Source organism: Macrosteles quadrilineatus, unplaced genomic scaffold (assembly GCF_028750875.1).
Source record: "Macrosteles quadrilineatus isolate MER2022 unplaced genomic scaffold, UCM_ALF_1.0 Scaffold_3__2_contigs__length_128488019, whole genome shotgun sequence".
Classification (NCBI taxonomy): Eukaryota; Metazoa; Arthropoda; class Insecta; order Hemiptera; family Cicadellidae; genus Macrosteles; species Macrosteles quadrilineatus.
In genome coordinates this window covers 38,482,103-38,626,281 of record NW_026542596.1, presented here as the reverse complement: position 1 = coordinate 38,626,281, position 144,179 = coordinate 38,482,103, and the positions used below count along the sequence as shown (strand labels likewise).

The window sequence follows — 144,179 nt, the reverse complement described above, 5'->3', positions numbered from 1 at the left end:
CACTGGGGCGGAGCCGATTGGACGGATCACGAGATTGATGGTGTATAAACCTATTCCATGAAATTCTACACGTATGTACCAAGTTTTGTGGCAATCGGTTCAGCGGTGTCTGAATTTATCACTGCCAAACAAATATATATATACAAACATCCTCTTTTATACTTATAGATAAGACAACCTGTATTTTTTTAAATGTATATTTACTTAGCCAATGCAATAATGTAAATCTGGCCAAATAAATGACTTATGACTTAAGTTATGTGACATATTTTGTATCAAACTAGGCAACTGATAACTAGTTGTCAGGTAATGATAAACTAACACATGCTCCGTCAGTTTTATCAAACAGGACAATGGAGGAATAGTTTATTATATTGTACAGTAGTGAATCATAATGAATGTAGCTGTTATGTGACATATGTTGTGTCAAACTAGGCAACTGATAACTAGTTGTCCTTGTCAGGAAATGATAAACTAGCATATGCTCCGGTCAGTTTTATCAAACAGGACAATGGAGGAATAGTTTATTATATTGTACAGTAGTGAATCATAATGAATGTAGCTGTTTATGTGACATATGTTGTGTCAAACTAGGCAACTGATAACTAGTTGTCAGGTAATGATAAACTAGCATATGCTCCGGTCAGTTTTTATCAAACAGGACAATGGAGGAATAGTTTATTATATTGTACAGTAGTGAATCATAATGAATGTAGCTGTTATGTGACATGTGTTGTGTCAAACTAGGCAACTGATAACTAGTTGTCAGGTAATGATAAACTAGCACATGCTCCGTCAGTTTTATCAAACAGGACAATGGAGGAATAGTTTATTATATTGTACAGTAGTGAATCATAATGAATGTAGCTGTTCTTGAACTTTATATAAAAACTAAGGATCTTACCTCAACACATTATATGAGACGATACTACTTTCACATGAAACAAAAATATAGATGCCAAATTAGACAGATAAAATCAGCCCAGATACTAAAAGAAATCAACGGCTCCGACAACAAACCTAAAGCAATATGGCAAACAATAAAGAAAAATAAAAAATGTAAGGACAATGAAATTAAACCGATTAAGATTATCAATGACATTGGTCAAGTGGTAAGCGGTCCCACCGCTGTCGCTGAGATGTTTAATACATTTTTCTTGAACGTTAGAAACAAGTCCAAAGGAGTCCACAGCTCAAACACTATAAGCTCAGTAAGAGACTCGTTTTTTCTCTACAAAACAGATGAAATTGAGATCTTAAGAATAATTCATGAGATGAAAAATAAGAAGTCTTCCGGAGCGGACGAAATTTCTCCCAATATAATTAAAGAAATTGGACATATAATAGCAAAACCCCTAGCCAACGTGGTCAACAGTTCTTTTGAAGCAGGGACCTTCCCAGACCTATTAAAGACCTCCGTTGTTAAACCACTGTATAAAAAAGGCATACCAACCACTTGCGATAACTACAGACCTATCACTCTAGTTTCAACCATTTCAAAATTATTTGAAAAAGTAGTAATAACAAGATTAATACAATTTTTAGAAAGAAATAATATTATGTTTAAGAATCAATTTGGATTCGTAAAAGGGAAATCAACCACCAATGCAATGTTTACACTTATAACAAAAGTAGTACAGGCTCTTGACTCAGGAGAAAATGCTTTAGGGTTTTTCTTTGACTTTGACCTGTGCAAGGCATTTGATACTGTAAATCATGATATGCTCATCAATAAACTAGAATCTATTGGTGTTAGGGGGCTGGCATAGGAGTGGTTCTCCTCATACCTTAGAAAGAGGGAGCAATTCGTTGAGGTCAGAGGTGTTGACAGTTCTGGGTGTGCTCGACCCTTTGTCTCCTCTTCAAGTGTTGAGGCTGGAGAGATCTGTCTTTTTGCGGATATGTCTTTAGCTCTGTCTGGCTCAACTTCCGAGGAATTAGAATTAAAATCTTTTATTGAAGCAAATAACGTAAAGCAGTGGTTTGACTCCAATTTATTAAATCTAAACCCCGACAAAACTGAATTGCTCCGTTTTTCAATCCAAGGCAATCAACACACAACTATCCTTTTAGACAACGTGGAAATTGAGTCAACAGAAGGCGGAAATGATAAACTAGCATAATGCTCTGTTATATCTAACAGGACAATGGAGGAATAGTTTATTATACAGGGTGATTTGTACTCAGTGTGACAAAATTTTTTTGATGTAAGTACAAAGTAAATGAATGTGATGATGCATATCAAATGTTCCAAGTCTCAAAATTAGCGTCCCAAAAAATTATTTTATGTTTTTCAAAAATAACCATGCTTTTAAACTTAATACAGCGATTTCTCAATTACCTGTATATAGATTTGAGTAGATAATGTCATTTTCGTGTTCTACATTAAATTTTGAACAAGAATAATGGAAAATGTCGGAGGATCAGTTGTAAAAACTCCATTGTAAATAGATTCAAAGATAAAAATTTTAAAAACAATGGTTTATTGCATTTTTCACACCCTGTATACAAGAAAGTGTCGGAATATGTTAAAAACTGCGCCATTTTATAAGCTTTCCAACCATATGCTACACTATTGAGGTTTAGATATTTTTTTGTTTGTTTTAGTGGTTTGAATACCAGAAAACAGGGAACTTTTTTACTGTTTTTACTGTTCAAGCTGAATCAAAAATACAACTTTTGCTTAATACATGCCGACTTTCTATGTTTTAAATGTTAAAGACACCATGCTTTGTAGTCTTCAAACCATTAAAGCGTACATAAGCAGACAAAAACCTCAATAGTGTAGCATATTGTTGGAAAGCTTATAAAATGGCGCAGTTTTTAATATATTCCGACACTTTCTTGTATACAGGGTGTGAAAAATGCAATATACCATTGTTTTTAAAATTTTTATCTTTGAATCTATTTACAATAGAGTTTTTACAACTGATCCTCCGTCATTTTCTATTATTCTTGTTCAAAATTTAATGTAGAACACGAAAATTACATTATCTACTCAAATCCATATACAGGTAATAATTGAGAAATTGCTGTATTAAGTTTAAAAACATGGTTATTTTTGAAAAACATAAAATAATTTTTTGGGACGCTAATTTTTAGACTTGGAACATTTGATATGCATCATCACACTTCATTTACTTTGTACTTACACCAAAAAAATTTTGTCACACTGAGTACAAATCACCCTGTATTGTGCAGTAGTGAATCATAATGAATGTAGCTGTTTATGTGACATATTTTGTGTCAAACTAGGCAACTGATAACTAGTTGTCAGGTAATGATAAACTAGCATATGCTCCGGTCTGTTATATCTAACAGGACAATGAGGAATAGTTTATTACATTGTACAATAGTGAATCATAATGAATGTAGCTGTTATGTGACATATGTTGTGTCAAACTAGGCAACTGATAGCTGGTTGTCAGGTAACGATAAACTAACACATGCTCCGGTCAGTTTTATCTAACAGGACAATTAGGAGTAGTTTTATTACATTGAACAGTAGTGAATCATAATGAATGTAGCTGTTATGCTACTTCTATCTCTTCTATAGGCCTACAGTTAGATTTTATGTTGGAAAAAGTTGTATATGAGTGTTTAAGTTAAATAAACTATGTACATAAGGTAGGTGTTTAGTCGTACATCTTGTTTATATAATTTTTTAAGAGGCTACGAAAAAGCCATGTGGTGTTTTGGTTAATGAAAAAAAAGTTTATGGTAAGCATATATTTTAGTACTGAAAGTATATTATTGCATCATTACACTTTTGTAAAATGCTTTTTTAGCTACTTTTCGCTCAAGATTGGCCGGTTGTAGCTTGAGAACTCAAGGCTAAAATTACAATGCCTTACAATAATCACTTTTTGTCGATCATCACGTTTGTGACGATTTGCGCTTTACGTCTCACTTGATTTCCCACTGGACTCTTGTTTTAGCCTCACAAACATAGCCCTCTTGTATGATTAAATATTCTCTTATATTCATAACTAATTCGTCTTGAAATTAATATAGTCCGTTCATAATATTTAGGTAGTATTAGAGGAAGGTTTCCTGGTTGTAGTACAGTGCAATTAGCTTAAAAAAGAGCAAACCGGGACATCAAAAAAAAAAGTTTCAAACCAGTGCCAAATTGTTGAATACACTTCCCTCAATATGTAAAAAAAGTTACACTGATTTGAGTGTCGGGTTTGGGGGGGAGGGGGTGAAAATGGGGTGAAAATAGGACTTTTTTACTTTTTCGCAAATACCTCAAAAACGGTGCGTTTTTCATAAAATATAATGAATTACAAAAATAATCTACATTAAATTTCGAACAAAATGATACCATATAATACCTATCTACTATGAACGGTTCAGGTAATATTGAGGGGTAAATGTGATTTTTTTCTTAAAATTCTAAAAAAGTTGTTTTTTAAATGGAGGAAACCCATGGACACCCATAAAAAAAGTTTCTAATGAGTGCCAAATTGTTCAATAAACCTCCCTTAATATGTATAAAAAAGTTACAAGGATTTGAGTGTCGGATTTGGGAAGGAGGGTTAAAAGAAAAGGGGGGGATGGGACTTTTTTTGCTATTTTCCAAATATCTCGAAAACCGTGCGTTTTTTCTTAAAATATAATGAATTACAAAAATTATCTATATTAAATTTCAAACAAGATGATGCCATACAATACCTATCTACTATGAACGGTTCAGGTAATATTGAGGGGTAAATGTGATTTTTTTCTTAAAATTCTAAAAAAGTTGTTTTTTAAATGGAGGAAACCCATGGACACCCATAAAAAAAGTTTCTAATGAGTGACAATTGTTCAATAAACCTCCCTTAATATGTATAAAAAAGTTACACGGATTTGAGTGTCGGATTTGGGAAGGAGGGTTAAAAGAAAAGGGGGGGGATGGGACTTTTTTTGCTATTTTCCAAATATCTCGAAAACCGTGCGTTTTTCTTAAAATATAATGAATTACAAAAATTATCTATATTAAATTTCAAACAAGATGATGCCATACACTACCTATCTACCATGAACGTGTTAGGAGATTTTGAGGGGTAAATGTGATTTTTCTTTTTAATTCTAAAAAGTTGTTTTTTTTAAATGCAGGAAAACCATGGATACCCATAAAAAGGTTTTTGTTCTTTGCATTTTCTCTATTAACTTACTCGTTTATGAGCTACAGGATGCGGAATGTACACAACAAGCCTTTTTCCATAAGTGTAACATGCTGTAACTCCTAAACGAATAGCTTTTAAGAGAAAATGTCAAAATTAAAAATGTTTTTAAATTGGATTTATATACTAAAACAATCATAAACTACAGGGTGTTCCATAAGAAATAACAAAGTTGTCGGCCATATTGGAAAATGGTGAACATATTTTTAAAATTGGGAACCATTCCAAATCATCTAAAAAAAATAAAGGGGAGTGTACCATAAGAAGTCAACTAACTGTATAACCCATGATAAAAAAGTTAGCTATTGGTTCACTTTAGGTGAGACATCCTGTATACAGGGAGTCCTGTAAGTAAACAGCCAAACCCCAGGAAATGGTTCTATGGGTGAAAATAAAAATAAAATCAAGAGTATTTTTTTCAAAATCGCTTCGTTAACCAGATATTTGCCATTTTGTTTTTTCACAAAAACATTATTTCATCTCTGAATTTTTTAACCGATCATTAACAAACTTGGTATGTATGTTGAGATAAAATAGACCCACGTTAGAAAAAAATATCTTAATCCAATAAAAATTTTAAAATGGCGGGCATTTAATTTTTTAAAATTGAAATTGCTAGAAATGGCTAATTTTATGAAAAAATGTCTGTAACACTTTTATTTAGCTTTTAAAATAATAAAAAATAAATAAATATTACTATTTTTATTTGTAAAATGAGGCAACCCTGAATAGCGTAGCCTTAATCATAATAATTTTACAACTAAAAATCTTAGTAACTTCAGTTGTTTTTTATTCCATCTTCTTAAGAATTCAAACGGTAGAAAGTTCACCGTGTTCCCGTACCTAGGCAAGATGCATGGAGTAACTCCATGCATCTTGGTACCTAGGTAGGTTTGTCTTTTTTAGGTAGGTAAGTCATATTTATTTATATTGTAGTTATATTTGTGATAAAATGGAAAATAAAAAGTGTTACTTAACAAAATTTACACAATTACTTATGAATAAAATTCCCAATCCCGTTTTCACACCCTCCTACCCAAGACCTGCCAGTGTAACTTTTTTACACATATTAAGGGAGGGTTATTGAACAATTTGGCACTTGTTAGAAACTTTTTTTATGGGTGTCCATGGGTTTCCTCCAGATAAAAAACAACTTTTTTTTAGAATTTTAAGAAAAAAATCACATTTACCCCTCAATATTACCTGAACCGTTCATAGTAAATAGGTATTGTATGGTATCATTTTGTTTGAAATTTAATGTAGATTATATTTGTAATTTGTTATATTTTAAGAAAAACGCACCGTTTTCGAGATATTTGGAAAATAGCAAAAAAGTCCCATTCCCCCCCCCCCTTTTCTTTTAACCCTCCTTCCCAAATCCGACACTCAAATCCGTGTAACTTTTTTATACATATTAAGGGAGGTTTATTGAACAATTTGGCACTCATTAGAAACTTTTTTTATGGGTGTCCATGGGTTTCCTCCAGATAAAAAACAACTTTTTTAGAATTTTAAGAAAAAAATCACATTTACCCCTCAATATTACCTGAACCGTTCATAGTAGATATGTATTGTATGGTATCATTTTGTTCGAAATTTAATGTAGATTATTTTTGTAATTCATTATATTCTAAGAAAAACGCACCGTTTTTGAGTTATTTGCGAAAAAGTAAAAAAAGTCCTATTTTCACCCCATTTTCACCCCCTCCCCCCCAAACCCGACACTCAAATCAGTGTAACTTTTTTTTACATATTGAGGGAAGTGTACTTAACAATTTGGCACTGGTTTGAAACTTTTTTTTTGGATGTCCCGGTTTAGGTCTAATTGCACCGTACTATTGGTTCCCCACCGCTTTTTAGCACAATGAATTAATCAGCTGATCAGCTGTTGGCTATTGATTTAAAGTTAGGTTGAGGTGGAGGGGAGGGACTGCTTCCCTTAGAACAGCTTAAATTTTGTAAACGGAGTATAGTAACAACAATTATGTTCATTGTTCATTGAGAAAAGTCTAGCTTTTCAGAGTTTCGAATCTAGACCCAGCTGTTCTTGATCATTGGGCTTAAGGCTAGGGCCACACTTGGCGACTTTGTCGCGGCGACTTTTTTCACGCGACTTTGTCGCGACGACAAAGTCGCTGGGGGTGGCCACAATAGGCGACAATTTCAACCTTTCAGTTTACTTTTTTACCATACCGGTAAATAGGGTTTCAAAATGTTGTATTGTATTTTCAAAATCGTGTCATTGATTATGGAAATAAGTATTTATCTATAACAGTTTTTGATTGTTTTTGGACGATCTTATAATACATGTATGTTTTTTTTACTATAATTTGCAGTATCATACAATTCAAGCGAATTTTTTACAAATTAAATCATATAGTTACAGTTTTTTCATGCGTGCACCGGTGCCTCTTTATATTTCGTACTAGGTCACGTAATAGTTTTTAGCCATTTACCTGCAACAAAAGAAATACAATTTTTACTGAATAAAAGTGTTAAATTATGTTTCTAAAACCAATGTGGACGTTTAAATCGTCAAATCACAGTTTAATGCTTGCTGATACTATTTATTGTATATCTAAATACCCCCGCCGCAAAAAAACCTGCATGGTAAGCAAATTTACATTTGTTTTGCTAGATTTCTACTAAAATATTTACTTAAACTTGTTGGATTTATTTCCAATTTAAATAAGATGAATTTAAATTAATGCTTAGGTTTGCTGGTACAGATAAAGTAACCTGCTGAGGTGTGCTTGTAAAATTTAAATTTTAGTATAGTTTAATTTTTTTTTTTTTATTAACAATATTGACAAATTTTATTAAAATATAACCATAAACAAGCAAACTACAACAGTTTATTCTCCATAAAAACGGGCATTATAAATTTACAATTGTTAAAAATTATCTCCGTAACCGTTAGGCTTACAACAACGCTTATAAGGACAAAATTATTATTTTTTTCTAGCTAACAAAACAGTTTGGAAGGGAATTGTGAAAATTATGTTTTACGGTCAAAAATAAGAAAACTCCAATTTTATACCCCATTAAAATTTTAAACACCTATTCTCATTGATCATTCTGATTTGAGAGTTCGGTTGGATTAACGTTGGTTTCAACATTTGTACCAAATTTCATTAAAATCTCATCATGCTCAAGTTATCGCGCTAATGGGCACATAGATCTATACAGGGTGATTGATATAAGTGTGCCAGCCATTTTATTCGAAAACTATAAGAGATATCAAAAAAAGTTAAATGGTAAGTGCATTGGATTTTTTATTAAAAAAATTATAGTCGAGTCAAAAAAATTATTTTAGCCGCCATTTTTCCAATATGGCCGCCAACTTTGATTTTTCTTATGGAACACCCTGTATTTTATGATGTATTCTGGTAGAAAAAGTAATTTAAAGACGATTTTATTCCTGTGATTTTTTTCTTAAACCTAACCGTTTCAAAGATAATAATGGTTTAAGTTGTGAAATTTTGAATGGTTTTCGAGCAAAACAGCTGGCATGCTTGCTTAGGCCTTTATCGAAACTCTTTCTCATGCAGAAATTTCAAAACTTTAACCATTATTATCTTTAAAACGGTAAGGTTTATGAAAAAAATCACAAGAATAAAATCGTCTTAAAATTACTTTTTCTACCAGAATAAATCATAAAATACAGGGTGTTCGTTAAGAAAAACCCAAGTTGGCGGCCATATTGGAAAAATGGCGGCTAAAATATTTTTTTTTGTTTTTTAAATAAAAAATCCAAGGCACTTACCATTTAACTTTTTTTGATATCTCTTATAGTTTTCGAATAAAACGGCTGGCACACTTATATCAATCACCCTGTATAAACATAAAATATATATACAGCATATGTATATAGATATAAATATGTGTGTATATATATAAATAGAATTTAAACGGAGGGTGTTTTTGCAACTGGGGACCTCAAAACAAAAAATAAAGTCGGTCCCGGGTTTAGGTCCTACCATGCAACCCAAGGTAGCTTATTCCCTAATGGAAAATTTTCTAAAAGGAAGAGAACAACTGTGTGAAACTGTGAGAAACTGTGTGTGTATGGAGTGAATTCCCTGAAACAACATTGTTTATGGATGGCGTATTTTAATATTGTAACTTTTTTGTAGTATTTTTTTATGAGAAAAACTTTGATGAGCTAATGACATTGAAGACGACGCACGAAATTTTAAAAATACACGAGGATTTGGAAATCGCATACAGTATATGCTTCAGGACACATGTTAAAATTTAGATTTTTTATTTTGTCGATACAAATATTTGTATTTTAAAATCATAGTTTCCATATTTAACAATTGCCAGTCCAAAACTAAACAATTGCAAAGGGTGTATGAGCGAGCGACTTGTCGCCTAGTATGGCCGGTGCCGTTAGATAACATGGGGAGCGTATTTGTCGCCGCGACCGAAAAACGCTCCCGGTCGCGTTTATTTTTCTGTCGCCGGTGGTCGCTTGTCGCGAGTCGCTTAGTGTGGCCGCCTCCATTTAATTTAAAGCTACACACTTTCATTCATTGACGCCGCGACTTTGTCGCCGCGACAAAGTCGCCAAGTGAGGCCCTAGCCTTAAATAAGTTATCCTGACAAATAATAACACATTCATACTATTGGTAGCCATAACAAAGCTACACTAATCATCTCACTCCAGTCGTACACTTAACTTTCACTCAAACAAAAGGGGTAAAATTCAAGGGTTATAATACGCACCTAGGTGGCGTCCCCATCTCAATGATTCATGATTGATAATTTGATAACAAATAACAAATATTAGTACAATTTTGTGTTGGGCTATACAAATACTAAGATAAATTTGTTTACATTTCTACAACGCCGCTGACTCGCCTATTTTCAAAACAAAGATGAATATAATTGAGATGACAGATTTTTTTGGTATTTAATAAGATCAACTGACCCTTTATAACAGTCTAATTTTATCTAGGACAGCGGGGTCCATTTTCGAAACATCTTAAAGCTATTGAATTTTCTCAGCATCGAACCTGTAGCTTCTGTTTCCCAAGTAAGCACAGCTACTTAACAATGCAGTTATTTATATTCAACTAATAATCACACTTAAGCCTTTTTGTTTGTGACAAACACAAGTACTATTTCAACTTACTGCGGTTTTTGTGAATAATTTTTACCATCTCTCTTTGATATAAAAATATTCAACTTGAAATCTGAACAAACCACAATGAAATTACTTAGTGCTGGTTTGCTAAGCTGTTTAATATGTCAGTAACAAACAACCATCGATGTATATATCGATGGTAACAACGTAAGACTGCATCATAGAAACAAGTACAAGACAATGTTTATTTTGTCGCTACATTTGTTAGTTGCGGGGGAGAATATTGCTTAAGTATTCATTCATCAATTCGCTCCATTTGCAAATAGATTGCCATTTTGGTTTAAGGCTATATAAATGTGCGTGTACAGGATGGATTCCTTAACACAAACTATTGCATGTAATATCATTCAAGGGTGAGGCTAGGCAAGGGTCCCAATTTATAAGTAGTACAAATTTAACACTATTTACGCCACACATATAAATAACAAACAATGTAACAGGGCTAGTTTAAGTCAAAACACAGCTTTTAACAAACATGCCATTTTAACTTGACAAAGTCATTTTTCCATTTATTGAAATCCAAGTCCTACAATCCTTGTCCAACTTTATATTCCTTTTTTGGTCGCTTAAAAATTCAATTGAATACTAGTTCCATTATTTCTTCAGGAAATAGCTTCAGTTCAAGCAAAGTCTAGGGAGACTTTGAAAATACGTGGAACTTTAAGTAACTTATAAGGAAAACCCCCAAAGAAAGAAAAGAACCAGTGTAAAAAACAACAAACATTTTTTGGCAAAACTCTTTGGACTTCGAGTTACTGAGACTCCCACTCTTTTGACATTATTGCTTATATACAAAGGAGTTTCGTTATGTATTTCTAAGATAAAAATGTAATCAAGATACTGATTGTACACATTTTTATATTTTTCAGTCACAATTGTTGAAATATTTTACAAATTAACACACCTCAGAATTGAAATAAGCAACAGAAAAGGATGTAAAGCTGAACAAATAAAAATATTGTAAAACTTCCCAAAGTAAAGTTGTGAGCGATTAATATGTGACATAATTATCAATCAAGTCAATTAACAGATTAACAGTTGTAGCCAGTTTAAAATCTGATCACCAAATACCCATTAGTAAATTACAGTTACATGTTCACGTTATTATGGGCAGATTGAGCGATAAACGTTGGGCCACTATTTTGAAGTGAGATTGGTTTCCAAACAGGAACTAATTAAATTAACAACATCTATCTATCTATATCTATATATTAATAGGCAAGCATGTTTCTTTAAAACCTTTTTTCTCAGCTCGTGTGCATCGTAGGGAAAATCTACGCATACCGTTAGAAAGCTATTTTCCTGTAGGTGTGCAGAATCCCTTTATAAATTTAAATAGGCTCAAAGATAAGCGCAAAAAATGAGTTTAAAAATTTGAAAAAATTTACATGGATCTTATGCGTTGCCATGCTGGTGACGAAATAACAACGAAATATAAACAGAAAATCAAAACAAATGGAAGAAACTCCAATCACATGTTTTATTTACAGTGTGGGGTGAAACATTAACATAAGTGAGTACATTACATATTTTTGGTCGAGTTTCGACCACTGGACATTACTCGTACTTATTTAATACGCAAGCAGGATTTTTGTGACAATTACTTCTCCGAAACTACTAAACCGATTGACATGTTTTAGGTGTCATTGGAAAGAGCGTAACGTGAAGTTGTGCAGGAAACTTTCTTTTTAGGTAAATAATTAGAGATTAGAGAGTGAGGCCTTGGGGCCCTTTAAAGTTTTGTATTTCTCCATAAGATTAACATGGGAAACAAACATTGTTATGAAACTCCAGCTGTTATCAGAAATTAAAAGTGAGAAGAACATAATTATGTTAATTGTAAAATTGTGACAGAGGGGTTATGCATAAATCAGGTAGTTAATGGTTATTTGGTGCTATTAAAATAAAGACGGAAATTTGTAACCGTCCTGGCGACAATGGGTGATACCATGCAGACTACATTATCATTGACAAAGACTAACATGGACAACCTATTGCGGCTATAAGTGGGAAACATTTCTACAATACACTAAAAACCAGATCAGCTTTTTAAAAATGATAAAATATTTACAAGAAAATGTTGATTATATTGAACTGTTAAGTACATTGTGAGTATTATCATTGGTTACGTAATCTTTGAGTTGACTCATTTAAACTCATATAGGAATTTATGACTTAGGTATATTTGTTCTTAAATAAGTTATTTCTTTTTAAATAACTCCTTTACTTCTTTGCGATTGCTCGATTTCGAGCAACATGTACACTAATATTAGTAATTGGAAACAAAGTTTAATTCATCTAATAAATTGAACACTGATTTTGCTACTTTCCTTTCGAAGCAATTTCTACCAACAACATATGACAGCAACTGGATGGATAGATTTATTGTATTAATTGTACACATGAACTGGTGACATAATAGTATATTTTGTACCTAGGGCCAAAAATGAGGTTTTGCCGACTCAAGATGGTTTTTAAGTTTCAGACGAAGTCGAGAACTTAAAATGATTGAGAGCTGCAACAGCATTTCGGTCCGTGGTACGAATGCTATTTTCCACCACCCTATACCCTATTATCTCTATTCACCTTCACCACAATAATAATGCACACTAATAGTCTCAACTCAACTACAACTTTAAGGTTACCGTAGGCTATGTAAAGAAATAATTTGAGGAATCAGCAAAAATTATAAATAGTTGCTAGGCAGTGGTTACTATAAAACAATTCTATTGCAATGCTATGTGTACTGATTGTGTATTTAATATGCATTATATGTTTTAAAAAAGTAAGCGGGCAGCTGATTTTTGGCCCTAGGGATGTAAAAACCTGCTCGCTCCCCAAATGACGAGGACAGCAATACGTAGCTTTCCGCCTCCAATAAACGTTTGTAAAACGGCTAAAACAACGTAGTGTGGTGAAAAACTATTATTTAAAATCATGTGTTATATCACAGGTGAGTTTTATAGTTCATTTAAAAATATCAAATTAAATGTAAAATATTCAATGTTTGCATTTGAACTCAAAAAATGTGTACTGTTTCAGTGACATCAAAACAAATCATGCTGCATAGACATAAGTGCTAAGTGTTCTCCATGTAGGTAATCAAAAGGTTCGATCCCAGGAGGAGGTAATTTTTTATGGTGTGTCACTGATGGTTGATCTCACAGGTGATAGCAATCGTGTCACTGGCGGCAGATGTCACTAGAGTTTTGTCCTTAAAGAACTAAAATTACATTTTTGAAAGAAAAGAAAATATATTTTTATTGGTTGGAACAAGAGAAAGGCTACCGCAGCCTTTGACTATGCATTTGATAAGCAGCATAACATGAAAATATGTTAATAGGTACTGTTTAACTGTTGGTAAGTAACTGACTATGAAATATACAACAATAGAGAAGACTTGAATAGGTCACATTGTTACACGATGAATGATTTATTGTTCGGGGAGGACTTGGCAGAATGATCTATTGAGCAGATATTTAGCTGAACAAGCACAAGCTGATATGAATCAGAGAATTATAGCACTGCCTCTGATAAACCTGACAGTTCAATCTATTAAACAGCAGTTGCTAACATCTAATAGTGAAAAAAAATGTAATGGAAGCTTGACTGGTAAAGTATTACCATTGACTATATATACCTACAGGTATATATATACAGGGTGTTTTTTTTTTAAACTTGCATCTTTATTTATGTAAAAACCGCAATAGATAGAAATATGCAGTTTGCGGGAATCATCTATTGACGTAGGGGGCCCAATAGTTTTGAATTCAACGTTACATTCACATTCCCCCCCTGTCATAAACTAAATTTTTTTAAATAGCTAGGTACCCCTTTTGACATATCAAATCAAAGAGCATGAAAAAAGAAAATGTTTGATGAAAAAAAATTGAAAATCGGTTCATAAATTTGCGAGATATTCCTCCCCCCTTCCCCGGAACTTAATTTTTTTTAATAGCAAGGTACCACTAGTGACATATCAAATGAAAGAGCATGAAAAAAGAAAATTTTTGGTGAAATTTATTTTTCATTTGATATGTCACAAGGGCGGGTACCTTGCTATTAAAAAACAAGTTATGGGTAGGGGAAAGGGGGGGGGGATTATCTCACAAATGCATGAGCCGATTTAAAATTTTTTTTCACCAAAAATTTTCTTTTTTCGTGCTCTTTCATTTGATATGTCACAAGGGGTACCTTGCTTTAAAAAAAAAAATAAGTTGGGGGCAGGGGGGGGAAAGGGGGGAATGTGAATGTAACGTTGAATTCAAAACAATTGGGCCCCTTACGTCAATAGATGATTCCCGCAAACTGCATATTTCTATCTATTGCGGTTTTTATATAAATAAAGATGCAAGTTTTAAAAAAAACACCCTGTATAGTCATAAAAGGTAGGTATATATAGTCATAATAGGTATATATAGTCAATGGTATTACTATGACTTTAAGCGAATTTCCCATATAGGGAATAAGGTATTAACGTAGTACTCATGGTAAGACCTGGACCTGGGACCGATGATTTACTTTTTCGTTTTGAGGTCCCTAGAGGCCAAAAACACCATCCGACAAATTCATATAATATTATATATTTATATATAAGTTAAATATGTTTCCGTTAGCACGATAACTCGAGCAAAAATGTTCCCATTTTGATGAAATCTTTTTATAAACGTGTAAACCTACATTTATTCGAACGACTTCGTGAACCAGCATGATCGGACTATGGGAACGGGGGTTTTATGGGGTAAAAATTGGGTTTTCCCATTTTTGACCCTAAAAACACAAAATTTCACAATTTCTTTCCAAACCATTTTGTAGAGCTTAAAAACCAAATAAATTAGTATATTGAAGCATTATTGTGCGCCTAATGGTTACGGAGAAAATTCCAAAAAATTTCAAATTTAAAATTCCCATTTTATTCTTATGGAGAATAAGTCAACTGTTGTAGTTTGCTTGTTTATGAACATATTTTGATCAATTTTGGAAAATATATTTCTTACTAAACTATTAACATAAAAAAAACACTTTTTTACCTCCCTGTTGCAGCAAACTTAAGTACTCGTTAAACTAATTCTATTTAAATAGGGAATAAATGTGATATTTTTAAGGAGGCATTTTAGTGTAAATCCAACCAGGCTAATGGAAATTCACTTAGTCTGCAGGTTTGCTGCGGCGGGGGTATTTAGCTTGTTGACTGGTTAGTTTTCCTATTTAACGACTAAGGCTTGCGAGTGCTGAGTTTCATTCCTGAGCTACGTCACCCAAAGTAACAGTAGGTATTCCAAAGAGGAAATACGTACCGTTACAGTACCATGTTGAAGTTGTGGTCAGTTTTAGAATAAGAATGGTCTAGTTGGAGCCACCCAAGCAGAGTACAGGTATCAAACGGATACACAAACTTTTCAACAAAACCAAATAGAAACTTCTTATAAACTATAGAACCTATGTTACATCAACTACAACACAGCAAACTAAGGACTAATGATCTAAATGGGTCAATAAACTATTATATTTTTTCTAAGAAAGATTTGCTGCAGGGTCTATAGATGGGATGTCCACTTCAGTTCCTAAAAGCATTGACTTTGGATACAGAAGTAGACACCACATCTAATATATGGACCATCTGTCGCTAATTTTTTGTCAAAAAAGAGCCAGTCATGGAATGGGCTAGTGTCTAAAATTCTATTTTTTACCTTATTTTTGTTATATAAGACGTGACTTAAAATATGCTATAGCTTACAAAAAGCAGTCCTATCTTTACTTTGATTTAGTTTGACTTGGTTGAAAAGTCTAATATTTTACAGAAATGAATCATTTGCATCAGTGCAAATTGGTAGTCCACTTCAACTACAGCCATTTTAACAAACAATGGAGACATTGAATGCTAGTAAAATCAATAGACAAAAGTCAACAAAGAAGGTCTCTTTTTACCTCATTTCCTCTTTTCTATAATTTTCAAACACATTTTAGATGATTATATTAGATGAAGGTTTTTATAGAATTCATAATATAAATCCACAAATTATTGTTGTTTGTTTATAAATATGATGTTAATAATCTTCTAGTATGGAACGTCTTTGAAAGAACAGAGGGACTTTTTAGAATACAGACAAATCTCGTTAGTTCGAGCCTCAGTAAAACGAATTCCTCGATGAGACGAATTATTTTAAATCCCCTTGAAACTTTGAAAAAGGTCAATGTAGTTATTAGGTTCAAATACCCCATAAGATGAATTAGTTTGTGACATGGGCTAGGACTGATTATCCTCTATACAACAAATATTCTTAGCACAAAAACCTCTATAAGACGAATTTCTCATGATCTTAACCTACATAGTACATATTTTTTTACAAACAGAAGCTTGTCTCAACATGAAACCCCCACCCATCCCTCATCCTTCCTCAGTCATTGTTTGGCACGTGCCTGTGGACTGTCCAGAAACCTCTATAAGACAAATAACGCCAGTATTAAACCTTGATAAAACGAACATCTTTATTAAGAATACCTCAATAATAAAAATCTTTACCCTACTCCTTAAAATTTGTCTTATAGAGGTTCAACTGAATCATCTTTTACTTTGGACAGTTTAAGTAGACTTCTCATTGTATGGTAAAATGAAAAGTCTATTTTGATGTGTGATTTATGACAATGTAGTCTGGATGTTCATCTCTAATTTTAAGGTAACTTTACGATATGTGTTTTAATTCTTTGGTTATAAATCCTCAGGGCAATCTTAAGTTTCCACAACCCGTTCCCAAACGACCGTCCCCGTTCCTGGTCCCGACCACCTTGTCAGTGTTCTCCCACCTTGTCGACAGAGTGTTGTATTTACACAACCCATTCACTGCGTCCGATCTGAGCTCAGTGGGTTGCTTTCCTTCGTTGGAGAATGTCATTATTAGATTTTATAAAGGTGTTTTTTGGATGTTTTTTCAAGTGTTAATATAAAGCTTGAGAAGTGCCCCACAACAGTTTGTATTATTTGTACACTTCTTTCATTTCCGTCAATACATCTTTTTCTTTCTTCTTGTGGAGTAGATTCCGTACAGGAAAAAAACATAGTTCGTCCACAGCGCTAGCGTCTCTCACAGCAGAGGCCGGCAGGTGTAGCGCGCCGCCATTTTTTCATTCCCGAGAACAATCGGAGGGCGGGGACCATTGTTATTGTGATTTTACATCTAGTATTAATGATTAATTTAATTAATTAAATTAAATTAATTAAATTAATATAGTATTAATTTAAGCATCACGTGAGATGTTTCCCAACAGCTGCTGCACTCTATCGGCAAAACTGGGTACTACCAAGACCAGCCAATGCACTCTGTATTATAAGGCGAGTATAGTCGTCCATAGCGTTTTGAGCAAAGACAATTTCGGCGAGTATATTCGTCTACAGCGCGGTAAGGGTTAAAGGCAACTCCGAAACTCATATCAAGGTTGGACTGAGAGATTTGCCTGGTGGAGAGCTTCAGAATTCACATCTGATCCCAGAGACATTGCGCTATCCCCACCTTTCCTCCCTAAATCCGATAGAAATCCCTTCCAATCTCCCGGGCGATCTCCGGTCGCCAGCCAAGTCGTGACCAGGAGCACGCATTTACACAATCGGATTTCAGGGTCATGTTAACTGGCCTTTAAGTTTACAGGTATATTCAAAATCCATGTTGACTGAGATACTGAGCAATTTTAAATCATTGGACTATTTGACGGAGTTGTGTAAAACACTATTTTTATTTTACAAGAAGAATTTGTACTAGTTCAAATAAAAAAATTACTGTAAAAAACTATAGACACCATCTTCATAGTTGGGATAGAAACATACAGTACCTTCAAACTAACTATAACAGGAAATAATCCTGCAAGAGATAATAAACCAATAAGGGAATACATGTTTAATCTATGCTATTGGTTTCTATCAACTCATCCATTAGGTACACACACAGACAAGTAAGGTACAGTGGAACCATTCAATGGTACACTTAAGTGGTGTCTAGCACTGGTAGGGATATATGCCCCAATTTGCAGTTCTTTGCTTATAACTTGAAAACGGCGTGTCGTAGCTTAAATTGTTCAATGTAAAAGTTAAAGTTAATTAAATTTGCTACAACTTTGATCGTATACATTATCAGTGAAAAACGCATAGTTTCAGAGATATCCACGCTCAAAAAGATATAATGTTCGAAAACAGATTTTCACCTCACATTTTTCGTTAAAATCTTATTTTTTCCTCCTTCCTTGTTATTTTTTCAGAAATATTGGGTGATAGAAGGTTGTAGAGAATTAAATTTACTTCAATAATATGTACACATATGTAAATATATATGATGTAGGTCAAAAGTTACAGCGTTTTTAAGATTAAAGAGAAAATCCTGAAGTACACAAATAGTTGCTAAGTCTTGTTTTTTTATCAATGCACGATTTGTATGGTTTCTTCTAATTGTTTAGGCCAAACATAAGTATATTTAAGGTCTTCTTTAGTCTTCAGAGAAACGTCTTCTTTTGCAAATGCATGACCACTATTCTTCATTTAAACAATGCTAATACAGTGCTCCTTTTACATTGTCTAGATATCTTAACAATAATCGAATAATCTGTTATAAGTCAATCAGCTGTTTTAAAACATAACAGCTGATTCAATCATTTGTTTTTGTTATTTATAAGTATAACTTGTTGTTTGTTATAAGTAAAGAATCTTCCTTGTTATAAGTAAAGGAGGCCTCTTGTAGATATAGTTATTTGTGCAACTAGTGGGAAAAGTGAGCAATTGACTCACTCGAGAGAAATCCTTACTCACGAGCCGTAGGCGAGTGAGGAATGGTTTCTCGAGTGAGGCAATTGTACTTTGAACTCGAGTTGCACATTATACTTTTCCTACAGTTACCATAAAACAAATAAATTGGTGAAGAAACATAACCTATTTTTAAACAGAAGGGAAATTTTAATATAACATTCAATGTGAAGTGACAAATACAACAGTACAACAGCTCACCAGCTGATTTACAGCCAGTGCTGCCAACGTATTTCGCGCGCATACGACGTTGCCTGCATGCTACGCGCTCACTATTTCTTGCCTTCACGTTGAAAATCTGGAGTGAGACAAAGTAATTAGAGTGAGACAATGTTAACATTGTCTCACTGATGAGCGAATTGGCCAATTTGCTTTCTCAAATCAGTGAGAGAACATGATTGTTAGGTAACTGTAAGAAAAAAAAGAAGGTTTTGTCCAATTGTGTTTAATAATTACAAAAAATGTTAACATTATCAACGGTTTTTTAATTAAGTTAAAGAAAGAATAATGTTACTTATAACAAACAACACGTTAAATAGGGTACTTATAAATAACAAAAACAAATGATTGAATCAGCTGTTATGATTTAAAACACCTGATTGATGTATAACAGATTATTGTAAATATAATTAGACAATGTAAAAGGAGTACTGTATTAGCATTGTTTAAATGAAGAATAGTGGTCATGCATTTGCAAAGAAGACGTTTCTCTGTTATTATTGGTCTATACTGTACTTAACAAATAAGGTATTATTGAAAACTACATAAAAGTTACTAACTTCTTTGTCTCTTGCAATTTTTTTGTTAAGTTAACGGTTTTCATGAAATTTGGCATAAAATATTTTAAATATTCTTTATTGCTTCAGACAATACAAAGATTGCATAGCATGCGCCAATATATCTATATATATAAAATTCAATGTATGTTTGTTTGTTTGTCCTTTATGGACTCCGGAACCGCTAAACAGATTGTAATGAAACTTTCAGGCATTCTTAAGCATTATTCAAGGATGGTTTGTGTGAAGTTTGGTGCAGATCCGACAAAAGGGCTCTGCCCCAGTGGCTCTGGAATTTCCCATGTTAACCTTATAAGTACTCATATTTAAATGGAATTAAAGAATCATTAACATTAACAGCTGGTTCAACTAAACAATTTGATTCTGTGATGTTCAATAGCATTAAAAAGTTAATAGGTTTACCAACAGGGTGCAGCACCATTATTTTTTTTATTTATGACAATTGCTAATTTGCAACCAAAAGGCGAGTGAGCGTAGCGAACGAGCTCCAACCCACAGGTGAGTGAGCGTAGCGAACGAGCTCCAACCCACAGGTGAGTGAGCGTAGCGAACGAACTTCAACCAGGACGTGATTGAGCCATGCTAACGAGCTCATCTTGAAAATGAACGAGCATTTGACATAAAACTACATAGGACAGGACGACGTCTGTCGGGCCAGCTAGTACAAAATAAAAGAAAAGGGCACAATAGAACTAAATAAACCATGAAAATACAAAACAACAAAAATAAATGGCAGCCATTTTTAAACGGTTAATGATCTTTTAGTATAATTTAAAAAAAAAGATAAGTCTTAATAAGATAAACAATTTTGAAAAATCTCAACGCTGTATCTAAGGACTTATTAATTTTTTTGTACAAAACACATAAATACAGACAGACGGAAAACTAGGCACCACAGACACATATTCCTTTGGAGAAATGTGTTTGTCTTGACCTGAGCAATAACACTATATACATGTGTCCAGAGAGTAACAGAACACCCTGTAGAACTAATGTTACCTTAGCCATTGTTCTTGCCAGAACAAAGTCTAAGATAACATTAGTTCTATAATTAAATATGAATTGATTTGTAAGTTTTAATTGTTTTAACTTGGATCATCGTAATAAATACAATATAACCGTTATATTTTGTCACATTGTTATTTACATAACTATTACAAATCTTTACCTTAGAGCCTTATTATGCGCGGCCACTTGAGTCGCGTGCGACCACGACTGCCAGTCGCTTCGGGTAGCCACAGGTGTGGCTAGGGGTAGCGACAGGTGTGGCGAGGTCACGCGTCTAACCGAATTTTATACAGACTTGCATTTAGTTTCTCAGAGTGAATAAGTAAAGAAGCTGAACTATTTATTTTACTATTACTGTTTTACTTAAGCGTCGTAAACGTAGACGAAACAAAAGTATTGGGAGGCAATCAGTTACTAAAAGTAAGACCTTCAGGAGTATTTTTCAGTTTTAATATATGATGATCTCAGAGAGGATGACAAGATGTATTTTGGTTGTTTTCGGGAGACGAGACGTTCTTTTGATAACCTTTTAGGAAAAATAGAAGGCAACTTATCCGTATCGCAAAATAAAATGAATAATTTTATTTCAGCTAAGGAGTGTCTAGCACTTACCTTAAATTGAATATTATAATGGTTTTGATTTGATATAATCATAATATTAATACAATATTAGCAGCAAAACTCGGCGTTACCTGGGTTAACATAAAATTCACAATAATGGTAATAATTGAGTAGGCTAATACAGACAGTTACTTGAACTTAACTTATTCAAATGGCCAACATTCCATTGAAAGCCTTATTTGTTTTGAGGGGTAGCTTATTTTAAGACCAAGACATGTAGAATAACTTAATACAAATGGAGTTACGTATCATTGATTTCAGAAGTGTTAAAATAATAATAAATATTTTTGATTCGTGATTTAGTAGCGTGCTTCACGTACGTCCAATCATAATACAGTAATCAACAGCTCAAAATTAAAGCTGGCATTTCACTGAAGGTTCTTAGACCAAAATATATAGGATAATGTAATCAGAACTGGCGCAATACCGCTTTAATTAAATAAAAATTTGAAAAAAAAATCAGATTTATTTTTTGGGTCAAGTAATACAGTACATTCATGAATGATGATGCTTGGTGGCAAATCTGTTCGTGGAACCCTTTAATTTAAGACCAAAATTATGAAAATCGGTCAGGTAGAAGAGCCGAACCGACTCAGTAAAGAAAACCAATATTTTTTAATATAGATAACACAATTAATATAATAAAATGTTGAAACAAAAATCAGGACTGAGGCGATGGCAGAGAGTTGGGTCCGCTGCGGCCCGCGACTATGGCTGCGCGTAATAAACAGCATATGATAACATGGCCCGCTGGTGGTGCGACAGTCGCGTGGGCTTGCGACTAGCAGCGAGGGTGCGCGACTGGAGTGGCCAGTCGCGGCGACTGTCGCTTGCCCAGCCACCGCAGTCACGCCGCTTAATAAGCTCCATATGATAACATGGCCCGCTAAAAGTGGCCTTTGAGCAGTCGCAGTCGCGCGCCATACAGAAGAAACCATACAAATCGTGCAATGTTAAAGAACAAGACTTTGCAACTATGTGTAATTCAGGATTTTCTCTTTAATCTTAAAAACGCTGCAACTTTTGACCTACATCATATATATTTACATATGTGTACATATTATTGAAGAAATTGTATTCTCTACAACCTTCTTTCACCCAATATTTCTGAAAAAATAACAAGGAAGGAGGGAAAATAAGATTTTAACGAAAAATGTGAGGTGAAAATCTGTTTTTGAACATTATATCTTTTTGAGCGCGGATATCTCTGAAACTATGCGTTTTTCACTGATAATGTATATGATCAAAGTTGTAGCAAATTTAATTAGCTTTAACTTTTACACTGAACAATTTAAGCTACGGCAAGCCGTTTTCAAGTTATAAGCAAAAAACCGCAAATTGGGGCATCATTAAAAAACAAACATAAAAAAATGTGAAACACAACACACACAGACATCACTTTTAACTGGGTTCAAGAGGGCCCAAAACATATATTTTCACTTCCACCTAAAACTCAAAACTCGAAAATGTTGACAAAAACAATACTTTCTCCATGTGTAAAGGAGGAAAAAGTAAAGACTATGTAAATATAGTAAATGAGTGATTTGAGATAACGCCATTCTTTTGCCAGGTTAGCCCTAGTCTGTTTAGCCACTAGTGATTGTCATTGAGTTATGGATGGTTGACTATCAATCAATTCAGACAATCTAATACTGCTGAGCTCCAACGACTCGGGAGATTGATTGATTATATCATACAATGCCTATATTGGCTGGTCATAATCAAGAATTGGAATTCTTTTGAAATCCCTTGTGCTTGATTTCAAAAGTACCTGCAGCATTTACAATTTACTATCCTTGTGATTGTATGGATTAAAAATAATGCCAATAGTGCATAGTGATAAAATGTATGTGATAAACACATAATGTAGATCGAAGAGAAAAAACCCCTTCTACTAAAAGAAACTTTGGGGACTATACCAATTGTGATAAGCATAGAGAGATGAAAAACATAATTTTGTGTTAAAATTAATTTAAAATTTTCTTCTGACTAGTGCGCGCATTCTTCTGACTCAGATGAGGTAGCGCATCACTGATCACTGAATAATGTGTTAAAATGATTATAATGCCCAGTATGGATGTACCAAATTTTGAAGCACAGCAAACCTATAACTTGTGAAACTTATGTAGGTAGTTTAATTATAAAAAATATGCCTTTTTTAAGTACATATTTTTGTAAAAATCCAACCAGGTAAATGAAAATTTGCTCAATCCGGAGGTTTGCTGCAGCAGGGGTAGGCATATTCTATTAGTTTTATGTTTTTCATACCTTCCCTGCAGCAGCAAACCTATAACTTGTGAGACTTATGTAGTTTAAGTATAAAAAGGCCTTTTTTAAGTAAATATTTTCGTAAAAATCCGACCAGGTAAATGAAAATTTGCTCGGTCCGGAGGATTGCTGCAGCAGGGGAATTCTATTCGTTTTCTCATTATTTTTGAATAATTTGCTGCAAAATTCATCTCTCTATTTTTCATCTCTCTATACTTATCACAATTGGTATAGTCCCCAAAGTTTCTTTTAGTAGAAGGTTTTTCTTCTCTTTGATCTGCATTATGTGTTTATCACATACCTTTTATCACTATGCACTATTGGCATTATTTTTAATCCATACAATCACAAGGATAGTAAATTGTAAATGCTGCAGGTACTTTTGAAATCAAGCACAAGGGATTTCAAAAGAATTCCAATTCTTGATTTTGATTATGACCAGCCAATATAGGCATTGTATGATATAATCAATCAATCTCCCGAGTCGTTGGAGCTCAGCAGTATTAGATTGTCTGAATTGATTGATAGTCAACCATCCATAACTCAATGACAATCACTAGTGGCTAAACAGACTAGGGCTAACCTGGCAAAAGAATGGCGTTATCTCAAATCACTCATTTACTATATTTACATAGTCTTTACTTTTTCCTCCTTTACACATGGAGAAAGTATTGTTTTTGTCAACATTTTCGAGTTTGAGTTTTAGGTGGAAGCGAAAATATTAACACTTTTTGAAATATTTAACCATCCCGGGACTTTTGTTTGAATGAGTTTGAACGGAGGGTGTTTTTGGCCTCTGAAGTCCTCAAAACGAAAAAGAAATTGTTCCGGTTCTAGGTCTTAATATGAGACCTACAGTAAGAGCTTAAATTCCCTAAATGGGAAATTCGCTAAGAGAATTGGCTCAGCAGCCATCCTCCTTCAGCTGGTTATTCTTGATCTTGAAAACTGATTAAAACGTTGAAAAGTAGGCAATATCGTACATCAAGATCGTGGTTTGAGAATCTGTGTGCAGTTGCTTCTGTCAAATTTGATTTTAAAGGGATGGGTACTTGACCTTGCATATTAGTATAGAAGATTTTGGTAATTTCAATTTTAAATAATGTATAGTATTTTGTGAAGTTTAGCTGTTTCTTATTACTAATTTAGGTAGTAGGTAACAATAGACCCGACACTATTGACGTTAAAAAAATGTGAACTGTATGATGAATAAAGACTTTTTGAATCTTGATACGGGGGAATTGCTGTATACGTTCCACACACAGTTCCGTATCATATGTGAATGGGCAAAATGCAAGGTTAATAAAAGAGGTTGAAATGGCAACAAATGATAATTCAACAACTGGAGAATACATTAAATGATCGAGATTCTATGAGTAACCTTAGTAATTGGTTTGTCTTTTATAAGAAAAATCATTGACCTAGTGACAGTGAACTGCTCATTGTAAAATCTGAAACTTTTTTTATATTTCATGTTGGTAAAGTTTAGAGTGGGCTGATGAGACTATATTTCTTTCTTATTTTAGAGTACATTTTTAATTTTTTTTTTTTGTTTTAGTAGGTAATACAGTATGCCGAATACGAGGGGACAATCAATTGTTTATTAATACCTTTTATATGGTTGAAATTGTTTCAACATTAGTTAAATAAGATTATATAAATTGTTACTAAACATCTTCTATGGAACTAACCTTAACCCTTTACGACCGGAATGAATTTTTGCCGCTGTTCCTCAGAGGTCGTGCGGCCAGCTCTACTGGCTGCCGCCATTAGCGTGCGGAAGTCAGTACCCACAGTTGTCCTTTGCAATCTGGCCAACATGAAATCAAACGTATGCTGGGGTGTCCAGCAGGACTGGCCGACAACGTTTTTGTTTGTATTATTCCAAAATGACTGCTATGATGCCTGTAGAGTGCTGCAACCTAGTGAGGAATTGTTAAACTAAACGATCAGAGGGCGTGCAACATTATATCTTACAAATGTTGGTGGAAAAAACTAAAATAAACACCGGGTTTGGTGATTTTCTCGAAAGATTTGTTTTTATTTGTAATTTTAATTAAGTTTTAGTTTACATTTGAGGTGATTACAAGAACAATTGTAATTTTACGTATAGGCATACACTTTTTTCATAATTATGCCTACAATAAAACTTTTTTATGTCGTAAAAGTAATATGAATGGGGTTATGTTTGTTTTCATTCCCGTATATTACACTGAGTAATAATGGACGATCCTTTAAGATCAGACGAATAATTGAGAGACTTATTATTTGCTGATGAAGAAGATGTTGACAATTCTCATATTTACTATGGATCAGACCACGAAAGCGATGTTAAGTGTTTTTGTAAAACTTGTTTAAACAATCCAGGACTTCATATGGGCGAATGTTTAAATAAGACCACTAAGAGAAAAAAATAAAAGATTAAAAGAGAGCTTTCAAGTTGTTGTTTGTATGAGTGACAAATATACGTACATTTTACACGTTTATTAAATACGTAGATAATATTACTTTTCATTTTCAAACAAATTTATGTTTATATACAATATCTTATTTGTTTTTAAAATTAAATAAAATGAAACTTTTGTCAGTATAAAATTACAATTATTTTATTATAACTTAAATCCCCTGTGCTAACATTACAGCCTATAAGTGAAAACAATTCCGAGCTGCCGGGAACGAGCCGCCATGATAAATGGTGAGGGAGGAAGGCCTTGGACTTGGCCAGTACAACTGGCCATCCGACTGTCGGAACCGAGTTAGTACGGATAGAATTACGACTTGCTGCCGACTGTGTTGAGGTCACTCCTGCTGGCCTTCCGATTTAAAAACTGTCTTCAGTTGATCTAAAGAGATTTATTATGGAAAAACTGAACTGGAAATGGTATTTTGCTATTTAATGGAGGGCCATACAGTAATTATAGTTTGACATTGATTAGAAATCACCTCACTGCAATTATTTTACACAAATGGCTTAGTTAAGATTTTTATAAATCCACCATATGCACACAAAAAAGTAAGATTAACATCACAAGTTGTAATTTAAACTATTACTAGCTAGGGTAAAGATTGAAAACCGAGATTTTAGAAAAAAATTTATTAGATCCAAGTGAAAATATCATTGTGTACTTTTAGGTTAACTAATTTATTTACACATAACAACTCAAATAAAAAAGGAAATAACGTAATTTTTAAATATAACATGGATCTAATTAATACCTTAGTAAAATATGGATAGTAAAATTTACAAGAAAATATATTATGCCCAGTTTCAAACAACATTCAAAGGCAGAACGACTGCCAACAAAACATATCTTTAAACAAAATAAAATGTGAAATAAAAGTCAAAAGGGTTGATACAAAAAAAATGTTGTATTAACCCTGTATCAAATAATTTCAAATACCTGGATTTTCATATGAAAATCTTGGACTTAAAAGATTTTCTTTATAAGAGATTGGCAAAAAGTTTATTGTGAGGAAAATTTAGTGTACCTTAGCTTATTATGTCTTTATAAATATATATAACAAATATTAATTATCACAGGTTTAACTGGACTAATTATTTAGTAGCTTCCTCTCATCTTCCAATGCATCTCTTCCAGTTAACAGCATCGGTAGATTAGGCAGCATTCACATCATGAAACATTCCTGAAAAATGTAAATCAATTAAATAAAATTTTGAACATTTTATTGGGATTTTTTATTGGTAATACTGCTTCACTTGTATTGAATGGCAATAAATTAAGTGATTTCATGCTTAGGGACATTGCCATACCAACAATCTTCAAATAGCCTTACTTGATATTGATACCGTATTGTAACTGCAGTAGCCTATCAAGACCACTGGAATATATCACAACAAAATTATCAATACCATGTCAAAAGTACAATATTTAATCATTTTTTTTTTAGTTCTAAGCCAAAAATAACTACATTTTATAAAATACAAATATTACGCATTCAATAACATTTCATGACTTGGATTGTTTATAAACTTGAATTTTACTTTACCTGATGGTTTTCTTTTTCTAAAATTGTCATCAACATATAGCTTTCAATAACTTTTATGAGGTAATGATTTTGTTTAACCCTACGAGTGGCGAATCAACAAAACATGTCGGATTTCAAATCGTGTTGCTGAAGTGGCAACCGACAAATTTTGTCGATTAAGGTAACATTTTATCCCGTTGCATTTTTAGTCAATTTTACTTGAGGATATTGTGACGAAACGCATACTGTATATATATTATGTAAAAAAGTCCTAAAACGTTGTTTTATATATACCCTTATTGTGGAAGAAACTTAAAATTCAATGTTGACACGTTGGTCACACAAATAAAAGCTTTGGATTTTTCAAAGCTGAAATAAAAACACTTCATCGTCTAACCTCCAATGGCGGTGTTGTCATGAAATTTAGTCTGATAACAAAACTGTGTGAGTTTTATTGGTAATTTTACAGTTTAATGTGTGTTTAGTGTCGTGTTGTGTATTAGGTGTAATATTTGTACATTATTTTGCATAAATATTTATACACATGTGATCCAAAGATCAAGACTAGAATTTTATTGATATAAAGTCAGAGGAGTTTTGTGTTACAGTACCCCCCCCCCCTCCCACCAACCAACCAACTATGTTGACTACACTACTATGTTGCTACATTGTGTTGTGCTACATGTTGACTGATGTTGACTACTATGTGTCCTACTATGTAGGGACTGGGGAGCGAGCTGGCGTAGTGGTTAGAGCGCGGGACTTCAGTCCCTGAGGTCCCGGGTTCGATCCCCGCCAAGTCACCAATGGATTTATCTAAGTGATAATGCCGCAACCCCTAGGTCTAGCCTGAAGTAATGTGAAAATAATCCCAGGCTCGTGCCTAGCGTCCTAGGACAAAAAAAAAAAAAAACTATGTAGGGACTATGTTGAGGTATCCCTCTTATCCGGTACATTTTAACCGGACATCGGTTTAACCGGACTACACTCGGGGGGAATGACATCTCTTTAACCGGACAATTTTTATCAGCACATTGGTTTAACCGGACTAGATAGGCAGGATGTGGGCAGTACTGAAACGACTGTTCTCGTGGGAAAGATTTGAGACCAGTGATCACGTGTCTAAATACAATGCTCTCCTAAATTTAAGTCGAATATCACAGTAAACAGTCCGTTTTAACGAGTTTTTGGGGACGTTGGTTTAACCGGAAAATCCGTCATCCGGACTGGCCTAGGTCCTGAGGAGTCCGGATAAAAGGGAGTCTACTGTGTTTATTTTGTGGCCTATAACAGCTGATCAGTTATTTTGTTTACACTTTTGTTCATGTGTAAACAAACTATTCTAGTACTTATCTTATATTTTAAGAAACTTTTGAAAAACTTATGACAACTAGCCTGACCATACTACTGGACCGAATTACATGCGTACCACACCCCCATTTCATTTAGTGTTAAACTCAAATAACATGCATTTGATACAGGAAAATTAAGTTTTTTTGTTGTTTACACAAAAACTAAAAGAGATACGAAGTAAGTGTAAATTACAAAGTTGTTAAGAATTAAAAAACCTATAACATGAAACATGCTATGCCGCTTGACATATGTTGCTATTTGAAATTTTTGAACAATGGGCATTTGCAAATTTTTATAAAATCAATTTTTTTAGAATTTGTATTACTTCAAAAAACCGTTACTTGTAGCATATCACAGTAAAGCTAATTTCATAGCGAGTAAGAAAATTCAATCGGAGAAAGGCTAAATGCATTGGTATAGAAAACACAGAGTAAAAAAAATATATATATATTGATTTTTCCAAAAAAAAAAACTGCCGCCATTTTGAAACAGAAAAAATAATTAATTTCTGTTTTCGCCAACATGTTTGTCTAATAAATACCTTTAAAATGGTGTATAACATGACATATGTTTACATTTGAAAATTCCTATATTCGAACTACTGGAACTAGTGATCCTGGGTTTTTGGCACACCCTGTATTGGAAAAAGTTTAAAATATGTTTACATTATTCCTTGGGGTCAATTTAGTGGAAAATAGTTTTATTTCATCCTTGTACTTTAAGCTGTTCACCCGTAATCAATTTGAGACACCTAACGTGGGACACCCTGTAGTTATTTTCCATTATTGACTTGATATTTGGTCAATCCATTTCAAATCACCCAGGTCATGTTGCTCAACATTTTTTATTTGCCTAATTTTTTTATTATGGGTTCCCTATAGGTAGACAATCACAAAACACCATTTGAAAAAAATTTACAAACCATAGTTTTTTTTTTGGCAGCCATTTTAAAATGGCGGTTTTGCCAATTTTAGTAAAATACAAGGTTTGCGGAAAGTTTAATTGCCAAGCTATTTTTTAAGATATCAGAAAAATTCAAAAACCATTGTCTTCAGCATAAAATGAACTTCAAGTTAACATTATATTAATGTTTCTTTTATGTAAAATAGTCAGTCAAACTTGTTCTGCAAAATATCGGATGAAACTCATCAATCGTCAATCTTTAAGACCTTAAAGATTTATGAAGGGAAAGAGACTCAGTGCTAAAACTTTATTTCTGTGTTGAATACTAATGTAACTACCTGCTGAAGAAGTTTTAGCTCTGAGAATGCTCTCCTTTTTTTTCTATAGCTTTTTAAAAATGGCCGAAAGCCGTAAAATGTCAATTTTCGGGGGTTAATAACTAAAAAGGGACTGAATGAAAACAAGTGAAAATCTCACATAATGTTCTTTATACAAATAAGAATATCTCACAAAAAAATTATGACTGAGACCTAACTACATTTAGAGTTATACAGCATTGAATTTCAGATAAAAACGCTACCCTCTTTCTAGCACGAGCGGTGCCAATATAGCAGTTGAAATACAATTGACATTGTCTAAGTTATTTTTAAACCATCATATGAGTTTACAAAACATAATCAAACATTTTTAATATTGAATAAAAATATTTAGTGAGAATAATAAGTTAAGAATTATAATTCTTCAACTTAACTTACCGTTAACATTGTTGTACTTCACTTGCGTATAGTTTACTAGTGTAGACACAATAATGTTTTTCTGTACATTTAGATTTAAAACATTGGTTTCAATTACTTGTTAACTGCAATTTTTATCAGTAAATTAAATAAAGATGATATTTCATTACATAGTTTATCATCTATGTTATGTGTCCTACCAGACACAGTTGTTAGTTCTAGTGGAGTCACCTTTCACACTATTTTCTTAGCAGGCACCCAGGCAGTGTCATTTTTGGAAAGTTGGAATGCAGTTTTGGGTCCAGGAGGGTGAAAGAAATGCACCAATACATCATTATTGACTTCACTTTTGTCTTCGATTTTACCAAGCCACCACTTGTCATCATAGATACAGGCAACATAGTCATTACTCGTAAAAGATGATACATTTGTGAAAAGTATCGAAGTTTGATGATCGTCAAAGTTTGAACCTGCAGAAGTAACAAAACATCTAATTTGATTGTCACTGATGGGGACGTATCTGTGATAGCTTCTTGTTCCTTTCACTGGTAAACAGCATTCGAATCTCTCAGTAAGTTTTGTTTCCATTTGCTTGATTTCAGCTGAAGAAACAAATATATATTCAACTCCTGTAATATTCTCTCGGCAATATTTGAACATATCTTCTGGGGTCAGGATATGTTCAGTGTAAGGTCTTTGAAGTGAAGCTCGTGTAACTTCTCGTTTAGTGGTTCCACCAATACCATCGCAAGAATTCTTCCCATGTGATGAGGCGAAGAAATTCCATTCCGCTTTTAAACCAAAATCATTTTCGTGTTGGCAGACATTGATGAAGTTTTTCTTGTTCTTGTACTGGCTGCTTGCCCCATCGCTGAAGTAAATTACCATTTCAACATTAGGTATTATCTTCTTTATCTCCCTGATTAGATGATGTTGAAATGTGTGCACAGTCGTGGTATTGTGATCAAGACTGTCACTGATTACACAAATAGATTTGCAACTTAATTTGCCTTGTTTTATGTAGTAGATTACAAAGGGATGGAGAGTTGCTTGAGTATTAGTCCAGTGAAAACTTTGAATTTCATCCTGTACGGTAAATGTATAGTTTTCAGCAAAGTCACCGATAACCAAACAACGAGTTTCTGTCAGGTTTTCTTTTGTCGTCTTGAAATGTTGAGCTTGAGCTTTTGAGATAAAGTGATGGGATTTTAAAAGCACAAGCTTATCAACAAGAGAATTTAAAAATTCCTCACTGGGCATTACCTGTGTTATCAGCTCAGCTCTATCGGTTTGTACCCACTGTTTAAAAACTACTTCGTCAGGCAAGGTGTCAAGTTCATTGTTTAAGGTATCAAGTAGGGTATTTGGTCCAGGACATTTTTCACAGGAGTCGAGCATACATTTTTCATTCTCAATGTCACAAACCATGAATGATATAAGGTCTTTATAATTGGCATTCAGCTTTGCTCCTTCGATCATAAGCTTTGCGTTTTGGTGGTGCTTACAAACACACACACTATGTGTACCTGATGAACCTGGAAGTACGCACCACTTTGGTCGCAGAGCGCAAAACATAGAGCGACCAATCTTGTGATCAGGATTTTTCTGTTTATAGAGGCTGTAGAGCTCATTCAGTGAGAGAAGAATTAACCTTTTCTGCTTATGCACCCTAACATTGTCAATTATAGTAGAAACACTCTCTTTCTTACCAGGACATAAGCGACTATGTTCATCATCCTCGTAAAATTCTTTTACACAATTTTTTACAACTTCGCTTATTTTTTTCCCTCCTTTTCTTTTTGATAGATGTGGTAAGATACCTTGGTCCTTTGTCATCTGCCTTGTTAACTTAACCATATATTCAGAAGCACCAAATTCATCAATTATCTTTTGTTTCGACCATGATCTTGGCAAGAGACTAATTATCTTAATTTTATCATCTTTACTAGAAACCTTGAATTTTTCTTTCAGTTTGGTTATTAATATTTCATACTCACTTTGTATATTTTCTGTAGTACTTTGTCTTGGGGCTTCTAAATCTTCATGGAAAGATTCTTCCAATTTCCTCTTAACTGCACTTGCAATTTTATCAGTTTTTTTTTGTAAAGCTGACAGTCGCTGTTCTGTGTTAAGCTTACTTATTTTACACAATGGAGATAATTCCAAAGTTTCACAAATTGATTCAACTTTATACAGAGGGTTATCCTCAACTAATTCAAAAGGCTGAGGATGAAATTCAGGGTCATTTTCAACAAGATCCACCTCTTCTTCAACAGGTTTCTCAACAAATATTTTTGATGCACATGTTGGACAAAGAGCTTGTCCAGGAATCAGGTCGATGTCTACATTTTTATTCTTGGAAAGGTGATCCATAAGTATTTTACGCAAACCATTTTTAACTGGTTTTTTGTGGCAACCAAATGGATCACAACATTTTTTCCCAAAAATGTGGTTGTATTTGTCTAAATATTTATCTTTATGGTAGTGACAAATATTAGTAATTTCTTTAGAGATTCTTAATTTTAGCAAACATTGTTCTTCAGCTGGCAAGTCACTCACCCTAATTAATGCTTGAGGCACTTCTTTCTTTTAATGTTGTTTATGACACTGTTCACTTATTAGTTCACCCACAAAACAACTCATATTTAATGTTATTATTGATAAGGCGAATCACTATAGAGCATTGGCAATCCAAATTTTTAACAACACTGACAGAACATGATCACTAGTCAAAGAACTATCAACAACTGAGCTCCACCTATGTCTAAGCAATGAATGTGAGGGTGGGGGTTTCATGTCATAACTTGCAGAGACATGTTGGTACAGGAAGGCTGTATAGACTGTTTCAGTTGTCTAGACCTTACAATCCCTGCAAAACTCATTGACTTGTTGGAACATGATATTAATTATAAAATATTATTGAGTTAATAAAGTATTATTAGTTAGGCCTAATAACCTATATTTTTTACATAATGTTTTTATAAAATGTATTTAAATTATATTTTGGAACATAAATTAACATTTTATAATTATTTTTACAGTAAAACAGATAGGCCTATAATGTTTATTTTTCCTTAAAATAGGTTATATGTGCTAAGTGCTATTTTATGGTTATGAGTATTGTTTGATTGGAGAGGAACACCGTGTTTTTTATGGTTTTAAATAATTTTTATTTTAAATCATAATTTTACATTATTATAATGAATATAATGTTTTAAGTGTTAAATATAAGTTAATTGTTAAAGTAATGACTTCTTGACTTCTTAAAAAAGCAGTCGTTCGCAAAGTTGGCAATGCACGCGCGAGGAAAAAGGTAGCATTTTATCTGAAATTCAATGCTGTATATGTCTAAATGTATTTAAGTCTCAGTCATAATTTTTTTGTTGGATGTTCATATTTGTATAAAGAACATTTTGTAAGGTTTTCACTTATTTTCATTCAGTCCCTTTTTAGTTATTACCCCCCAAAAATTGACATTTTACGGCTTTTGGCCATTTTTGAAAAGGTATAGAAAAAAAAGGAGAGCATTCTCAGAGCTAAAACTTCTTCAGCAGGTAGTTACATTAGTATTCAACACAGAAATAAAGTTTTAGCACTGAGTCTCTTTCCCTTCATAAATCTTTAAGGTCTTAAAAATTGACGATTGATGAGTTTCATCCGATATTTTGCAGAACAAGTTTGACTGACTATTTTACATAAAAGAAACATTAATATAATGTTAACTTGAAGTTCATTTTATGCTGAAGACAATGGTTTTTGAATTTTTCTGATATCTTAAAAAATAGCTTGGCAATTAAACTTTCCGCAAACCTTGTATTTTACTAAAATCGGCAAAACCGCCATTTTAAAATGGCCGCCAAAAAAAAACTATGGTTTGTAAATTTTTTTCAAATGGTGTTTTGTGATTGTCTACCTATAGGGAACCCATAATAAAAAAATTAGGCAAATAAAAAATGTTGAGCAACAAATTTTATTTTTATTGGGTGATTTGAAATGGATTGACCCACAAATGTACTTTTTGAATAAAGGATTTTTTGATTTGATTTGTGCAGGTTTTATTTGTGTAACGTTGTGAGCATCTGTACACTCACAACCATTGTTTCTTTTCTGGCATTTAAACTGATTGTTGTTTACATTCAGCAAATATAATCTCTCTCTAAAAATATAAAATGGAAATATTGAACAACTTTAAATTTTATAAAAAAAAAAACCAAGAGATTTATTTTATTTATATTATTACAAAAATCAGTCAATCTTCATTGGTTATTAATTATCATTACAGAATGGAGCATTTTGAGGAACTTTTATTTGAAAACCCCGATTTAAAGGATTATAATGAGATTCTGACATCAAGTTTTTGTTTCCATTTACCTAAGATTGTAAATTGCTTCCCTGATGAAAGCCATGATATAGTTAACAGTGCAGCTCAAATTGTGATGAAATTTGATACCATATGTGGCAAGTTGGAGGATCTGGAGGGACAGTTGAGAACCATAAAAGAGGATCTTGATCTGGCTGACTCCAAACTGTCAAGGGAAAGGTGCTCCCATCGGTTTGAGAGTGAAAATGCTCTAAAATTTCAAGACGACCTTGTTACTCAAAGGCTGCTCTGGAAACTAAAATACTGGATCGAAACCAGAGCTTAACCAAAGCTCGGGAATTCTGCTGCGCTACTAAGTTAATTCAAGAAAGCTATGACAAGCTCCACAACGACTATGAATGAATGTTAACAACGTAATTTTTTTGTGGAAAACAGCAGACTACAAAAAGCAAATAAAGAAGTATGAAGTTTCTAACCATGAATTGACAACTAAACTGATGGAAAAGTTGTTGTAGGCCTATATAGAAAAGTTTTTACTTGACTCGAGAGGAAAAGACTCTTACTTACACTCCTACAAACTGAAGTAAGTAAATATCGAAATGATGTTATGTCTGTGGGACCATATGTATCACAATTAATTAAATTGCCAAATAAATCAGATGTGGAGAACACACTAAATGAGATGTCTATCAATGATAAGAAGTATATTTTCTTTTGTAGGTCTATACATAATAGCACTTCTATAAACTGGTTAGATAATTTAAGTACGGCAAAATGCATTGGAGTTTCCTACTTTTAGATAAATTTACTAAAACAGCGCTCTGCTTTGACTCAGCCCAAGATATCATGAAGCATGCTGATACCTTACTGCAAAACATCGGTCAGGAAGGTGTCGTTCTGCAACAGTTGAACAACAGTTAAATGACTTTGGATGTGGCCTAAATGTATAGTCACTGCTCGGCTGCTCCTCTTCTCAGCTGTGTGATCACATCCTTTCCCCACAACTTCCAGAAAAACATCACCAATAAAATACAAGTAATACTTTGTAATACTAACACTGAACGCAACAGTCGATGAGTACAATAACAATAATCTCAACAAAGAAGTAAACAAACCTGAAGACATTGGATTGTGTAACAACTGTGATAAATTTATATAACCTTTAAACACACTTAAGTTGACTAACCAATTGAGGCCTCTCTCTACCTGACGAGATTGCCAAAGATTCCCCGAACAAGAGAACTCGACTGATATTACGGATGTTAAAGTAACAACTATAAATACATCTAAAAGGAAAACAAATAGGTCTAAACAAAAAAATAAACGTAATGCCAATAAACATCATATTATAATCCTGGTTGATAGTCATGAGAGAAGTTTGAGCACAGAATTGTCAGATGTTTGGCCAACTAGAACTCAACACATTAGTAGCATCTTTGTTTAAACCAAATGCCACTCTTGATATGGTAAAAAAGAACATTGAAACACTTACAAAGACATTAAATAGAAAAAGACTTAGTTATTGTCAAAGGAGGATCCAACGTCATAATATAAAAAATGGAGGAAACGTGATTGAGACTCTGAGGAGCGTTATCGATGTAACTGCTCATACTAATAGTCTTGTTGCTGACTAGCCAGTTAAGTACCATACACCCTGAAGTGTTTGTGCTTTTGGTCTGTATAGAGTTCACATTATTTATTACCATATGTTACATACAAATAACAAGGTTGTTTACTTTTTGTTGTCAGTTAGTTTTTACATGATTAAAGTCAAGTTTCGTTTTACTAAGTTGTACTTTTTAATTGTATAAGTGAATACACGTTATTGGCGACGAGGAATTAGAACTCACACAATGCCGACATACTATAGAACTACAACAATTTGTCTCCTGTCTTGTGAATTTTCATAACCAAACTGAAGCGAAGATCATAATTGTTAATTGTTGAGTAGGCCTAGAAAGAAACGGATTGTCTCATGAGGCTTATGTCAAGAGATTACATCAAGAAATCAACAAACGTACAACACCTACCAACTTCAAATTATCACTTGGAAATAAAAGATGGTTTTTTCCAAGTTCCATCATCTCACAAAGACAGTTTTACAGACACTTCTGATTTGGAAAACATGTCAATCTTCCCACCCCTCAACACATCTCAACATAATTATGATCAACATGAGTATAACAATCAAAGTGAAGTGAGTGTAAGTGCAGAGAAGAGTAAATGTGCTTCGGAGTGTTTACATAAACTGCCAAAGACTCTCATTTCTGGCAGCAATGATGGTAATTTTTTATAGAGAACCAGACTGGGCCAGCAAGAATTACCAATCCCTCCTCTTTACCTATTAATTTACCTATTAAATACACTACAGAGTTGAGTTATTTTTTCCAACTTCCTGAAATTTGATTTTTTGATACATACCTAATAGCAATATTCTCTGTAAGTAGTGTTAAGTTTAATATTGTGTTTTTATAACTGACTCCATTCTGTACAAAATGTGCAATATGAATAAAGTTATTTTGATTGATTGACTAATGTTAAAAGTCCAAATAAAATAACAATTCTACACCAAACCATTCAGCACTTCTCTTCTCGAAATTTTATCATTAGAAATTGTTTTAGAAGAAATTATGCCTGAACTTGTTGTCATAAGTGAAGACAAATTAAATAAAAATGTAATCCCTCATGCATCTATAGCAAATTACAAAACTACAAACTATTACTGTAGAAAATCATATCTTGGAGGAGGGGTCATGATTCTTGCTCGGAATAGTTTGGCCATAAAAAGTAAAATAACAAATAATGAGATTAAAGAAAATTCATTTCACAACGATGAATTTAAATTAGTTATAGGCAAAATCCTAAAGATTTTAGTGAAGTTTTTAATGAGTAGGCCTATTTTATAAGTGTTGTTGACAATGACAGTTGTCATTCTACCCTAAACTAAATAATCATCTAGACAGTTAGTCCGAATGCTAATTCCAAATAATGTATCAAAATTCCATATAGGCTATTAAAACCTTTTTTTGAAACTGAACTCGAGCAAAAAATGTCTTATTTTGATAACAAGTTCACTTCCGGTTATGATGAAATTCCAATGCCCATGGTAAAAAGTTCTAAAAATGGATTAACTAAAAATTTCTAGATTCAAAACCTTACACAAAAATGAGAAAAAAAACAGAACAGTCAAATTACAGACCTTTACCAGTATTGCCTACCATATCTAAGCTCTACAAACTTGCAATGCACTCCCAATTGGTAAGTTTTTTTTTTTTTAATAATCAATTTTTTGACGATGAACATGGTTTTAGGTCTGGAAAATTTACAACAACTGCTGGTATTGATCTAGTTGAGACTCTTATTGATGCTATTGATAGCGGTGACAACTCTGGAATTTTCAGACTCTTATTTCAACGATTCTCAACATTTTGGTATTAGGCCTACTGGTAACTCACTAAAATGGTTTAAATCATATTTAGAAAACAGGCAGCAATATGTTGAACTACGATTACAGAATTCAATCAATTACATATCAGTCAAATCATCTCTAAAACAAGGCCTAAATATGGAGTCCCTCCGGGGTCTATTCTTGGTCCAATTATATTCCTCTGTTACATCAAAGGCCTGCCTTCAGCTCTAACGAACTCAAACACTAAATTATGCTTCTATGCTGATGATACAAATTTAATAGTTTCTGGTAGATCAAAAAATGAAATTGAATATATAGGCAATAGTAGCCTTGAATCTATATATGAATATTTATCTTGCATAAACGTATTGCTTTTAAAACTCAGAGAAAACCAATTACATAAAATTGTTCAACTGCCCAAAAAATACCTTTAAAACCTCATTTAAAAATGTATAACAATTAATTAGCTCAAGTGATTCAAACTATATTCTTATAACTTTTTAAGGCTATTGCATATTATAGAACCAACTTGTAAAGTTGAAACAGCTGACTAAATTCTTTAATTCCCTTTAAATATGAATAATCAATTAATAAATAATTAATTGATGGTTATGCACAAAGTTAACATGGGGAACTACAGAGCCACTGGGGCAGAGCCCGAAAGGATTTTTGATATAAGAATACGCCTAAATGTTAATCGGGAATGTGAGCTATCATCATGCCAAATTTCAGCCCAATCCGTCCAGTAGTTTATGCGTGATTGATAACACACAAACTTTCAGATTTATAATATTAGCCTAGTAAGATTTGTACCTACAAATTTTAAATGTGTAGCCTATATTTCTTGAATAAAGTGTTTCTGAATCTGAATCTGAATATAACCAAGATAATTAGCCTACAATAGGCCTAACTAGTCTCAATTATATGCACAGTAACTTAAACAATGTTTGGTTATTACAACCTTGCATATTATTATTAGGTAGGCCTACTCTCCTTGCCAACAATGGAGTAACAGGAAAACAGGTAGGCTATTATTTTGTTGTGTGATATTTAAGTGGTACACCGGATAAGTTACATAAAACGGTGAAGTTTCCTTACCTACCAAAACATAACTTAGTAGGTTCCAAAACTTAATGTAGGCCTGGTTAAAAACACTTAGCTATAGGAAATCCTATCCATTTTCTCTTAAAATTGAAACCGTTTAACTTATGGCATATCCTGTCGCAATGAACGCACAGTGGGCCTACCTTGGATAGTAAAAATAAAAGCAAGCAAATTTAAGCTAACTAGGACCTTAAAGATAATTAGTTTGAATTCCACATTAAGTTATTCTTAATAATTTCATCACTAGGGCCTAAAGTGACTCTTTTTGACATGATGAGGTCAAGTTTTAAAACGGAAAACTCGTAAAATGAGCAAGGGTTAAGAAGTCACTTTTTTGCCTTGTGGTGAACTCAATTTTTTATAATATTTCATAGGTAACTTAATTAAACAAAAAGCTAGAAAACAAAATAGGCTAATTTATATGTTAATATAACCTCTCAGAATGACTTTCAGCTTGTTTTCAATTTTGCTAATGCAAATAAGCAGTTGTTTAGTAAGTGATCCAATCAGTCTATTAGGCCTAAACGAGTGTGTTACAGTAAGGAACTTACATACCTACCATCGATATGTCGAGCAATCGACAACAATAGACTAAGACCTTACCTAATAAATCAATCGATAAAATAATTTAAATCGATAAGTTACGATTGCCACAATCGAAATTTACAACTATTTGAACGGCAGATTTTTACTCCCTAGAGAGTAAAAAAGCTACTTTAGACCCACAAAGCATGCATTAAAACGGCTGTTTTTGCTGCAGTATGACAACAAATTTATTGATCTAGACTCTATCAGTACCCTACAATTAGCCTAGGCCTAAGTGAAAATTAGGGTTACCGTACCTTTGTTTCCAAGACCACATTAAGCAAGGTAGTTGTACATGTCTTTCTGTCCATCAGTTCTGTCCAAGTATTCTTTCTCAATCAAAATGTCGATGCACTTCTTTATTGTTTGCACCTTTGGCTTAAATCTTGATGCAAGTTGCTGGAAGACTTCTGCTACAAGCTGTTGGTGCTGCAGTGTTTTGCGCATTTTCATGATTCTCACAATAGCTGCCTGAATAACCAACTTTCTATCCTCCTCAATATACTTATGTGTGATTTCTTCCGAGAGCTTTTGTTCCGATTTCATTGGGATATTGATGTTAACTCGCAACTTCTTGTTTTTGTATCCGGTGTTCAAGTTCATCACCGACTCAGCATCAATTTTACTTTCATCGACATCACAACTGACCAGTTTGGTTTTAAGTAAAATTTCTAGTACTTGCAGGAGGAACTCGACTCTAATTTGGGTTGATTCTGATAGCTGTTGAACTGTCCAGCTTTTACTTAAATTGAACTGAAGTAAGACAGCCATTTGGAATGTGGATGCCTGAAGTGTGTATCGGTTTTTGAAACAGTTTACGATCAATTCCCCTTTAGACATGTTGTATAACCAGTTTAGTTTACGTCCACTGTGCCGATTGCTGTAAAACGTTGTGAACCTGCTAACACTTCGCTCCAACTCTGTTGGGAGGGAAAAATTAAATGATTGTTGAAAGGGCCAAGATCCAGATGAAAGAACCTGAATACTAAAATCGATATCCAAATTTTCATTACTGTTTTCCATATGTCTACGAAACTGGTCATTGAGATCTTTAGAGACTCCGACATCTTGAAACATACGCTGAAGTTTGGACGTGTACTCAAACCCACAAGCTTGCTTTAGTTTTGATATCATAGATGCTTCCGCATCATCACTCGCTGACATGTGTTGCACAAGGCGTCTAGCAAGCATTTTGGAGTAAAACTTCTGAAACACATCCTTATCCTCAATGTACTTGAAGACAACCATTACCTGATTTAGAGTGTCTTCTAACTCAGCTTCTTCTGGATTTTTACTGGATTTCTTCAGAAGTAAGTCACAAAACTTGGCAAGCAATTCCGGAGATTTAGAACTGGAATTCACAACTTTAGTTACAGCGTTGTTATTGATGAATCTTCCACAGGCCTTATCAAGAGCGGCAACAAAACCACTATCGTTAGAAAATGCTGACAATACTAAAGCATTGTATTTCTTGTGAACTTCAAGGATGGTACTTACATAAACCTTGGGATCATTGACAGCACTTTCACCACATCTTTCAATGGCTTCCAGACCTTGGTTAGCTATATGTACCTCTAACAAATTCCTCAACTCACTAAGTCCATCAGGGATTTTAGACACAAGTTCGTACATTCTTTGTAAATCATCATTCTTATCTGCATCTAACAGATGCTGAAACTCCAAATGGAAAATTTCTAGATGTTTTTCAATAAGTACAATTTCACATGTGCGCCGTAAAGGTACCAAAGTTGACTCATACAGGTAAACTTTAACTCTTTTCTCTTCTTCCAAGAGACGCTGTTCAGCTTTCTTAATGTATTCAGAGACAGAATTTTGCAATAAAAACTCAGAACTCTCTCTGCTGTAATATCTTTCCGTAGCTTCAAGAAACATGTTTTCAAAAGACTCTTTATATATCGTCAAGTTGGGACCTTTGGCAGCTGGATCATCTTCGTTGAGCCCCAACTCAACATAGCAACTGATCACTCCACTAACAAGTCTAGTATTGATGGTCTCTCCGTTCCGTTCCTTCTCAATCAACTTCAAAACTGCGCTGGTAACCTGCTTATCAAGCCTTTTGAATAGGTTTTCTTTCCAGGTCACAAGGGCCAGTTGGTAGATCACGTACATGTTCTTCCGGCCTTCATCACACTCTCGTCGAACCCAATGTCTATTCAAGTAAGAGCAAACTCCATCCAAGACCTTTGAACTGAACTGGTACTCGTCCCACTTAGTCGTGTAAAACTGCAGAACATCTTCGTCCATCAGGTCGATTCCATTTTCTAAAAGATTGACCAAATAGTTCCGAAGAAAATCTTTGAGTTTTTTGTACAATTCTTGACCTACAAATTGAGCCCCACCCTGACTGTTTGAACCACTTTTTTTTGTTTTTGCCGTTGGTCGAGATTGTTGCTGGTGAACACTAGTACAATAACTGTATACATGAGTGTAAAGTTCCATATAGCGACCTTTTGGCATATATTGTTGGTTGTAAACCTGTTCAATTCCACATTTAAGATCACCCCAAATTTGATCTAGGTCGACTGTTCTTAAGCCACAGTTGGCTACTTCTCTATTTGAACTCATGATCACAAATATGTTTAAACGGAAGTCAAATTAAAAACGACAGGCGATATCCAGGAAGAAAGACACAAAAGTAAAAATACAATAACCTTGCAAACATATCCTAGACGCACATTTCACAATAATTATAGTCAGTAGACATTTCGGATGTATTTGAGGCTTGCAAAAGAGGAAGAAGTTAAGATGTTTTAAAATGTTTCGAGAATTTTCGTTTTATAAGCACTTAATGTTTCACACAGGTACGAACATAGACAACACGAATTACTGAATCTACTATTATTTGGATTTATAATAATAATTATAGGAATTCCAATTTCCAATTCAGCACTCCTCAGTCCTCATCAGCAGAACAAAAAATTCAGTACATTAGTACAATTACAATTTTTTTCACTTCACCTTGATGGACTATGGACTTAAACTAGACAAGGTATGGATGGAGAGACGAGAGGCGGAGACTAGACTATTAAGGTTAAGCAAAGTGAACCAAGTAAGAAAGAATGTGACAAAGGTGGATATTCCGTTGAGTATACTTATATAGTATAAAAACATTGAACAGTTTTAAAATTATAACAAAGACCAAAGTGTTTTTACTAACTTATTAGCCGTCAATATAAGGCGAACTAATTTTGACAATGAACTTCTTTGTGGAGTAATCTTTTTTTTTATTGAACCAAAAGTAGACACAATTACATGTATTGGTTACGTCAAAATAATATAATATACAATGGAATTTAACTTAGAATAATAAAATTAACTTAAACATAATCTTTACAAATCATTTTGTTTCGAAGGACAATAATTAAGAATCTAGCCGTCAGTCAGGAAGTCACGCCGCTGTAGTAGCATTTTTAAAAGAAATTAACTTTTTAACTTTCTTTGGAATTTCAGATGGTCTGAGATGTTGTCTGACTCTGCTTTTAGAGGCGTTGGAAGGTTGTTTAAGATAATTACCCAACCCGTCATGTTAAACTTCCCTATCCCATGCGTGATACGTAAAGTTCTTTACCTAACCCGTCATGTTAAACTTCCCTATCTCAAGCGTGATGTATACAACTTCCTTACTTCTCGAGTGATGTAAAGTATCAAAAACTCACTCGGTGATGTAATGAAACCCATTTAAATAACATTGAGTGATTAACTTAAATAAACGGTATCAGCATTCTGACACATACTTTCTCCCATAAGTTTGTCAACAACCTTTATCATGTGTAAGCAGCGGTGAGAGTAAATAATATACGGAAATGGAATTTGTACAATTTTTTCAGAATTTAAAGGACTACATACTAAATTCTTATCAAAATCGTTCAAGCCAATTTTGGGAAAATCTAAATTTTCCGTTATTTTATGGGGTTTTTATGGGAAAATAACATAATTTACAATAACTTTTGAACCATAATTTTTACAGAGATGGGATTTGTACCATTTTGTTTAGAATTTAAAGGGCTACAACATACTAAATCTTTATCAAAATCGTTCGGGCCATTTTTGAGAAAATCTTATTTTTCCGGTTTTTATGGGTTTTTATGGGAAAATCCCCATAAAAAATCAAAATTTCAAAAAAATGAAAAAAAAACGCCTGGAGATACCATGGCTTAGAACCTACATACCAAATTTCATCGAAATCGGACCACAGGTGTAGTCTCTAGCTCTGTACACATCCAGACACACAGACACACACACACACACACAGACATCACTTCGAAAACCACTTTTTTGGGTCCAGAAGGACCCAAAACGAATATATCCACTCAAAACTCAAACTCGAAAATTTTGACGAAAACAATACTTTCTCCATATACTATGGTATAGGGGGAGAAAGTAAAATTCTGCATCAAAAATAAACAAAAAAAGGTGTTACATGCCTATATTTCATCAAAATTTAATTTTCAGTGTTTCAAACCTTTTATGGACTCTTTAGATTCTTAATTATTATGACAAAAGGAAAGTCTTCACCGAGTTTCATCAACGGACCTTTTTTTTTATTACATGCCTATTTTACCTGTAATAATACTGGTAGAATTGACAACGTCGCAAGTAGGGTTGTCGTGGTTTAGTGTCATACGTCTCCCTATCCACTCCCGAACCACGGCCACCTTTAACCCAAGCCGCGGCCTTCCATGTTGCAACGTCACAAGTAATTTAAATTTAAATCAATAAAGTGTGAATTGATTAGCTGATTAGCTGTCTGCCATGTTTTCTTATGGGAAATCTGACACTAAACAACTCTACTTGTGACGTTGCCGATTCTACCAGGCCGCGGCCTGGAGTTAAAAGTGGCCGTGCCGGAACCCACTTGCGTTTATTCTTCTTCTTGATTTTTGCACAGACATTTTCCTCAGCACAGTAATTTATTCTACACAACCAGACTGAAGTATCCGCTACAACTCGCTATATGTGTGACTGGAGGGGTAGCGGATTTTTATCCCCCTGGAATTTTACCCCCTGGGCAAACGTGACGTCACAAACCAGGGGGTAAAATTCCGGCCGCGAACTTTTGAGTTTTGCGACATCAGCTCGATGGATTAACGCGGAATTAAACATAGAATTTTACCCCCTGGATTTTTACCCCCGGAATTTTACCCCCTGGCCAGATATATAAATTAGTGAGAATGATTAATCATATTCATTCAGTTTTAAATTAATAGTTAGCATTTTATCATTAAGTAGCCTATCTTAATTTATTTGCAACATTAACTAATCGAACAGGTTTTTAATTTTAATTTTGAGATTCGAGTATCAGGATTCGATCTTTGTAGCCAACTGTTGGTTAATATTGGTTAATATGATCAAAATAAATCAGTGAATTCTGTTTACTTAGTTGAGGTTACAAAATAAATAAATAAAGATAGGCTACTAAATAATGAAATGTTTACAATAATAAAAACAGAAATAAGAAAATCAATCATTCAATTTTTAAAATCCGCCAGGGGGTAAAATTCCGGGGGGGTAAAAATCCGGGGGTAAAATTCCGGGTGGTAAAAATCCGGGGGTAAAATTCCGGGGGTAAAAATCCGGGGGTAAAAATCCGGCCCGTACATCTTCAGTTGTCTAAACGCTAGTTATATGGACAGGGGGTAAAATGCCGGTTTTTATCGCTAATCTAATTAATCACGCTCTGACTATTTTCATTAGACTTCCAAATCCGCGGGGGTAAAATTCCGACCGCGAACAAACTTTTGGCCACTCAGGTTACTACGTCATAGTGACGTCAGCTTTGCCCAGGGGGTAAAATTCCAGGGGGATAAAATTCCGGCGACCCTGACTGGAAGTGTTTTTGAAGCCTGCGAGTACGAGCACAGAAAACATACTGTTTTCTGTGGTACGAGTGGCAACTTAACGGCGACTAATAGCGACGAGTAAACTCGCCATGTGTGACATTGCACAAGAATATCCTTGGAATGTCCTGGGGATATCCTAGTGGGATATGGGGGATATCCTCTGTATATCCCGCAATCAGGATATCCTGGGTAACTCCCTGGGATATCCCTATGTCCACCCAAATCCTGATCCCTGGGATAATCCCACCAGGAAATTATATATGAAAACACAAAATAATAAATATTTAGTCTGAAAAGCACTTTTACCAGTTAAGTATTAAAGTATTTTAATTAAATAGCCCATAAAAACAAATTTTGGAAAAAAATAGAAACAAAAATATTTTTGCTCAGACGAGTTTTGAACCGGGTACCTTTGACTTATGAAACTTTTACATCACCTCCTGAGCTATTTGTGATGGTCGATTTTACTAGTTTTCAAACGGTTAAAGAGGAGCCGATAGCTGAAATGGTCGCAATACTTAAACATTTTTGATACTATGATTCTGTTTAGGCATCAAGTTGTTAAATTGTTTTTCTGGGAGTTGTAAAGGATACTGTAATAAGAATATAGATTATAATTGTTGTATGATTAATTAATATTTCCCCTTCAATTTTCAACCAATAAATTTTCTCAGATAAGTTAGAATTTAAATTAAAAAGAAAATATTTGCATTATTACTATTGTAAGCAGGTGTATTATTATTATTATAAAATGGAAAAAATTAGAGTTTGGTAGTTATTATGCCCTACGGGGATATCCTACGGATCTCCAAAGGATGTCCTATGGATATGATCGGAAAACATGATTAATTTTTATAAACCATTAGTAACGTTATTAGTTATTTTAATTCAAAATAGTATTGAGATCCTTTTTAATAACGTTTCTTAAGCACTTGTCACTTGAAAAAATACATCCAGTACTATAAAATATGTTTTAATACAGGTAGCCACCGAGAATATCCATAGGACGTCCCCAGGATATCCTCAAACTGCATTCGTGCACCATAGGTGTGCTATTCCCACATATTCTGACGTCACTCGGATTGCAAACAAAAGATCACCTGATTGTAACTGCCTGGACTCTGGACTCTGGAGTTAAAGGCGGCCGTGGCTAAGGTGGCTATAATGCCACCTGGCTCACCAGGCTGCCAAATGGATGTTCAAAGGTGGCTTAAGCTTGACGTCTGTCTGCGGGCGGATTCGGTCTGGTCTGCTTCCTGCCTGGCGTGAAGGCTGAACCATTGAATCGTCTGCACTGGCACTGCACTCACTGCACTCTCTACTACACTACAATTTCTACAATAATAAAAACCATACCACTCTGACTCTACTCTGCGGCTCGCTCTCTCGCGTCTGTCGTCTTGTCTTGTGTCAAATTCTATGTTATCAACCTATTATAATACTAATTTCCTAGAAGCATTTTTTCTGTGTGTTAATACTGTCTTGTTTTATTGATTCGCACCCACTCTAGGATTCTTGTTTTAGTTTTTAACTTGATAGTGTTTTTTTATTTAATTAAATTAGGCCTATTCATTGACTTTTCTAGGTTGCTTCAATTTGTTAAAATGGCAGCATTCCCTGCTGTTGCCACGGTGATTGGAGTTAGGTACGTTACATACATCTAAGATTTTATAGGCATAAGCCTAAGATGTGTTTTGGGGCCTGCTTACTTGCAAGTGTAACAACATTAGGCCCATTAGAAATATTTATAATTTTAAGATATTACCATTTTATTTGTAACTAGGACTAGGCCTAGGCATATTTAGTACGCAGAGGATACGCAGGGTACAGTTTCTTAACTGGGCTATGCTAATATCGATTGAAACCATCGATTCGATTAGTAAACCTTCATGCGATTTTTTCACCATCAGCAAGTTTGGTTGGTTAGGTTAGGTTATGATAGTTTTAATTTTATAATAGATATATTTAAAAATATTGATTATTAATCAATATTTCCAATTCGATAGTTTCAATCGATATTAGCATAGCCCAGTTAAGAAACTGTACCCAATACGCATCCGGTAACCGGACAGGCGTCCGATAGTTACTGTCATAACCTAACCAAACTTGCTGATAATGAACAAATCGAATGAAGGTTAAATTCTGTTCATAAATTAGGCCTACTGTCTTAGATTAAATTTTACATGTATCCTTATCGTATTGTTCATTGGTCTTGCATTGTTACATACTTAGTTTTAGTAAGTAGCCTATTTGGGTACAGTTTCTTAAGTTAACTGGGCTATGCTAATATCGATTGAAACTATCGATTCGATTAGTAAACCTTCATGCGATTTTTTCACAATCAGCAAGTTTGGTTGGTTAGGTTAGGTTATGATAGTTTAATTTTATGGCAAATATTTACTTACCGTAAGTTACCGGTATTTACATTGGGATATGATGTAATTTTTATATGTCTACTTACAGTATTTTTAACGCTGAATCCGAAAATGCAATCAGATTTTGTCGGAGATATTCCTAAGTGGCCGTAGTGGCCGTAAAACGAAGGTTAGGATTACGAATCTAAGGATAATTGAGAGGTACTGAAGGTGGTAGGCTAATGGTAATATGGCGTGGTCTGGACTGGACGGGTCCGTACTGAGTGAAGAGTGAGGAGTGAGGACTGAGTGAGAAGAGCAAACAACTGTTTATAATTGATCTAATGCGGAATGAAATCAAATCAATTCGTTTTGAAACCAAATAATCAGTTCTTATTTAGGCATGTGAGGAAGGTAGGTCGGGTTTTGTGCGGATTCGTGACTGTATTAAGTGTTTTGAAGTGAGGTTAGATTAGGAAAGTAAAGGTTAGGTTATAGGCCTAATGAACCGACTCATTAATTTATGCAACTTCCAGACTGTTTTTGCACAATTAAATAGTGGGTGAAACACAATGAAATAACGATATCAAAAATGCGCAAGCCCCATCATTTCAGATTAAGTTACTTTTTAAGCTGAACTCAATTCCATGATCCGTTTTTCATTTTTATATTTTAGTTTTGAAATATTGACATTTTTTACAAAAAAATTTCAATAGGCCTATATAATAAATAAAACTTGATTTCAAAAAATGGATTGCGGCATTGAGTTTAGCTTAAAAATGTACTGTAGTTCGAAATGATGGGTCACAACACACCCTTCATATTTAAATAATTTATCACATATGACGTAGGCCTATACATAGGCTGATGTGTTGACTTTGTCAATGATTTGTAAAAATCCAAAAGACAAATAGGTAAATGATATGATTGATTTGATTTCAAAATGGCGGATCCAAAATGGCGGCTGAAAAAAATACATCCGTCATAACCAAGTGAAAATAGGTCGACAATGACTGGTAGTGTATTATATTTATCTTTATCTAGCACTATTTTGAGATTATGGTCTTAGTTTGTAAATGCACAATGTTAAAATGGGCTAAAAATAAAGTTTTATAAAACCCTCATAACTTTGGAATGAACCAAGATTTTTTTAAACGGTTTGCGGCATTGTAATCAGGGTAGAAATGTAGTTCGAAATAATGGGTCATAACCCCACCTTTACATTTGAAAAAATTATTTTGCATCCAATATGGCGGATCCAAGATGGCGGCCGGAAATGACCACCTTGTCAAAATTAACTACTTACTACCCAACAATGTTTGGAAGTAGTCTGGGATTGATATTTGAAAAAATGTAGAAAAAAGTTGGGGGGGGGGACAATTAAAACTCACCCTGTATATTGCAAAGAGGTGCTGATTAGTTGTGCCTAGGGCGTAGACAGGGTCAAAAACTGGCCTAAAGCGGGTCTCACAGGCTCAGGATTTTGGTTAGCGTCAGCCTGGGTAGGGTTTCGGTAGTGTTAAGACAATGTCTATAATCCAGTGTTTTATTTAAGCTAAAACAAATCAAAATCAAATCAAATCAAAAATCACTTTATTCACATATATAAATACAGGAATACATTATCAGGGTAAGAATAGTATTCCCCCGAATGGACTGCAAGTCCGTGCTCGAGGGAAGAGCTCTTACCAGCAGGAAATAAGTTTTGGTTATTGTCCATAGGTAAAAAAAAATGTGCACACTGTTTATAAATAATGTGTACATCTGTACTTAAATACAATGTTACAATGTTACAATGGGTTAGAAAACACTTTAACCCTCCGAGTGTCCATAGTTTAGGCCTTAATGTCCACCTATTTTTGGCCCCTTTGCAAGGTTTTATTAAAACGGATCTGAGAAGCTTAAAACAATGTTAATTCTAATGTTCTATATACCATTTTGTTTGGAAAATCATGGGCTTCAATATTATATATAAAACATAAGGAACATTTTTTCAAAAAAAAAAATTTTAGGTAAAAAAAAATATAATTTTGAAAATTTTCAAAAAAAAAATAAGTTCGCGCTCAATGAAATTGTATAAATTATAGGCCTATAAATATTTGAAAATAGCCACTTTGTTCTAAATTTAATGAGGATTACAAATATATAATCATATAGCGAGGTAAGTTATCAAATAAATAAGTTATGAGCGAAAAACGGATTTCAGTACATAGCGTTTAGCTAAGAATGCATAGCCTAACCATAGCTAGGAATCTGGCTGATAATTTACATCAATATCACTACCTACTTCTTCAGGATCATCAACCAGCACTTCAAAACCACTTAAATCTTCTTATAATGCACCACGTATATCACTACTTTTGATTTTTAACACTAAAACAATGATAAACGTAATAAAACACATCAGTCATCGGTCCGGGGGAACCTAGCTGTTTACAAATACACGCACGTCAGCTGTCTGCTACAATATTTTCGGAACTAAAATGAATAGCGCTTAGAGACAGACCTCTGGAGAAAGCTTAGAATATTACGGAAAGAACGATACCTAACTCGATCCAGTTCAATCCGATTCAGTCAGTCATAGAGCCTTCGCCGTAAACGATGTTTGTGCGTCATAAAAGTGACGCGTGACCCTACACAAAGTGTGTTGTGCGTCATTTTTATGACGCGTGACACTCGGAGGGTTAAACTGAACAACTGAAGTTACTAAAGCTTTTTACAGCCCTGAATTATTTTATGGAACCATTTCGGTTAACCCGAATTTGGTTAACAGGGTTTCTACTATATATATATATATATATAGATGTGCAATTTACAAACCGATAGATGTAAAATTTACGAAATCAAATAAATCGTCAAAAATCAACAACTATTTGCTCTCCTCATAGCTTTCACTTCTTCTACTATTAGTCACCGTAACAACTAAACTTTTCTAACCTGCCATTGTAACCATTTTATTTATTCTCAAACTTTGATCCCAGATTCTTAATACCAAAGTTTTACTTCAAAAATAGGGCTATTTTGGGCCAAACATTAGAAATTTAGGATTCATAAAAAACAATTGTTTTAGGCCTATCCACAAAAAAGGGTATGAGGAGGAACATATATTGCACAGTAAAGTTTCTGTAAGTTTTCGGTTTTAAACTAAAGATTTTTTGCCCCAAAGTAGAAAACTAGTTGGGGGCTTATTAATTTGTTTTAACTGATTCCTTTGACTCGTGAAGCATTAAAACCTCATTGTGTTGGTTAAATCTTATTTAATTCACTCATTGGTTCAACCCTCTTCCCAAGGGATTCTTGCCCTTTCATATCTTCTGAATCCACTTATTGCATCATTCATCCTTATTCCCCAACCCTTTACCTTGTTTTTTTTTTTTATAAAACACCAGCCGCTTTTATTGTTTGGTCGAAGTCTAGTTAACTTATTTTTCATTTGCAGTAAAGAAATAGCTGAGAGTGGTCCACTGTTGGCCACTCTGGCCATGGATCCTGGGTTGATGGTACAGCCTCCTGCTCCTCCAATGAACCTGCCTGAAGAGACGGAAGTGGAGATCAAAGCCAGTGACCCTGTCACTCAGGCGGTTGTTGACAACATTATAGGAAAACTTCCAACAACGAAAGAACAGGCAATGGATTGTTAACGTATTCAATTATCATAATTTTTTATCATAATCATTATTGACTGGGATGGGTGGCGTCGTCCTGTAATCCAGCTACTAGGAGGTCACAAATTGTGGATATTTATAGGCATGCACTGTGGATGCGATACTCTCTGGTGTGGATTAACGTCCGCACCAGTGAGTACTACGACTATCTGCAGTACTATCCTGATAATTAGACCAATTCGTAAATACCAAGGCAAAAATGTGGTTCGGATTCCACTATAAACTGTAGATCCCTTAGTTGCCATTAGCTGTATGGGCTATTAATTAACAGATGTGTCTAAGGAATGTCGGCCTTAGTCACTAACAAGACTACAAGATCTAGCCACTCATCCTACACTCATCTCCATTCATACTTGGCTTAAAATACCTACTTTGTATGGTCACCATTTCATAGAATAGTAAAGTATAATATAGTACCTATGTTATTTTACCTTACCTGCAATTGGTAAGTTAAGCATTCAGCTTGAGTAATTTTTTATGAGATTTGCTTATGCAAACATTTGAAAGATTGTAAATACATACATATTAACTTATACATCCTAAACTCTAGGGATTCTGCAAATCTACAGGAAAATATCTTTTATTTGGTACTAACCGCGTGTAATTTGGTCCAGTAGTATGGTCAGGCTAGCTGTCATAAGTTTTGCAAAACTTTTTTAGTACGGTAATAAGATAAATAAATAAATGCATTTATATGTAAACATAGGGAAAGCATTCAAACTAATTATTTTGCATTTAAATATTAATATCTGTGTTCTGATAAGAAGCAATGCTCTGTGCCCCTTTCTAGCTTACATAAAGTCAAACAGGACATTTACTCACTTGGTCACTGACTACCTAGTAAGAGAGAAAGACAATTGCCTTAGGAGTGCTCAGACTGTTTCGCCCGTTTACTTTCCCTATATTTTCCACCATGATAAGATTAATTAAAATTATTTGATTTGAAATTTTCCTTCAAGAAGCCCTTCTTACAAACCATGTTTAGTTAAATAATCAGAAGTTTTGTTTACTTTAAAAAATCCAAGGTGTTCATTTCTTACAATAGGCCTATTGGAATTCTTTAAAATTTTGTATTTATTGGTAACTTATAGGTAGGCCTAGGTTCTTGATCTAAACCAGCTTGACCAAAGTTTAACCGTTGCCAATTATGATGTCTTATAAAGTATAGTTATGTTAGTACCTAGTAATGCCTGCCAAAAAAAAGGCGATAACAAAAGCCACGCTCTTTTCATCACAGTTTTAAACAATTTAAAATATAAATGATTTTAATTCACATCTAGCCATTAGGATTTACCATGTAACACTAGTATATTTTTACAGGTCAGACTGAAATGTGAAGTTTGTAATATTGAAGTTTCTGGTCCTGAAATTCTTCAAATTCATTATGCTGGTTCTAAGCATGCTAAAAAGGTAAGTGTATTTTGGCTGTTTTCTTTTCTTTCAAAAATGTTTTGTATTTTTACTTCCAGAAAATTAAAACAAAATTACTCACGAGTTGTAGTGCTACTGGACTCAAGCAGACCTTGTATGGTCCAACCAATTCCTAAAAAGAACTTGCGCAATGTCTCAGAAATAGAATATAAATTATTTAATATCGTAGATACACAAGCTGTATCTCTATCACAGCCATTTTTATGAAAACTAACTAATTTAACACGTGCTACGAGTTTATACAGACGAATAAAGAATCAAGGGAGAACTCGCCACTCAAGCCTTATGGGCACAAGTAGTGTTAATTAATTTCAATTTATATTATAATAACTAATTGATTAGTCCTATGATGGTAATTTAAATCCTTAACCCCTTGTCCCTCCATTCCTGAAAAAAGAATTAGTACATATTGTGACAGTTTTGTTGATAATAAATACTTGTTCTGAATGATCAATGGCCATGATCATTATGAGATCAAATGGGAATTTAGGAGCTCCTTCCCATGAGAACGCAACATTATTTACTTTGCTGTCATGACTTTGTGTCAGGGTTTTGAAGGCATTAAATAAATCCCATAAGCTGAAATATTAACATGGTGAGCAACAGCCTGTGCCTAGCTGGACTTTGTCCACTCCTATTCCCCACCCCCTGCCAGACAGGAAATTTGCATCCTGACATGTCACAGTTACAACTATGAGCAAATCTGACCTCTTCTACAAGGCAACTCCATGCAGTGAGGATGTTTTAAAGTAATACAGATAGTTCAGCCATTTTGAAGAGTTTGCAGTTAGAAGACCAGTGTCCAGCCTTGTGAACATCAACCTTTTCCCTTGTGTCCATTCCTTTTGGATTTATTTGGCAGAGGTAAGATTAGTCAATGATCAATTTTGTAAATAATTTGAACCCAATTTTAATCCATTATGATTTAAATACATTTTAATTTAATATTTTCCTGGTTCTTGATTTGGAACTAATGGCCAGACATGCAAACTGAGAATTTGGAATATTTCAGAGTAAATCATTATTATTTAATAAGTGAGATATTTTGTCAATTTGTTAGTCATATAGTTTTAGCTAGTTTTAAAGAATCATAAATATGACATTTTCATGGTTAGTTAGTATGATTGGAATTTTACAATTTTGTAATATAGTGCAAAGTAAAACTTGTCTAGAAAAAAAGACATGAAAATTGCTGACCATGTGCTTTCTAATTTTAACTTGCTAATTTACATGAGAATTTAATTAATTGTAATAGTAATGCTGTTCTGTACCCAAATAATGTAAGTTTTAAATATTTGTTTCCTTTGTATAAATTAATTGTTTTGTGTAAATATGAGTCAAATAGGGTAAAGTATTAATGATTTTGATGATTAACTAATGACACTAAATGTAGGCTAGTAATTATTATGTTTAAAGATGATTTACATGCTTATTGAAGATACTACAATATTAAAATATTATGTCATGTTTGATTCACTGTAAAAATTCAGGTGTCAAAAGGTTGTGTAGGTTAAAGTCGATGAATTGATCTAAATGATAGTTATTCTTTGAATTATTATTAATTAATTTCAACAAAATATTCCAAATTCTCATTAGAACTGTGTTATTATTTATGTCACTAGTTAATTTAAATGTTGTTTAGCTATGAAATATTTGTCACTGTAAACTTTAGTTGTAAATTTGAGTTGGAAGTGATTTTTATGTCTCAGTAATGATTGCAAATAGGGAACACAGTTCAAGAAAATTACTTATTTGATCTGATGGTGGGTAAAATATGTATATACTCTCAGAGATTATTTGTCCTCATGTTTAATTAATTTATAGTGCTTTAGTAGCTACTGAACTCAAAGTAGTAAATTAGCCCATTGAATTGAAAGTGTCAAAGGTAAATAATGCTATACACCGAATAATATGAAGCTATGCGTTATTCTGAACTTTAACCAATTCATGTATAAACCTCTGAATTCTTCTGGACTTACCACTTGAGTTAACGGACTTCTGAAAGATTTAACATAATTTACTATTTTAAAGTGTGTTAGTCTTCAATACTAGAGTGTGTGGGTTTTGCACAGAGAAAGTCTTGGGACTTGATTTTGGTTACCTATCGCCCTTTGGATGTGGACTGTGGTATCTTGGACCTGCTCTGGCATTATTCCATTTGTGGCTAGAGGACCTTGTCTTCAACACGACCTGTGACATTGACAGACTCACCTGTGTCCGTGCAGTCAACCTGATCTTTGCAAGGAGATGAAGGAGGTTTTCCAAACGCCGGACTACGATGACATGTTGATACAGGAGATTATGAATCGTAGACAGGGAGAGCTTGAATCAATAGATCTTTACATAGCGTCTATGGAAGGGCTGTATAGTCGTTTATCTGTTCCTGTAAGCGAAGATAGTCGATTGAAGCAGATGTTAAAGAATTTGAATCAATATCTACAAGAAAAATTATGTATGTTTCCAATAGTTTCTGTAGGCCAACTAAGGGTTGTAGGAAGAAAAGCCGAGTTAGGTCGATTGAGGGCGGCTAACTGGAAGGCCATGTCTACCCATGCTCCAATATTAGAACCTGACCTAGCCTACCAAAAGGTCACTGGGATTAAGCAGCGTGTTGCTGAGGTGTCTCATGCAAGTTATTCTCGCAGGTCAACCAAGATGAAATGCTGGAATTGTGATGAAGAGGGACATGCACAGAGAGCGTGCACTAAGCCCAGAACAACTTTCTGCTATGGTTGCGGGGCCAAGAATGTTAAAAAATTTGAATGCTCTTCATGTTGTCCAAAAAACGCATAGAGTGGGGAGCCAGATTGGGTAACCCCGCTGCCTCCCCAAATAAAAATGCAAAGTTCAGAAACAGTGATGTCAGTCAAAGAAAAAACAAGGTTGCTTTTGTTATCGAATCAGTTGAGGGAGATTCCCGTCCGTATTTGGATGTAAGAGTTTTTGGTCGTGAGATGCGTGCACTCTTGGATTCTGGTGCATCTCGTACCATTCTGGGCAAGGAAGGAAATTGGGTTTTCAATGGATTTCCAGCTAGGCTTCGATCACCTTCTGTTCAATTTGTTGAGACGGCGGACTCAAAAAAGCATTCTATTCAGGGAACCGTAGTTCTTCCCATCACTCTTGAAGGACAGACTAAGTACCTTGAGGTTTTGTATGTTCCAACACTTAGGCATAATCTACTGTTGGGCATTGATTTTTGGGAAAAATTCCACATTGTTGCTGACCTTCATCACCGGAGATGGGAGTTTTCCAAAGCCACTAACACCTCTTATTGTAGCTCACTCAGTGGTGGAATTCAGGGAGAAGAGCATCTTACTGCTGATCAAAAAAATCAATTGGATGAATTAGTTAACAAACATTTCAGTGGACCACAACCTGCATTAGGAAGGACAGATAAAGTATTTCACACTATTGATACCGATAATGCCCCAGCTGTGAAGCAGCGTTACTATCCAATGTCTCCAGCCCGCCAAAAGATGGTTAGCGATGAACTAGATAAGATGTTGCAGCTTGGTGTAGTTGAACCTTCAAAAAGCGATTGGTCTTCCCCAATTCTTTTGGTTGACAAGCCTGACGGCTCTAAAAGGGTCTGTGTGAACTTTAAGAAACTAAATTCAGTATCAAAAAAGGATGCTTATCCCTTACCACAGGTTACAACTATTCTAGACAGACTCCGAGACGCTCGTTATCTTTCAAGCTTAGACATAAAAAGTGCCTTTTGGCAAATTCCATTGGATCCATCCTGCCATGAGAAAACAGCTTTTACTGTGCCTGGTCGAGGACTTTTTCATTTTGTCACAATGCCCATGGGACTTAGCAATGCTCCAGCGACATGGCAAAGGTTTGTGGATAATGTTCTAGGAGCTGACTTGGAACCCTATTGTTTTGTTTACCTTGATGATGTTATTGCTGTCACCCCTACGTTTGAAAAGCATATTGAAGTATTGTCGGAGATTTTGAGAAGAATTAAAGAGGCAAAGGTTACTCTAAACAGAGACAAATGTCAGTTTTGCCGTCCTGAATTAAAATACCTCGGGTATGTGGTCAGTGAAAAGGGCCTTAGAGTTGACCCAGAGAAGGTCAAAGCGATTATTGATCTGCCAGTTCCCCAAAATCAAAAAGAGGTCCGTCAGTTATGTGGGACAGCCTCATGGTATCGGCGGTTCATTCCAAATTTTGCTGCACGTCTTTTCCCACTCACCACATTACTCAAGAAGCGTGCAAAATTTGTTTGGTCAAAGGAAGCTCAAGATGCATTCTTGGATATTAGGTCTTGCCTTGTAACCTCACCGATTTTGTCTTGTCCAGACTTTTCCAAGCCTTTTGTTATTTCATGTGACGCATCAGGTGTTGGTGTGGGTGCTGTGTTGTCCCAGGAAAGTAATCAGGGAGAAGTTGTTGTGGCATATGCGAGTCGCACTCTGAGCGAACAAGAACAAAAGTACTCAGCTACTGAGCGAGAGTGCTTAGCAGTGATTTGGGCGGTGGAACGTTTCCGGCCTTATGTTGAAGGGACAAAGTTCAAGGTTATAACTGATCACTACAGCCTTTTATGGTTATATAATTTGAGAGATCCTCAGGGTAGATTAGCAAGGTGGGCGTTGAGACTGCAACCCTATGATTTCGAATTGGTCCATCGAAAAGGGAATGAGAATGTCGTTCCTGATCTGTTGTCTAGGTCTGCTGCTATTGAGCCTGATGAAAATTTTCACTGTGATGTAGTCATCCCGGTAGATGTCAAGGATAAGTGGTATGCAAGGATGCTCAAAAATGTCAGATCTGAGGGTCAAAAGTATCCACAGTGGAGAGTGAAGGACCATCAGCTATTGAAGAGAATTAATGATCAAATAGGACTGTCAGAAGAAGAAGATGACAAAGTTTGGAAATTGGTACTTCCCAAGGAGAGTAGGGCTTCAGCTTTGGAAGAATGTCACGACCAGCCTACTGCAGGACATGTAGGAACATTCAAAACATACAAAAGGCTTCAATTAAAATATTATTGGCCCAAAATGAGGAAGGACGCTGCTAGCTATATTTCTCGTTGTAAAATCTGCCAGAGAACTAAGTACAATCAAAATGTACCTGCTGGGTTGATGGGTGAAAGGCGGGGTGTTGATGAACCCTGGAAGATGGTCGCAGCTGACTTAATGGGTCCCTTCCCAAGATCGACCAAAGGTTTCAAATATATCCTAGTAATAACTGATACTTTCACTAAATTTTCTATACTCAAACCACTTAGAGCAGCAACAGCTAGAGCAGTGGCTCAACATCTGGAAGAAGACATTTTCTTAGTTTATGGTGTCCCAAAATACTTAGTTTTCGACAATGGTTCAGAATTTACGGGTGCACCAGTTAAGAACTTAGCGGCAGGTTACAAATGCAAGATCCTCTATAATCCTAGTAGACATCCTCAATCTAACCCTACTGAAAGAGTGAACAGAAATGTAATCACTATGATACGTGCCTATGTTGGGGCAAGTCATCGAGAGTGGGACAAGCATCTTGCTCAAATAGGATTTGCGCTTAGGACGGCTGTACATGAAGTTACAGGATTTTCGCCTGCGTTCCTCAATTTCGGCCGTGAACCATCTGCTTCTGGAGTTGGTGTAGATCCTCAATCTGATGATGTTGGGACAGTGGAAGACTGTGAACCTTATGGAAGAAAACTTCAAGAACTTCAAGATATCTTCAAGGAGGTTAAGGATAGATTGGTTCAGGCTCATGAGAAGAGTAGTCACCGCTATAACCTTCGTAGAAGACCTCAAGAGTTCAAAGATAATGACCTGGTGCTCAAAAGGAATTTCTCACAGTCGGATGCCGCTGCTGGTTTCTCTGCTAAATTGACTGATCGATTCGTTGGACCCTTCAGGATCACTAAGAAGATTTCCAATGTGGTCTATTCTTTAGAAGATCTTCAAGGGAAAGATGCTGGAAAATGGCATGTCAATGACTTAAAAAGATACATAAACTAAAGTCTATTGGATTTTAGAGAAATTTTAGGAAAATTTCTTCTGGTAGGGGAGTGTTGTGACAGTTTTGTTGATAATAAATACTTGTTCTGAATGATCAATGGCCATGATCATTATGAGATCAAATGGGAATTTAGGAGATCCTTCCCATGAGAACGCAACATTATTTACTTTGCTGTCATGACTTTGTGTCAGGGTTTTGAAGGCATTAAATAAATCCCATAAGCTGAAATATTAACATGGTGAGCAACAGCCTGTGCCTAGCTGGACTTTGTCCACTCCTATTCCCCACCCCCTGCCAGACAGGAAATTTGCATCCTGACATGTCACAGTTACAACTATGAGCAAATCTGACCTCTTCTACAAGGCAACTCCATGCAGTGAGGATGTTTTAAAGTAATACAGATAGTTCAGCCATTTTGAAGAGTTTGCAGTTAGAAGACCAGTGTCCAGCCTTGTGAACATCAACCTTTTCCCTTGTGTCCATTCCTTTTGGATTTATTTGGCAGAGGTAAGATTAGTCAATGATCAATTTTGTAAATAATTTGAACCCAATTTTAATCCATTATGATTTAAATACATTTTAATTTAATATTTTCCTGGTTCTTGATTTGGAACTAATGGCCAGACATGCAAACTGAGAATTTGGAATATTTCAGAGTAAATCATTATTATTTAATAAGTGAGATATTTTGTCAATTTGTTAGTCATATAGTTTTAGCTAGTTTTAAAGAATCATAAATATGACATTTTCATGGTTAGTTAGTATGATTGGAATTTTACAATTTTGTAATATAGTGCAAAGTAAAACTTGTCTAGAAAAAAAGACATGAAAATTGCTGACCATGTGCTTTCTAATTTTAACTTGCTAATTTACATGAGAATTTAATTAATTGTAATAGTAATGCTGTTCTGTACCCAAATAATGTAAGTTTCAAATATTTGTTTCCTTTGTATAAATTAATTGTTTTGTGTAAATATGAGTCAAATAGGGTAAAGTATTATGATTTTGATGATTAACTAATGACACTAAATGTAGGCTAGTAATTATTATGTTTAAAGATGATTTACATGCTTATTGAAGATACTACAATATTAAAATATTATGTCATGTTTGATTCACTGTAAAAATTCAGGTGTCAAAAGGTTGTGTAGGTTAAAGTCGATGAATTGATCTAAATGATAGTTATTCTTTGAATTATTATTAATTAATTTCAACAAAATATTCCAAATTCTCATTAGAACTGTGTTATTATTTATGTCACTAGTTAATTTAAATGTTGTTTAGCTATGAAATATTTGTCACTGTAAACTTTAGTTGTAAATTTGAGTTGGAAGTGATTTTTATGTCTCAGTAATGATTGCAAATAGGGAACACAGTTCAAGAAAATTACTTATTTGATCTGATGGTGGGTAAAATATGTATATACTCTCAGAGATTATTTGTCCTCATGTTTAATTAATTTATAGTGCTTTAGTAGCTACTGAACTCAAAGTAGTAAATTAGCCCATTGAATTGAAAGTGTCAAAGGTAAATAATGCTATACACCGAATAATATGAAGCTATGTGTTATTCTGAACTTTAACCAATTCATGTATAAACCTCTGAATTCTTCTGGACTTACCATTTGAGTTAACGGACTTCTGAAAGATTTAACATAATTTACTATTTTAAAGTGTGTTAGTCTTCAATACTAGAGTGTGTGGGTTTTGCACAGGGAAAGTCTTGGGACTTGATTTTGGTTACCTATCGCCCTTTGGATGTGGACTGTGGTATCTTGGACCTGCTCTGGCATTATTCCATTTGTGGCTAGAGGCACAACACGACCTGTGACATTGACAGACTCACCTGTGTCCGTGCAGTCAACCTGTGTACAACCTAACTTCGACTATACCAACGCTCTCAAACAACAGATAGGACAATTATTTTAATATTACATTAGTTTACTATTTTGGGATTTATTGAGATATTTGGACACTTTCAGGATCTATTTTGTTTAGATATAAGTATTTGTTTCAGGGTCATATATATTTATTACTGTGTATTATATGTCTTTTGTGCTCAATAATTCATCTTAGTGTCGGCCGACAATTTCTAATTAATTTTGGTAGTTATAAAAATGGAAGATAAAGTTACAAATGTTTTGCAACTGATCAGTAAATATTTTCTTGGGTAATCAAATCTTTGGTATTCATTCATATTGCCTAGTAGCCTTATCTTAGAAGTGATAGTGTTTCAAATCAAAAATATCAGTTTTGTTTGATTGAATATTCAGCTGGTAGATAAAAAGAAAAGATAATAATCTCTGCTTTCATTGATAATAGTTGAATTTTGATAGAAATATTATTTGAGACTTGTATGTTTGGTCAATTTAATTTGTTTTAATAGTAAGCCTCTGCCATTCCCTTTTTAGTAACTTATTTTCAAAATTAATCACATCATCCTTTACCTTGGAATATTTCCTAGTTTGGTTCCTAGGAAGGTTAAAACTAGGTGGCGCCCTTTTCATGAAGAATTTTGATTTATTAAGGATAAACACTCTGTTCATTTACATCGACCCACCCCAGACTGAGCGACCTGAGGCCAGAGTGTAACAATATTTAAATTATGACTAACAGATAGGACTTATGTGTATGTAGTGCCAACGCCCGATGGTGAGTCTTCATCGATCGACGACCTGCCTGCGACTGTCCTATGTCTTGTCATACTCTAGCTCATTCCCTCTGTTGGGTAACAGAGTATGACGTGTTCATTTTTGTGTGTCTAATCTATTCTACTTGGTTGCGACCTGATGTGACTCAATTGTCACAGATTTAAATAGTTTTTTTTTTCTCGTGGCGCAAGTAAGAAAGTTATAAAACTTTGAGAAAATTATTATTTCATTACATAATTAAATTTTATTATATTATGTGATAACTGTAGGAAAAATTTTATTTGTGGGCAAAGTAGGCCTATCTGGTACACTCAAGGAACTAAAGTGTTCTTCTTGAAGAAAAGCTCAACTTTGCGCTCTAGTTACACAAATAACTAATTTATAGGTCTACTTCAAAATTGATCTTTTTTACTTAGAAGGTAACGTAACAATTTTTTGTCTATTCTGTAGCTGAAAGCTCAAGAGCTGATAAAGGAGATTGCTAACTCTCCCAACTCTGTGTTTGTTTTGGCGAACCCCTCGGAAGGCTCTGTCCCCAACACTAAAGAGTTCTCGTGCAAGATATGTAATGTAAGGCTCAACTCACACCTACAGCTGCAACAACATCTGTCAGGTATGACTCACTTTCACAAATACATAGGAATACATCAAGAAAGAAAGAATGAATACGTCCTTATCCTATACGCCCCTACTATTGTCTCTATCTTACCCAAGAAAAAAATTCCAGACAGTTTGTTGACAAATACAAGAAGAACACCATTACAGTAGACTCCCTCTTATCCAGACACCTTTTAACCGGACATCGGTTTAACCGGTCTACACTCGGCGTAAATGACATCTCTTTAACTGGACAATTTGTATCAGCACATCGGAATAACCGGACTAGATCGGCAGGAAGTGGGTGGTACTGAAACAACTGTTCTCGTGGGAAAGATTTGAAACCAGTGATCACGTGTGTAAATACAATGCTCTACTAAATTTAAGTCAAATACTGTATACAGTATGTATGCATTTTAATGGTCCGTTTTAACGAGTTTTTGGGGACGTTGGTTTAACCGGAAAACCCGTTATAGGGACTGGCCTCGGTCCCGAGGAGTCCGGATAGGAGGGAGTCTACTGTAATTTGATATTTAGCTCTATATTGCCCGCTTGTAGAGCGAAATATCAAATTAGTAGTTCTTTTAGGCTTGGGTTTAGAAAGGGATGCGAACAGCTTTGCCCCCAATCCCATTACCTACCTTGGAATGTGAGGCCACCCCCCAGACAATTTTTAAAGCAGTTAAAAGAGTTTTAACACTATCTGGAGGCTAACACACTGATTAAAATTTGTGTTTGATGTTTTTTTTCTAACTAATCAAATCAATACATTTGATTCATAATATTCCGAAATAATTGGGATGGAACTTTGTTCGGATTAGTAAGAATTCTTATCAAACGGATTTCTGTACTAATTGATTGTCGCAACCGCGTAAGATTGTAACAATTTCATGTTAGCATCACCCTTACGTATTTAAAAAAAATAATAATTCCCTAACTATAGTTTATATTAGGTGGATTTTTGAAATGGTAGGGTTCAGAATAGTGGGAATCTACTTAACCATATTTTTTTTTTATTGGGCACTCCTCAAAGTGTTGGCGCTTTGGACTATAGCCTAGTCGGAACATAAACAAAATATATAGCAGTAATAAAACTGTTCAAACTATTCAAATCTATTTTCAATTTGTCAATACATTACTTACTAATCACTAAGTATTAAGACTAGTTGTAGTATATACAAACAACCATCAACACACCCACATACAAGATATGCCTAACTATCTAGGTTACTGTATTTTTTATACTATAAAGGTTGAGTTAGTTGTAGGTGGTGCTCTTGAGTTTGCGATATTTCCTTCCTTCACAAACAAAAGACCAACACCAAACATAATATCAGATCAACTTTTCGTTTCTATTTGGTTTGAGATTTTAAACACCTGGATTTAACCATTATGCCATTATACCTATGCGGAGAAATGTATTTCCTTATTAATATGTATCTGTGTACTCGTACTGTATTGATCAATTTCTGGAAATAAACAATTTGATTATTGCACTAATTTCTGTGGTAGGCATAGATGTTATTAAGATGACCCTAAGGGGGGGGGGGTAACACCGGGGGTATGCAATACTCCCCAGGGAAGAAGGGGGTCTGGAGAGCACTCCCTCCATAATTTATGAAATATAATTTTTTAAATCACGTTTTAAGGCCAAGGAGGGGGTTTAAACTCCTAAACCCCCCCCCCTCCTGGATACACCACTGGTGGTAGGTAAAAACAATGAGCCTAAACCAAAATCAATTCAATACTCAGTAATCAAGGGGGAAATTTAAAATATTTTCTGCTTGAATTGGAGTTCTTTAGGGTTCTTTGAACACCTGTTTTTTACCTGAAGTTTTTGCTTAGAAGTTTGGAATTTAGAGCATGAAAAACTTGAAACTGTCCTTAAATATTATTGTTTTGTGCTAAGCTGTTCTTAGTTTTGTTCATACTTGGGAATAACGAATAGCAATGTTCGTTAGTTTTTAAACTAACTAATAACTTCTATTACCTTACCTTGATACCTTGATACCTTGAAGAAAGCAGCCGTTGACCAGTAGACTGGAATGGGCCTTGTCGTTAAAAAAACTCAAAAACGCACTCACATGCAAAAAAAATAAAAACTTTTACTTGGCTTGGCGAAGTGGCTGGTTTTGTTTCTTACTTTCCATGAATTCGAAAAATTCCTCCACAGAGTAAAATGCCTGTTCTATAAAAAGTTTCTTAATCCTGTTTTTGAAGATTGAGAGACTGCAGTTCTTGAGGTCTTCTGGCAGACTATTGAACATCTTAAAGGAGCTGTACCTGAAGGACTTAACATTCTTTGCCAGCCTAAATCTAGGGGGGTTTAGGCAGTCTTTTATCCTTGTGTTGTGCTCATGTACATCACTCCTTACCTCAAGCTCATGTTCACTCTCTTTGCACCACAACAGGCAAGCTGACATATAAAGACAGGGGACAGTCATCACTCCTAACCGTATAAACAGTGGCCTACAGTGTTCCTGCTGACTCCACACTCCTGAGATTGTTCTTATAGCCTCTTTTTGCCTAGCGAAAACTTCATCCCTTCTGGCTGCATGTCCCCATAGGAGGATCCCATAAGCAATTATGCTGTGGAAAAAGGCAAAATATGCATACATCACACAGTCAGGAGTTACGCTGTCTTGCAGTCGCCTTAACAAAAAAATTACTCTGTTGAGTCTCTTCAAAATTACTTCAACATGGTCCTTCCAATCTAACTTAGGGCCCAAGTGGAAACCCAATAATTTGGCCACATCTTGGTCTTCATTTTTCTTTAAAGAGAAAAACACACGTTGAGTCTTCGCCTCGTTAAGAGCTAACCCGTTGGCCTGAAACCAGATCTTGGCTTCATTGTATGACAGCTCAGTCTGTTCCCTCGCAGAGCCAAAATCCGCTCCCTTGGACATGATGGTCGTGTCATCAGCATAGATAATGGTTCTGCCCGGGATGCAGCAATCAAGGTCATTTATCATGACCAAAAACAGCAACGGTCCCAGCATAGACCCCTGGGGGACGCCTATATTTACCCTCTCTAAACCAGACTCTCTGCCATCCGCCACTACCAGTTGCCTTCTATTCTTAAGGAAACTTTCCACCAACCTATTAGCCTGATGAGAAACCCCCAGACTTTCCATCTTCCTCAACACAAGTTGATGGCTGACACAGTCATATGCTTTCGACAGGTCACAAAAAACCGCTTCTACAACCTCATTATTGTCCATTGCGTCCATTACAAAGGTACAGAACTGGCATACTGCATCCACGGTTGATCTTCCACTTCTGTAAGCAAACTGTTGGCTACTTAGTAACCCCCCTGATTCAAGAAAACCAGTCAGCTGATGTACCATCACTGCCTCGAGTACCTTGGAAAGTATAGGCACCAGAGATATTGGCCTATAACTGGAGGGGGAATCTCGGGGACCCTTCTTGTACACAGGGACCACCCTGGCAAACTTCAAGACATCAGGAAAAATCCCCTCTGCCAGACATCTGTTGATAGGGCGAGTTAGCGGTGAGATTATATCGGGAAGTATTTCACGAATCAATCTATTTGAGAAACCGTAAAAATCTTTGCTAGGTGAGGCCTTAAAATTCATCACTAATTTTTCAACTAACTCATTACTGACCATGCTCCACTCGAAAAAAACCATTCCCCTGTTACTTTTATTGGCTGCTAAGATCATGGCCTGCTCCATAGATGCCGAGCAGTGCTCGCTAATCTCCTTCACTGAGTCTATAAAATAACTATTTAAGATGTCAGGATCAATTTTACAAGCCAGGTTGGTTCCCTCTTTGCCACTCTCAATCCGAATGATTTCCCACGCTGCCTTGATCTGATTTGGGGCCTCCAGGATCCTTGAGGCACAAATTGCCTTCTTAGTTGCCGAGCATTCCAGTCGGTACCTCCTCTTCTCCTCCACATAGCGTGCCTTGTCAGCATCCCTATTTGTCGTTTTGTAAATACCATGTAACATTACCCCACGCTCCCTCACCTGAGCCAAAGCTGGGGTAAACCATGGAATCCTCTTCATCGGTTTGGGCCTGAAAACTCTAGTAGGAAAACAGCACTCAAAGGTACACACCAGAAAGTTCAGAAAATTGGCAAAAACAACGTCTATATTACCTGAAACGTTGACTACGGCGTCCCACGATGTTTCACAGAGCCGAGCCCTAAAGTCCTCCATTCCTTTTCTAGAAATTGGTCTGCATACCTTGTTTGTGGCAGGTGGGGGGGCTGTAAAGTCAGAGCTCATATTTTTAATTTCTACCAATATACCACTGTGGTCGGATAAATGTGTTTCAAAAACATTCAGTTCTAGTTGATCTGGGAAAAAATTTGTAATAATATTATCTATACAGTTCTCACCTCTAGTGGGTTCGGAATTCATACAAAAGACGTTGTGTGACCTTAGCATATTAATAAAATCTCGCACATTATTAGAAGGTACTCTAATGTCTAGGTTCAGATCTGAGGCTATAACTATCCTTAACTTGTAGGTAGAAAGCATGTTTAAAATCTCACTCATATTAGCAGAGAATAATTCTAGGTTACCACTAGGTGTTCTGTAAGCTGATACTAAGATGATACCTTCATTTATCAACCTGACAGCAGCAACTTCACAGTGCTGTTCTATGCAAAACTTCTTTAAATCAATTTCAACAAAAATTATGTCCTTCTGTAAAAAAATACAAACACCTCCATAAGCCCTATCCCTACAGAAAGTAGCAGCAAGCGTAAAGTTAGGGATATAAAGTACTTCAGCCTCAGCATGAGTCAACCAATGTTCATTAACACACAATGCTTTGGCACTTTTTTGGGTTAAGATAACCTCCAGCATACTAACCTTATTACGGATGCTTTGTATATTCAGGTGTATGAAATTAAAAGTCTGCTTCCTCTCCACTAACCTCTTCCTCGTCTCTGGATTCCTGGATGTTATCCCAGTGGCTTTTTTCCCCGTGAAAAGAAAAAACGCCTCACTATCACATCCCTAGGCCAACACTCACTGTCCATCAACTTGTCGAGATTTTCAAAGTCGGTCCCAAGCTTGAAACTTTCACAATGTCCCTTTGAGTTGAGATTTTCCACTTCAAAATCAATGTCAGGAAAACTGGTAGACAGAAACTCTTTGATTTTATCCACTGAGGTATGTTTACGAATACGACCTAAGAAAAGCCAAGCACGCCTTTTGCCAACAAGTTCGTTGTTTTCATTCATGTCCTTGGAGCCAATCACAAAATTCCTCCGCGTTTGCTTTCCAGCCATGCTGCTTCTTGAGGAACGTCTACTTTTCCTTTCCACCATGGTAAATGTGGAATCATCGTCATTAAAACTGTCATTCAGTTTCTCATCAGCATTTTTTATTCTACCATCACTGGTTTCGTCATTTTCTAGTAGGTTTCCAACGGAACTACTTTCTGTTTCTACACTTTTCGTAGCAACAGCAAGTGACGTCACAGAATTCTCCACGGCCTTCTTGTTCGTTTCTTGCTTTCTTGATCCCCATGCAGGTAAAGGGAAATCCCTGTCTTTCCCCGACTTTAACCTCTTTTCAGGCTTACTATTACCAGCCACCGGTGCATGTTTCCCCGTATTTTTCTCAACTTCAGCAACTCTACAATCTAGCTTCACTATTTTTTCACTAAATCTATCCTGATTTTCACTCAGTATCTTCACACAGTGAGACATATCTAGACTCGCTTTACTGATATTTTCAATTTCAGCCAGGATAACTTGCAGCATACTACCAGTATCCATGCCGGAGAGATCACTCTGACTTTTTGTCACTGCATCAAAACGTTTTACACAAGCCTCACACAGCCACTTGATTTTGTTGCCCAGTGAGTTTATAGAGACGAAATCTGATTCCTCAATATTTACACATTCTATGTGATACCACAGTTTACAGTATCCATCACACCAAATAGCTCGATCATTTTCTCTCTCGCATGACTCATCACAAACTCCACACCTCTCATTACTTTCGTCTTTCTTCTTGCCCTTTTGTCTACCCATTTTTTATGCGAAAGTTAAAAACGTTTTGAGTTTAAAATATGACTCCTAAATAATCACAAAAAAGAAAATCCCTGTGTAGGGACAGTCAAACAGAAAAATCCCGGTAGGGGTTGTCAAAAACGGGAAAAAAATCCCACAGGCTCGAGATGCCTGAGTCAGCCTCTTGAAAATACTTTTGTTACGACAGAAAAAACGAAAACAAATTACAAACTATTAGTTACTCTTTACGGGACTAACGGGGGGGAGGGGGGGGGGTGGAAGAGAAAGTCAAAGTCCAGCAGTTGCTTTGGAATGCAGTGGGCCTGTGGAAGGGCACTGAAGGCTATTATGGGGGTGAGAAGGGGGAATGTTTGTTTGGTGATGTTTGGTGATTGTTTGGTGATATATCATCTCAAGTGTCAAAACATTGTCTTCAGTTGATGTTCATTGTCTGACAAGGAATTGTTTTAAGTCATTTGTTTCTGTTGTAGTAATGTCAAATGTGACAATGTTTGATAAAAAAAGGGGACCGAGCTTGCTCGAGGTGTTTTATTTGTTCAAGAGGTAAAAAATAGACCTTATAAACCTATAAATATTTTCAGTCTTACTACGATTAATTAAGTTGTAAAGTCAATTCGTTTTTGTTAGACATCCACTCATCCTTAATTTACCTTACAAACTTTTTCATGTGGACGAGCAATATATCAAATGTCTACAATAAGCTTCAATCAATATAAAACTCATGATACATAACATCTGTTATCTGTTGATTGTTATTGCATTAAGTCACTGGGGAACGTCGCAACTATAATTACGGGATGGTGTAACTACAAAACGTCCTTGGCCTTTCCTTTAGATTTTTAGTTCAACATCAGTGTATAATGTTTTGCAGTGGAACACTTAATGTTTTTGAACAGTCGTAATTATCCCTTTGGTTAGTACATCATACAATGCAAATGTATTATATAAGCAACTAGCTGGCCCGACAGACATCGTCCTGTCCTAATGTGGTTTCATGTCAAATGCTCGTTCATTTTCAAGATGAGTTCGTTCGCATCGCTCAATCACGTCCTGGTTGAAGTTCGTTTGCTAGCCTTACTTAGCTTCAGGTTTAGCTCGTCGCTACGCTCACTCACCTTTTGGTTGCAAATTAGATGTTGTCACAAATTTAAAAAATAATAGTGCTGCACCCTGTTGGTAAACCTTTTAATTTTTTAATGCAATTGAACATCGCAGAATCAAATTGTTTAGTTTAACCATAGATAAAACATACTCCCTTAGTAGATTTCTCATCCTAATGGAACAGCTGAAGACAATTTTATTGTTTGTTCTGTACGGTTTATGTAGAGGTCGTGTTTTGTTAACAATTTGTTTCCCGTTAATACAGTCATTTAAAACCTCGTTTAACCAAATAATACGATCTAATCATAAACAATATATTGTCCCCTAGTTATTTAACCAAACAGTAAAGCACAAATCAAGAAATTAACCCTAAAATAATAGAAACAAAATTTCGTCGACACTAGCGCCCAGTGTGGCGTACATGAACTAGACATGAAAAACGAGCTTCAAAATTTACAACGGGATGAGAAGTCTACTTGTATTGGTTAGTCTATGGTTTAACCAGCTGTTAAAATTCTTTAATTCCATTTAAATATAAGTACTCATAAGATTAACATGGGAACCTCCAGAGCCACTGGGGTGGAGCCCTTTTGACGGATCTGCACCAAACTTCACACAAACCATCCTTGAATAATGCTTAATAATGCCTGAAAGTTTCATTACAATCTGTTGAGCGGTTTCGGACTTCCATAACGTTCAAATATATATATATATATATACATACAGCGGAACCTGGATAACAAGACCCTCGATAAGCAGTCATCCTTGATAACAAGTGTCATTTTTAAATCCCCTAGAATTTTTTACCCCTAATCACATGTTATTGCAAACCTCGATAAGAAGACAACCTCGATAACAAGTCTTATTTTATAATCCCCATGAGAGTCTTGATATCTAGGTTCTACTGTATATACAAACTTCGTCTTTTATAAATATAGATTCTCGATAGCATTGCAATTGGAGGAAATCATAGGAGCCGTTTTTTTAAATCATTGTGTGAAAACTTTCATATTATAGTACTAGCTGTTGTACCCGTGCTTTGCAACGGGAAGAGGACACAAAATATAAACTTTTTAATCTTTATATCTGTTGCATATAATAGTTACACATCCGCCAACGCTTTTAGAAACAAAATTCAACTTTTATGGCCTTAATAGAAACGTTTAAGTTATGACTTTTAAATCTGGTAAGTAGTGGATACCACATTTTGGTTTTGATTAATTTTAAATATTGTGTAGGCTGATATGAGAAACACTGACCAATGACATTTTAAATTTCAATTTTGAATATGCAAAAATACTATTTAATTAATTTAAATGAAATTTTTTTTTATTTCACTCTTCTTCATATTAAATCACAAATCCTTCCATCAGTCAGCTGTTATAAGCTTTAGAAATATTGTTGTGCCTTATCAATAGTCTTTTGAAAATATTAAAGAAACTATATCTATACCATAAAAAATTTTAAACAATTAATTTAGCATTAAAGACAGCAGACAAAACTAATATGATTATCAAAGCGTCGAGGACCAAAAAATGTAATAGCAAATACAGTATTATGTTTCATTGCATCTCTGATTCTACTCTACAAAAATATCAACAAACAGCTTAATATACAAACCAGTTCTTTTAATGAGTTCCATCTTCCATTGCCTTTACATTTTCACACTTACTATTAAGTAAACATAGCAACAGATATTTAATTGATTTTAGAAACAAAAGAACACTGTGTACTGCTTAGTTTTATGATATTTTCCTTGGTTTAATTTAATCAGTGGTGTGGCAATACCCAAATAATAAATTTATCAAATAAAGTAAATGTGAACTGAAAGCTATGTTAAGATAAAATAAGAGTATTTTGTATTACCATTTGATAATTAAATATTAGGCCTATATGTATACACTGTTGTATACACATATACAACAGATTTTAGAACACAAAAATCTACGTACAATTTAGTTATTGATGATATTCTTTAGTTTAATTTAAGCATAGGTTTAGCAAAACACAATAACTAAATTTACCTAAATAGGTATACATATAAAAAAACAATGTGATGTGCAAGTTATGTTAAGTTAATCTAACGCATGTTAAGCAGTTCGAATTTATTTAAAGTAGCCTCCAAATTCATACAAAACACATTGTAATTTTCTTACTGTTTCCATGAAAATATATCAATAACATTATTTTCATAACACTTAAGACACTTAAAAAATCGAAAGCAGAGCCTGAGTTGATAGAGCAACGCTTTTAGAATATTTTTTTTTATTTCTATAATCATTGACATAGTTTTTGAATAAATTACCTTTGATAAATTTTTAGATTAAATAAACCAACCATATAACTATGTGAAATATTATATTTTATTTCATTGGATCAGCTGTCTTAAATTGTAAATATGCAATTTGGCAGTTTGTTCTTGTTTACATTGAAATGCCAAGGCAAATGTAAACATTGTGAGTATTCTCATTGCAGCCATGGTGACCAATCAATATTTACTTTTAAAATCCTCACCTCAGAACTTTTAAAACCAAAGGGGCAAAGCCCACGGTCAGTATCAAAGTGTGAATAGTCCTATAATGGTCCTTGGTATGGTAGCTATATTTTTGTAAAATTTAAGCCCAGTGGGTTCAGTAGTTTTTGCACCTATTAGTAATACACATACAGACAGACACCATTAGATTTTTATATAATAGTATAGATAGATTAATTACCAAGATGTGTCATTACGAAATCCTTTAAAACAACTGCCCAACAAACAGCTAACTTCTACAAAAGCTAACTTTATTTTCTATCAGTTCGTTTTTCAACTAACTAATAACTTCTATCAGTTACTTTTTACGGGACTAACTAATAACATCTAACTAGTTAGAATTTTTGACTAACTTTCCCAACTATGGTTGTGTTTGAATTGCAATAAAACGTTACTATGTTGTGTTTGGTAGGTTCTAAACACAAAAGTAAAGCTGAGGCAAATAAATCCAACACAGTTCAAGTGGCTGATACCAGTGGAAGCAATCAAGGTATGTCAACCATGTTATTTTGTTGCAGAAGTAAAAATACAGGATGTTGTAAAAAATCTTTTGGCTTTGGTATTGATAAAGATGGGGTTTTACTCATTTAAGCTGGATTTTCCTAGGTGCAGAACGCGGAGAAGCGATTTTTTGCTCGTCTACTGGCGGTCTCCTTAGCTTCTAAGGAGAACAGTATAATAAATTACCTAAGACAAGATGAGACCGTGTTCTGCTTCCCCACCTAGAAAAACCCATCTTGAGCTTTTACTATTTATTTTGGATACGTTATATACATGTTAAGGGGGAAGTGTATTAAAAGTGTATTAAGTACTGTATTTGGTAAAGTCTTAATTGTTACTATTAACATAGCATGCTAAAACAAGAGCGAAGTTAACAAATCTTGATTTTTCTGTCCTTTTGTCGATCAATCTGACTTATTTAATCTCATCAGACGATGTGATAGATAGATAGTATTGATGACAATAGGTGTGGTGAATGTGGACATTGGACCGAATCGTTTGTACTGCGCAGCATGCAATGTTCATGTCAACTCCGATCTTCAACTGCATCAGGTAAAATGTAATCCTTAAATCTAATGACATGTTTAAATGTTAACATTATGTTAATGTATAGTTAATATATAGTTTCGAGCTCTAAAAGTTCTAAAGTTGAACAAAAACGAGTAATTTTAGTCAAAAATTTATATTCAGAAAAACAAAGTGCTTCTTATTACCATTTGGATAGATATGACAAAGTGGCAAAGACAATTTAAACCAAATCAGAATGGGCATGTATTGTGAGGCTTTTCCTCACCTAAATCACCTAATTCCACAACATTGAAATCAGAAGCCTGATCATCAATTTTGTTGATTATAAGAATTATCTTGTTTGCCGAGTGGTTGTGGTGCTTGCCTATAAATTCATAAATAAATTTCACACCTAGATGCAATTTGGGCTTTGAAAGTAATGCTTTCTTTCAAAAGGTCAATGTTAGATGTCACAAGGTTTAAGAAAAAAAACAGTAAAAACGCCAGGCATAGACATGGATAAAAAAAATAAAAGCTAACAGACTTTCTCAAGGTTCAACCAATTATAATTGACAGTTGTTTTTAACTTGATCTCTATCACAGTATGAGATCTGTGTCGTCCTCTATTCCACTAGATTCTGTTTGCCAAGTCGGGCCAACTACCTGTGTCACAGCGGCTGGTGTCTGTTGCCTAGTCAATTTTCCAATTTATTTGAAAATTTTTATTGTGGTTTTTGTGACCTCAGTTTAGTGGGGGTGTAGTCAAATAGAGTTGCACACTACTTATTATTTTTTCTGAAATTTAATATTCCGAATGAGAAGGTTAATACTTAATAATTTTTCACAGCATATTACGTCGAGTAAACATGCTTACAAAGTTAATGGGAAAGCACCTAACAACCGAGGAGCTCCTTACGCCAGACGGTTTCCTACAGGCAAGCCTTGGAGCAGACCTGCCGTTGGTGCTAGGCCCATGTTCAGCGGAGGCTGGCGTCCAGGCCGAGGTGGTATGTTTCCCCAGCACATGATGCCGTTTCACAAACATTTCATGCCGGGTGGGACTCTTTCCGGTTATTGGTAAGTGGCCATGTAATATGAGATTGTGATAATGGAGATGTTAATTAAATACTATATTAATTATTGATGTGTCAGTTGCAATTTTTTATCAGTTCACTTTTTGTTTAAGGGTTTTTGGTTATATTCAGATTTAAGTTGATCAAATCTCCACGCACTTATATTTTAGCCTTAGCCACACTAATTGTAATTTTCTTGGTATAGGTTTTGCTGTTGGTGATGGTAGGTAACTTATACAGGGTGAATAAAAAGTCAAGACCCCCCCCCCTTTAATATTTTTCCCATTAAATATACAGAGATATCCTTTTGGTGGTCGTGCAATCTTAGCAGGAAGTTTCATTTTATGACTTTGAAATTTTTAAGTGTCCCCCCAAAAGGGGGGATTTGGGGGGTAACTCAAATATTTTAAATGTAAACCCCCTTCAAGTGACACCTCATTTTGAAGTGTTTATAAAAACTTAAAGAATGGTGAAAACCAGAGGTCGCTATCTCTTTTCTATCCAAAATGGTAGCCCGTCAAATGTTGTAGAAAATCAATGGTAAAATTGGTTCGTAATAGTAATATTGGCTACCGTTTTGGTTAGAAAAGAGATAGCGACCTCTAGTTTTCACCATTCTTTAGAGATGCCTTGTGTAGCTTTTTACTGACTAAGATCAGCTGTTTCATTAATCAGGACTGTTCTTATTAAAAGCCCAATGATCAAGGACAGCTGGGTCCAGTTTCAAACCATCAAAAAGCTACACACCTTTCTCAGGATCTAAACGGCGAAATTTTAATTACCTTATAAAATATAACTTGTGGTTGTTAAGTATTTATTAGTTTTCTTTATTTCAATCATATTAAAATTATTCCAAACAAGTCAATCAAAATTCATTGACCAATGTTTATGTTTAAATTTATTATTATTAAAGCTTAAATTATTACAATTCATTTCAATATTAAAATTATCATATGTTATTACATTAAATTATATTATATCACATTGTATCTAAAAAGAATATTTAATTATTATAAATTGGTCCTTCAACAGCCGGATCTTGTTTCTGGTCCATGGATTTAACTTAAAAGTGTTTCTAAGAACATTCAAGCAATACCTTTTAAAAGACCTATAGTCTAATTTTCAACATTTTAAATGTTTGCAATTCAGTAGCCTACATCCCAATTTGTGAATGTGCCCCTGTTGCATGCTGCATGAACTAATTGAAGTCAATAGCCTATCTTATAAACTGTGTAGTTTCCAGTGTGAAAACAAACATTAATGTTAACAGTGCCAGTATGCACATGTTCAACTAAACAGTGCCAGTAATGCACATTTACAGCTAAACTGTGCCAGTATGCACATATTCTCAACTGAACCAATATTGTTCAAACAAAAATAAACTGCTTGCATCCTTTTTAAATAGACAAATAGGCTAGGCTCAATTAAATACTTGTCATTATTACAATATTAAGTTTAGGCCTAGTTTAATTGATTCTATTGGTAGGCTATACTAACTGCTTGGATTTATTTCATTGTTAACAACTTTTTTACCTCATTATAGGTAGTTTAGGCTATTGTGTTCATTCTGTTCGGTAATTCTTTACTTCAAAGTATTCTTTCTTTGTTTTTTCTACTAGGCTACCTTTGTACATGTTTATGTTACTTAAACTGATAGGCCTACCTTCTCATTGTTATGCCATATTTTACTGAAGAATAATTAACTTGAATTCATGTCCGTATAGGTCTACTTGTTTTCATTTTAAAATAAGTTAGGCTACTTTAATTTTTACAAACAACTACACAAAGACATTCTTTATTCTCAACGTACACTATGTCTTCAATCAGGTATTCTACATTTATCAAACAAGCCAAACTCACAAAAGCTTGTTTAACTCAACTGCAATCTCATGTTAATGCGCTTCAAGTAATGGGTTCCGAACAATTAACCGAAGTTCAAATTGAAAAAATTAGGGCTATTAATGAAACCGCCACTAGGAAGGCGGGAAACCGCCACTAGGCAAGATGAAATCAATGACTTATTTTTGAGAATTCACAGTGTATGTACTGTACTTGCTCCGGTCAATAAACCCAATTTAGAGCAATCCCAAACAAGTAACACTACTTCTGAAATAGCCACTTCTGGTCTTCGTCTCCCTCGAATTGATCTTGGTACCTTTTCTGGTCAACCCAAAAAATGGATTTCCTTTTGTAACTTATTTAAAAAATATCTGAACATAAGAACTCAAACATTACCGATGTAGAAAAATTCACCTATCGTCATGTCTCAGTGTTGAACCTCTAAATCTAATCAAAGGGTTACCAGTAACCACAGCCAACTATCACATTGCTTGGGAGTTACTCCATCAACATTACAATAATTCAAGGTTGTTAATTACTCTACATGCCAACAACATTTTAGATCTTCCCTCAATGCAAGGTTGTTCTGTTAAGCAACTCCGAACCTTTGTGTTAACATTTCAAGAAAATGCTAATGCCCATAATCGCCATATACTAGTAGTCAGTCCCTCTGCTACTCCATCCACAAAGCGATCAGTTTTATCTACTATTGCTCGTTTGTATGATCCGCTGGGCTGACTTACACCCGTCATTTTCTGGGTCAAAACATTTATGCAACTACTTTGGACTAAAGGAATGCACTGAGTTAGAAGCAGCAAACTTAGCCCACACAACTGCCAAAAGTTTCTCTGGTTACTCAAAATTCAATCCTAGGCCAAATCAATCCCATAACTCACAGTCAACAACTTCACAGACTAAAACTGTTCTTTTTTCCATAAATATGGATCAGCAGACTCGTGTACATTGCAATAAAAGTGGTCATACAATTTACAAGTGTGATGAATTTGTTAAACTTACTCCTGACAAACGATTGACAGCTGTTAAAAACAAATCACTATGTTACAATTGTTTAAGTAGCAATCATACAGTCAGAAACTGTGCTTCATCTGGATCTTGTAGAATATGTAAGCGTCGCCATCACACTTTATTACATCTAGAATCTACAAAGCAAGACAATCCCAGCTCAAATCCTAAATCTTATCCTTATCATGTGGATAAAAGAAAATCTTCATTCATAAACCAGTTTCAACATCAATCTAAAAAGCCAACAAATATTGAAATGAAATGAAAATACTTTTTTATTGAGGCGAACATTAGGACCACATGGTCCTTTCTTACAGTTAACCTCTTATGTACTAAATATATACTAAACAATGTATTTTTACAAATCTTTTAAAACTATAAACAAAATAATAAGTAAAAACTAAAGTTATAAATCTTTGTCCCTAATATACGCATACACACACACATTCACTCTTTGCCATACCTAGGCCTAACGCACGCCATCCCACCAAGCCACGGTCATCCGATCGAGATAGTTCGCCTTCAGCGCCGCCGTCAGTTGGGAACGGGATTCTATACTCCTGATAGTGAATGGTAGTGAGTTCCAAAGGCGACATGCTGTTACTGTAAATGATCTATTATAAACTGTTGTCTTATGGTGAGGAATTTGGAGAGTTGATGAGCCAGAGCGGGTATTTCTTGCACCTCTTTCATTTAAAAATCTAAAATTGATCGCGAGATAATTTGGAATTTTGAGATTGATGGCCGAATGAGTTATATTAATAATGCGTATTTCTCTAACGTCAGACAGTTTTAAAAGAGAAGAATTTACATAGTACGGTGTGACGTGATCATCTCGTCGAAGATCATACAAAAATCTTATACAGTAATTTTGAGCTCGTTGCAATTTTGTTGCCAAAGCCACGGTCATATCATTAACCACGGTATTACAGTAATTGAAGTGGGGAAACACTAGTGACTTGATCAGTAAAAGTCTAATGTGAAATGGTAAAAGTCTTTGCAACTTCTTCAGTGTGTGGACAGCGGCAAACACCCTTTTACAAGTGTTAACCACCGTGTCAGTCCAGTCTAGTGTGTTGTGTATCGTCAAACCAAGACTTTTAACTTGGTTTTGGTATGGCAATACAGTACCATTCACAGTGATGTGAGGTAAAAAGTTTTGGTCAAGTCGGTTTAGTTGTCGTGCGTGGCCAATAATGATTGGTTTGGTTTTGTCAGGGTTAAGTTTTAGTCCATTCTTTGCTGCCCACTCAACAATTCTGTTGATGTCGTCGTTCATTGATGTGATTGTTTCATTCACCACACTGACTTTGAAGTGAGCGTAAATTTGTAAGTCATCAGCGTAAGAATGAAACTTGGCGTGTTGTAAGACTGAACTGATGTCGTTTATGTAGATAGTAAAAAGTAAAGGGCCAAGTATTGATCCTTGAGGAACACCACAAGGCACCTGCCTCCAGTCAGACATAGTTTTGTCATGAGACACACACTGCTTTCGGCCATGAAGATATGATCTCATCCAGGATAATGAACTATTAGAAAAACCTATTATTTTGAGTTTTGTAAGAAGAATTTCATGATTGACTGTATTGAAAGCCTTGCTGAAATCAAATAAAGTTAAGATTGTACATTGGCTACGATCCATAGCAAGGCGTATGTCATCAGTTATCTTTAGCAAAGCCGTTTCAGTGCTATAGGATTGCCGGAAACCTGATTGAAATTCGTTTAAAATATTGTTTTGAGAGAGGAAATCGGATATTTGAGAGTGGGCAACTCTTTCGAGTGCCTTAGAGAGAGCTGGAAGAATACTAATCGGCCTATAATCTTGAGGAAGTTTAGGGGATGAGATCTTATTCAAAGGACGGACTATAGCAGACTTCCATTTTTCTGGGAAAATGCCTGTTCTTAGAGAAGAATTAAAAATTAAAGTTACCGTAGGGAGGAGAGCAAACAAAACCCGTTTTATTAAAGAAATTGGGATATTGTCAGCACCATTAGCATCAGACGTAATTCGTCTTATAGCTTTCAAGACATCAGATTGCAAAATTGTACGGAAACGAAATTCAGGAAAATCATTGTTTAAATTGCATTTAAATGGTTCTGAATAACTGTGCTATTTAAATTTGTAGAGGCTGATAAAAAATAATCATTCAATACATTTAACGGGACAGATACAGTGTTCGACTGTTCTTGTTTTCCAAGACCAAACTTCTTTAAATTACGCCATAGCACAGAAGAAGCCTGTTTTCTATCTGAAAACAGCCTATGGAAGTAATGAAGGCGAGAGTTACGTAATTGTTGCATAACTTGGTTTCTGAGCTGACGGTATTGGGCCATTAGCCCCACGTCTCTAGTTCTCCTGGCTCTGCGAAAGACTGAGTCCCGCTGAGCCATTAACCTGAGGATCTCAAGGCACGGGATGCTTCTTATTAACCCTTCGGGTAATGATTGGAGCGTGCTTATCATATAACTGCAAAATCATTTCATTTAGGGAATTTACCATGTCATCAACAGACTCTAGAGTATGTATAGATTGCCAAGGTATCAAATAAACATCAGCTAAAAAATTAGCTTCGTTTAAATTTCGAAAGTTTCTATACGTAATGATTTTTTGTTCGGGTTTTGGTGCTCTTATTGAGAGGGCGCAATAGATTAAATCGTGGCGAGATATGGCCGGGACTGGAAGCTGTCCGTGGTGGACTGAAGTTTCTGGATCATTTACAATGATGAGGTCTAATAGAGTTTCAGCTTCGGCAGTGTGATGCGTTGGGTCCAGTGGAAGTATAGTAAAATTGCAAGAGTCAAACATGTTTTTTAATTGTCTGCAGTCGTAGCGCTCAGGTTTCAATAAGTCACAGTTGAAGTCGCCCATGATTAAAATACGACCGTAGCCAGGCATGAGGCGCAAGAGAATGTCTTCAAAATCTGCCAGATGCCCCACGCCTGGAGGGCGGTAACATGCCCCCATGAGAAGAGCATCTGAGCCAGACAAACAAATTTCTAAAAACATGAACTCAGGTTTAGCCGAGTACTCACCCGGAGATGCATACAATTGTCTGGCATTCAAACCGTCCTTAACATAGACAGCTACACCACCTCCAGTCTTGTTAAGCCGATCATTCCTAAAGATAGAATAACCAGACATTGCAACAATCCCGGATGAAATACTCGGCTTTAACCAGGTTTCTAAAACAGCTACAATTTCAAAATTTTGCGATTGAAAAATTGCTCTGACTTCATCAATATGTTTACAAAGTGACTGTGCATTAATATGAGCGGCTTTGAATTGTTTGTGGAATGGAGTCAGGTTATTGGTAGGACTACAGTTGAAAATTCTTCAAATGAATCAACATCAGCTCTTGTTGGTTTAGCACAAGACAATGATAATGTTGTACTTCTTCTAGGTACTACTTTGGTAAAACTAAGTGCAAATGGTAAAACAATAGTTGTGAGAGCTGTATTGGACAGTGCTGCACAGCAAACATTTATTACTGAAAACTGTGCACATAATTTGATTCTTACCTGCAAGTCTTCAGAAAAAAGAAATCTTCAGAAAAGAAATCTTCAACCTTTGTTCAATCAAAAGCCTTAGGTCAGTTAAATATAAGTTCTCTAAGTGGTCAACTCCTTGCTAAACACCATCCAGTCATTATACTAGACAAAATAACCAGCAACATGCCCAGATGTCATATCTCAAAAGAAGTAAAGAAACGAATGCACAATCTAATCCTCGCTGATCCGACTTTCGATGTACCTGCTCCTGTAGATATGCTACTTGGTGCAGACCTATTCGCTTATACCCTCTGTGGTGAACCGGTACACTTGGGGCATAATATGCCTACTGCTCTTAACACCATCTTTGGTTATGTTTTATTAGGCCATGCTCCTGTCCAGTTTGACAATACGCGCTCTAGTACCAGCACAACAGTGAATCTCCTCACAATTTCAGATTTTGATTCACATAGTGCTGTTCAAAATTTCTGGGCATCAGAAGTAGTACCAACAGCTTCAAAGATTTCTCCTGATGATGTAAAGAGCAATGATTACTTAATGAAAACACACTCTCGTCTTCCCGATAGGAAATATCAAGTTTGACTACCATTGAAGAAGAAACCTACAGTTCTAGGAGATTCAGCCAAGTCAGCTTATAGTATTTTTAGATCTTTGGAAAATCGTTTCAACCGAAGTGTCGAACTCAAGAAAAGCTACACTGAATTCATGCAAGATTATGAATCGTCTGGATGTATGGTTCTTTGTTCCTCAAGACCAACAGATTCTCCTAATTTATTCCTGTCGTATCACCAAAGTCTTCCCAGGCAAAGACAACATAGTCAGAGTGGCTGAAGTTTACACAAGATCAGGACTTATCACTCGGCCTATAGTGAAGCTTTCCCCTCTTCCTGTAGATTAAGTTAAGTTAGCTTCAAAACCCCTATGCTTTTTCTTTAGTTTTATTTAACAGTTATTTATAGATTTTTTTCTTATCTCAAAGCTTCATTGCTTTTAGTTCTATTTATAGTTTAATTTGTTACCATGTATTGTTGAACTAAATAGTTCAAGGGGCTCGAGATGTTAAGTATTTATTTCTTTATGTTTGTTTTCTTTATTTCAATCATATTTAAATTATTCCAAACAAGTCAATCAAAATTCATTAACCAATGTTTATGTTTAAATTTCTTATTATTAAAGCTTAAATTACAATTCAATTTCATTATTAGTGGTCATGGTGAAATCTTGAACATCTCCCGTGTTCACCAAGACATTATCATCTTCCGCAACAGCAGTAGCCAAATCTTGAACATCGATTGTGTAGACATCTCGTATTCCTCAGTTTTGTGACATCAACATTGTGTTTTGCGATCATAGGAACAATATGATTGTTCCACAAATATCGGCAAAAGTTAGATTTTTTACAAAAACATAATTTATTATTGCCCCTGATCGCGGCAAAATCTTTTAGTCTTGTTTCTCTTGATCGAGTCACGGGATCACCACAGAATCATTGTGAAATAATTAATAGGCCTAAATCAAAACCAACATTCCCTGTCAATTCTCGGTTTAGATTTTCCCCTCCTAATATGGGTAAAAAACTGCGGCCGTAACTAACTGACCCATCTTTAATTTTTACAACCACAACTATTAAAAATTACGAGGCATGGTTTTTAAGTAAGTACCGTTTTTAAATTTCTCCGTTCCAGCACTGCGATTGGCATTTTTGACATTTGCGCTGTGTATGGGCATCTATTGGTAAGACCTAGCCGGAATTTCGAGAAAAATCGGCCGTGTTTACATCCGGTTTTGAGCATTCAAATGGTGCCACCAATTGAGACTGCCGCCGACTAGATAGCACTTAGATTTTAAAGTGCTAAAGGTGTGAAAGCTATTCAATATCATCGACAGATTAGTGAAATGTATGGCGAGAACATTATGAGTGGCGGAATGGTACGCAAGTAGGTAAGGGCATTTTAAGACGGCCCCACCAAAGTTCATGATGAGTAACGCACTGGGTACTGGGGACAATAATGACGCCGCCCAGTGCGTTACTCATCATGAACGTTGGTGGGGCCGTATTTAAATGCCCTTATCCAATTGCGTACCATTATGGCACTCATAATGTTCTCGCCATACATTTCACTAATCTGTCAATGATTTTCAATGGCTTTCACACCTTTAGCACTTAAAAATCTAATTACAGCGTGCACTTCACAGTCGGCAGCAGTCTCAATTGGCGGCACCATTTTGAATGCTCGAAACCGGATGTAAACACGGCCGATTTTTCTCAAAATTCCGTCTAGGTCTTACCAATAGATGCCCATACACAGCGCAAATGTCAAAATGCCAATCACAGTGCTGGAACGGAGAAATTTAAAAACGGTACTTACTTAAAAAACATGGCTCGTATCAAACAAATAAAATTATTTTCATGAGAGCTGATAACGCTGGTTTGAATAAGTTTTAAAATAAATTCTTTCAATGTTTTTGTAATTTTAATTTCATGAAGTTTAATTCAAATGTAACCTTATTAAATTTTAATTTTACAAAGCTATAAGTTTATTTTCCAAAATAGGTAGCCTCCAGATTATGAAGATATGGAATATGGTTTAAAATACTTGTATTTTCGGCAATGCAATTGGTTGTTTCGGAAAACCTACAATAATATTACACCAAGATCTTTTAAATCGGTTCACAATTGGGGTTACAAACAGTAAGAACAACTATAAAACCCTTGCATTTGCAAGCGCCAGAATGGGTAGAGCGCAGCCTTAATTATTGGAAAAATATTTCTATGATAACAAAATATCAACCACAAAATTGTATTGTGAAATACTGAACCAATGTTTTTTTTTATTTGTTTCAGATAAGAAGATTTAAAGAATGTATCAAGATTCCAGTCACTATTATTTTTATCTTGAGAAGACAAATAAGGTGGCCTCTGGGGAATTCAAAATGAAAAAGCAAATCGGTCCTGGGCCTGGCTGTCTTCACAAACCTAACAGTGCCACCTACAGTAACAGCTTAACTTATTCCTTTTCGGGTGAATTCTCTAAAATTAATTTTTAATTGGCGTTCTGTGTTGTTGTTTTCTATGAATGTGTAATAATGCAATTTAAGATTGATGATTAATTCAAAACATTTGGAAGTTATACACCCATAAAATTTAATATAGCCTATTTGAAAAACTTGTAGCAGTGTTCTGAAATTGCATAACAGATATTAGCAAACTGAGGCCTTTGGTGGTGTGGACAAGGGAAGTTTTATTTCAAATTTGAAAGTTTTTTACCGACTTTTTTACTTAATCAGTTATATTATATTTTATTTGTTACATAAGCTTCAAGATTTAAAATATTAGTGATTCAATCAAATACAATTTTAAGCATTAAATGGAAAACATTGTAACTTAACTAAACTAAAAATTTGCTCCCTGTTTGTAGATTTTTCTTATCTGTATCATCAGGCCCGGTGTAGTTTGGGAAACTTAGATTCTACAGCATATTGTGACATTAACATTTCTAATCGTTGTATTCATTTCAAACATAAAGATATTGCAGTTACTTCCTAAAATGCTAATTAAGGCTATGAAAGAACAACTTGTGGTTTGTGTAAACGTCTTCCCTGTAGAGCGTAAAATATGTTGAAATAAAATTTATTCAATTGAAGATAAATTTTTGTCTAATAATTCTTTGGGATTTGGATTCCTTACATTAGATAAAGTAGAGCACCATGATTGGAAGATTGTGAGATAAAAAATTAGAAGTTTTCTTTTATTAAATCAAATGTAAACATAAACTATTACTGTTCAAACTAGAAGAATAAAAATTTAATTTGGTATTGTACCATAGTGTCAATAGGTATTGGCTACGTTTGAATTTATAATTTAACCATATTATAAAGTTTAGGGCTATCAGAGAAAATTTCACTGTAGTTTACATGTGTATATTTAAACGATTATTAAGTCTTTATAAGGACCACGATGGAGCCTACATCGTCAACTACTGAAAATTTGTAATTAAGTTTTTGTAAGGCTGAACAAACTAGACTATTATGTTTAGAAGGAAAACTTGTTATTTCTATCTATTCAAATAGTCCTAATTATATATCTCTTTTTGTTTATTTATTTAATTTTGAATATTTATTTGTTTTTCATTTTTTTTCCACGAATATATCTGGACTTTTGTAAAATAGTCGAAGATGAAGCTCATGAGGTTATTATTACTAAAGTTTATTGAATTGTATCTTGTTAGTTCAATGACATTTTAGAATAGTTCATATGTGGTACTGTTTTTTCTCATTTCTTTTAGCTACAAATAAATGTTTATAAGTTTTTTTAAGTGTAATACAGTAATAAGGCAGTAAGGATGTAAGTTTTCCTATTTACAATGTCAATGTTGTTGTAGAAGACCTGTTAGGGTCAGTTTAAATTAGTATTGTAAACATATATCAATGAAAATGTACTTAATTGCTGTCTTTTATTCTATCCTAGAGTTTTATAATTACACACAACATGAAGGCCTAGCAATGGGTTCTCCACTATCCAGCGTCCTTTCAGAACTGTTTCTAAATAATATTGAAAATATTTTTTTATGGTCAAATTCCAACAAACAAAAGGAAAAAATAGTTCACTACAGCCGATATGTGGATGACACATTAATTTTATTTAATGGTAATGAAAGGCAAATCAAGATACTCGGATATTACCTAAATAAAGTCCACCATAAATTAAAATTCACTCTCGAAACCGAAGCCAACAAGTCAATTAACTTCTTAGATGTAACAATCACAAGAGACGACCACAACCTGGAATTTAAAATATACAGAAAATCCACAACAACCGACCAGACCATCCACTCATCATCACACCATCCTTTCAACCACAAGACAGCGACAGCTGCTTACAATAGTTTCGTCCATAGACTATTATCCATACCACTCACCCGAGAAAATTACAACAAAGAAATACACATATTGAAATACATAGCAGTTTCCAACAGGTACGAAAGCTCTCTCATTGATAAACTCATTAAAAAACAGAAGAATAAAATAAAAGACGTCCCAGAACCCAGAAACAAAAAATAAGTCTCCGCTGAATTTGGGAGTAGTACCTACCCAATAACACCTTGAGAAAAGAAATGTCAAAGAACGATGTACAAGTTGCATACAAGACATCCAACAAATTATCTTGCATGCTCAGAGAAAGGAAAAATACCCCCGCCGCAGCAAACCTGCAGACTTAGCAAATTTCCATTTGCCTCATTGGATTTACACTAAAATGTCTCCTTAAATATATCACATTTATTCCCTACTAGCTGTACCCGCGGGCTTTGCCCCGTTTAACTTCACAAGTGAGCTCGTTCGCATGGCTCAATCACGTCCTGGTTGAAGTTCGTTCGCTACGCTCACTCACCTTTAGGTTGGAGCTCGTTCACTCCGCTCACTTGCCTTCAGGTTAGCTCGTTCGCTATCCTAACTCGCTTCCAGGTTGAAGTTCGTTCGCTACGCTCACTCACCTTTTGGTTGCAAATTGGCTGCAGTCATAAATAAAAAAAAAAAAATAGTGCTGCACCCTGTTGGTAATCCTTGTAACTTTAATGCTATTGAACATCATAGAACAGAACCAACTTGTTTAATTGAAACAGCTGTTAAGAAATTCCTTTTAAATATGAAAAATCATAAGGTTAACATGGGAAACTCCAGAGCCACTGGGGCGGAGCCCGAAAGGATTTTTGAAATAAGAATATGCCTATATGTTAATCGGGAATGTGAGCTATCATCATGCCAAATTTCAGCCCAATCCGACCAGTATTTTTCGCGTTCACTTGTCACAAACATACATCCATACATCCATACATCCATACATCCAAACTTTCTCATTTATAATATTAGTAGGATAGCTGTACCCGCGGGCTTTGCCCCGTTTAACTTCACAAGTGAGCTCGTTCGCATGGCTCAATCACGTCCTGGTTGAAGTTCGTTCGCTACGCTCACTCACCTTTAGGTTGGAGCTCGTTCACTCCGCTCACTTGCCTTCAGGTTAGCTCGTTCGCTATCCTAACTCGCTTCCAGGTTGAAGTTCGTTCGCTACGCTCACTCACCTTTTGGTTGCAAATTGGCTGCAGTCATAAATAAAAAAAAAAAATAGTGCTGCACCCTGTTGGTAATCCTTGTAACTTTAATGCTATTGAACATCATAGAACAGAACCAACTTGTTTAATTGAAACAGCTGTTAAGAAATTCCTTTTAAATATGAAAAATCATAAGGTTAACATGGGAAACTCCAGAGCCACTGGGGCGGAGCCCGAAAGGATTTTTGAAATAAGAATATGCCTATATGTTAATCGGGAATGTGAGCTATCATCATGCCAAATTTCAGCCCAATCCGACCAGTATTTTTCGCGTTCACTTGTCACAAACATACATCCATACATCCAAACTTTCTCATTTATAATATTATATAGTAGGATTTAAATAGAATTAGTTTAACGAGTACTTAGGTTTGCTGCAACAGGGAGGGTAAAAAAGTGTTTTTTGATTTAAAATGTTAATAGGTACTGTAGTTTAGGAAGAAATTAATGTATTTTCCAAATTTGATCAAAAATATGTTCATAAATAAGCAAACTACAACAGTTGACTTATTCTCCAAAGTCATTTTAAAACATGGGAATTTTAAAATTACAATTTTTTTGAATTTTCTCCGCGCATGATAACGCTTCAATATACTAAATTATTTGTTTCTTTAAGCTCTACATAATGGTTTGAAAATTAATTGTGAAATTTTGTGTTTTTAGGGTCAAAAATGGGAAAAACCTATTTTTACCCATACAAAAATGTCAAAACTATTTATTTATTTACTAATGATTCGGGAATTATTTCGGTAATGGTGAGTTAATAATACAGAAATATTAAGGAACCAAACTATTGTTAACACTCGCACAACAGATATAATAGGCCTTCAAAGAATCAAATATTATAACCTATCAAGGACAAGCATTCAAGGTTACAAAGCCCCAGTATACAAAATACAAACTAAATCAGAAGTTCACAAAAGTGGTATTAATTTGAATAAAAGAATCAAATGACCGACTACGAAAATAGATTTTTCATAACCTGTAAAATATCCAAATTAAATGTACAGGTCTATCTTCTTACATCCCAATAAACTACTATTTGAGTAAGAAGTAAGACGACCATGGATAAAACATACTCTCCCTTATCTTACTAATACCTATTATAAATGTGAAAGTTTGTAGTTTGTGTGTTTGTTTGTTTGAAGTTCAATCACGCAATAACTACTGGACGGATTGGGCTGAAATTTGGCATGATGATAGAACACATTTTTAGCAGCTACGCGCGCACTACGGCGGCACGGCACGGAAGGGCGGTACGGCACGGTCGGTATTTTTAAGAGGGGGTGCGCGCACTAGGGCGGCACATGGGCACGGATGGACGGGACGGGACATCCGCACATCCGCAATTTAGGACAGTTGACAGTCTGCGAGATAAAACTTATGAGTAAAGATGGATGTAGATAAAGTGGTGATAGGAGGTTTAATTTTAGCAGAGGAAGAGGAGACAAGAAGGCGGAAGCAGATTTTGGATGAACCACATAAACATGAAAAGACAGTTTTGGAGAGTTCTACACCTCGTTTCCTGATCTTGTAGAGCATAATGTGTAACACCAAAAAAAACCTACCTGATTGTTTCATAATAGATCCTATTTCTGCCTATATATTTTCACGCCGAGCGTTATTAAAATATTCCGGATGTCGCATGTCGCACAGTTTCGGATATTTCTCAACCAGAACAATCAACTTACTAACATCCATGTTTACAACACACATAGTAGCCTATAAAACACACGAAAACATTGCGACTTTGACAGAGACCAGTTGAGAATGGCAGAAGTCCCGTGCCGCCCGCCCGGTCGGTGTGCAGTGCTCCCGGTCGGTACGGGCGGTACGGCAGCTCGGAGTCGGAAATGTCCTAGAGTTCTGTCTCCCGGACGTTTTAACAAACGGCGGAAGCTGCCGAGTCCCGCCGTAGTGGGCGCACTCATATTACATTCAATGTTATTAACTTTTAAAAATTGCCGTGCCGCCCGCTCGTCCGTGCCGTGCCGCCATAGTGCGCGCGCAGCTATTCCCGATTATAATATAGGCATATTCTTATCTCAATAGTTATTTGTGTAACTAGTGGTGAAAGTGGCACTTTGCTGCACACGAGAGCAATGTTTACGCACGAGCCGCAGGCGAGTGCGGAATGATCTCGAGTGCAGCAAAGGCCTTTTTCACTCGTGTTACACATTATATTTTTTACAGTCACTATAAAGCATATAAATAATTAATTAGTCTTACAAACACTATACAACACGTTTTTAGGTTCAGCTGGCAACACAAATGGTGTCCTAGAGAAAGTAGTACCCGCGGTCCGTATCACTCCGCTATTTTTCCTCGGCAAGAAATGTGCTCCGTGTTTTGAGAATATAGTTCCGTATGTTTTTGTAATTTGAAGTGGTTTCCGCGCCTAAAAACAATGCTTTAAAGGTATTTTCTTGTTTATTAAGATCGTAGGAATGTTTTAAAAACGTTTAAAAGAAAAGTCCAGAAAGTTCAGAAATACAGAAACGGTAAACACGAAATGACAGGTTAATTCGTAGTTATAATAGTCAATCAGCTGCTCATAGTATTATTATCTTTAAGTGTTGCCAACCTATTTCCTAGCGTACACGGATTACGTGCATAATAGAACCACGCTGTTTTGTGTTGTTTCGTTGGAATCCTGATGTGCGGCAAAGTATAAACCGTACGGCAAAGTATAAATATGCAGCAATTAGCAGCTTTCTGTACCAGGGCCGGACTTAGGACTTCAGGGGCCCCGGGCAAATTTTCCAATGGGGCCCTAGGATTTCCGTGTGGGGGGCCTCCGGGGGGATTGGGGGGTATGGAATACCCCCCAAGGTAAAGGGGGGTCCGGGGGTCCTCCCCCGGGAAAAATGTATAAATTTAGGCTTCAAATAGAGCAATTTAAGGCCAAATAAGCAATAAGTTCTATATCAAAAATCTTTCTTAAAACATAACTATTTTAACATATTTTTATATAGGCCTACAGCATCTTTTAATTTTATACACAAAAAATAAAAATGTTTGAAACCTAATCTCTTGCATTCACTATTTAAACAAACTCTGACCAAATGTTTCAATTGCTTTGTAGTACCAGTGACGGCATATTTGGTATGGTAGCATGGTAGGCTACCATAATATATTTGGATTAGAAAAATTGATATATTTTTGTTTATTACGTATTTAAATTATCGATTATTGCCGTCGATTTGTATGATTTTTCAATATTACTACAATAATTATATAGGTGTGATTATTTTTTTTCATTATGCTTTTGGTACCTATGGCATTCTCGTTTTTATAATATGTTAAAGTCCTAGCATGAAAAGTACCAATGAGGACTTTCAAGTTTGAGTTTTTTATTGACGAGCAAAATCTTGCAATGTCTAATAAACATCTCACAAGCAAACTATTTATATAAGTAACTGAAAGATGTTTAAATGGATCCAATATCGATTAATACAACACAAACATAGCATTGAATACAACATTACTCACTTCAGCTTTGTTTTTGTACTGTTAGTTTGCGGAATTACAATAAAATAACTCAAAAGTAAGACAATTTCAACCAACTTGACGTGACCACTAGTCAGTCTTAAAGGACAAACTATGGGAGTAAAGTGATTTAAATTGTTTTGGATAGGCGATAAGGCATTTTATGCGCGTGCGTGAGGCGGTTGTGTGACAACAGGACTGAATTTGACCTGGTCCGTTCTGGGTCCGCAGGCGCAGCCATGCGGATAATTTCAGGGGTGCGACATTAGGACTGAGGGAGATCTCCCTCTCCGCGTCCCTTTCTTCCCGTTCTCCCTACCCTCACAGACATAGGCAAGAGAACTAATCACCTAATGGAGTCGTTCACTAGGTCGCTGAGAACGCATCACCTCATGGAATCGTTCCCCTAATTGCTGTGTCGTGTTTTTGAGAGAACTTGACTGTGCGGCATATTTTTTCCCAGATCAAGACTAAAAATGTTTAATGTTAGATCCGTTAAATAATGACTGAAATATAGGCTCTATTATTTCGTAAGTTACATAATGTATCGTGAATGGAAATACAAGGAGTAAATTAAAAAAGCTGTTTAGTTGTACACTATTTACTATTATTTATAAAAAACGTTACTTGCATTAAAACCAGCTCAGTTTGAACAAAAAAAATACATTTAAATATCCTATACAGTTTACACAGACACTTTTTAACGTTCACAAATTTCTTAGAAAAACACATAAAAAAACTATGAAACATTAAAAAACGAATACAAACAAAATAGAAATTTAAGAATAATATGTACAATTAATTATAATAAAATTACACGTTGACAAGAAAAAATAAATAACTATAAAACATTAAGAACTACTATAAAAACACAAAATTTGAGTCTGATATATACAATGAATTACAATGCAATAAAATGTTTAGTCGTACCTGTACACTATATTTACTATTATTTACAAAAGCGATACTTCCATTAAAAGCAGCTCAGTCTGAACAAAAAAAAAGACATTTAAATAATATTTACAGTACACAAAGACAACTTAACAAAGACACTTTAACATATTATGAACAAAGCAAAAAGGGCACTTAAAGTTTTCAAAATATTACTTATAAAAACGCATAAATATCTATAAAACATTAAAAACTTCTATAGGCCTAAACAAAATACAAATTTAAGCCTGATACAGTACATACAATTAATTACAATAAAATTACATTTTGACAATAAAATATATCAACATAAATATGTTGTAATACAAATTACTATGCAACCATAAAAAAGACTTGAGTAAAATAACTTTATTTAGAAAATTTTAACATGTTTTCATGTTTTCATGTTAACATGTAAGGATAATAATTGTATTATTAACTGTGTCCATACGAATTATTTTAAATTATTTTTCTTTTTATTGTTTTGTACTATAATTAGTAATCAAAACGCCTTAGCGTCCTTCTATTTGATTCTTTAAGTCAATATATATTGGAAAGTAGCGGCACATTTCTGTATTTTTAGCTATATTGACTTTATTTTTAGAGAAACAGGAAAAAACTAAATATACAAAAAGTGGTCCATCTAAAAACATAGGTACATTTTTTGTATTTACCATTTTCTCTAAGCCCAACGGCTTTTGAGTTATTTGTGATTAAGTATATATTTTTTATTTATTTATCAAAAGCAGGCGAAACCAATGGAAATCGACGGTTACTTTCAAGGTGTACGACATTTCATCCCATTTAGTTAAATAGTGTGATACTATAAAATATGGTTGATTACCTCACTGCATACAATAATACCGGTACTTGGTACGAGATAATATTACTAAAATAACTTGCTCCATCTACTTTTGAAAACTCCTTTGGTTAGTATTCAAATCGTGAAGAATTATCACCATCTTTTTAATAAACACAACAAAAATTTGTAGATTGTTATTAAAAACTCACAGCTAATCTTATGAATAAGTAAACTATTGTAGTTTGCTTGTTTCTAGATTTATTATGATCAAACTTGGAAAATTAGTTCATTTTATACTAAATTATTGACATTTTTTACAAAAAATGAAAACACTATTGCCCTTCCTTTGCCAGCAAACCTAGGTACATGTTAAACTTAATTTTTATTTATATACATTTAATAAAGCCTCCAATCAGTCAAATGGAAATTTACTGAGTCTGCAGGTTAGCAGTGGCGGAGTAGTTTTACTCATTGAATAAATTTTTAAGATTTTATATTTTATTTTATATTCACACTATTTAACTAAATGGGATGAATTGTCGAAAACCTTGGTTACTTTACCGTCGATTTCCACGGGTTTCGCCTATTTTTGATAAATAAAAACACCTAAATATACTTAATCACAAATAGCTCAAAAACCGTTGTGCTAACAGAAAAATGGTAATTAAATTTAATTGCAAATCAAATCAGGCAAATGGAAATTCGCTCAGTCTGCAGGTTTGCTGCGGCGGGGGTGTTTTGTATGTAGGCCTAATGTGAATTTAGCCTTTTCATATTTGTAAATTTATGAAAAATTAATGTTTGACAGGGTAAATATATAGGTTTAAAATTGCTATGTGATAGTATTGTAACGGTTATTGTTGATTGATTATATTGATGCAATTGTTGATGAAATGTTGTTATGTTGTATAGTTTCTAAGTCAGTCTTGAAGTTTATACATTCTTAGTTATAATCTTCACTGATTGTTATTATTGTAAATGGCATTTCTGTGGAAAATAAAATGACATTAAATTAAATAAACGCATCTCACGAACTTTCCGGATTGCGGCAAATGCAGCTCATAAATTTGAGGTCATAGGGTTTGTTTTGGACGGACACTGATCTGTTATTTTCTGCGAACATATTTCAGAAAGTTCATTGGCATTGGTGTTGTAGTGGATAAATTATTTTCCAGTAACTCATTAAATACAACCTAGTAGCTGGAAGGTCCAGATTACAGAATATTGAGAACTATGAACAGAGGAAAGGGAATGTGTGACCCTTCCTGGAATTCCTAGCACGACGCAGATGTTTCTATTCGTTAACAATGCGTCAGGTGAACGGGAAGTTGTTAAATATAGAAAATCTCAATAATTAACGGAACCAAATGTTGTCGTGGTGAAGTGTTGTTTTAGAAATGAAATATTTCTTTATTGTCACAAATATATTTCAATCTTTCACAAGTGATTGTTAAACAGAGGATACTGTCCATCACATAGCTAGAACTTAAGTAACAAAATATTTATACTACCTGAGGTTACATGCTACATCAGTGACACACTTTTGATTTTAGGCGAGTACTACAGGGTGAATCTCGTAAAGTGTCCAGTATTGATTTCAGACAAACCGACGGTCCTACAATGATGAAGTAAAATTATTTCCCACTAAACCAACCCCAAGGAATAACGTAAAAATATTTTTAACGATTTTTAAATACAGGGTGTACCAGAAACTGAGGGTCACTAGTCCGAATCTACGAAATATCAAATACAAACGTATATCATGTTATACATCAAATTAAAGCTATACACAGCAAATGAATGTGCATGCGTCAGCCAGACGCCTAGAACTATGGTCCAGCCTTTACCACCACGTTTAACAAATAACATGCGTTTTAAAGTGGGAAAACATGTTTTTTGTTGATAACTTGGAAACCAAAATAGATACGCATAAGGTTTAAATTTAAAAGTTTCTTAGAATTGCAATACCTTTAAAATGATATGCTATTTGACATATGGTGCTATTTGAAATTGTTAAGTTTTGGCTATGTACATAGGCTATTTTAAAAAACTGATTTTTTTGAAACTTTCAGTTTTTGAGATAATATTAAAGTGTTGCATATCAAAATAAAGCTTAGCTCATAAGGAATGCAACATTTGAATCAGAATCAAGATATCTACATTTTTTAGAAAAATACAGGGCATTCAAAAATATATTAATTTTTCACAAAAACAGCCGCCATTTTTAAATGAATCAAAATCCGATTCCGCCAAATGGTTTGGATTGAAAAGAGCTTTAATTTGATGTATAACATGATATACGTTTGTATTTGATATTTCGTAGATTCGGACTAGTGGCCCTCATTTTCTGGTACACCCTGCATTTAAAAATCGTAAAAAATATTTTTACGTTATTCCTTGGGGTTGGTTTAGTGGGAAATTATTTTACTTCATCATCTTAGGACCAACGGTTTGTCTTAAATCAATACTGGACACCTTACGAGATTTACCCTGTATATTAAGATAGAAAGATACGTTTATAATAATACTAGCTGTACCCGCGGGTTTTGCCCCGTTTAACTTCTTAATTTTCAAGATGAGCTCGTTCGCATGGCTCAATCACGTCCTGGTTGAAGTTCGTTCGCTACGCTCACTCACCTTTTAGTTGCAAATTAGCTGTTGTCATAAATAAAAAAAAAATTGTGCTGCACCCTGTTGGTAATCCTTGTAACTTTAAGGCTATTGAACATCATAGAACAGAACCAACTTGTTTAATTGAAACAGCTGATAAGATTCATTAATTCCTTTTAAACATGAAAAATCATAAGGTTAACATGGGAAACTCCAGAGCCACTGGGGCGGAGCCCGAGAGTCCGATCAGAATAAAAACAACTTAGTTTTTCTATTTAATGCCTAAAGAATCGGTGTACCAAATTTCAGCCTCCTAGGTAAATGGGAAGTGGGAGAATTAGTGATGAGTGAGTGAGTGAGTGTGTCAGTGAGGGCTTTGCCTTTTATAAGTTAGTATAAGATACATTCCGAACAAATATTTAAAATAATTGTAATTAAAAATTTCTTTTAGTTTCCTGCTTCAACGCGAAGTCCGATATAAATACATGAATTCAAAGTTAGAAAATAATCTACCGACACCACTGAATAGAATTTTACTAATTGTCTTTATATGGCCTAAAAAATAAATAAAATGTCGATATTTCACATTTGAATACACAACAAGTTATTTGGAGTTTAGGAATTTCGCTCAGGGATGCCGGTAGATTTTTTTTCTATTTTGAAACGGTTAATGGTATTTTAGTATAATTAAGAGTCTTCCGTAGTGGAAGCCATGTTGGATTTCTTCCCCATAAGAACAATGTTAACTTTGGGTCCAAATATCTCATCATCAAATTGTCATATAATTATGGATAAGGAGTTAAATTTAAGGAATTGCGGTCCTCTAGAGATTGACGTTTTTTATTTCACAATTTTTAATTTTTATAATGAATAATTGATTATTAATTAGCTTAAAATTAAGCTAATTATTGAAAGGAAATGAAAATGGATTTCCGAAATTCAAAAACCTCAGTCACGAGTCTATTATGTTAAAAATACAAATTATAAATTTCAAAGCTATATCTTAACAAATAACGCCGTTACGTGTCCACAAATGATGTAATGTTTAGCATTGTTCTTATGGGGAAGAAATCCAACATGGCTTCCACTACGGAAGACTCTTAAGCGCAAAAAAGTAAATAATAACTAAAGATTTGTACAACATCGTAACGCTGTACGTCAAATCGTTTAGTTGTTCATGATTTATTTGGTAAAAAAATATTCTATATATAAATCCCAAAGTACCCATGAACGTTTGAGAAAACGTAAGGTCACACCTCCATAAATCACATACTTAAAATGTTCGTCATGACGAGAAACCTTGCACAAAAACTATGCATAATTTCCCCTTAAATTCCTTTCTAAAGGGAACTTTCCATGTTAAAATACCTCAGCTGTACTTATCTGTATGTTGTTCTTTCAATTTGTTGCCTTATTAAAATCTGGCATGATTATTTATTTGTATAACAACAACAAATTGCATTGTATTGTGCGTATTCTGTTTTGTATATTTTAGTTTAACTTTACCAATCAATAGTTTTATTAAAACTTATGAATTAAACTAGTCTAATCACTAGCCTAAATAAGTGTTCACAGTCTGAGTTAACAAAACGGACTGTTATCAAGCTAAGGGGTACAGTTTAATTTCGTATCTAAATAAATGGATGATCAAACAACCATTTTACGGCATTTTAAAGGAACCAAAATTCTCTTTTCTGAATCTTGATCTCGTTGCAAGGCACTGAAATAGCGGCTAGTTATTATATACAAAGACGATTATACCTGTTTAAATTATATTAATAATGACAATTGCTGACAAATTAAAAGGAGTAAATATTTCCGTGAACGAGGGCTCGGGCTGGCCCAGGTCGAATTCAGTCCTGTTGTCGCTTTACCGCGTGAGGCAGACAGGACTAGACAGGATCCCTTATCAGCTCATTATCATTGATTGTTGCAGCTGCTTCTGCTTATCGCTTGTTTACGATTTCAGTCGACAACGCTCGCCCACTCCCAATAAATGTTATTTTTTGTTAACATCAGACGACTCTAGTTGTTTTGAAGTGTCTATAAGATTTAAAAAATCTTACTGGCGCAGTATGATTTTGACTCCAAAGACTAAATTGGAGGTCAACATTTCGACGCATAACTTAATTGATTACTATTTTACATTGAACGGATAATATACTTCTACCCCTTAAAATCCTGATTGGTATATACTTAGAGGTAAAAGAAAAGAATAACATAATAAAACATAAACGGAGCAATGTTTTTATTTTTTAAAGTATTTGAACTCCAGTGAATCTCCATTCAACACAACAAAAGTTACGTTCTACGTTGGGACAAGAGTTTTCATATTTATTGTATTTTTGCCCCAAGCGCGGGGCCCCCTTCAACTCATTCGCCGCGGCCGTACGTTCGGGCGAGCGGCTTCATTGAAACTGAAACTTGTCCATCACAGCCTAGCACATATGCTCGTGTAAACCAGGCCTAAGCGTGGGGCCCAGTGCAACTCTGAGGAAAAGTCCCTTAGGATCAAGAATTTCGCTCCTAGTAATGCCTTAAAATGTACCTAACAATAACCTTAAATATAGGATAACGAAAATAAAAATAAAGCTGTTACAAAAAAAGGCCATTTGGTAAGTGTCTGATCAATTTTCAAAGTTATTAATAAAAACTACTGTGCAAGGGGTCGGGGCCCCCCTTGGCCCGGGGGCCCCGGGCGATCGCCCCTTCCGCCCATAGGTAAGTCCGGCCCTGTTCTGTACTATAAACAGTACAAGGAATCCAACTTTGTCGGGGGACTGTAGGAAAAAATTCTTTCGGGCTTGGAGTAGTAGTCTCAGCCCAAGGTCTCAGTCTAGTGCGTAGTGGCATCACTGAGCTAAAATTATAACTGGAGGTAGCACTGCCATGGCAGAAGTCTGTCAAAAGCGAGTCGCTGATTTTGTTAGGTTGGTATAGCAGTAAGTTTTCTTACCATAGCAATAACATGGCTTCTTATAACTAGGTTGGTATAGCAGTGAGTATTTTTGTCATACTTGAATACTTTTAATACTTTAATAATTTTCTTTGAAATGGCGACCATACAAAGTAGGTATTTTAAGCCAAGTATAATAATAGCCATAGCAATAATATGGCTTCTTATAACTCACACCTCACGCAAACATGGCGGCTGGCGACACGCATCTTTGACATTCAGTGCTACCTCCAGTTAGAATTATAGCTCAGTGAGTGGCATAGATAAAACATACTCCCTTGTAGTGGACAGTGGTTAGTGGCAGAGGCAGACGGCATACGGCAGTTGGCTGGCTTGGCACTGTTGGCACTTGGCACTGTTGGCAGTACTGACTAAACGTAAGATTCCTTCCTTTCAATCCTTTCTTTGTCTTCAAGTTCAAAATATTTGAAATAAATTACAGGTAATTTTATGTTAAAACACAACACAATACTTCGAATACTAATACCAAACAATCTGAATGACTCATAAAGTTTATTTTAAAACTAAAATTAAACTAAGCTTACATCAATAGTTTAAGGTGTGAAAATATTCTCCATACTTAACTCACGGCAATAGGTTATGTAGTCATGTTTATAGTGATGTGGTAGAAACTTAAGGTAGGCCTAATTATTATTCCGTTATTTCCGTTAACGGTAAAAATGCAAGCATTTTTGAAAAAGTAATTTGAAGTGTTTTTCTCAGGATTTTAATTTTACAAAAACAGTCTGCAGGCAACATAAACTAACAACTCGATACATTATAACCTAAACTTTACCTTCCTAATCTAACCTAACTTCAAAACACTTAATGCAGTTACCAATTCACATACAGCACAACCTACCACCCTGACATGCCTAAATAAGAACTACAAGTAATTAGTCCACCAGTCCATCTATATCTCCATAATGTGACGAAATTCCTATTAGAGAACATTAAGTTATTTGACTACAGAATCACTTGAAATGTTATCCATCCTATCTTGTTTATTGTAATGTTAAGCATGTTTTTACGGCGATATCTTGAGAAATATTTATCAGCGGTGAAAAATAATAGTACATTTGGATTCAGGAGGTAAAAAACTATAAAGTAAGATATCAAAATTAACAATTCGTTTGGAGGCACCTTTACGGAATAAATACCAAACTTAAAACTTAGTAAAATAAATTTCAACGATTTTAATAACAAAAATCAGACAAAGGTATGGTTGCACTTACTTACATCCTACATTTACTCACATAAGCCTACTGCAGTTTGGTTAAGTTAAGGTTAGGTTTATGGTTTAACTTAGTTTAGAACAGTTTCATTTTATAATCAGCTCTGGTAGTTAATGTATATTGTGTAATAGTAAATTTAGGATGTAAACTAAAGTGCAACCTTTGGTATTATCCTGAGGCCACTTATTTTAGAGGGATTTTTCTATCGGAGGTCAAAAATAACTTAACTACTTAATTGGAAAGAACATACCGTACCTATTAAATTTGACATCATTACAATAAGCGACCTTTTAGTTTTGCCTCCTACAAGGCAGTGATATCGGCGAGGATTGAGTTGAATGCGTTGCCGCCGCTAAGTAGCTGCCACATCCCAAGTAGGTATACAGTGCGCTGCGGCGGTTATGTGAAGTTGGGTTATCATAAATAGGCCTATGTTTGAAGGACTTTCCTCGTTATGTTATGAATTTAACAATACCAGTTGAGTCATCATTTATGACATTGACCCAGATATACAGGCGGTGACAGGTGATGTGCACGCTCCGGACAACGACCTGACCTTGGCCTACTTGGAGGGGATTTGGCGGGCGAAAGTATGGCTCATCTGGTATCATTGATTCATAACGAATATGAGAAAAATCCTGCAAATATATATTATGATAGGCCTAACCCAACCTAACAAAACCGCCGCAGCTCGCTGTATAAGGGTGGCCTCCGAATAATACCAAAGTAACTTACCTACTGGTGTCACAAAAAGCAAATAGGCCTAGGTATAAGTGAATTTCACCCTGGAACAATTAAAGCAATTGGCTGTAAAATTAAATTATTATTTAAGGTTAGGGTTGCCATATGGTATTGTACAAAAAAGAGGAGATTTTAGCTGGCGGCCCCCACTATAATAGTGGATGAAAATGAATGAATGAAAATGAATAAAATTTATCGGGCTAGCAAAATTGTATACCGTACCTAGTAGCAATAATATTACGACATAAACTATGGGTCATGAACTTAAGTTAAACATTAACAATATGATGTCACTAGCCCGAAAGTAAACACGTTTTTGTTTTTATTTAAATGGAACTGTCAAAAAACATCCAGTTGTTACCGCTATTAGCCTATAGACATTTGGGCCAGTGACGTAATTTGTTTATATTTATTAGTTAATACCGTTTCTGTCCAATATTCGGTAATTATTCCGTATAGGTGCCTCCAAATGAATTTTTAATTTTGATATCTTACTTTATAGTTTTTTACCTCCTGAATCCAAATATACCATTATTTTTCACAGCTGATGAATATTTCTCAAGATATCGCCGTAATAATATACAACATTACAATAAACAAGGTAGGGTGGATGACATTTACAAGTGGAATGAACTATGGGTTAAGTAAACCAACAGCTGATTGTTTTCAATCAGTCACGCAAATGGTAGTGACAACTTTAATTAGCTAACTCTGATTCTGCAATATGAAAATCACCTGATTAAGTTACACTTTTCACTTTCTAAGATCAATAAGTTAATAATGTTTCATTGTAACCAGTATTTTATCCTTATTAATGATTTATTGATTTATATTTCGCCGTTTAGAAATTACCTAATAAAATGGTGCTATTCTAACATAACCTAACCTAACCAAACCTCTAGAATGTGTTTAAGCAAACTCCTTTTGATGTCAGAAAAGGCATGTCAGGGTGATAGGTCGTGCTGTATGTGAATTGGTGACTGCATTAAGTCCTTTGAAGGTAGGTTAGATTAGGTAAGTTAAAGTTTAGGTTATAATGTATCAAGTTGTTAGTTTATGTCACCTGCAGACTGTTTTTGTAAAATTAAAATCCAGAAAAAAACACTTCAAATTACTATTTCAAAAATGCAAACATTTTTGAAAAAGTAATTTGAAGTGTTTTTCTCAGCACAACCTACCACCCTGACATGCCTAAATAACAACTACATGTTATTAGTCCACCAGTCCATCTATATCTCAATAATGTGACGAAATTCCTATTATAGCTAGAACATTAAGTTATATGACTACAGAATCACTTGAAATGTTATCCATCCTATCTTGTTTATTGTTGTTAAGTATTTTTTTACGGTGATATCTTGAGAAATATTCATTAGCGGTGAAAAATAATGGTAAATTTGGATTCAGAAGGTAAAAAACTATAAAGTAAGATATAAAAATTAAAAATTCGTTTGGAGGCACCTATACGGAATAAATACCCAATATTCATGCTAAGTTTACGCAATGTCAATATTCAAACGGTACACCAAAATATTAAATGTTGCATCGCTTGTCACATCTCACTTATAAATAACAAATAAACCGAATAAAGGCAACAAAACGCTCTCTGTCTGCTAGGCTTTGGTAGTGAGCACGGATACCTTCGGACTGGCCGGCAGACGCAAATTGAAGGACTGGGAGCAATGAAACAGACGATAAAGATAAACTAAGGGTGTTGCTAGCGAAAGTGAAACCAAGGAATAAAAAAACGTTAGTAGAGTATGAGAGTTGCATTTTTCAGTTATTGCATAACGATATCAGCAAAGGCAAACATTTATTTTTTTCCAAAAGTGCCGTTTTATAATGTATTTTAATAGAGAGTAAAAAAGAGGAGATTTCTCACTTTTTGCAGAAATGCCCCGGAGCTAAATTTTGAACATAAAAATCCGGTAATCTCCGGGGATATGGCAACCCTATTTAAGGTAGGTAGGTATACACACCTTACATCCACAGTTCAATAGAGTAGGCTATGGTCAATCTTACTACAGGTTTCGCCTATACATAGGCATTGTAAAGTGACATTAGTGAATTTGACCATTGAAATCTAGGTATTCAATTCCATCATATTTTCTAGTTTGGATTGGCTCAGTGATCAGGGCAGAATGTGTTGGAGACACTGGCATTAGTGGCATAAGTATAGCCAGGTTTTTGTGCGCCCAGGAACAGAAGTAGTTCAAATGTCCCCCCACCACCACTCCTAACTTCAGACAGGACTCAGGTAAATATCTACTTGATTCTCACTACACATTAGTTGTAAACGAGCTATTATAAATTCAATGGACATCGAAAAACACTTTCAACCAACAATAAAATACAAACTGCATCTAGTTAGTTTACAGTGTTGAGAATAATTAGCGTGCTACTTTTATTGTAGTGTTAGCAGCAGCTACGCTACTTTTCAGATTTTTTTGCATTAAGCTGGTAGCTATTTTTTAACCCTTTGAGTGCCTCGAGCGGGTGAAACAATTTTATTTGAGGTTTTCCAGGCCTACTTGTGGTATTGCTTTTAGGAATGCTGGCCATTTCTCCACATAAATGTCGGTGTGTAGGAAAATTGTCAAAAATAGGCTACTTTTTAATCAACATTTTTGGCCTAAATTTGTTATGTTTTGTAGATTATTAGATCGTGCATTGTAAAATACTAATTTTAGTTGGGGTTTCATGAGTTAAAAAAGGGCCTAAAATATATTCATGGACAAGACGGAAATATGTTACAATTTATTCTAATTTTTTTTAAGTTTGAGTTAAAATAACATAAAGGACAATCTGTAATTAAGTGGATTTTTTTTTTAATTTAGATTTACTTTTATGTGTTTTAAAGGCTTTAAAAAAAGTGTTTCTAGACTATTTTAAATAGGTACTAGAACTTTCAGCATTTCAGAATTTTTTTGTGACGCAAAATTCCAGGGGGGAATAAACTAGAAATCAGTATTCACCAAAAGTCAGGCTAGGCCTACCCCTAGAATCGGCCGCACTCAAATTTCTTCCCCGGAGTGCTCAGAAGGAGCCAAGAAAAATCCAGGGGTCGATACGAATTTGTCACGGCTTTGACTGATCAATTTATTAAAATTTAATCGAAGGCTCAGATAACATATAAGGTTACATTACCTTGATCGCAAAGTGATCCATGTGACGCCAAATGCTTGCTTCGGCAGCCGGCGAGCCTGATGACCTTAAGTCATCCGCCCATGATGTGCTAAAGGTTGATGCGTAAGCTTCGGCCTACATCATGGGGCCCGGGTATGTCTCACGATAGGTACCGGGTACGTAGTCAGGGGGTTTCGGCTCTCATGACAAAGAAATAATAATAATAATAATAATGTGACGCCAAAATTTTAGCACAACTTTAAGTACACCAAAACACGAAATTATTGAAGTCATGCGTCGAGAGGACTATCGTTGTTTTTAACAGATTATACTTTTGACCTTCCGGCACTGTTGACTCAAGCGAAACTGAACTTATATTTTATCTTATTTCGATATATTAAAACTGCTGTTGCATTAGGTCAAATTCCCAATAAGTCAATTGCTTTAACATAGACTACGTTTTTAGCCCGGACTGTACTATTTGACTTACTGGGATTTTTGATCTACAGACACTGCAAACATTGTAGTTTTTGACCTAGCGGCACAGGTATAAATTATTTGACCTTCCGGGACTGTAGACTTTCTGCAACGCGTCCGGTGGTAGGGCTTCAGGTCCTTCACACATTTTGGTACCTCACATTTTAAACTAAATATTCTCTGACAATTCATAAAAACGATCAAGGTATATATTGTAATATTGTAAGCTTTAGAAGTTTTAAACTAGAATTTTTGTTTTTCTTGCAAAGATTTTACTATCTCTAAAATATTTGCTTTTAATTTTCATTCAAGCATGCTTATGTTAACAATGCTATTGGAAAAAATTGGCAACTTAGGCTTTTAACTCCAAAACTTTTGTCTGAATTACTGGATCCCCACTCAGTTAATAAGAAGGCAGCATAAATTTTCTGTATTTTCTGCATAGATCTAAAATGAACGACTACTAACTGTTAAGAAAATTATTACAAAATATGGAATAAGCTGAAATATTTGAAATTGAAATAGGTAACATTATATTATTTTCTGCATAAATTGAAAATTAACAACTACTAACTGTAAGAAAAATTATTACAAAATATAGATAAGTTAAAATATTTGAAATTAAAATATCGTTTTATTATTTTCTGCATGAATCGAAAATGAACTACTACTAACTGTAAGAAAAATTATTACAATATATAGATAAGTTGTACTGTATCCGCGCATGCGCAGAACTGTTTGTCTGATCGCGTTTTGGCTTCAGACAAAATATTGGAGGCTATCACAAAAACACCCAAAAACGTCTTCAGACAAAACAACACGTCTGAAGCCTCTGTCCCATCAGTGTGTGATGCCTCCATTTAACTGCATGGTAGGCCACTCCCTTCCGACGTCTTTCGACAAAACGTTTTGTCGAAAGACGTTTTGTCGCATCAGTGTGCGGCCGGCCTAAAGGTTGGAGAAGTAGGCTACACGTTTTTCGCAACAAATCCCTTTTTCAACTTGACTGAGAGTACAAATTTCTTTTCGGCATTAGTAGGTACTACGTACGTTCAAAAATGACAAAACAAGAAGTAAGAAAATTATTTTGATGTAAGCGTGTAGGAGTGTAAACGTAAGCAGAAAGCAGACGAGGAGCTCTAGGTCTAGCTGTAGTTAGATAGTCGCTGGTCTGGGTGGTGGTGAGTAGATACAGAAACAGCTGAGCTAATTTTGACAACAGTCTTAACTTAAAAGCTTTAAACATAAAATTTGATCCAAAAAGGAAACAGGACTTCTAAATACAAGATATCATTACAGTGACACAATATTTTAAGTTATTTCCAATTAATTTCAGTCACATCCTGGGCAATTGATGACTTGAGCCAATTACTAATACTAGGCCTACTATGCGTTCAAGAATAATTTTATTTATTAATTTTTTTGTCTAAATCCCAGACATTTTAAAGTTTTGCCAAAAATCCCCCCGGACTTATGTACCCAAAAAGGGGATGTGTCCTGGGAAATGAAGACTTCTGGGATCCCTAGATTAACTGCTCAGCCTTAGGCCACCGCACTAAGGCTGAGTATGAAACCATTGGTTCATAGTACTATAGCTTCATAAGTCCAATGTATAAGATTGGGACTCATTTCTTGCCAAAGGTTCTTCTGCAGGCTCCAAATGCTCCTGTGCCTTTTGCAAGTACATAGTCAAAATTCGCTGCTCCAGGTAAGTTTCTGGTCCAGGTAAACTCCAAGGTATTTTGTTTCCTTCACAAGTTTCACTCTTTTCCCCTGAATTTCGGGGGGTGTTAGATTTGTTCTCCTTCTTGTAAAGGTTATCTCAGTTTTGTCAGGGTTAATTGTGAGGCCCTCTTTGGAGCACCACCCCTCAATGAAGCTCATGTCTGTCTGGGTGAGGTTGTTCACTGTGGCTGCATGTTTTCCTCTGACAGTCAGCACTAGGTCGTCCCATGCATTCTTATGCATGAATCTTCTCGCCATTGCAATTTCCCTAGGTGATTTCCTATTCCAGGGTATCAAGTGTTGTCCTGTTGAATTGCCTAATGGGGTGTTCCCTCGGAAGTGGGTGTTCATGAGGACTTCAAAAGTCTTCTCCATGCCTGTTGTGTGACTCCCATCCTCCGGTATTAATGTGCCAAGAGGATTAGGCACATCTCTCTGAAGGGCTTTTTGGAGTCTGGCTGATTTTGGTAGGTTTTGAATCCCCTCACAGAACTGCCTCCAGGTCTTCCTTTTACTTTTCCTTGTCTCTGAGTTGTACTCCATTAAGGCTCTTGAGTAGTTAGCCCAATCCCTCGTTCTTTTTGTGGTGTTAAAGAGTTTCCGGAGTTTACATCTCATCTTGCTTAGCCTCTCGTTCCACCAGGGCACGTTTCTTGTTGTCCTTTTGGTTTTGAGAGGACAGTATACCTGCCCTCAATGACGGTATACCTCGTAGGCTTTTAGCATTGACCTGTTTATCAGTTCTGCCTTCATGTGAAGGCCGTTAATGGTCATGAGTTGGGGTCACCTTATCTTCAACTTCATCCCTGAGGGATTCCCTGTATCCCACCCAGTCAGTTGTTTTAAGAGCCCTGTATGTCAAAGCGCTTTTGATACTTGCAAACACAGCTGATTAGTTGAAGTTCAAATCATTACAATTTAATTCTCTATCAATCCTTGAACCTCATTGGTCCGTTACCTTTGTTGTTATGAGTAAAACTATGCTGTTATGAAAGTAAACAATGCTGTTATGTGAAACTTTTCAATTCTAAGAACTGAACTGAAACGGCTACTTTAAAAAACGGTCGTAGGTAAAATAACTTTTAAGCACAACATAAAGGAAGTAAAATGATTGGATTTAAAAGTAGCTTCCCCAACATTGATCTAGTAGCTAATTCTGTTTTATACACTCTATGGTACCATATTCAAACCAACAGACATAGGGTAAACTAGGATAATGACTGGCTAGTCCATGCGAGCAAATCCCCTTAGGTCCAAAGGAATACACGACTAGTGGAAATGTAACGAGCTATTTTGAAAATATACAGAATTTGTTAATTAAAGTGAAAGCAAGTTAGGCTACTGATACTGAATTATATACGTACGGTATGTCTAAATGACAATACCGAACAAAGCATTAGTTTCAAGAACGCTATGCGCACAGTTTTTGCATTCCTGCATACATCAGCTTTGCTATTTCATGAATCAGCCTCTGTCTGTTTCCCAAATCAGTATCTCTATGAATCAGTTTGGGGTTTCCTGAGATTCTTTGGCCTGAAATATCAAACATTCATTCCTAATGGAGTTTTTAAAAACATATTTAGTATTAGGCCTAAACATCTTTTGTCATTAACATTTACATAAACCTTTTAAGTGCAGCTTTGTATTAGATCCTATTAGACAAATTCTTCAAAATCATTTACAATTTTGTAAAATAAAGAAATAGATAAAGCCATTGACTATTTATACCTATAGTCAATGATAAACCATACTCCCCTAGTAGATTTCTCATCCTTAGCCAGAAGTCAATTTTATTGTTGGTTCTGTCAGTGCACTGTAGAGGGCTGTGTTTTGTGTTTACAATTTGTTTCTTGTTACAGTAGAACATCTTTAATCCGAACCCCCATAGTCCAAACATCCACTAATCCGAACGCCTCATTGCTGTACTCTATACACAGTACAGTACCTAGTTCTTTATTGTATGCTGTATTTTTTTTATATACGCATCGCAATTGTTTCTATTGTAATGTACAGTACTGTTTATCACTAAGTTTACTACTGTATTAAATAATCACTGTATTTTACTTTATAAAGCATTTTTCACTTTTCCCAAAAAAATTACGATCCATTTTAGCTATTGTTATGTAAAAACAATAATATGTTCTGTAATCCGAACTATTCACTAGTCCGAAGAACCCCCGGTCCCAATTAGTTTGGATTAAAGAGGTTCTACTGTATTTCAGTCATTTAAAACCTCATTCAACCAAATAAACGATCTAATCTTAAACAATAACTTGTCCCCTAGTAATACAACCAAATAGAAAAGCACAAATCTTGAAATATCCCTAAAATAATAGAAACAAAATTTCGTGGACGCTTGATCAATGTCGAACATGAGATAGACACGAAAAATGAGCTTTAAAATTTAAAATGGGATGAGAAGTCCACTTGTGTTGGTTAGTCGATTAAGTGTAACAAAGGGCCACGTAGCCCTAACTTTACCTGTGTGTTCATTCAAGATTTTGACTACCGTACATATATGTTGGTCCCTGGGATAACATAAAACTAAGCTAATTCAAGGGGGCCTGCATTGATTCTGGGAAGGGACCCTAACCCAAAAATCATTTCAGTATTAAACACTTTATGCTCACACTGAATATATCTTCCAGAACTATTTAGATGCAATGGCTATAGTTCAAGTTCACGGCAAACCTACTTAATTCATCACAATGACTTGCAATCCAAAATGGCCAGAAATCACAAGAATATTAAGTGATACAGCGGAATCGGCAAATTATCGCCCCATCTATATATTATTGGTTGAGTTTTCGACCACTGGACAACCTCTAGTTTATGTTAAATAGGATGTAATGACCTTTTCTAACTATGCCAAAATATTGGGTTGAAGTAGGAAAAAGATTTGCTTGAAGGAGCAAGGTTCAAGAAACTTTACAAAGAGTAAAAATTTAACACATACAAATTCACAATACTCAATTTTAGATAGTGTGAAGGCTACAACCCTGATTTTAATCATTTTTATATTCATAAGCTAGTATAAATTATTATTACTATTATTATTATTTTTTTAATGCCTTTTACTCATAAATGAACAAACAATAAATATGTATGGTTTGTTTCAGAAGTGGCAATAGACAATCCCAGACATAAGGAACAGAAACTTTAGTTTGTTGCCGTGAAGCTGCATATCATCTTGATGTAATACTTAAAACAATAGCTAAAAAAGGTATTAAGTTTTTATTGAACACTATAAAGAATCAATAAAGTCAATAACTACTTTGTAAAACTATAACTAAGCCTCTATAGTATAATTAATATTTAATATAAGATTTGATAAATGTTTAAAAGTAAAAAAAAAACTGATAATTTATTTAAATAGGCCAAGTAATATAATACAATTGAACTTAAGAGACAAGTAAAAGAAGTACGGTAACATTCTACATCTATATCGTACAATAAGTTACACAAATCAGTTATGAGATTAGAGCAAGATATGTCTAAAAATTAAATGAGACCCATAAATATAACTTTAGAACATTTAACAATATCTTCAAACAGGGGAAATATTTTAATGGACATACAAAGTATTCTGTCTTAATGAGTAATTAATTAGCGACTAGGTTATCTGATAAGTTCCATAAAGCAAGATAGTAAAAAGTTAAAATGTTAAAAATCACTAAAAAGCTTTCTAATCAGTGTCCATTATGTAGAAAGATCTTTTCATGTCAGACAAAAATGAGGAATCATATATTGAAGCATACAGGTGAGCGTCCCTTTAAATGTTTGAAATGTGAGAAAACATTTATCCGACTAGATCAAGTAACGAGTCATTTAATGATGCATTCTGGAGAGCGGCCTTTTAAGTGCAATACTTGTGAAAAAACCTTCACAACCAAAAAAGGTATGGACAGTCATAAGTTAGTTCATACGGAAGAGAGACCTTATACCTGCACTGCATGTGGAAAATCCTTCAGATTTAAAAGCAATTTGAAGGTACATACATTGCTTCATACGGGACAGCGACCTTATAAGTGCACTTCATGTGGAAAATCCTTCAAAAACCAGAGCAATATGAAATTACATACATTGGTTCATACTACTGTAGAGCGACCTTATAAGTGTAATACATGTGGAAAATCCTTCAAATTTAAGAGGATTTTGAAGAACCATACATTGGTTCATACTGTAGAAAGACTTCATAAGTGTGATACATGTGGAAAATCCTTTACAGCCAAAAAATATTTGAAGATACATACATTGGTTCATACTGGAGAGCTACCTTACAAGTGCAATACATGTGGAAAATCCTTTAGATACAAAAACGGTATTACGAAACATAAATTTTCCCATACTGGAGAGCTGCCTTATAAGTGCATTACATGTGGAAAATCATTCACAAGCAAAAGCTATATGAAGGAACATAAATTGATTCATACTGGGGATGGAGCTTATAAGTGCAATATATGTGGAAAATCCTTCATATCCAATTCAAAAATGAAGAAACATACATTGGTTCATGCAGGAGAGAGACCTTTTGAGTGCACTACATGTGGAAAATCTTTTAGAAGCAAAAGTAGTTTGAAGGAACATATATTTGAACATACTGGAGAGCGACCTTATAAGTGTACTACGTGTGGAAAATCCTTTAAAGCTAAAAATAATTTGAGGAAACATACATTTGTTCATACTAGAGACGGACCTTATAAATGTACTACATGCAGAAAGACTTTTATAACCATTGGCCAACTGAAGAGACATACATTGGTTCATACTGGAGAGCGGCCTTATAAGTGCAATACATGCGGAAAATCCTTTACATTCAAACCCGATTTGAAGAAACATACATTGGTTCATACTGGAGAGCGACCTTATAAGTGTACTACTTGCGGAAAATCCTTCACAACCAATAGTTTCATGAAACGACATGCATTTGTTCACACTGGAGACAGACCTTATAAATGCAATACCTGCAAAAAGTCCTTTATAACCAGTGGCCACTTGAAGAGACATAAATTGATTCATACTGAAGAAAAACCGTATACGTGTCATACATGTGGAAAATCCTTTACCGAAAAAACTAACTTGAAGAATCATACATTGGTTCATACTGGAGAGCGACCTTATAAGTGCACTATTTGCGGAAAATTTTTCTCAACCAATCGTATAATGAAGACACATACATTGATTCATACTGGAGAGCGACCTTATAAGTGCACTACTTGCGGAAAATCCTTCACAACCAAAAGTATAATGCAGACACATTCATTGATTCATACTGGAGAACGACCTTATAAGTGCACTATTTGCGGAAAATCCTTCTCAACTAAATGTGCAATGAAGAAACATACATTGATTCATACTGGAGAGCGACCTTATAAGTGCACTACTTGCGGAAAATCCTTCTCAACCAAAAGTATAATGCAGACACATTCATTGGTTCATACTGGAGAACGACCTTATAAGTGCACTATTTGCGGAAAATCCTTCTCAACCAATAGTGTAATGAAGAAACATACAATGGTTCATGCAGGAGTTTGACCGTATAAGTTCACTTCATAAAAATCCTTCAGAGCCGAAAGTAATATGAATGAACATGCATTAGCATATACCGGAGAGCGATGAATGCACCACAATTGCAAACTTCTTAAGAATTATAAAACCTTTGATGTAACAAAAATCTGTTCAAACCGGAAAATGACTCACATACGTTCATTACATAGGAAAAAATCTTACACCTAAATGCTATTTAAAGGAACACTAGTAGCAAGCGTCACTTTGTAATTTCAGAATCCATGACATTTTTTCATTAATGTACAATTAATGCTCTGAGCTAAGTTAATTATCTATTTTATACGTGATAATCATTAACTTATCACTGACTTATTTTTAAGCAAACCCTGAACATAACATTGTTATTATTAGTTTTTTCCAATCTATATAAATAAAATTAGAGTTTTGTCTGTACATTGCTTAGAATAATGAACTTTTTGGTTATTTTTACATTTCATAGGTCAGAGAAACCGAATCAAACCTTATCTCAATTTCTGTCTGTCTGTCTGTCTGTCTGTCTGTCTGTCTATCTGTCATTCTCTTGGTAACGCTAAAATACGCACTTTATTACAACTACTCCTCAATAACTATAGCACTGTCCCGCCTGAAACTTATTTTCTAAATACTATACATATATGAGATGGTTTTAGACGTATTTCATCGAATATGAGACAGTTAGATATTTAACAGTAAACCCTTGAAAATCAAGTTTTTGTCGATTTTTGACGTGGAATTTCTGGAAGCCCATGTTAACCTTATGAGAAATGAAATTATTGAATCTTAACAGCTGTTTCAATTAAACAAGTTGGTTCTGTTCTGTGATGTTCAATAGCATTAAAGTTACAAGGATTACCAACAGGGTGCAGCACTAGCACTATTATTTCTTTTACATTTATGACAACAGCTAATTTGCAACCTGGAGGCGAGTGAGCGTAGCGAACGAGCTAACCTGAAGGCAAGTGAGCGTAGCGAACGAGCTAACCTGAAGGAAAGTGAGCGCAGCGAACGAGCTCCAACATACAGGTGAGTGAGCGTAGCGAACGAACTTCAACCAGGACGTGATTGAGCCATGCAAACGAGATCAGATAGTAAAAATAAAAGTAAGCCTACCGTTATAGGATCGACCGGCAGACACAGAGGTAATTTAACCTTTTATTGATTGTCATACCGATCCGGAACAACAAAAAACAACATAAAATGAAGCTATGTATAATAGTTTGGCCAGCATATCTTAAAATATGCAAACCAACTGCTGTTCTTTATATAAGAAGGTTTCAACTGAATATTATAAGATCCCCGTGCGTAGAACGGGTACACAGCTAGTACAATATAAAATCACGCATAAATAAATGGTATCAGAAATCTGACGTATACTTTCTCCCATAAGCTTGTCAACAACCTTTAACCTCAACAACCTCTAAAGGTTTTTAGATCATGTGAGCTATGATAATTTTGTAGGAAATAATCACAAAAGTTGTTATAACTTTTGAACAGTAATTGTTACAGTAATGGGGGTTGCATTATTTTGTTTAGAATTATAAGGACCATAACACATTAATTTTAATAAAATACCCCCGCTGCAGCAAACCTGCAGACTAAGCGAATTTCCATTTGCCTGATTGGATTTACACTAAAATGTCTCCTTAAAAATATTACATTTATTCCCAATTTAAATAGCATTTGTTTAACAAGTACCTACTTAGGTTTGCTGCGACAGGGAGGGTGATAAAAAAGTGTTTTTTTGTAAAATTTTAATAGTTTAGTATGAAATGAATGCATTTTCCGAATTTGATCAAAATATGCTCTTAAGCAAGCAAACTACAACAGTTAAAAATTTTCTCCATAAGAATCACAGGAGAATTTTAAATTTACTTTTTTTTTATTTTCTCCGTAGCCATTAGGCGCATAATAATTCTTCAATATACTAAATTATTTGTTTTTTAAGCTCTGCAAAATGGTTTGGAAAAAAGTTGCTAAATTTTATGTTTTTAGGGTCAAAAATGGGAAAAACCAATTTTTACCCCATAAAACCCCCCATAAACCCCTCTACCCATAGTCCGATTCTGGTTCGCGAACTCAACCAAATAAACGTAGGTTTACACGTTTGTACCAAATTTCATAAAAATCTGATGACTTTTGCTTGAGTTATCGCTTATGGACACATATATCTATATATATAAAATCCAATGTATGTATGTTTGTTTGTTTGTTTGTGCGTTTGTCCTTTATGGACTCCGAAACTGCTCGACAGATTGTAATGGAACTTTCAGGCATTATTAAGCATTATTCAAGGATGGTTTGTGTGAAGTTTGGTGCAGATCCGTCAAAAGGGCGCCGCCCCAGTGGCTCTGGAGTTTTCCATGTTAACCTTATGAGTACTCATATTTAAATGGAATTAAAGAATCTTTACAGCTGGTTCAACTAAACAGTTTGATTCTGCGATGTTCAATAGCATTAATACCCCCGCCGCAGCAAACCTGCCGACTAAGCGAATTTCCTTTTGTCTGAATTGATTTTCATTAATTATATTTAAATAACAAAAGGTTTAACGAGTATCTAGGTTTGCTGCTACAATGAAACTGATAAAGTGTGTTTTTTTGTCAAATATTAATAGCTTAGTTTAAAATAAATTAATTTGCCAAGTTTGATCAAAATATATCCATAAACAAGCAAACTACAACATTTTACAATATTCTTTATAAGAATAACATGGGAATTTTAAATTTACAATTTTTTTTAATTTTCTCCGTTGCCAATAATTTAACAAAAATACTTTGATATACTAAATTATTTGTTTTCTTAAGCTCTTTAAAAAGGTCTAAAGAGAAATTTGGAAATTTTGTGTTTTGAGGGTCAAAAGTGAGAAAAACCAATTTTTACCCCATAAAACCCCCTGTAAAACCGTGTTCCCGTGGTCCGATCATGCTGGTTCGCGAACTCATTCAAGTTTAACCCGCTTTACACCTTTAAACCAAATTTCATCAAAATCGGACAAAAATTACTCACGGACACATATATATATATAAATCTCTCTATATATATATATATATATGCATATATAAAAATTTGAACGAATGGTGTTTTTGGCCTCTGGGGACATCAAAATGAAAAAGTAAATCGGTCCCGGGCCTAGGTCTTACCATGCCACCTATGGTAACAGCTACTTCCAAATAGGGAAATTCGCTAAAAAGTAATAGGTTTACCAACAGAGTGCAGCACTATTATTTTTTTTTTAATTTATGACAACAGCTAATTTGCAACCAAAAGGTGAGTGAGCGTAGCGAACGAACTTCAACCAGGACGTGATTGAGCCATGCGAACGAGCTCATCTTAAAAATGAACGAGCATTTGACATAAAACCACATTAGGACAGGACGAAGTCTGTCGGGCCAGCTAGTAAATGTATAAAAATACATTATTTGAAACTAAGTAGGTAGGTACCCTTTAAAAAAATCATTTTATTGATTTTATTGATTTGTAATAAAATGAGTTTTTAAAAGGATACTTAGTTTCAAATAATGTAATTTATATCAAAATAGTAGCCCTAATCACTACAGTTTTCATAATATAAATATATATGTGTATATATATATATATATATATACTAGCTGACCCGGCGAACTTCGTATCGCCTAAGTTATAGGTTTCCCCTAAGACAGACCGATGGAAAACCCGGCAGACGTTGTCTTGCCTTTGACTATTTATAATTTAAGTACCGTTACGTTTAATTTTCAAGATGATCTCGTTCGCATCGCTCAATCACGTCCTGGTTGAAGTTCGTTCGCTACGCTCACTCACCTTTGGGTTGGAGCTCGTTCGCTGCGCTCACTTGCCTTCAGGTTAGATGTTCGCATCGCTCAATCACGTCCTGGTTGAAGTTCGTTCGCTACGCTCACTCACCTTTGGGTTGGAGCTCGTTCGCTACGCTCACTCAACTTTAGGTTGGAGCTAGTTCGCTGCGCTCACTTGCCTTCAGGTTAGCTCGTTCGCTGCGCTCACTTGCCTTCAGGTTAGCTCGTTCGCTACGCTAACTCGCCTCCAGGTTGAAGTTCGTTCGCTACGCTCACTCACCTTTTGGTTGCAAATTAGCTGTTGTCATAAATGTAAAAGAAATAATAGTGCTGCACCCTGTTGGTAATCCTTGTAACTTTAATGCTATTGAACATCATAGAACAGAACCAACTTGTTTAATTGAAACAGCTGTTAAGATTCATTAATTCATTTCTCATAAGGTTAACATGGGAAACTCCAGAGCCACTGGGGCGGAGCCCTTTTAAGAATTTCGAAACGGGAAATAGTTTACGTCCGATTCGCATACCTACAGAATTTACACACCAAATTTCATAACGATCGGTGAAGTCGTTCCGGAGGAGTTTGCAGACAAACACTGTGACACGAGAATTTTATATATTAGATTAATTTTCAAGATGATCTCGTTCGCATCGCTCAATCACGTCCTGGTTGAAGTTCGTTCGCTACGCTCACTCACCTTTGGGTTGGAGCTCGTTCGCTGCGCTCACTTGCCTTCAGGTTAGATGTTCGCATCGCTCAATCACGTCCTGGTTGAAGTTCGTTCGCTACGCTCACTCACCTTTGGGTTGGAGCTCGTTCGCTACGCTCACTCAACTTTAGGTTGGAGCTAGTTCGCTGCGCTCACTTGCCTTCAGGTTAGCTCGTTCGCTGCGCTCACTTGCCTTCAGGTTAGCTCGTTCGCTACGCTAACTCGCCTCCAGGTTGAAGTTCGTTCGCTACGCTCACTCACCTTTTGGTTGCAAATTAGCTGTTGTCATAAATGTAAAAGAAATAATAGTGCTGCACCCTGTTGGTAATCCTTGTAACTTTAATGCTATTGAACATCATAGAACAGAACCAACTTGTTTAATTGAAACAGCTGTTAAGATTCATTAATTCCATTTCTCATAAGGTTAACATGGGAAACTCCAGAGCCACTGGGGCGGAGCCCTTTTAAGAATTTCGAAACGGGAAATAGTTTACGTCCGATTCGCATACCTACAGAATTTACACACCAAATTTCATAACGATCGGTGAAGTCGTTCCGGAGGAGTTTGCAGACAAACACTGTGACACGAGAATTTTATATATTAGATATATATATTATTAAGCAAAATAATAAAAACCAGAGTACTCTGAAATTCATTTTTTATTTAAACTGATACGTATTTCGGCACTAAGGCCATGATCACAGTATGAGTGTTATGAAAGTATGTAAACAATTAAAATAAATAAAATACTTTATAAAATACTCTTCAATATAATGCAAAAACAAAAACAAAATCCAATTCATGAAAAAATCAGACAAATCAGAGAAGAATCTTACACATCTACATGTAAAAAAATACACCTAACCATTTAATCAAAATTTTACTATGAATTCAAAACATGTCATTAACTATTTATTTATTTTAATTGTTTACATACTTTCATATCACTCATACTGTGATCATGGCCTTAGTGCCGAAATACGTATCAGTTTAAATAAAAAATGAATTTCAGGGTACTCTGGTTTTTATTATTTTGCTTATTAATTGAAAAAGTAGTCCTAAAAAGTGAACAGAATTATCAATATATGTATATATATATATATATGAATTTAATTGGATGGTGTTTTTTGCCTCTAGGGACCTCAAAACAGAAAAGTAAATCAGTCCCGTGTCCAGGTCTTACCAAGAGTACTACGGTATTAGCTTATTCCCTATATGGGAAATTCGCTAAAAATGGGGTTTTTTCTGAAATTAATTTTTTTTGTAATTTTATGGGATTTTTTATGGAATATTAACATAAAATTACAATAAATTTTGTACCGTAATTTCTATAGAAATGGGATTTACACCATTTTATTTCCTTCAGAATCTTAAGCACTATAACATGGGTACTCAATCAATCAAGAAATTAATAACACAATAATTACCAATACATAGGATACAAAAGTGCAAAAACCACAAATGGTTTGTCTGCACTAAAAATTTGTATACTAAAATTTTTAAGGTACTAAATTTTTATCAAAATGATTCCGACAGTTTTTGAGAAAATTAGATTTTTCGTTATTTTATGGGTTTTTATGGGAAAATCCCCATTAAAAATCTAAATTTCAAGAAAATGAAAAAAATACCCTGGAGATACCATGGATTAGTACCTACATACCAAATTTCATCAAAATCGGACAACAGAGGTGGTCTGTAGCTCTGTACACATCCTCACACACAGACACACTGACTTCACTTCAAAAACCACATTTAGGGTTCAGGGGGACCCAAAATGGATATATCTACTCAAACTCAAAAATTTGACGTAAACAATACTTTCTCCATATACTTATTACCAACGCGGATATATCAGCTCATGGTTTTTGATGTTCCGGACGGGAAGCGGATATATCCGCCTTCTCTTCAGACAGACTGGAAGGTGCTTAAACAGTAACCAGATGTTTGGCGGTACCAAGGCTCCACTTTCCTGCTCTCTCCATGGCTGCGCTCTCTCCTGCACTCCCCCTCTTTCCCGCGCCTACCCCTCTCCCGTGCCACCCCCTCTCCTGCGCACGACCCGCCTCTCCTACGACCCCCCCTCGACGTTTCGCGCTCAACACATGTTCTCTTTATTTATTGTTTACATATTGTTCTTTGTTTATTGCCTAACGTTGTCATGGTCATATCTTCAAAGACGGGTGGCGGATATATCCGCTGCTTTTCTACTCATCCTCGGACGGGTAGCGGATATATCCGCATCGTTAAAAAGTAGTATAAAGTTATTTTGACAAAATGAAGTGTTGTTCCATTGTGTTTATTTTATGTATACTTGTATAACAAAACAGAAATAAGGAAAATTAATTTCAATTTTTTCTTGTTCTATGTCACGATTTTGCCCATCCGGGAAGGGTTAAACAAATAATATTAAAATATTTCACATGAAACATCACCATTTGTAACAATAATCTCATTATCACGACCCTCTGTTTTGATGTAAACAAATGTAAACATGAAAAAGTTCAGATGATTGACAACGGAATTCATCACTATCTCTGAAATTTTAAAAGCCTATAGGAGAAAGGGCTTTCACAGGATATCATCCAAATCTGCAAAAAGGTACACCCAGAGGATAAGAGCTTTAATTTGATACCTAAGGTGCCACTGTTCAGGACATTAAAAATTATGTTTTACATTTAAACATCAATATAACAGACTTGTATTATTATTCATATAATTGAATGTCCTTATAATTATAACGCATTGTATAGGTTTGCTATCCTTCCATTTGAAGTACCTAGTCTTATAAATCACATAAGCTCATACCTGAGTGAGTACAATTGTGAAGTAATACCGATTGTCCAACTAATGTAATTTTATTTTAGACCATATTGATATTTTTTTAAATTGAAGAAAACTATGCAGGATATTTTTTTTGAATTTGCAATGCAAACATTACCAAACTTTTTAGCAAATTTCTTATATAGGTAATAAGATATTGCCGTATGTCTCATGGTAAGACCTAGATCCGGGACCAATTTACCTTTTCGTGTTGAGGTCTCAAGAGGCCAAAAATACCCTCTGTTCAAATATGTGTGTCCAATGCGATAACTCCAGCAAAAATGACCCCTGACTTTGATTAAATTTAAGTCAAACATTTAGACCTACATTTATTCAAACGAGTTGGCGAACCAGCATGATCAGACTAACTTAAAGATGGATTTAAAGATGGTTCATTGAATGAGGTAAAAATTTTTGTCCCCCATTCCCCCCCCCCCTAAAAAACATAAAACTGTGCAATTCATTTCCAAACTATTTTGTAGAGCTTAAAAAAAGAAAAAAATGTGTTTTGAAGTGTTTTTGTATGACTAACTAACCGAATAAGCACGAGCAAACAAATCAACACTGAGTTACAATGTAGCACAGTAGATTTTCGTCTCCAAAGTTACAGCAATATCTGGAGTGTCGTCCATTCAGGTTGCAAACTGACAGCTCTTCGCTAAAGTGGGTTTTAAATCATTTACGACAAGTTGGTAAAATTGCTAGGTGGATGGATAACCTTTATTAACTCATTTCAATTAACAATGGAACTCATTATGGAGATACCAATCATATTCCAGATCTAATATCTCGAATGTACAAAGAAAACGAGCCGACAGAAGTGCCAATGCATAGGACCAAATTAAAACTAACCTTGTCCCAATTGGTGTGAATTCCAGAAGTTTTTAAAGACATTGCTGAACACCAACATGAGGACCCGGAGCTTTCAAAAATAATTAAGAATCCAAAACCTAATCAAGGATACACAGTAAACCAAAGCATTTTGATACACCAATCTTAGATAAACAATAAGAGACAGAATCAAGTCGAGCATTCATTGCCAGCTGCAAAACCCGCACAAAATACAAGAGTAGGTAATTTAGCATCAGAAATGATCACCAAACAATTTGAAAAGATTTGTATTGATTACAGGAGGAAATTGCCGAGGTCAAGAAATGGCAATCAGTATCTTTTCACAGTTGTAAATTCCTGTTCAAAATACACAATTTTATTACCAGCTAGCAACCTATTTGCCCGTAAAACCCTTCGTCCTATAGGCTGTTAATAAAATTTCAGAATTTGTGCTGAATTCTTTAGTCAATCGTCTGAACTTTTTCAAGTTTACATTTATTTACATCAAAGCAGATGACTATGATAGAATTAATTTTTTTACACCCATAGAAAATGGGGTTATCGTTGAATTAAAGATTGTAAAATATTTTGTTATTTGTTTAAAATGTTGTTAGCTCAGATTAGCTCAAACTTTGAACTAAAAGTTCTACGGCTTTTGAAAACACGAAGTGACACTGGCTTCATTATGTTTCTTTAAGTGTACTGTGTATTTATATATACGAGAGCACGCCCCGTGGTCGAAAAATTGACCAAAAGTATGTATTGTACAAACTTCTCTATTTTCATCCCACACTGTAAATAAAACATGTGATTGGAATGTCTTCCATTTGTTTTGATTTTCTGTTTATATTGGGTTGTTATTTTGTCATCACCATAGCAACCCATAAGACCCATGTAAATTTTTTAAAATTTCAAATTCATTTTTTGTGCTTATTTTTGAGCCTATTTTAATTTATAAAGGGATTCTGCACACCTACAGGAAAATAGCTTTCTAACGGTATGCGTAGATTTTCCCTACGATACACACGAGCTGAGAAAAAAGGTTTTAAAGAAACATGCTTGCCTATTAATATATAGATAGATAGAGGGTGTCATGTAGTATGTAGGTGTCATGTTGATATACCAAATCTTATAGATTAATCTGTTATTGTTTTATATACATAATAAAGTTTATTATGCAAAAGTAATGTTTAGAATATTTTATGGAATTTGCCGCCGTAAACAAACAAAGATTTGTTATTGTTTTGTCAACCATTCAAATTTGAAACGACAAAAACTGTACAAGTAATGTTAATACAATTAACTTTAAATTGAAGGCATAACCTAAAAAATTTTATGACTTTCGTAATGTTCCTAACTAACACTGTTGATGGAGATTGGTATGAAATTGAAGGTCTCCGTTAGTAAAACACCATGCCACAAACCCGAGCACGTGGAGTAAAAAATTACAGGTCTCCTTCCTTAAATTTGCAATCTTTATTTTAATGTCATTCGCTAAAAGTAGGAAGGAAATCATAAAAACCGTAATCATAGGTCGATATGCACATCAGATAAAAGGTCTTTATTAGTAAAATACAATGCCGCAAATTTGAGCTCAACAACTGGGTAAAAAATATCAGTCTTTCAAAGAAAAAAAATAGCAGATTCGAGAAATATTTGTTTGGCTTCCATTTTTGACTTGGTTATCTGTTTTGAGTTTGGCTTTGCAGCAGTGTATTTTACTAAATAAGATGTGTATTTTAATTGGAAACCAAACTAGAACTATGCTGCTATTGTCTGACTCCTCGTGGACTAAAAAAGTTATAATAGCTTAAAAGAGTAGACATTTATGGCTATTATTTATATACCAAGTCTCATTACTTTATCTCCATTGGTGAAAAATATATTACACTGTTCTGGGACCTTTCAACCACACTGTACAGTACACTTATAGAAACAAAAATAAAGTATAGTAGTAGTCAGCGTCATTTCGTGTTTTCGAAATAGGCAGAATTTTGAGTTCAAAGTTTTAGCTAGTACATATATCTATTCTATACTAATATATAAAAATGAGATGGTGTGTGTTTTTGTGTGGGTGTGTGTGTGTGTGTCTGTCTCGTGTCTGTTACCTAGTAACGCAAGAACCACTGAACCGATTGAAATAAAATTTTGAATGAAGGTAGCTTATATACCTGTTTAATATATAGGCCTATTCCTGTTTTTATATTTCCCTTGGGCTACGCCCCATGGGCTTCCAAAGTTTCAATGTTTACATTTTGGAAGAATGTAAAATAGTAAAAAGTATTAATTGAAGTCAGCTGTAAATACTATAATTTGACAGTTCAAACAGCAGAGGTTAAGAGGTACGGCTCCTGCTCCCCAGATTCTAAAGTTTTATGATTATGAGAATAGTTTGATTAATATTTTTATGAAAATATACTTATATTTATGGAAGCAGAAGGATCATTACGATGTATAATATTTTCGAATAATTTTGATATGGTAGCTTCATGTTTACAAATTTGAACTGATAAACAATGTTTGGATCGGGATTTTAATAGATTTTAAAAACTAAGAAATATGTTCTGGTGCAGTTTTAAAAATTTAACTGACTCAATGTTTACAATACACTTTTATTTGTGTTTTAATTCAATTTACAAACTAAATTTCAACTATACCACCTAGTTTTATTCTGTCCAGAGGTTGCTACTAATTATATTTTCTTCTATCATCTACTTCACATTCCCTTTTTTAAATTTACAGAAATATCCTTAGTAGTTGTTACAACACTGATTTTTTTTACTATGGAGAATATCACAAAACTAAGCTGCGAGCAATTCAATTTTGCATCTAAAATCTGTAACGTACGGTAACTATGTTTCTTTACCTAATGTATGTTGAAGAATAAAGATTGTTTGCCTTGAATGAGTAGGTTTGAAATAAATAATGAAGTAATTTAATGCAAATACATGCACGTTTTGAACTATGGAACGAGTTAAAATAATTACGGTTATGTATTTCATTGTTGATTTATATTTATGGTGAAATTTGTGCCCTGATTAACAATAATAGTGGTAGGCTTTCTAACAAAAGGTAATACAAGTTTTCCATTAGTTTATTTTTGCTTATTATTGTGATATATACACACTGATCTGCAGGTAAAGATTTAACTTTGAAAAAAGCTCATTAGCTATGGTAAAACATATCAATTATGTTAAATCAATATAAACTGTTTTTTCTCTTTACTACAGTGCTTTATGTTGTGCGATTATTTTTCCTTATTTACTTTATATGTACGTTTATGAACTAAATAAATGTTAAAGAAAGCTTATCATTTGAAAATTTAATCGTATGGGTACATTATTTCCATAAATGCATCAGCGCCTCATATAACTCGTACTAGGTAGCCTTATAAGTTAGCCTAGCCTTAAGGAAAGATATTTGTCAAACTAAGCGTTTCAATTGAGTTATGTTCCTGAAACCAAAGGGGAATGCGTAACTATTTTATACAACAGAATTCAAGATAACATTTTTTCGCTTAAGTGTCCTTTCCGTTGTGAAGCACGGGTACAACAGCTAGTATAATATATAATATATATGTATGTGTATATTTATATATATATATATTTAAATATTATAAGTCATTATAAAGGGTCAGAGTTTTAGTTTATTAAAAGAACGTTTGTCTGAAAATTTTGTCAACCATTATTGTAATGTGCTATTTTTAGTTTATTTTGTTCTTGTTATGCTGAAGATTAAGCTTTTTCATAAGATACTGTACCATTTATACAGTTTATTTTTTGTATTAATAAAGAACTTTTTCATTTCATTTCATGTATATAACCTATATTCCTACATTTTGAAGGAATTTGAACGGATTATGAAGAACGTTTATGGACATTCCTCACAGAATCTAATATGAAGAACGAGTTTGTTTGTCTGTCAAAGACACTTCAAAATTATTGAAAAAAATTGAAATCATAATGTGCTTGATTTACAGGCAATTTATAAAAATTAATAAAATTATGTACGTCTACATATTTTTATAGTTTTTCCAGTAGCTTGGCTTTGATGATTTAGGAGCTTATTTCTGAGCATTTGAATATGCTTAAGTGGTAAATGATTTTTAATATTAATTGCTGTGTACAGTTGGTCAATTAATAACCAATTAAGTTTAAGCCTGTATGTTGTGTAGACAAGATAAAATGTAGTTATCTACCAAAAAATCTTCGGAATAATTTTAGGAAAAGAAAACAACCCACTATATTTTTTGGTTTGTTAAAAAATATATGTTTTAGCAATTAACACGTTCACTGCTAAAGGAAAATATAAAATTGAATCGTATTGCTAAAAAACTTTATTGTTGTATAACATTCCTTTTTGTGCCCTTATTGAAATACAATATTATATAATACAATCGGAAGTAAATATGACGTCAAAAAGTGACGTCATACTATTAGGTCAGTACTGACCCATCAGGAGCCAGAGTCAGAAAAAAATTTAAATTTCACTCAATACATTATATATGTCACTAAAAATATATGTTCTAAAGATATATGTAGTCATTATCATAAAATAACCAACATAAAATAGTATATCAATTGATTGGAATTTATTATGACTTCATAATGTGACGTCATATACATGGGTCAGTGCTGACCCATCAAGAACCGGAGTAAAAAAAATTGAAATATTTAACAAAGATGAAAGATATAAAAGATTTGAAATTTTAATACAATTGAAATAAAATAGTTTAAAAGTTAATTGAAATTGAATATGACGTCATAAAGCACACAAAAGTAGCACATCGAGGGGCGTTCACAGTAACGTGGGTCAGTCAGTACCGACCCAGCCGCCTCGTCGGGAGCGAGACGCGGGAACCAACTCAACAGTGAACAAAGCAAGTCAAACACTACACTACACTATAACGTGGTATAAGTCCACCTTCGACCGACGCTGGGCTTGCACTGAGCAACAGATTGATGCACTGCAGTGTGGGTCAGTACTGACCCGGCCGCATGAACGATGCGATCGCCGTGGGTCAGTACTGACCCACCCGCAGCGAACGTGTTAAGTGAAAAAGTTGCCTGACAAAAGTTACTCCAACTGCTTATTTTGTGTAGGTTATAAAAAACATGCGATCCTTCTTTTTTTTACTTTAATGTTTTTGGGCGGTTTGTTTAAAAAAAATAAATAAAACAATTGCATACAGTTTTACACAAGAATTATAAATTGGGCTTACAAAACAAAGTCAACTACGATATTATTATTTTAACAGAACAAAAACAACTGCAGGTTAAACAGACTGCAAAACAATATTTTTGGATTGATGACATTGACCAAAGAATGCTCTCTGATTATACTATTAAAGTTCCCCGAGCAAAGCTTGATTCCCAGGTACTAGTATAAACTGTGCAATGTTTATATTACCAAAATTATGAAATATATTTTAGTGTTATTTAACAGTTGTTTTTATCATAAGACTCACACATACTTTTGTTGCATAAATAAGTAATCAATATACTCAATACATTGCATGGAAAGTTTGTAAGACTTACATATCCATACTAATGTATAAAAATGAGATGGTTTGTGTGTCAGCGGGGTCTGTATATTAAAATTCACTATGGCTTTTAAATTTAGATTTTTTTAACTCATCTCTGTCATTTAGATCGTTGGGTCAATAAGTTTGAGGTTGAGTGTTTAATGAGGGTGTCAGGGAGGGGGTGGTTACATGTTGGGCAACATCACTTGTACACTCATTACTTCACAACTTTTGTCAGAAGACCTTATCTAAGTAGGGGTTGTTGTCACACCTTCACTTGTGTTGTTAATTGGCACGTCTGTTGATTATCCTCTTCCCAAATCATCAGCTTTCTTAATCAATGATGTTAAATTTCACCTTGTTTATAAAGTCAATACAAGGAAGCCTGCTTCGGAGAGTTCTGGAAGGGTAATCATTATTCACCACCATCATCACTTTGGCGTTTGTCCTATGCTGCAGGTGGTATACTTTGGTCACCATGTGCTCAACAGGAACATTACGGTATCTCTTACACAACCGGCTGGCAAACGAACTATCAACTTTTGGCCTATCTGTTTTATGTCCTGTGTTAGAGATTCAAAATCTGCATCGTAATCACTGATGAGTGGTTTCATGTAGTACCTACTTAGATTTAGTTACCCAACACTTAAGATGTATGGAGGTTTTGACAAATTAAGTGTTTATTTAGCAAATTTGTTGTTGAAGGTTTCTCAAAGTGTTTTCTAAATGCTGTTGCTACACCTGCACTCAAGTGTCTGTCACTGTCAATGTCAGCAGAGATACAGTGGACAAAAGCAACATCCTCTTGATCTCTTAGCTTGCGTATAGCGGTGTTCATGTCTGCTTCAACAACAATGACAGGTACATCAGAGGGTAGTCTCATCTTCTAGTTTTTGGTTGTGGAGGAGTTGAAGCAGCAGTCCTGAAAGGTTTTGACAATTTCCTCTGCAATCTTTCTTTTGTCCATGGTTTGTGTGCAAATGGCGTGGCAAGAGAGGAAGTTCTAGTAGTCTTTTGTTTATTCCTGAGCGATTAATTTTTCCTACTAGCCTATCATTAGTTTCCTTTAGTTTTACAATCTAATATTGGTTTGTCGTTGTGCATAGGCAGTGCAACAACAAGGTTTGTTTTTTAAGTATTTGCCAGTAAGTTATCAAAGTTGCCAATCAAACTCCCGATACTTTGGTTCTCGACATCATCGGTCCCACCTATCACCAGAATACAATCATTTTTTTTTATCTTTAAAGTCCTTTGTAACGTCAGCTAACAATGTCAGCTTTACATTTTCAGACATATTAGAACAGTTTAATATTGTAGAAGATTGCTAAGACCACAGCCATGGCTGTCAGCCAATATCGGTAATTTAGATTTAAATTTTATTGGATAAAAATAAAATTTAAATCTTTTTACAATCAGAAAGTTAATTTTATCACAGACTATTTCAAAAATAGCTCAATTAATTAGTGTTGTGACAGTGGGATTTAATAGTATAAAGTATGAATTGTTGAAAATATTTTTGAAGTTTAATGCAGAATACCAATTTTTAACTCTGTTTATAAAATAAAAGGGCTTTAAAATTATAATTTCAATTCGATTTTGGTACTATTAAAAATAGTCATGACAATCCAAATTAATAAAAATAATAAAGAAAAACAGACACAACTAAATTTGTAAAGCATGAGTATCTTTCAGCATGCCTTGCCCCAGTAGTGGAGCAGTAAAGTCAACATTATAAACTGGGCCTTGCTTGCTCTGATGACAAGCATTGTTAGCTGTTGGTAGTTAGTTCCCGCATTGGCCACCACCGTTCTATGGCCAGGACCACAACATGAGTGCGAGCGTGAGCGATAACATTCTTTCATCATTCCAGCCACATCCGCTAGGCGCGCAAGGAAATTTCCTGGCTTCATCTGCTTGTTACTACAAAGTATATAGTCAATAGTCACATGACGGTTGTCGAAACTGCTTACGTTGCAGATGCCAGCAACAGTCCGGAAAAAAGCTGCCGATTTGAGGTTGAGGCAAGAGGAAGTCAAGGGATCAGAACCATCCTTGAGGTCACTTCAGTCTTCTGCATCACGCACTTCCCTCTCCTGGGAATTACACTTGGAAAGGAAATTTCAACCCTAATTTAGTTTAGAGAACTATACAGGGTGATTGATATAAGTGTGCCAGCTGTTTTATTCAAAAACTATAAGAGATATAAAAAAAAGTTAAAAGGTAAGTGCCTTGGATTTTCTATTTTTAAAAATGTAGTCGAGTCAAAAAAAAGTATTTTTCCAATATGGCCGCCAACTTTGTTTTTTCTTACAAAGCACCATGTAATTTATGATGTATTCCAGTATAAAATTAATTTTAAGACAATTTTACTCTTGTGTTTTTTTTCATACACCTAACTGTTTCAAAGATAATAATGGTTAAAGTTGTGAAATTTTGAATAGTTTTTGAATAAAACAGCTGGCGCTTGCTTAGGCTTTTAAAAAAAACTAAAGAAACTAATAAAGTGTGTGTTTTGAGTAAAATAATTATTGCTTAGTATAAAATGAATATATTTGCCAAGTTTGATCAAAAGATATCTATAAACAAGCAAACTACAACATTTTACAATATTCTCCATAAGAATAACATGGGAATTTTAAATTAACAATTTTTTTATTTTTCTCCGTAACCAATAACCGTACAAAAACACTTTGATATACTGAATTGTTTGTTTTTTAAGCTCTTTAAGAAAGTTTAGAGAAAAATTGGGAAATTTTGTGTTTTGAGGGTCAAAAGTGAGAAAAACCAATTTTTACCCCATAAAACCCTGTTCCCATGGTCCGATCATGCTGGATCGCTAACTCATTCAAGTTTATCCCGCCTTACACCTTCAAACCTAATTTAATCAAAATCGGATAAAAATTACTCAAGTTATCAAGTTCACGGACACATATATATATATAAATCTATATATATATATGTATATATATATATATACATATATAAAAATTTGAACTAATGGTGTTTTTGGCCTCTGGGGACATCAAAATGAAAAAGTAAATCGGTCCCGGGCCTAAGTCCATGAGACCTACGGTAATAGCTACTTCCCTATAGGGAAATTCGCTAAAAAAACAATTATGTTAAAAATTACAAAATATTGTGTAGCTACAAACAAACAAATGCTGAAACGGGTTCTTTATGATATTTTTAAAACAAAACTATATGATATGAACTATGATAATTTTGAAACTTTCGTTTAAGTAATAAAACATGTATACTCATATTTGTAGACAAGAGAAAAACACTACTGTATACTATTAAGCTGGCATTCATTGCTTACCCCTTCTCTTTAAAAACATTGTTGGTTAGATGACCTCAGCCTTATTTAACATTTGCACTCATTGCTATATTTTTATACAGTATTTCAACTTTCATTTCCAGTTTCGTTGGCTATGTGTTTTCTTATCTTGCGTTAGCATTACTATGTTGCCAAGTTAAGAGTACCTACCGCTTTGTCGAAACAATATCTTTTTAGAGAACTTGAATAGTGCTTTTGCAGATTTAACTTTTATTATTGTTTAAAGTTTTACTTAAATGCTTGAAAAAAAATCATAAACATTAACACAGATGCAGATTATTGGCAACTTCTTGGATGGCATTGTGTCATTGCCTACTCTTAACAAAAGTATGGTAAATTTCTCTTTTATTACCTATCAATTTATTTTTTAGTACCCATCAAATCATCTGTGTTAGACCATCTCCCGTCACTCACTACGGCAACGTCAGGGTCATCTTATGCGATCATGGTACCATCGTAGCTATCTCGAATGACCACAGAAATTCACCCAGTTGCAATTCACATTTTAAAAACCGCCATATCTGGTTTTAGTAAATACCCCCGCCGCAGCAAACCTGCCGTCTAAGCGAATTTCCATTTGGCTGAATTGATTTTCAATCGATCTATTTAAATAACATTAGGTTTAACGAGTACCTAGGTTTGCTGCTACAAGGAAACTAATAAAGTGTGTGTTTTAAGTAAAATAATTATTGCTTAGTATAAAATGAATATGTTTGCCAAGTTTGATCAAAAGATATCCATAAACAAGCAAACTACAACATTTTACAATATTCTCCATAAGAATAACATGGGAATTTTAAATTTACAATTTTTGTAGTTTTCTCCGTAACCAATAACCGTACAAAAACACTTTGATATACTGAATTGTTTGTTTTGTTAAGCTCTTTGAGAAGGTCTAGAGAAAAATTGGGAAATTTTGTGCTTTGAGGGTCAAAAGTGAGAAAAACCAATTTTTACCCCATAAAACCCTGTTCCCATGGTCCGATCATGCTGGATCGCGAACTCATTCAAGTTTATCCCGCCTTACACCTCCAAACCAAATTTTATCCAAATCGGATAAAAATTACTCAAGTTATCGTGTTCACGGACACATATATATATAAATCTATATATATATATATATAGATATATATATCAATAAATTAATAACTTAAAAAAAGGGTACTAAATGTTTAATTATTTATTTCATTTATTAATATATATATATATATATATATATATATATATATATATATATACAAATTTGAACGAATTGTGTTTTTGGCCTCTGGGGACATCAAAATGAAAAAGTAAATCGGTCCCGGGCCTAAGTCGTACCATGAGACCTACGGTAATAGCTACTTCCCTATAGAGAAATTCGCTAAAATGCAAATCAAATAGTTGGGCTTTCTGAATATCAAGCTAGAAATGTAAATAAACAAATGTAAACACGGTGGTTTTGCGCTTTGTGAGTTGTTTGGTCGGGTTATGTTTACCTAGTCTCCGTTCCCTCAGACAGCTTGAGACGTCCAGGATCCGCTGGCTAATCTTCCTCCGTTGTTCGCTACTACTTCTTGGCCTTCGGAAGATTCTATGGTGTTGATCTACACGTACACTACTGGATACGGGTGCGTTCACACAGAAAGCTGGTTACAAGTAACATGTTTTCAGCGCTTGCTCAAAGCGCTTAAGAATTTTGTTGTGGGCAGGATTAGGGAGTACTTACCTACCTTACCCCTTGGCACTACAGCCAGATGTGGACCTTGGCCTCGTGCCTCCAATCATTTCTTTCTTTTGCTTTTTCTTTCCATCACCTTACATTCAATTTTCTCAAATCCTCCTCCACATCCTCCTGCCATCTTTTTCTAGGTCTTCCTTACTCCAATTATATTGCTTTATAAAACTCTCCTTTGGAGCCTATCTTCTTTCATCCTCTCGACATGGCCAATCCATCGTAATCTTGAGGCTTTTATTATGAACATAACAATATTTTTCTCCCGATTATTTCATTAATTTTGTTATTATGCCTAACTCTCTATCTTTCACTGGGCCACATATCCTTCTACATATTATTCTTTTGAAAATACGGAGAGATTTTATATAGTCTGCTGTTAACGTCCATGACTCTGAAGCATTCGTCACAACTGGCCTAATCAATGTTTCATAGAGCCCTATTTTTGTTGTTTTTTATATTAACTTTGATTTAATTACTTACCATTTTGAATAAAAAAACTGTGTTACCAGTTTGTCAAGTTTGATCAAAATGTATCCACAAACAAGCAAACTACAACATTTTACAATATTCTCCACATGAATAACATGGGAATTTTAAATTTACAATCTTTTGAATTTTCTACCAATGACCGTACAAAAACATGAAGTATTAAATTATTTTATTTTTAAGCTCTTTAAAAAGGTCTAGAGATAAATTAGGAAATTTTATGTTTTGAGGGTCAAAAATGAGAAAAACAATTTTTTACCCCATAAAAACCCCCCTGTAAAACCCTGTTCTCATAGTCCGATCATGCTGGTTCAAGATCTCATTCAAGTTTATCCGGCCTTACACCTTAAAGCCAAAATTGAACAAACATTACTCAAGTTGTTAACGGAAACACACACACACACACATACATATATATATATATATATATATATATATATATATATACTAGCAGAGTACCCGTCCTTCGTACGGGGTTGGCATCAAGTATAAAATGCTTACTAATTGCAGTTATACCTTTAGCTTTGCGACATAGTTACTAGTTAGTATAACAAAATAAGTAATATATAAGTTAAAGTTATACTGTAATGGGTATTTGTTGGATATAGTTTATTTTAAAATTCTAATAATAATCTATATATATAAAAGGCAAAGCCCTCACTGACTCACTCACTCACTCACTCACTCATCACTAATTCTCTTACTTCCCATTTACCTAGGAGGCTGAAATTTGGTACACTGATTCTTTAGACATTAAATAGGAAAACTAAGCTGTTTTTATTCTGATCGGACTCTCGGACTCCGCCCCAGTTGCTCTGGAGATTCCCATGTTAACCTTATGAGTACTCATATTTAAATGGAATTAATGAATCTTGACAGCTGTTTCAATTAAACAAGTTGGTTCTGTTCTATGATGTTCAATAGCATTAAAGTTACAAGGATTACCAACAGGGTGCAGCACTATATTATTTCTTTTACATTTATGACAACAGCTAATCTGCAACCAAAAGGTGAGCGAGCTTAGCGAACGAACTTCAACCTGGAGGCGAGTTAGCGTAGCGAACGAGCTAATCTGAAGGCAAGTGAGCGCAGCGAACAAGTTCCAACCTAAAAGTGAATGAGCGTAGCGAACGAACTTCAACCAGGACGTGATTGAGCCATGCGAACGAGCTCACTTATAAAGTTAAACGGGGCAAAGCCCGCGGGTACAGCTAGTGTATAATATATTTTGAATCTGCAAAATTTTCTAGTTTGGATTGTTTCAGCGATCAGTGCAGAATGTGGCGTAGCCAGGTTTTTTGCGCCCTGGAGCAGAAGTAGCACAACCCCCCCCCCCCTCTCACTCCTAACTTTAGACAGGACTCAGGTAAATATCTTTTTGATTCAGTGCAAATTTGTTGTTTACGAGCAATTAAATTCAATAGACATAAAAAAACACTTTCAACTGAAAATAGAACACATACTACATCTAATACCTAATTCTTTTTTTACGCTCTACGGTGCCATATTTAGACCGATTGAATCAAAATTTGTATATTCGTTAATACCACCACTATTAAAAACAATTTTTTTTTTGAATGTAAATGTGCAAATATGTCTCAGAATATTAAGAAAGGGCATCACTTAAGTACAGTTAAGGCCAAGGGCTAAAGTTGGGGAACGGCAGCGCTATCTGTTTACATTAGATAAGACCATTGACTATTTGGTTGTTGTATTAATAGTCAAAGATAAAACTCAATTCCCTTTGTTTACAACTATAGACGTAGTTTTAAATTTTAACCATAGACTGCAGGATTTGTTACTTGAAGAGCAAAGCCGGAAATTGTATTTTTATTTTAACATCTGTTAACTAAGTCTGGTTCATAAATAAAGAGTTTTCTAGCAATTCTTGAAAAAAAAAATCCTTATCCTATACTCTAATACGAGCAAAGTTTGCTTGTATGTATGCTTGCACCAAGATCTCGAAAACGGCTCCGACGATTTTCTTCAAATGTTGCATATAGTTTATTTCTGGCCTAAAAACGAGTTTACTGCAATTAGAACTGCCAACAAAAATCTAATTACGTAGAAAAATGTAACTGAAAATCACATTTTTTTAACATTAGTCTTATGGGTTGCTAGGTAACCATGTTGGCTGAATTAAATAACAAGGAAAAAGTAAACAAAAGACTTGTAATAATTTGTCTATCCACAGTATACTAGCAAAACAAAATACAGTACAAAAGGAAAAAAACATCAGTTGTTACTATTGAGCAAAGATTATACTGAAGATAACTCGATTCTATAGTCAAGGGTAGCAGTGTGGAATGTGGGATCTGTTTATATGACGATTAGATTACGGTATCTGCAATCCTTAAATGCTATGGAAAGGGAGGAAAACAGGTCCACGACATAGGAAGTGGTGAAGGAAGTAGTAAAGGCGAGCAGTCTGGAGTGAGGGAACTGTTTATGACGATTAAATTAAGGTATCTGCAATCCTAAAATGTAATGGGAAGGGAGGAAAACAGGTCCATGATGTAGGAAATGGGGAAGGAAATTGTAAGGCTAGCAGTGCAGAGTGTGGGAACCATCTGTGGCATTTATATGTATCTGCAATTCTAAAATAGTATAAGGAAGGAGGGCAAACAGGTCTATACTACGACATAGGGAGTGGTGAGGGAAGTAGTAAGGGTGAGCAGTCCGGAGTGTAGGAATTGTTAATAATGATTAGATCAAGTTATCTAAAATTATAAAATGCTATGGGAAGGGAGGGAATCAGGTCCGCGACGTAGGAAGTGGTGAAGGAAGTAGTAAAGGCGAGCAGTCTAGAGTGTGGAAACTGTTTATGACGATTAGATTAAGGAATCTGCAATCCTAAAATGCTATGGGAAGGGAGGGAAACAGGTTCACGACGTAGGAAGTGGTGAAGGAAGTAGTAAAGGTGAGCAGTCCGGAGTGTGGGAACTGTTAATAACGATTAGATCAAGTTATCTACAATCCTAAAATGCTATGGGAAGGGATGGAAAGAGGTCCGCGACGTAGGAAGTGGTGAAGGAAGTAGTAAAGGCGAGCAGTCTAGAGTGTGGAAACTGTTTATGACGATTAGATTAAGGAATCTACAATCCTAAAATGCTATGGGAAGGGAGGGAATCAGGTCCGCGACGTAGGAAGTGGTAAAGGAAGTAGTAAAGGCGAGCAGTCTGGAGTGTGGAAACTGTTTATGACGATTAGATTAAGGAATCTGCAATCCTAAAATGCCATGGGAAGGGAGGGAAACAGGTCCGCGACGTAGGAAGTGGTAAAGGAAGTAGTAAAGGCGAGCAGTCTGGAGTGTGGAAACTGTTTATGACGATTAGATTAAGGAATCTGCAATCCTAAAATCCTACGGGAAGGAATGGAAAGAGGTCCGCGACGTAGGAAGTGGTGAAGGAAGTATTAAAGGCGAGCAATCTGGAGTGTGGGAACTGTTAATAACGATTAGATCAAGTTATCTACAATCCTAAAATGCTATGGGAAGGGATGGAAAGAGGTCCGCGACGTAGGAAGTGGTGAAGGAAGTAGTAAAAGCGAGCAATCTGGAGTGTGAAACCTGTTTATGACGATTAGATTAAGGAATCTACAATCCTAAAATGCTATGGAAATGGAGGGAAACAGGTCCGCGACGTAGGAAGTGGTGAAGGAAGTAGTAAAGGCGAGCAGTCTGGAGTGTGAAAACTGTTTATGACGATTAGATCACACTAAAATGCTATGGGAAGAGAGGGAAACAGGTCCGCGACGTAGGAAGTGGTGAAGGAAGTATTAAAGGTGAGCAATCTGGAATGTGGGTACTGTTAATAACGATTAGATCAAGTTACCTACAATCCTAAAATGCTATGGGAAGGGATGGAAAGAGGTCCGCGACGTAGGAAGTGGTGAAGGAAGTAGTAAAGGCGAGCAATCTGGAGTGTGAAACTGTTTATGACGATTTTATTAAGGAATCTACAATCCTAAAATGCTATGGGAATGGAGGGAAACAGGTCCGCGACGTAGGAAGTGGTGAAGGAAGTAGTAAAGGCGAGCAGTCTGGAGTGTGAAAATTGTTTATGACGATTAGATTAAGGAATCTGCAATCCTAAAATGCTATGGGAAGGGAGGGAAACAGGTTCACGACGTAGGAAGTGGTGAAGGAAGTATTAAAGGCGAGCAATCTGGAGTGTGGGAACTGTTAATAACGATTAGATCAAGTTATTTACAATCCTAAAATGCTATGGGAAGGGAGGGTATCAGGTCCGTGACGTAGGAAGTGGTGAAGGAAGTAGTAAAGGTGAGCAGTCTGGAGTGTGGAAACTTTTTATAACGATTAGATTAAGGAATCTGCAATCCTAAAATCCTACGGGAAGGGATGGAAAGAGATCCGCGACGTAGGAAGTGGTGAAGGAAGTAGTAAAGGCGAGCAATCTGGAGTGTGAAACTTGTTTATGACGATTAGATTAAGGAATCTACAATCCTAAAATGCTATGGACATGGAGGGAAACAGGTCCGCGACGTAGGAAGTGGTTAAGGAAGTAGTAAAGGCGAGCAGTCTGGAGTGTGAAAACTGTTTATGAGATTAGATTAAGGAATCTGCAATCCTAAAATGCTATGGGAAGGGAGGGAAACAGGTCCGCGACGTAAAAAGTGGTGAAGGAAGTAGTAAAGGTGAGCAATCTAGAGTGTGGGAAATGTTAATAACGATTAGATCAAGTTATCTACAATCCTAAAATGCTATGGGAAGGGATGGAAAGAGGTCCGTGACGTAGGAAGTGGTGAAGGAAGTAGTAAAGGCGAGCAATCTGGAGTGTGAAAACTGTTTATGACAATTATATTAAGGAATCTACAATCCTAAAATGCTATGGGAATGGAGGGAAACAGGTCCGCGACGTAGGAAGTGGTGAAGGAAGTGGTAAAGGTGAACAGTCCGGAGTGTGGGAACTGTTAATAACGATTAGATCAAGTTATCTACAATCCTAAAATGCTATGGGAAGGGAGGGAATCAGGTCCGCGACGTAGGAAGTGGTGAAGTAAGTAGTAAAGGCGAGCAGTCTGGAGTGTGGAAACTGTTTATGACAATTAGATTAAGGAATCTACAATCCTAAAATCCTATGGGAAGGGATGGAAAGAGGTCTGCGACATAGGAAGTAGTAAAGGTGAGCAGTCCGGAGTGTGGGAAATGTTTATGACGATTAGATTAAGGTATCTACAATCCTAAAATGCTACGAGAAGGGAGGAAAACAGGTCCATGACGTAGGAAATGGTGTAGGAAGTAGTAATGCTAGCAGTGCAGAGTGTGGGAACTGTCTGTGGCATTTATGTATCTGCAATTCTAAAATGGTATAGGGAAGGAGGGCAAACAGGTCCACGACGTAGGGAGTGGTAAAGTAAGTAGTGAAGGTGAGCAGTGTGGAGATTGGGAGTGGATTAATGTATCTGCAATACTTTTCAGAGTAAACTAACAATTTTCCCCGAGCAAAGCTCGGTCCCCAGGTACTATATATAATACGTGAAGGTGAATTTTACAAAACGCTACTCCTCCGTTAATAATGCACAGATTTTTACAAACGACGTGTCAAAATTAAGTATTTTTTGTGTAGACAAAATTCCGTTAAAATTAGTCCTCGGGTTTCGTCCCACAGGCCATCAAAATCCCAATGTATTTCTTATGAAGAAAAGATTTTGTTAACCTATACAGACAAATAATTCTTATTAATTACAGCTGTTCATGGTAAACACATCATATACACACAAGAGCGTTTGTTTTCAGAGTGAGTTCGTTTTCAGTTTTGATAACTGGAGTGTGATTGTTTACATCATCTTTGAGATGACTCTTTTAAGTCATCGGAAATTATGACTGTTATTCGTTTTGAAATAACGCCTGCAATACTTTGAAATTGCTCAAACTCGAGCAAAAGGTGCACTAGTAGATATAGATTTGGTAATCAAAATGAAAGAATGATTGGTTACTGAATGATGTATTTGTAGTTATCTTAAAAATGATTATGTTCATACCAAGGTGCATATTTTCTCAGTGTAACTTAATACAAAATTACATTATAATACCAAACTAAGTGTTATTTTCAAGAACGCTATGCACAGTTTTTGCATTATAAAGCTATCCACGATCTTTCGCCCCTTGATTCAACCTTCTTCTTGCATTAACACCTGTAATTTCCTCAACTTGGTGGACTTATGATATTTAAGGACTCAATTCAACTAGACGTTTGAATTTTTTCAGAGCAACGCATGGTGTTCTTGAAACTAAATCCTAAGAGCAACATGTTGTGCGTTTCCGGCTTAGGTGGGCAAGTCCATTGCTGTTCGTGACCGTTGCTAGATTTCAGTGTGCCTGGGCCTAAATTTACTTTGAAAAGCAGTGTTGTTTACATTGGCTTTGTTTAATTTTCTATTACTACTTTACACAGCCACTCAGATGGCTAAGGCTTACCTCGACATCTCGGTCCTACCCTGATGAATTCTTTGGATGAAGAGTTGACAGTTTTATGGCTGTCTGTCTGTTTCCCAATAAATACAGTACGTCTATCTTGGGTTTCCTGAGATTCTTTCTTCTTTGCTTTAAATATCAAACTTTTATTCTTAATGGAGTTTTTAAAAACATATTTTCTATGTAAACATCCTTTTTCAGTGGCCTTTACATAAACCATCAAGTGCAGCTTTTTATTAGATCCTAACAGAGGAATTCTTCAAAATTATTTACAATTTTGTAAAAATCAAGTGTAAGAAATGACTATGTGACCCTAATTTGACTTGTGTGTTCATTTTACATTTTAAATACATTTACGTTGGTCCCTGGTGTGACATAAAACTAAAATAATTCAAGAGCACCTGCACTGATTTCGGGAATGTACCCTTACCCAAAAACCATTTCAATATAAAACACTTTATGCTCACACTGTATATTTACATTCAATAGAACATTAAGACCATTTTTAATGATGCCACACTTCGCAAAGATGGGTTGAAGCAACAATCCTGATTTTTTATCATGATATTCATGAGCTAATATCGATTATTATAATTTTATAAATTGGCCGATTAGTTAATCCTAAATGAACAAACAAATAAATAAAATATATATGTCTAATAATGTATGGTTTGTTTCAGAAATGACAATAGACAATCCCAGACATAAGGAACAGAAACTTAAGTTTGTTGCGGTGAAGCTGCATATCATCTCTGACTTTAAACAATAGCTAAAAAAGGTGTTTACTTTCTATTAGACGCTACAAGAAAAAAGAAAGAAAGAAGAAGAAATAGCAAATGAAAGTCAATAAGTTGCTTTGTAAAACTATAATTTAGCCTAAATTATAATCAAAGTTTATGGAGGCTTAGTAGGATTTGATAAATTTTTAAAAGCAACATAAAAGCTAATTATTTGATATAATTAGTAATGTAATGTAACTGAACTTAAAAGACATGTAAAAGATGAAAAATTCTCCATACATATTGTACTATATGGCGTATACACATCGGTAACAAGATTAGAGCAAGATATGTCTTCAAATAGAATGAAGGTCCTAACATTTAACAAACCCTTCATACAAGGGAAATTTAATGGACAAAAAAACATACTGACTAGTTGAGTCATTTAATTTAATTACTAGGGTAAAGTTAGATAGTAAAAAGTAAAAGATGTTAAAAACTACTAAAAAGCTTTCTTATCAGTGTCCATTATGCAGGATAATACTTTCACCACAGTGGAAAATGAGGAATCATATATTGGAGCATACAGGTGAGCACCCCTTTAAATGTTTGGTTTGTGAGAAAACATTTCTCCATCTACAATCAGTAAAAATTCATTTGAAGATGCATTCTGGAGAGCGACCTTATAAGTGCACCATATGTGGAAAGTCTTTCAAAACCAATAGCTATATGAATGTACATAGATTGGTTCATACTGGAAAGCAGCCTTATAAGTGCACCACATGTGGAAAATCTTTCAAATTCAAGAACAGTATGAAGGAACATACATTGGTTCATACTGGAGAGCGACCTTATAAGTGCACAATATGTGGAAAATCATTTACATCCAATGCCTATTTGAAGAAACATGCATTGGCTCATACTGAAGAGAGACCTTTTGAGTGCACTTCATGTGGAAAATCATTTAAAGCAAAAACTGTTTTAAAGAATCATATTAAATTGTTCCATACTGGAAAGCGACATAGTGCAAAGTGCACTATATGTGGAAAATCTGTCACATCCAATCACACTTTGAGGATACATAAATTGGTCCATACTGGAGAGCGACCTTATAAGTGTACTACATGTGGAAAATCCTTCAAATTTAAGAGAATTTTGAAGAACCATACATTGGTTCATACTGGAGAGAGACCTTATGAGTGCAATAAATGTGGAAAATCCTTTAAAGCCAATAGGGCTTTAAAGGAACATGCAATGGTTCATACTGAAGAGCGACCTTATAAGTGCACTATATGTGGAAAATCTTTCAAAGCCTATAATTCTATGAAGAAACATAAATTGAGTCATACTGGAGAGAGACCTTATATGTGTGATAAATGTGGGAAATCTTTCAAAACCAAAACTGTTTTGAATAGGCATACATTGAGTCACACAGAAGTGCGACCTTATAAGTGCAATACATGTGAAAAATCCTTTAAATTCGAGAGCTATTTGAAGAATCATAGATTGATTCACACTGGAAGGCAAGGTTATAAGTGCACAATATGTGGAAAATCATTTACAACCAATTACTATTTAAAGGTACATACATTGGTTCATACAGGAGTGCGACCTTATAAGTGCAACATATGTGGAAAAAGCTTCGCATACGAGAGCAATATGAAGGAACATACCTTTGCCCATTCTGGAGATAGACCTTATAAGTGTGACACATGCGGAAAGTTCTTTAAAAACAAAACTGGTTTAAAGAAACATACATTGGTTCACACTGGAGAGCGACCTTATATGTGAGTAAAATGCGGAAAATCTTTTACAGACAAATCCGTTTTGAATAAACATGCATTATTGGTTCATTCTAGAGAGCCTTATAAGTGTAATACATGCAGAAAATTCTTTACATTCAAAACCGATTTGAAGAATCATACTGTGGTTCATACTGGAGAGCGGCCTTATAAGTGTGATACATGCGGAAAATGCTTCAATAGGAATAGTATAATGAAGAGACATACATTGGTTCATACTAAAGAGTGACCTTATAAGTGCACAGCACGAGGGAAATCTTCAAAACCAAAAGCAATATGATGGAACATAATATTGGCTCATACCGAAGAGCGATTTTATATGTGCATTTTCTGAAACAAATCCTTCACAACTAAATGCTATTGCAGGAAATGCAAAGTGTGCTTTTGCTCAAAACCACGAAATATATTGTTTTAAAAGTTTCAGTCAAACATAGCTTACTAAAACTTATTGTTTTTTTTTTTTTCAATTGATAAAGTAAATGAATTGTTAAGCACTTACATTAAAATAACAATTTTTCATAGTCTCCTCTTAAACACTGTTTCTCGCAACTTCACAGTCCATCTATTTACTAAGCCATAAAAATTCTTGTACTAGTTTTAAGTTATATTATTGTATGCCACCATTGTATTTTCTTAATGAAACTACAAATAAAGAATATTTTGATTTGATTTTATTTTATTTAAATGTTAATGTGGTCACAGAACTAACTCCAACAAATCTACTTTGCTACTTTACAAGCACTTTCTATCAATAAAAACGAATTTTTCTGCCCGAGCCTCGCTATGGGAAGGAAATGCACTGAAGATTATGGAGATTCTTCACTTCTTTGTCTAATGCAAACTGCTGGTTGACTAAGCTCTTGTTGTTGATGATGGAAATTAATTTCATCAATGTCCATTTCACAAGGAAATATACTCTACAGTGAGTTTTTCCCCATTTGGTACACATTTCTCCGTCCTAACTCTATGGTTCTTGTTTCATTTAATCACACATACAACTTTTGTCTGAAAAATCAACTGATGTGTTTTTAATTTATGTAATACTGAACTAATAAAATTAAACAATTAATTGGATCAGAATTCAAAGATTTTAACATTATCCTATTCCTTGTCCAAAAGGTTTTTAGGAGTCTTATAATTGTTTGTTCATGAGTTTGTTTCATACCAAAGCCACTTTCACTATATGGGAGAATGAGTTCATATAATTAGTCTATAATGTAACGGAAAGAGTCAATATTTATTACTAACCACTAATTCAATCTGCTTTAGGAAAATCATTCAGATTGTATCCGGATTTAAATTATCTTCATCTTTGGTCATAAAAATACAGAATTCTATCAGCATATTAAATCAGTTTTTTTTTGTTTGATAAAAATATCTGATTCTCCAGAAAGCAGTAACATTTGTTGTGAATAACTGAACCTTTTTAGAAAATTAGGCTTTAATAAACTTAAATTGTTACATAGTTGTCAAGGTAAACAAATCTCTAATACAAACAACAAGTAAATAAATACTTCAGCTGATTACTAAAAACAGTAATTCATAACATTCACCCCCTCAAAATTTAAACAATGTAATCAGCGAGGTAACTTGGTGGTTTTCTTGATCTTTTCGGCCTTTCTAGAGGTTGGTTTTCTTCAGAGTCTTGTTCAGGAATGAAGTTCGGTTGATAATCATCATATGGTTGATATTCATGGTCTTGGATATCAAATGGAGTGACATTCTGTTCTGGATTGACATTTGGATCTGGATTAATGCTCGGCTCTGGAATGACATGTGGTTGTGATTCATCTGTCACCAGTTGAGGATTTTCTTTTAGCGTTGGAAGGACTTGGTCTTCTAGTAGACTTACATCCCCCCTTGGAGAAAGGTGCTTGAGGGATACAGTTGACTTTCTTCCATCATTGTGTTTAACCAAGGCATAATGAGGGTTAGCATCCATCAGCTCTACTTCCTCAACTAAAGGATCAAATTTTGATGGCCGAACATTTCTTTTTAAGAATATCGGTCCTGGTTTCATGAGCCAAGCTGGCAGTGAGGTGCCATTGAGGGATCGCCGAGGATGAATGAAAAACCTTTCATGTGGCGTACTGTTAGTCGAAGTGCACAAAAGAGATCTTATGGAGTGCAATGCATCATTGAGTACAACTTCCCATTGTTCTACCTTTAGTGACCTGGACTTCAGAGCTAACAAGATTGCTTTCCACAATGTTCCATTGAACTTTTCAACTTGGCCATTCCCTGCCGGATTATATGGAGTCGTTTGACTGGTGGCTATCCCTCATTCATGAAGGTAGTCTCTGAGTTCTTTTGAAAGAAAAGATGTCCCTCTGTCTGAATGAATGTAGTTTGGCATTCCAAATATTGAAAATAGATTTTCTAAACAGCGAACTACTGTGTTTGAGGACATATCACTGCAGGGATATGCGAAAGGGAAGCGTGAATATTCATCGATTATAGTCAATATATATCGATTACGTGTGCAAGATGGCAAAGGACCCTTAAAATCTACATTTAGTCGCTCAAAAGGTTTTGTGGCCTTGATAAGGTGAGCATTTGTAGTTTTGTAGAAACGAGGTTTAATCTCTGCACACATTGGGCATTTGTTTGTCATTGTTTTCACATCCTCAACTGAGTAAGGGAGGTTTTTACTTTTTACAGTACCCAGTGGTACATCCTAGTGATACCAGGGTGGCAGAGTGACTGGTGAAGTGCAAAAAGCTTGTCATCACAATTTATGTTTGTGACAGCTCCACAAACGCGTGAAAATGCATCTGCGGTGACGTTTTCTTTGCCTGGTCTGTACTGTCAAAAGAATAACAAAGAATAAGGTGACAACTCAAGACGCCATCTAGTGATTTTCTCATCCTTTATTTTACTAGTAAGCCGACTGTTGAACACAAACGACAAAGCCTGTTGATCGGTGATTAATAGAAAATGTCGCCCAATGAGGAAATGTCTCCACTTCTTTAGAGATTCGACTATGGCTAGGGCTTCCTTCTCAATAGAGAAATGACGTTTTTCACAATCGGTCAATGTTTTTGAAAAGAAAGCGACAGGTCTACCCTTTTGACTTAAGGTGGCAGCGATAGCAAAGTCAGATGCATCTGTTTCCACAACTAATGGAGAAAGATCATCAATCACGGTAAGTATTGATTTTCCTATGTCTTGTTTAATTTCCTGAAAAGCCAAAGCTGGCAAAGATGAGGGCAATATAGGAAAAGATTTGCAATCAATCAGAGGCCGAATCTTGTTTCAGAACTTGGGAACCCACTTTGAGTAGTGAGAAAATATTCCTAATGCACGTTTTAATTGAGATGCATTAACTGGCAATGGCAAATCTAACAAGGGTTTCAGACGCTCTGGATCTGCTTGCATAGACTGGTAGCGAATTTGATATCCTAGGATTGATATTATGTCTTGAGAAAATTTGCTCTTCTCATTGTTTAGAGTAATATTATATTTCTTAGCTACCTTTAAGAATTTATTCAGCCTTTCATCATGTTCTGACTGAGTTTTTCCGGCTACGGTTATGTCATCAATGAAAGCCCACACCCCTTCTAGTTCTTCAGTGGAAATGATCTTATCAATCGTGCGCTGAAAAGCAGACACACCATTTGTCACACCAAATGGAACCCTACAGAACTGATAAAGCATGTTCCGATATTGGTATTTGATGGTAAGCCTCCTTTAAATCTATAGTACTGAATACTTTATTTTCTGCTATTTTACTAGCTATGTTTTCAATATTAGGCAAGGGGTAGGCATCTAATAGGGTAAACTTATTTATAGTTTGACTATAATCTATTACTAATCGCTTTTTATGAGATGAACTTTTGGTAATAAGCACTTGTGCACGCCAGGGAGATGAACTTTCTTCAATTATACCACTTTGAAGGAGTTTTTGCAATTCAGAGTTGATGAACTTTTCATCATCATTAGAATACCTACGAGACTTAGTTGCAATGGGCTTGCAGTCAGGTGATATATTATGAAAAAGGCGTGGTGGTTCCACAGAAGCACAGGCAACATTACAAATGGACAGAGGTAACTTATCTCCTCCAAAATCTAGGTTCACTGAAGAATGCAGTTTCATGATATCATGACCAACCAATATGTCAGTGCACAGATTGTCAATAACAAACAGTTGTACTCTCTCATAGTTATGGTCAGAGAACTCTAAGTTCACATTAACATAACCTTTGATGGGTGACTTTAGGTTTGTGGAAGCCATAGATACCTGTTTCCGTTCTGGAATTACATGAAAACCATTTTCAATTACCACAGCTCGGTTTATAAAACTATCGGTACAACCAGTAACAACCAAAACTTCAACAGGTATTTTATTTGAATAACCCCGCACAACAGCTTTTGACAGTCCATTGGAGGCAGCTGCACATGAAAACGTGGTTACTACCAAAGAAGAGGCATTAAAGGTCTTACCTTGAGTTTTCATCAACCTGCATACCTTCACAAAATGTCCCCTTTTCTTACAACCAGAGCAAGTAGCATCTTTGGCAGGACAGTCGTTTTGAGTAAAATGACGCCGGCCACCGCAGTAGAAACACTTCTGTTTAAAGTTTTTTGCTACAAGCTGAAGTAGGAGACTCTTCAGGATCTATATTTTCATCCAGTTGATCGGGTAGTGTTGATGAAGTGTTGCAATATGTGACTTCAATTTGGTTTGAAGATCCATATGCTTCACAGCTCCTCTGTGCAGACTCGAAGTGAACGTGAAATGTCCTCAGCTTCTTTTAATGTCAAGGACGGTTTTTCTAGTAATCTTTGTCGAATATGGGGGTTCATAATTCCACTTATAAAGGCATCTCTAACGGCTTCATCTCGATAAGTATTTCCATCTATGGCACGAAAATTGCAATCCTTACTTAGAAGTTTAAGTTCTTGTAGATACTTGTCTATGTTTTCTTCTTTCTTCTGCTTGCGGTTTGCTAGCATGTGTCGAGCATAAATTTCATTCTTCTTAGGATTATAAATAGTTTGCAAAATTTCAACTGCTGACTTAAACGTGGAACATTCAGAAATATACTCGTAGACATTGTAAGAAAGAAAATTAATCAACACGTTAAGTTTCCTCTCTTCAGTAACTGCTGAGTCAGATATGAAATTTTCAAGTGTCCTGAACCAGTGTTTGAATGCTCTACTTGCAGAAGGATTTTCAGGATTAATATCAAACCTGTCTGGTTTTAAAAGTTTTTCCATTTTGATTTTGATTATTTAATTATCTTAATAAATTTAAGTTTATTAAATTTGTTGTGAATAACTGAACCTTTTTAGAAAATAAGGCTTTAATAAACTTAAATTGTTACATAGTTGTCAAGGTAAACAAATCTCTAATACAAACAACAAGTAAATAAATACTTCAGCTGATTACTAAAAACAGTAATTAATAACCGATCTCAGCAATTTT

General features: G+C 34.9%; 4 protein-coding genes across 8 annotated transcripts; 3 read left to right on the top strand and 1 right to left on the bottom strand.

The window, feature by feature from the left end:
* Window positions 1-26,881: 26,881 nt before the first annotated feature.
* On the bottom strand, window positions 26,882-43,113 carry LOC128990036 (cullin-1-like). Its single transcript, XM_054412253.1, has 2 exons — window positions 40,456-43,113; window positions 26,882-27,447 (listed from the first exon to the last, which is right to left on the bottom strand). Exon 1 carries the CDS (start codon window positions 42,782-42,784, stop codon window positions 40,475-40,477), a length of 2,310 nt encoding a protein of 769 aa, XP_054268228.1. The 5' UTR covers window positions 42,785-43,113; the 3' UTR covers window positions 26,882-27,447; window positions 40,456-40,474.
* Window positions 43,114-47,462: 4,349 nt separating this feature from the next.
* Window positions 47,463-85,279, top strand: LOC128989738 (zinc finger protein 385B-like). 2 transcript variants are annotated; one of them, XM_054411763.1, is made up of 8 exons: window positions 47,463-47,704; window positions 51,853-52,039; window positions 53,399-53,488; window positions 62,586-62,748; window positions 72,795-72,872; window positions 73,350-73,435; window positions 74,238-74,467; window positions 83,681-85,279. In XM_054411763.1, coding segments are annotated over exons 1-8 (876 nt in total). In that variant the 5' UTR covers window positions 47,463-47,663; the 3' UTR covers window positions 83,682-85,279. The 2 variants fall into 2 exon arrangements, with proteins under 2 accessions (XP_054267738.1, XP_054267739.1); XM_054411764.1 differs by lacking the exons at window positions 74,238-74,467; window positions 83,681-85,279 and having other exon boundaries at window positions 73,315-73,435.
* Window positions 85,280-98,077: 12,798 nt separating this feature from the next.
* LOC128990251 (zinc finger protein 708-like) lies at window positions 98,078-139,420 on the top strand. Of its 4 annotated transcripts, none has more exons than XM_054412561.1 (5): window positions 98,078-98,106; window positions 101,819-101,962; window positions 108,153-108,256; window positions 131,060-131,160; window positions 136,911-139,420. In XM_054412561.1, the coding sequence occupies exon 5, from the start codon at window positions 137,439-137,441 to the stop codon at window positions 138,738-138,740; it is 1,302 nt and encodes a 433-aa protein (XP_054268536.1). In that variant the 5' UTR covers window positions 98,078-98,106; window positions 101,819-101,962; window positions 108,153-108,256; window positions 131,060-131,160; window positions 136,911-137,438; the 3' UTR covers window positions 138,741-139,420. The 4 variants fall into 4 exon arrangements, with proteins under 4 accessions (XP_054268536.1, XP_054268535.1, XP_054268537.1 ...); XM_054412560.1 differs by lacking the exon at window positions 98,078-98,106 and adding an exon at window positions 98,129-98,171; XM_054412562.1 differs by lacking the exons at window positions 98,078-98,106; window positions 131,060-131,160 and adding an exon at window positions 98,129-98,171.
* LOC128990252 (zinc finger protein 708-like) lies at window positions 109,388-110,954 on the top strand. Its single transcript, XM_054412564.1, has one exon. The coding sequence runs from the start codon at window positions 109,441-109,443 to the stop codon at window positions 110,566-110,568; it is 1,128 nt and encodes a 375-aa protein (XP_054268539.1). The 5' UTR covers window positions 109,388-109,440; the 3' UTR covers window positions 110,569-110,954.
* Window positions 139,421-144,179: the final 4,759 nt, after the last annotated feature.

Coding starts and splice junctions, on each gene's coding strand:
- LOC128990251 (XM_054412561.1), top strand. CDS start 137,439: ATGTTAAAAACTACTAAAAAGCTTTCTTATCAGTGTCCATTATGCAGG.
- LOC128989738 (XM_054411763.1), top strand. CDS start 47,664: ATGGCAGCATTCCCTGCTGTTGCCACGGTGATTGGAGTTAG. Junction 62,749..72,794: donor GCTGCAACAACATCTGTCAG/GTATGACTCACT, acceptor TGTGTTTGGTAG/GTTCTAAACACAAAAGTAAA. Junction 73,436..74,237: donor CCGATCTTCAACTGCATCAG/GTAAAATGTAAT, acceptor AATTTTTCACAG/CATATTACGTCGAGTAAACA.
- LOC128990252 (XM_054412564.1), top strand. CDS start 109,441: ATGAAGGAACATAAATTGATTCATACTGGGGATGGAGCTTATAAGTGC.
- LOC128990036 (XM_054412253.1), bottom strand. CDS start 42,784: ATGAGTTCAAATAGAGAAGTAGCCAACTGTGGCTTAAGAACAGTCGAC.